This window comes from Homalodisca vitripennis, chromosome 5 (genome assembly GCF_021130785.1).
Source record: "Homalodisca vitripennis isolate AUS2020 chromosome 5, UT_GWSS_2.1, whole genome shotgun sequence".
In the NCBI taxonomy this organism is placed as follows: domain Eukaryota; kingdom Metazoa; phylum Arthropoda; class Insecta; order Hemiptera; family Cicadellidae; genus Homalodisca; species Homalodisca vitripennis.
The window spans coordinates 14181726-14325904 of record NC_060211.1 but is presented as its reverse complement, the minus strand read 5'-3'; the positions used below and the strand labels follow the sequence as shown (position 1 = coordinate 14325904).

Sequence of the window (144179 nt, the reverse complement as noted above, 5' to 3'; positions counted from 1 at the left end):
GCTTGTAAAAGTCACTGGTTGTAGAAAGTCTGCTTATAATGAGTAAAATCTGTTTCAAAACTTATGTAATAAACTTTAAAATATTTTAAATGAAAGTGCATAAATATTTCTAGAAGAATATATTATTTTATATTTTTAATAAACGACGTTCATTAGTATCTGCATTCATTTAATGCAATAAATACGTAATTTAGTATATTTTTTTGGATTATTATAGTTAATGATGAATAATCGAATAAGCGATAATATGCTTTATGACTAACTGAAAGATTACTAATAAAACAATGTTTAAGATAGAGCTTTTATTAGCTATTCTTAATTTAATCACTAAATTGAAAACACACCATCCAATACTAGTAACTTTTTATTTAAATTAACCACTTTAAAGTCAACAGAGAAGAAACATCGGTTGTCGCACATTACTGCATTAATTCTGGACACACTACACGAAAAGGAAACCTAAAATTACTAAAACACATTAACACTACTTGATATTTAAATGCATGGGATCCTATAAAGTAAATCAAGCTTTTATAGAAAATGTATTAAATCAAGAAGATGGAACAATACAAAACTCAATATTATCGCACTTTCACAAAGAGTACAAAAATAACTTTAAAACTTTATATAGTACTGTAATTCGGAGTAACGATTTAATCTTGTTTTAACCTATACGCTACAACAGACAAATTAATATTAAAATCACATATGTTTAAACTATTATTTAAAAAATTTACTTTTTGTATTTAATTTCGTGACGTGTCTAAATGAAGATAGCCTAGCTATCGAAAGACCTCACAAAATAAAAAGTTATTAGTATTGATAGGTGTGTTTTCAATTTAGTAATTACATTAAAAGTAAACAGTGAGTTTGAAAAATATATTACTATATAGAACAATAATTAGTCAATTCAACTATTGCAAAAATCCATTTATACGAGTAGTAAAGGATATGCATATGAGATATATCATTATAGAAAGCGAATTCCTGGGATTCTCAAAGCGTTTCAAGAGCTGAGTATGAATGTGAAATAAAGCGGAGGTTTCCGTTCAGAGAAAACAACCAGGGATTGTTCATCTGAATAAAAAATACTTATTACTTGGATAAATATATTTTTATAAACTATTGTAGAAAATGTGGGACAAAGTATTTTGCTGTATGTTTAATATTCCATAGACAAAATGAATTATATCTGAGTAAGTAACTCTCTTACTATTTGTTTTATACATGTTATTTATTATATAGCTGCTAATAATTTATTATTGAAAGCATTGCATAACTGAATACATAGCTGCCAGTAAATAACTCTAATATGCCTAGTTTTTTTATCCTACATACGTAGTATTTTAAAAGTAAAACAAAATACAACAAAGAGTAGTAAAAATATAATAGTAATTAAATATAAGTGGCATTATAATATTTAAAGAAAACTATTAAAATAACTGGTGTAATAACCTGGAAAACTGAGAGAGGTCTAAACAAGAGAAGGGACCCCTCACCTCTCTGAGCCACACTCCACTGTAATATCTCGTATGTTTTCATTATGGAGATAAAGGGTCATGATGGAGGTAAAGGTAAGCTCTCTTAAGCTCCACTCCCCTCCCTTTGACCCTACAATGGCCCTCGTCACCGCTTATCATTTACCACGTATCCGTATACAAAGTAATTTTATGCATACCTTGTAATCCTTTAGGTTAATTCCAATTATCCGGTAAAACATTGACCCACTAACAACTGAAATTTGTTATAAGAAGGTACACAAACTTTGGAAGATGGTATTATAAATATTTTAGTATATTTCCATGCAAAATAAATTTAATCCTTATATTTAATTTGAGAGTTTTTTGAAAATTCAATGGATTTAGAAATTTTTTACAGAAATGTAGCTTTATTAAGTGTACGTTTTGTATAATTTTACACTTCTTTTCACATCTGATGATAATTTTAAAATGAATACGCAGAACATCAAAATCATGTTTGTTCTGTTTCAATGCAATGTCAGTATAAATATCGGATTCTATATTATACTGGTTTGTCCTCTATTTGTAAGCCTACATTTAAAAGACATTTTTAAATATTATATAGAGTTTTCCGTAACGCTGTGGACATAGGTACACCACGCTATAGCTCAGTTGAAGGTAAACATATTTCACGATATGAAAATGGGTCTCTGATGCTTAGTTTCTCATATCTCTCTGCCTGTATGTGGTTATTAGAAAAGAAGTTTAAATATACAAAATTCGGTTTAAATACATTCTTGAATCTCTTTTCTTATTGAAAATTAGATTTTAATTTAAAACAAACACTCTAATAATATAGGTTTTTTATTTTTGTGAGGCCTTTCGTACTCAATGAGAACATCTTCAGACCCACATAACTGAATTGGTTTAAATTTTTCAAATACAAGGCCAATTAAAAAAAAAAACATTATTGTGAAATTATCTTCAGTATTACAAAAATGGCGGCCATTAAAACCTTTAAACTTTGAATATCTTTTGATTCTTGAAAGCAGTTTTCTCTAGAATTATATGAATTGCAGATTTTATGGGCTATTATCACAAATCTAATGACACCAACATTATTTTAACCTAATAATAAATAACTGATATTTAACAAACTTACTGTGACAAGACATGACCCACATTGAGGTTCTCAGCGAATAGCCAACAAAACAAAAACTGAATAAATCGCAACTCTAAAGTGTTATACCTTTGTCCAGAGCGTAACGCAGGGCACCTTGATAAGTTTGAGGGCTACATCTGGACACATAACACGTTTTTCATTGCCACTGGAAACTGGATAGTTTTATCACAAAACTAGCAGTAACCCACGGCTTTGCACCTAATATCCAAGGTCGATGGGCGTAGTTTCCCAGTCTAAAGTATTTATGATACATTATGGTGGAGCCTTATTATATTTTAAAATGTAAATAGGCAATATTAGGCACGTACTATTTCATGGTGTATGGATAGGAGGATGAGAGAGTACGCGACATTATGATCGACTCTTATATCAAATTTGGCCCTTTTAAGAGCATATTGGCTTGGAATTAACTGTATGCGAAACCACAGCAGAAATTTCTTTTTATCCCAAACAAGAATATAAATACTTAGGCCTCTGAAACCCACTTAGGTCAAACGGAAATCATTTCCTCTTAATCTACTCCCAGTATGAGTTATTTCCACTGCCATAATTTATTTACCTTAATGTCGCGATAAAAAAATACGTAACTTATACGTAGGAAAAGTACTTATTTTAAAAAAATGGTCTGCTTCAAACTCTTTAGATTTATTAACAGTATTGTACTTGAATTTGACTTAATGTCCCAATTAAGACAATATATACATATACATATGCATGTTTCAAAAACCTCCTTTGCCCAAAAAGCGTTTATTTTCTGTCTAAAATATTTCTAGTGCATTGGTTCAGTTACATTTGCCATTATGAGGAAAATATAATACATACTTGGAACTAAAACGCCTACTTCGTTTATGAAGAATCTGCTTTCTGTATATGGGGAAATCCGGACCATCTTTATGCAAAATTTCAAAATAATCATATGTAGGGTTTGGGTAATGAAAGTATTTTTTCGGACGGTAGTCTGGTAATGAATAGTTCGGTAAGACAGGTTAGTGTTCTTTGTTTGAAGGTTATTTTTGACGATGGAAGGATTGTGAAGGAAACAGGATTTTCCGGACATTTGCCATCGTTCAGTGAAACAAAAAATAAGTAACACTACGTTTCGAAATCTGCCGTAGGTGGTTAGTAGACGAATGAAGACGTATTGTGACCTGTATTCCGTAGTTAAGTTTTAATGATTAGTGTTTGGTATAGTTTTTTACTAAGTGCATGTTTATAGAGTTAGTGAAGTTGACAAACAACATGTAGGGTTGTGATTCCTGACTTAGACGTGCCACAACGCTTTGGTAAGATTTGTTTATTTTAACCTAGTTTGTAATTATGTATAAGGTTAGTTCTTTACCTGAAGAAGAGATCAGATTGACGATCTCGAAACGTAGTGTTACTGATTTTTTGTTTCACTGAACGATGGCAAATGTCCGGAAAAATCCTGTTTCCTTCAGGTTAGTGTTCATTATAAAAGAGCTTTATCACGGTGTCAAGAAAGTCAGCCAGCTTCTAGCGGTATAATTGGTTTTCTATTTTACTCCAGTGCATTATGTAAACTTGAATCAACTACTTAGGTCCGAAAGATCTACTTACGTTGCTGTTGTTCCACTCCCAGTATAAGTGAAAGAGTATGCCATCCCTTGTTTTAACTTAAGCTACAGTAAAAATGTTATACGCAATGTCAAGTGAGCCAGTTTCGAGTATCCTTCATGCAAAAATCCACAGCTTTTGCCCCTTACAGTGAGTTTTGTAGCAGCGTTTAATTATATTTTAAAATTTGTCAGTGGTGCAGTATGCAATAAAGTCTTGGATAGTAACGTCGTCTGTGCGTTATAAATAATACATCTGATCAAGATTTTACATTTAATATTTACTAAAATATAAATGTAAGCATATTTTTCTGCCACTTGAACGGACTTCAGCTCAATGCGTCAACAGCTGTTAAGGTCACTCAATTTTAGAATAATTTCCATAAATATTATAATTATTTAACCAATTTATAAAATATTTCGGGAAATTTTACTGTTTTTCTCTTCATCAAAACCTCCTTCATATACAATGAATATTCGAGGAATTAGCCGACTAGGTCGAATCGTTCTCAAAATTAGCGCTTAGTAAACATGTTTAGTGATTAATTTTTAGTTATAAAAATTTATTAATTAGTAGCCTGAATCCTCATTTTCTACAAAACGCATCAATTAAATCCTTGTCTACTAACTGTACAAAAAAACCGTAACATACTTATAATATAGTAAAGTATAATATAGGAGGTGTATGTTTACTGGGCTTTTGGATCTGAAATTGACGGTGGCTTTTCTAGAAATAAGAAGAGAAAGACAAAAAGGTCTGAAAAACAAGCTAAGGCTGTTGTCTGAATAAATTGGGCTAATCTAGGGTGACTCCGAGTCGCCCACCCTCCCAACCACCCTTTCCATTGTGCGTTGGCAGAGGGTGCTCTTGTTTTGTCGATATCCTAAAGTAAAGCAAATAACTTCTGGATGACAAAGGTTTCCTAAACGTTTATAAATACAATTAAAGCAATTGACTTATAATTTAATAATCTGTATTTTGGTATGATGGTTTACTGCATTACCGAGTGTTGTAATCTTATTGAATAAGAATTTAAATAAAATATATTTCATTAGAGTATTAAGCATAATACACATGTATTTATTATTCCTAAGTCAAATTCAGGTAAACTCAAAATAGATATTAAAATAATAATTAAAGCAGTTACAAAGTTATATTTCTTAATTGAGCAATTTATAATACCAACAAGTTTGTTCAAAGAGAGGTTTATGTTATTTTTAGTAAAATTATTTTAGAATCGTTGACAAGGTTAGAAAAACACACATAGCTTTTTAAATCAAGTATCTCTTATGGACACTCAAAGCGTATGGAAATCTAATTACTGATAAAAATTAAACGTTATTGATAAAATAAAGTATAAATGCTGTCGCTGTAAATACGTAGGACGTTTATAACTACAAAAATTACTCATCTGACGATAAAAACTCATTTAGAAAAGTATCTTCGGTATGTGAGGCAATATAATCTACGTATTTATTGTAGTACCACTAATATAAAGGAATACAACATTTTCCAATATAATATTTTATTTTGTGCAAGGCCTTTCGGAATCAAAGATTCCATCATCAGGCACTTCACAAATTATTAAAATCCAAAATAAAATATTATATTGGAAAATGTTGTATTCCTTTATATTAGTGATACTACAATAAAACCGTTTTTCCAATGCTCCAAGATTCTACATACATAATCTACGTACATTAGGTGGCATATGAACCAAAGTCTTGGTCTGAAACCCAAAAAGTTCGTACACGCAGGGGTATACGTTTAATGAAAATGCTTTCCCCCAAAAGAATTCAGACCATCTGCGAGTTATTGACGTAAGAAATTGAGTTAAAATGTTACAAACATTAAAATATATACAAATTCGTACATGTACATCATTTATTACATAAATGGACATTTTTTATTTATGTAAATTTTACTAATTGTTGTATATAAAGTTAATAAAAGTTATGCCAATATAGCTTTATCTAAATAGCGTTTCCCAAAATTTACTCTGCAATACATTGCATTTAAAATTCCGTTTATTTATTAAAAAAGTTCCAACGATTTTAATAGGTCTGGAACTATTTTACACCAATGTCAAGAAACCTTTATGTCGAATTTCTTAATTCTTAGTGAACGAATTTATGTCATAATATGATAGAGTGAAAATGGCCGCAGTGTCTTTCGTCGATTTTATATCACTCAGAAATTGCGTTTAGTGTTAGTCTTTTGATTCAAATTGCAGCTATCAGCGGCTTAACACATAATTTCCTAGGCTTTTCACGTGTATCAGCACTCCGGGGTTGACTGATTTTTTATTTCCGACGCCAATTTTTAGTTTGCCATGTTACAAATATTAAGGGAATCTGTCAAAAGTTTATATTTAAGCCCATTGTAATTTACTCAGGTCTCGTATTCTCAGGTCTAAAAAGCCTACTTCTGTCAAAATTCACCCAAGATGGGGTTTATAACATTCTTTAAATCTTTGTATTAAAAGTAAAATAGCTTTTAAATATGTATTTTATTATAGATCAAGCTACTCATACTATTTGCTCAACTGTACGGTTAAAAGTATATGTTTTACTAATACTAATTTTATTTTGTACACGTTTTCTTACTCTGTGCTCAACAGCTTTTGTAGAAAAGGTTAAAATAAGAATTTTCGTTACTGTCAAGCTTACTCTATTGATTTCACACTATATATTGAAACAAATAGGATATAGTGGTTAAATTAATTAAACACGTGGTTGTGGTGTCATAAACAATGTTTACACAGAACAGTTCATTACATTTAACAGGCTCTTTAAATTACTAATATTTGCTTGCTGTAATGCAACAGCAGAGACTAAGATGGAATTTATTTGCTGTTTTAGAGACCAGTGGATCATAGTCCGGAGAGGTTTTCGAAATAGGAGTAGACCTATATCCTAAACAGAGACACTAAAAATATCAATATACAATTGTGGCGTTTGCCACTTTATTTTGTTGGCCGTTGGACGGGCCGGGAGCTGTTTCCCTACAGCTGGTCGAGTCGTCTGTTTTTCCTGATGGTTTATCTCTTTCTACATGTTTCTGTGGAATTCTGCCTGTTTGATTGGTTCTAGTTTTTCAGGTTTTCTAGATATCTGGAATTAAGTTTCTTGCTCTCTTCTCTTCTGGCTTCGGTAGGGCGAGGTCATCTTAGAGTTTCTGTGGTCGGAGCTCTAAAATCAAAGCTGGCTGCCCGCTCCCTCGACGAACCGGCACGGTGTTTTGGTGTTAATATCAGGGCCCTACCTTCCAATCAACGTTTCACGACCTCGTTTAATATTAGGACCCATTCGTTCCAAATTCAGTGTACGAATTTCGTCGCACAATTTCAGTACAATCGGTTGAATAGTTCATGTGTGAAAGTGTACCAAAAACAAATTCACTTTCACATTTTTATTATAAGATGATCCATATAGATTGCTAAAGTAATTTAATAATGCTGAGTGATTATGTATTGTAAATATCAGTTTTTTTATTATTACCTTAGTTTTGTTTTTACTAAATATCGGTAATGAAATGTAAGAGATTACAGTTTTTAGCCTTTTTATTACAATGTTATTTTAATTACTGGATAATTAAAGTAAGAATTTAAAAAAAAAACACTGTTATTAAACAAAAACTCTTAAAACCCCCTTACACCAATGTCAATAATTAGAATCCTTGTCAACCTAGCAATTATATTTGCACTAAATAATCAGTCTCCAGTGAAAATTCTATAAACATTTCTCTGTAAGATATATTTCGAATTTCATTGATTTTCATGTTATTTAACAAGTTTAATTCATAGAATTTAAAAATCTGCAACACTCCTTATGATTTCTTAGGTGATATATATATATATATATATATATATATATATATATATATATATATATATATATATATATGTTTTGACTTATATAATGTTTTTAACTGAATCATCTTCAGACTTTGGTTTGGATACAAACTGACATTTTTCTTTTCTGTCTCATAAGTGTTTTTACCTTTTATCTTCGTGACTTAAAGGACTTATTTCAATACTATAAATTAAATCTTGTACTTATAAGTTTCCTCTTTACATCAAGAATATAGATTATTGATCAATGTCTAAGTAGTAATTAAGTGTACAAAATTTAAAATTCCTCAACTAAAAATGTACATTTATTCCTAACTAACGCTCAGCCTATCAATGCAATCGCGCAATTATTCATCAAGTTTTATTTTTATATAAGCGATATTAAGTTCAATTATGGTGCATTGACGGGAGTTGATGTTTGTAGCCTCGTTTGTCTGCCTGTCTGCAGAACAAATCGTGAAAGAAATGAGCGAGAGAGAGGCTTGAGCAAAGCCGGCTACTGGGCTTATGTGCCCAGATGCGTCCTCATACCCTGAATAATAATGTAGCAAGAAATAATAGAATGGATAAGATATTTATGGTCATGTTGGAAAGAGTACTTTTTAAATAGTTATTTCTTCAATCGTCAAATCTCAAAGACCTATTCAGGAAAATTATAACATAATAGTGCTTTGACGGTCACAGTGAGATTTAATTGAAGTCCACTAGTACAGAACAAGACTCAAGATAACGTCGTATATAATACACAGCAGCTTAGTAGCATCTACATTTATTTGATCTTAAATTGTGGCCTTTCTAGATATATTAATAAAACATAAATTTAAGTATGAGGCAACCTTTGATAAAGTGCTCTCAGATGGCTAATTCTTCCGAATCGATTGGCGAGTTAATTTAAAGCCACTAAACAGTTAATTGGAATTGATTTTAACTGCCAATTAGTTCCGTTACGCAAACAAAACTCAAGTACTCATGTCGTGTTACCCACGGCACAGCAGCACTAGGATTCACGGTCGCCACGGACTAAAATTAGAGAACGTACTTTAAAAAAATTTTTCAACATCAGAAAAGATCTCATTTTCTGCCCGAGCAATCTTAGTAAAGAATATAACTCTCCTGTTCCTTTTGAACAATAACTCGTTTGACATCATTCCACTCACACGCTGTGTTGCAAACGAAATCTACTCCGGACTTGTAGAAAAATCCGCTAAACCTACAAAATCTCTTTATATAATATTTTGATTAGATTATTTGAAATTGTGTTTCCAGTTTTAAAATTATTTAATGATACTTATTGGAGAATATTAGGCAGGAGACTACTTTGTCGAATTACTGAGGTACCTTTTGAAGGTTTTATATAATACAACAGTTCATTGAAACTTCTAAAATAAAATATGTATTACAAAAATGTCTAATAAACGTTTTCTCAGTTCAGATTTTCTTATAAAATAATTTAAATCAAAGCTAACTTATTGGGCAAAATTAAGATTAAGCATTTTTTATTTAAATAAAATAAAATTTTCAAGTTTATTTCAGAATTAAATTCAATTACTCCCTTTTGCAAGCGGATTTGAATAAAACAGATTGAATACTTTGCAGAAAACGTGTATTTACCATGTGTATCACTTCCTGTTACAGTTGGCACAAATCTGAAGTGAAAATTATTGTTAAATTATATTTTCCACATATTATTTACTAAAAACTTGATGAAATTTTTGATGTATCACCATTATTTTCACTGTCGAATAATAAATTTCAATTGCAATCAATCCTTAACTAATATGAAAGTTGAAGCGTTCACTTAAAAACATCTTGCTTTATGAACATACAATCTTGCGTAATGAATTAAATATTCCTACAATTTCTTTCTTAATATAGTTATATAAAGATAATAAAATATTCTCTGTAAAAGTGAGCTAACAACAACATTCTCATAGAAAAATCGGATTTCGATTATGGCCAAACTGCCTTTTAGGATCATGATAAAATATTTGTTACGTCAACAATGTATAATATATTTTTAAAACATCTGTTACTTGATTCTCAATGTAAGTAATGTAGATCAAACTTCATGTCTAAAGGATTACAAATCCTTCTCTAGATTGATTCAAGTCCATAGGAACGGTTGTTTTATATATAAATTGGCTTTAGAGTCACAGAGTACCTTGATTAGTTAGGATTGGCATCTTTAATATCAGAACTACAAGAAACGCTGTTTACCATAAAATGAAGCAAACTATTTAAAAAAAAAATCACGAATATAGCGTATGTTACTAAATAAGTTTTGAAATTTGCTGTAGTAATTACAGTATTTTCATTACTTTTCACACTAAAGTCAATTGTCTTGTATATCAAACATAATCGTAGCTTAAGAGTAAATGTGGAAATAGCTCTGTGTTGTATTTTCCACCAAACACTTTTAGATTGTACTCAGCGCAGAATGCTTGTTTTATTGGACATTACGTCTCCCTTGATGTGTTACGTTATATTAGTAGACGCGTCGTAAAACAGGAAACAGCTTTTACCATGATGTTACATTTGGTCGTGAAGAGTACATTACTGCAGCACAACATCTGGCCGTGTGGGTTAAATCTGTGGCTGCTCAGTTTTATGCTGTATGTCACTTAACCAAATGTATAATATATAATAAAGTTTCATATCATCTCTTAAAACTTAAGTGTTCGAAGAGAATATTCCTTTATACAGGTTTTCTCTGTATTTCATGTTTCGTTGATCCGAATTAATACCAAATGTTTGATTTAGCATGCGAAACAACGAAAATAAATCGAAGTAAGTAATAATTACTGCTTTTGATTTATTATTTTAATAATGAATAATACACCTTGATTCATTAGGAAAATCAATTTATAGTCGTGTAAACGATCATTTAACTATAACATAAATTTCATTTAATAATTAGTATGTGGCAACTATAATTTTATATGTCTTCTTACTTTGATTATTATTGCATAATTGAATTTTTTAATTTTTAAACCTTTGCAGGTCCCCATACTAGTAAGTAAGCGTGAATCGCTATAATTTTTCTATTTCATTAATTCACTTGAATTTATGCTGAATTAATTAGAAAATTTCTTATAAAAACTTAGGAATGCCTAACGGTAAACTGTTAAAATAGTATCCAATTTTTCTTTACAGTTATCCTGATATAGCAGATAGATGGAGGCAATGATTCTAATAATCTGTGATCATACACGTTTATAGAGTTACTGTCTGTTTACATTTGTTGAATTAGGAAATTTTACAAACAGTTCCACAACTTATTATTATAAAAGTTACATGTATCCTATTTCAGAAATGACACAGATCTGTTATAATAGGGAAATAATTTCCATAAAGCTTTCCATGGTCTGCCTGCACACTTGCGGTATGCGAGCGGAAACTTTAGGGCAACAAATGTCGTGTTTCTGCGGAAGAACAACTGCAATATCCACAAGCCGCAGTTGGAGGAACACATTACACCTCACATTACGTGTTTTCCTGAATGTGTCAAGCAATTCCATGTGTCCTTGCGATTGTGACTACCAGCTTATACCATTTAGATGGTCATAAAACGTTATGTTGAAATGACTAGATTGGAATGAATTATATTATATAATTATCAATGACTGTAAGTAATTTTTGTAACATACACAGCCATATTATTTAATATAAAAACGCATTAACTATTGACACACGGATAGAACAATAATTATGTTACATACTGCTTTTAAATTAAAATCGTACTAAAATATTACACACAAAATTTTAGTTTGAATATTATGTGAGTTATAATATTATAATCAGCATAATTATTTAGCTGGTTTAAAAGGCAGTTCATGTATAGGTTTTTTTTTATAATCGTTATTATTTTGTAAATTGCATCAATGACTATAATTCAGAAGGTCTACTCACCTTGTTTAAAAATATAATATAATACAAATAGAATACAAACAAACATCCCAGTATTCCCTAAACTGTTACAACAAAGTATGATGCAATGTGAGAAGTCATTTATGCATAGAACGATTAATCCTGGTGATATTGAATGCTATAAATATAAGAACGTATATTTAAACTTTAACAAACAGTTATTCTAAGGATATGAAATAAAGATATCACATATTATATTTATTACATAATCTTGTTATAGACAGAAAAGTTTATTCAAGACTCCATGTGCCATGGTTGTTTTGTATTTAAACCTTATGCACAATTATTCAGAAGGAAATCAAACCAAAAATATTTAAAACTATTCTTATAACATATTCTTGTTATATACATAAACGTTTATTTACGAATTCCATACCCTATGAATTATATTTTTCATTATTTTTATCAATTATATATTGGATATTTTGCAGCGAAACAATGAGTAGTGTTTCTATGTTCGGGAAGTGGTTACGAGTATATATTAAAAGGAGTGGTTGGAAATATTTAATAGTTCCAATCGTAAAAGGCAATTTATTTAAACGTCTAACTGAAACAAATAAATGTATTTTTAGAGGAAGTTATTTCTCAGTAGGTGTGAAAATAAGAGTCCAGCGTGTTAGGGGTTGACCCACTGTTTGGTTGCGTGTAGTACAACGAGGGTAACTTATCACATCACAAATCTAGATACCATCTACCCTCGCTGACTTATAACCATAGCTAGTTAATGGTTCAGTGGAACCGTAAACTTGTTGTCGTGGGAGATATTTAAATATGTATATAATATTGATTACACTACTATGTTTAATGGTGAAAGCTTTTGTAATATATGAGTATTAATTATTAGTAATATGGCGGATCGTAGCTAAACAGTACAATGTGATTGTTTTATTTTGTATATAAAAAAGCTTTATTGAAGAAACTATTTTATGGCGATACTATTTTCGGCCACAATTCTTTTTGAACGTTAGCGAAGCCTGTAACGTGTGGGGCTGGAAAGATTTCATTTCTTCTTGCTCCCTGTCCTGCTGGTAAGACCACAACACAGGAACCATTTTATTATAGAGATACTCCAAGTATAAGGAACCGCAGAACAAGAACAAAAATCAATGACAAGAAAAGAACAAGAAAAAAGAACAATAATTAAGATTATACTGGTAAGCCTACAATAACGGAAGAGTTTTATTAAAATGACATGCTATCTATTACGAACAAGAAACCTGATCAAGAGCAGGAACAAGGACAATAACAAGAAATTATGAACAAGAACAAGAAAAGCCCCACCTCCCCGAAAGTTAGGGACGGGCAACGAATACCTGGCTACCCACTGTCAGAGGGCAATAAGAATCCAGAGAACGGCCAAGAGGGTACAAAATAACAAGAAAAGAACAAGATAGTATGAATAAAGCTGCAAGAAATTTTATATAAAGACTTGACCAAACACTCAACACTTGACCAAAAGAAAAAACCCGATAATGACATAATACTGAGCAGAACAAAGTGAGAGAGAGACTGTATAATTGATCGAGAAAAGCAAATGAAAGAGACTGAGATAATAAGAAAAATAAATCTACGAACGAAGACGGAGAAGAAAGAAGAAAAGACGAGAAGATCAAGAAGACGAAGAAAGAAGACGAAGAGAGAAGATTAAGAAGAAAACTAAATTGTAACAAGAAGAAAGAAGATTGACAACGATAATTGTAAAGGACCATATATTTAAATATTGAATTTGCCACTCTGGTATGCCGCAAGGCTGGTACAGGGTTTAAGTCTTGTGTTGGTCAATGAAAAAAATGCTCCCTGTCTATCTCTTTACGAGATAACTCAATATCAAACTAACGAACGGACCTTATATACTTGACTCTGCAAAGTTATATTTATATTAGTAACTCTGGGTTTAATGAATTATCAACGCTATCATATTCAACAAACCCTATTAGTCAGATTGGTTTTATATTGGGAATCACGTGTTTTTAATTGTACTGTAAAGTAATCTCTACAACAATTATAAACATATTCTAAAAACATAAACTTAACGCAAGGTGTAATTTAATATCCATATAGTATCTTGGAATCCAGTAATAAATTTTATCATTGTAGGGATTCAATTTAATTGTATAAGTTCTCAAATTCCCATGCATGGTAATGTAATGATTCAGAACTAATCCCGAATACAAGTAATCATTATAACGGTTATTTTTATTTTATAAAGCGTTTATTAAATGTTTTTATAGAGATTGCACTGTCCTTATATAACTTACTTAAAAAACGCTGGTGGCGAATTCTGAAAATATTATTTATATGGTTGACTAGAGTAGGGAGTGGCTAAATTATATAAAAATGTACGAGTATAATAAGGATGTCACCAGATGTGCTGATAACAAAGATATCTTGTGTAAACTTTGCGCAATTGATGTCACGCTGGTAGGAATGTCTTAATGTCAAGCCAGTATTTACTGTCACTTAGGGAACAATGTTTTAGTTTACAGATATAACTTAGTTAATTCTGAAAAGTATACATATGTGTCGGTATATATTGTTTACTAATCAAGTAAATTAATATGTACTCTTGCAGTTTCTTAAGTTTGTAACATATTATTAAATATTGAAGACAGGAATGTATAGGATTATTTTAAAGTACGTTCTCTTTTACGGTAATCGTTGACACAGACCTCGAGTCTTTCTCAACTGCCTTTCCTTATGTTGAAGCCACAAACTCGTTGCGGTGTAACAGTGTATGTTGGTTGTACTTTGGATGGGTATACATATTGTAACGTATAATTCAATCTACAGAAAGATCTACTAACCTATATTAGTACACGAAAACTGCACCGAAGTACTATAACACGTTCACCAATAACATTATTGGTGAGTTAACAATTACAATTTGAATAGTGAAACAATTTCACTAGAAGGTGCAGTTGTGTCATATCACGTATAAACTGTTATAACCAATCGAAGAACATGATTGTTTCAATAAAACACTACATGGCAGTAGAGTATGAATGTTGAGTATTTATTGAGGGGCACTTCTACATTATTGAATAGCATGTTGAACTATGAACAAAATTACTCTTTGTTATATTCGTATCAACATCGATACTTTATTAGAAATACTAATAGCATTGATAGCCTCTCATATGTAGCTTTTTAATTATTATTTTAATTTGATTTTTAGAAGTTCAGTAATAAAAGCAAAACAACTAAGATACTGTACACAATGTTATCAGCTTTTTAATTTTAAAATTTTAATAAAATTATTTATATAAATATGGTTTATAGAATCCATAATTTTATGGGTGCTCTAGGAATTTTCAGTATTATAAGATCAAGGGGAGCGATTAAAAATCTTAACCAGTATCTTATTTCAATTCTCTAAGGAATCAAAATTAATGCTTATATGGCATTGTTATAAGAAGACCGACACCTACATTTCCTATATTATTTTTAATGTAAACAGTTATTGTACAACTAACTCTCAGAATATCCTAACTACTGAGTGTACTGAAAAAATAAAGTGTTTTGAGACTTGCTAGAAGTTATTAGTTCGACTACATTACGTGCATCATTAAAAAATAATTGGCTTCATACTGATGTTCCTGGAAACGCTAGGGAAACAATTAATTCGTTAAATGAACACCGATTTTGATAGTAATGTGTAGAGGTCTATAGTTCCCTATTCTTCAGTTACAAAAAATCAAAACAAATCATTGTATGGTTATGAAAAGCTAGTCTGTTTCACGTGATGAACTTATAAATTACATTTTTATTTTCTTTATTTTTTCTAGAATTTTTAACGGCTATTATATTATTAACTAAATAAGTGTTATAGTCTTCAGAAAGTTATGGTGTAACTGGAGATAATTACCGTGCGCGAACAAAAATTATTGTAATTTTGGATGCAGCCCCACACATTTGTTTGCGTAATGAATGAACAAAGAAATTAAAAAAGTTTAAAATGCAGGCAATAAGAATGACAGGCTGATAACGTTGCTTAAACAATGATATCAATGCCACATGGGTTGTGCGACCACACGCAACAGAACTTTTCGACTGTGATTGTTTGGTATTGGAGGGGTTGGAGGTTCGGTATCTGCAAAATACAGGCTAGCCAAACACGGTCAGTTCTCCTGTGATTTCTGAATTAGCAACAATGCCTGTTTTCTAGTGAAGTGAATTACGATGACCCCATTGACGAGTGAAAGAATCTTTCGTGAATAGAGGAAATGAGATATATCATAATGTATTCAAATTGTAACGTGTCTTTAAATAATTATTCATCTAATAACAAATATAAATAATTTAAAATAAAAACTTGTTGACTAAAATATTAAAAATATCTACTTGATATATTGAGATGTTTTAAGTTAGACAACTTAAAAAGTTAATGATTGATTTCTTATTAGTTGTATTTTGAAACAATTAGTAATAAAAAAGCAATGACTACGTTGTGCAAGTTTGATCTAAAACAAGTTATAAATGTTCTCTTGCAAGCTAGGTAGAATTACCACGACTCTATAATTAACGCCGACACACAATCTTTGTTATATAATACAAAACAACTAAACGTGATAGTGGTAGCTTTGAAAATGTAAATAACACGAGTAATACTCTAACGTCAGTATACCGGTGATTAATCAGTTACCCTGCTGAGTGACCAATCTCAAGACTGTAAGACTGTGGCTTGTTTTCTGTGAGTGATAACATAGTTCTTAAATATGCTAAACCCCATTTCAACCCCAGGAATTCTTTAAATGTTTATGATTATATGAGTTCTTCTGTGTCAGTCATGAGGTCGATGTGTGCTAATTAAAAACTTTCTGAGATATAGGGAAGTTGAAGAAAGTGATGAATGAGTGAGATATTGAATGCACTGTATTTTATATATAGAATTTAGTAAACATATGGTATATATATAATATATATATATATATATATATATATATATATATATATATATATATATTAATCTTCAATAAGAATTCTTCAAATGCATTAAACAGTTTCTATATTTCGACTTAAGCCGTCTTCAGGAAATTACAAAAATATAAATAGGGCTATATAAATATAAATATGAACAGAATAAACATCAACACAGAAAATGAAAATTAAGAATCTTTTATTTTCATATTTAGAATTTATATATATATATATATATATATATATATATATATATATATATATATATATTTGGAACATGATAATATGGAATACGTGTGAGTGGCAATCAGTGTTAACCATGCCCATGTTATAATATAATATGTGTTACTCTCAGGCACCTCGCTGACTTAGTCTAATTTATAGTATTGTATATATTTGTGCAAAATTCCAGTGTACAGTTTTTACAGTTTAAGTTTTGAATAGGTTAATAACTAAAACCTTTTTACATATTATAAATGTTCCTGTCATTTCCCCAAGGCTCGAGATATTCATAAATCAAAAGTCATATGTAAGCTATTATAAAATCAAATTTTTATTTTTCATCTTGTTAGATCTACTTTACGTAATAAAAAACATAATTTTGTCTTTCATGTCTTAGATCAATAATTTTCTCTAATTTCAGACATTAGCTCTGAAATTGTAATCACAGACTCTTCGACTTACTGAAAAATATCAAATGTATAAAATAATGTTTCAGATAATTATAGATCACTATAACGCGGTTTTGTTACAATATATGTATGAAACACAAAATTATACAACCACCTTAACGAAATATAGAACTTTTTAAATAATATTTAACTTGATTGAATTTCTTATACATAAATATTTAATAATCGCCGAGCGTTTTTGCGCAATATACATGCAGTGGACGTCAATCACTCAGCGACGGTAAAAAACACAAAATTATTAAGTTCGCGTCTCCAAATTTGTGTAGTTAAACAGCAGATATATCCTCTATAGAGTTACATGTTAATTTTTATTAATATTTTTATCACAGGTAGCTTGTTTTGAAAAAAAAAAATTAAAAAATACAATACAATTTATTTAGGTAATATAATTACACGGCCATATTTTCAAGTAAAATACATGTATTCTGGGAGCCCATTTTAGAATGTATGAATTCTGGGTAAAAGTTGGAGGATGTGTTTCGTAGTTCTTTAGAAAAAGTCATATTTCTCAGCCTCTATTATTCTATAAAACAAATACATTATCTCAAAAATTCCTTTGTGCTATCGGGCAGAATTTTAAACTGATAGAATGTAAAACCTATAGTGAGCCTTTTCAGACGACATTCAGGAGTTACAGAGGAAGTGCCTTGAAGTGAGTTTAATATGAATGTAAAATAAAACGTACAACTGGACGGAAAGATTATTGACATCTAATTCAAATCTTTATTTTTCAAACGTAAATTTTTGTGACGAAGAAAAGGAATTCATAATTTTATACGGGTGTTTACCATCACTAAACATGATGCAGTTTTCCAAGTCTCAATGTTGTTTTACGAATAAAACAAAACCATAATTTTAAAACTATTATTGAAAGGTACCTAAGATTTCAAATAAATTCTGCACAAGGATAGTAAATCCGCAGCTACAGATTGATAACCATACGGAAAGGTTCTGTGCCCTTTGAGCCGCAAACGTTAGGGTTCTTTAAGCACGCCCACTTCAAGGGTGTGGGCTTTGTAGTTCTGAGGGAGGTTTTACAGAAAGGGACATCATTACCCTCAGGCGCAATAACGCATTGATGCATATAATAAAATCACACGTTCTACGAAATTCCTTTAATTAATGCATCTTAATTTTCCATGGCATCAAATATGGGTATGCTATAATTCTTTTGGCGTAATGTAAAGAACTGAAAAACTTGCTCTGTCAGAGGCTCTATTTGCATCATGGATAGGAGTGGCGGAAACTTATCATATAGGCCATGACAGTAGAATAAATTAAATATTATCTAATATTTGTATACTGTAATAGCGTACCAATGACATTTAAATTATTTTCTATTCTAATGTTTTTAAAAGTTAACATGGATTCCAATACAGTAAGATAGACACAATCTAGAAATGTTTGCGTAATCCCAGGAACATTGAGTACATTTCTGAAATATTTATATCGCTGACCTATTTTCGCAGGTGAGAATTGTTATGATTTCAACAACAGTGATTCGATGTGACGTGAAATTTCAATATGTCTGAAATGAAGCCTTAATGTTTAACTTTAGAGTTCAACGCTGTTTGGAATTTCATTATTTTGTTGCGTTGTTCGGAAGTCACCTATTCGTTGATTAAGTGTCTGAAAGGGCTCGTTGGTAGTAATTTTTCCTGATAATATAAGACATTTCCTTACTTTATTCCTATTGCTTATTTGTAGGACTACTTTCAGGTCAAATAACTGAATAATATATTATATATTTATTAGTATATTATAAAAAGGGTTCAGTTCAGGGTAAGGTTAGGTTAAAGGGTTAAGGGTTCAGGCTGGGAATGATCCCAGCGACATACGTAACTACCGTCCAATCACTATTCTGCCGGCAATTGGCAAAGTTTTTGAAAGTATCATGGTAGATAGACTGAATCCATTTCTATCCAAAATAATCCATCCTTCCCAACATTGGTTTTATGAAGGGCAAGTCTACTGTTCTCCAACCTCCTGCTCTTTTCAAGAATATGTTTTGTCTGCTTTTCGCAAGAACTACCAGGTTGATACAGCCTACATCGATATGGCAAAAGCCTTCGACAAGGTCGATACCAAACAATTCTTGTGTCTAAGTTGCTGGGTTACGGAGTGGCTGAACCTCTTTTTGTCATGAATTTCTAGTTATCTTCAAAAACGTTTCTCTGGTCGTGAGGATTGGTTCCGCCACTTCCACACAGTTCTCACCTTCCTCAGGAGTTCCACAGGGTTTCTTTGCTGGGGACCTTGCCTCTTCAATTTCTTTGTCAATGACCTACTAGACAAATTAACTATAAAGGCCTTACAATTTGCTGACGACCTGAAGATTTTCATCACTGTGTCTACACCTGAAGACTCTCAAGAAATTAAAAATAGCCTTTCCGAAATTGAGGATTGGTGTGTCAGGAATAACATGTCTGTAAATCCCAGTAAGTGCTCTTGTATAACTTATCACCGCATCCAATCCCCAGTCATATACGTAAACTCCATTTCTGGTACACATCCATTCCACGGTCCCATTGTATAAAAGACCTAGGCGTTATATTTGCCAGCGACATGGGATTTCCTGGACATATAGACTACATCAGTAGCAAAGCAAACAAGATGCTTGGTTTCATAGCAAGATTCTCCCAGAGGCATCGACAACCCTTCTGCTCTTCGCTCTCTGTATTGTTCCCCTTGTGAGACAGCTTGTGGAATATGCAAGTCCCATGTGGTCGCCTTACACTGTTGGCAATAGGACGAGACTGGAGGCTCTACAAAGGCGTTTTCTTCGCTTGATTGGTGTCCGGCTGGGTTTTGCCTATCTTGATGTGCCTGTGGAGGAACTGTCCAGCAATCTGAACTTGTCACCTCTTGCCCTGCGACGTGACGTGGCTGATGTTGTCCTTCTCTGGAAGATAGTGAATGGTTGCATGAACTGTCCAGATCTGCTAGCTGAAATCGACCTCAGAGTTCCGGCAAACACAAGATCTCGAGATCTGCTGGGTCGAAGATACCACTCAACCAACTTCGACTTCAAAAGTCCTTTTGCAAGGTTTATTCGCCTGGGAAAATCAGGTTGCGTCTGGGTGTGACCTGTTCTTCGATGGACTTCACCAGGTTCGCCGGCAGGCCTTCTCTCTTCTTTCTTGACAAACAAGGGATGGACGCTAATCTCACGAGGCTGCAAAGAAGTTCTTTAACAGTACGTTGACTACCTATCAGAATGAACGGACACACACGAATGAAGGCTTACTAACAGCCCCCGAGCTCCATCAGCTGATCGACATCCATATTCCACAGAAAACTCGCCTGACACAGACTTTTAGCAGACATCACTATCACACTGTGTATGCTACCACAGCACAGTCCCCTCGTCTTATGCGCTTGAGAAATGGATCTCAACTGGAGTTCTTTGGAATGACCCACCAGACTTTCAGGAGGCAAGCCTCTCGCTTCCATCTGTCTAATCAATTTACTTTCTAAGTCGCTATATTATATTATTGTTTATAGTGTTGTATACCTTATCTTCTATATTTTGTTATTATTATTAGATTCGATTACCTTATATAGTCTATTAATGTTATTTATTACCACGAGTTTACTGGTTGCTTTATGTTTAATGTACGTTAGCGTTGTTTTCATTGTTACGGTTATGTTTGCTATTATTGTTAATACTGTTATTGTTATATAAATGATTTTCCTAGTGTTAACACTATTTATTGAACCACTGTTTCAGTACTATGTTTGCTTATTGATTTGGCTTATAGCTGCACATGTTGTTTGGCGTGCTTGCAACATGTTATTGTATTGTTCCTTATTTATAATTTTTGGTATTTTTTTCTATAATATATATTGTTATCTTAATATCCTTATATGTAAAATGGATTTTTGCCGTTAATAAATAAATAAATAAATAAGTACGGCCTATCTTTTGTAATGCTAATAATTATGAAATATTGTGTACCACTTTCTAAGGAAACTCCTGGCCTATCATAATAAAACTTTTAGGAAACTATTATTTGGAGATTTCTTAACAGTTAAGAGTATAAAAAAATGTTTAAATATATTATTATACATACAACAAAAAATATAAAACCTTAAATATATACTTTTTGACAAAACAATATTTTTTTACAAAAAGTTGTAATTTTTTAATGCTTTAGGTTCAAAATGTGTGTAATAGTTTAAAGTTTCAAATTTAATTTTATTGTCATAGCCTAATAAGTATCTTCTGGGAAAAACGTACATATGTGGGGAAAAATTTAAATTTCGGGAAATCGCAGATAAAAACATACGTTTATACGTGAGTTCACTAACCTGCAACATAACTTTAATGACTTCCAACTCCATAACTGGGGTTATCAAGATCTAACTCTACCCACTGGTCTTTCAGTTTTTTTTTTTAGTACTTGCCTAGCGTTTTGGGCTACATCGGAAACCTAACCTATGCGCTGGGCTTGGTTTCCGATGTATCTAAAGTTATGGCCACCTATCATTCATTACTGAGTGTTTTAAAACCGTGTATCTTGCAATATTTCCTTTTTTGAAGACATGTATGGCATCAAACACTCCTAGATGTAGATTATGTATGCTTACGAAGACGGATTTTGAAAAGCAACCAATTTATTTGGTTTGCAGACTCATTTGAATTCTGCGATCTACCGTGGACATATTTACCAAATTCTTTTCCATCAGTTCGTTTTGCTTTTCCTTCTTTCTGCTGCAAATTCTTTAGACGGGATCCTTTATGCTTCTGCAACTGTCCCTTGCACTTTAATTTCTTCACTGTCCTGTATAGCTTACCTTCCACAACACTAGTACTATAATAAATAATTAAAACAAGTTTCCCTGGTTACCTAACATTTTCAAAGTGTAGTATATTAATAAATATAATTTAAAAACTAATATACAATTAAAATTAAATTAGTTCCGTACATCGGATTGTAATAAATTTTGCAACAAACTCTTCATAAAATATCCTAAAATATTAAAATATAAATAAATTAAAATTGAACTTTTTATATTTTGCTGTACTAGACCTTCATTAACAAAATATTCCTTTTCAAAACTGAAGTTAGCATGTAATTAGATATCAAAGTTATTTTAGATAACCTTATTTGTTTATGATACACTAAAACCACCATTGCCCTTGATGCTCCCCACTTATAGTACTCGGCCATCCACCGCTTCTTGAATGTACAAAATCCGTAACTTTTCCTTTCCGTGGCTCCTTGAGTCACTCACTGGTGGGTGTTCTTGATTAAAAACTGGACCGAAAACGTACGGTGATGCTTCTGACTGACGCGAATGTGGGTCAAAAACTGATATTGCAGGTGGTACTCCATCTAGGACGAGGTAGTTGTGCAGTTTATTGGCAAATTTACACGTACAGAAAGAAAAAGTTTCCACTTTTTAGTTTTTGTTACAATATTGTATAAATTACATAGCTATTCACAATCATGGTGTTTATAGTTACGTAGAATACAGACTATTTGAACGGCATTCCTAATTCCTGTGTCTGTGAAGTGAATGGGCCTATAAAAATTTCGCCATTTATATTAATGGATCATCCGGTGTTTTTCAAACCACTTTACACTCGTCTCAGGGTCAACTGTAGGTTTTGGAAGGATGAGTTGAAGTGAGCTACATTTCTATCTGGGATAGAAGTGAAATGGCTGCTGCCATCGTGTGACAGACGACCTGTTAGGGTTCTAGAGCTCAATATTCATTATATTGATGAACACTTACTTTGATCACAGGTACTTAAAAATTTGTGTTTACTTGTAAATACTTAATAATTTACATTGTTCAATTGTTTTAAAATTCAAATAGCTATATCTACTGAATAAATTCATCTTTTGAAGTCCGGTTTGCGGTATTGTACTCTGCTAAGTAAGACCTTTAATTTGATACCAAACTTGACCTATGCTGCTATTTAAGAATTTTGTCTGACTCCTTTGTGGACAGTCCCCCAAAGAGATTATCCGTTCGGTAATTGGGCATATGTGTGCGTTACTATCACCAGTAAGCATGTGTGAACTTTGGTATTTCTTTCTATTGTGGTTGAAAAATTAAAAAAAGAGGTTCCAGACTTAATTCTCACCCTGTATATCAACTAAATGTATAAGTATGTAGTAACATGCTATAACAAATTGGTTTGTTGGTTATAATATAATCGGACGACTTGTTACAATTCAAACATTATTAATTCTAGAAATATCTTCAGCACTAGATTATTTTGAATTAAAACCTATATTAAGGTCTTCTGTGTGGCTTTATATTTTATTAAGAACGGCCAGCACGTGAATTGCACAATAGTGGCGATAACTTTCACATGTTAGCGGCAGCAAAACACTGTTTGTACCCAGGATTCCGCTGATTCCCTTGAACTATCCCTTCCAGTTTATGTGGCCACATTTTCTTATTTAGATCTGCTTCTCCATGACAAAAAATAATGTGTAAGGTCAATCTTTGGAAGTGGCTCTAAAGTAGATTAAATAAATATTACTTCTCCCATGGCCGAAAACCTTTCTTGGTTTGTAGAATTCCAGAAATTTAAGATTATATTACTATCAGCACAGTCGTACATGTTAGGACTTGTCACATACAGGAACACCCGTAATGTGAGGTGTAATGTGTTTCTCCAACAGCGGCTTGTGAAAATTGCAGTTGTTCTTGAACACAAAACATGACATTTGTTGGCTCACTGTCTCCGCTTCCCTCTCATCACAGTGAACAAAGCCTCGCCATGTTCATATCATTGTACGAGTATTTCGTAATCAACTGTGACTCTTATAAATTTAACATTTTCCAATTGAAATAAAATTTGAGAAATGCCACATGAGATTAGCATAAATACCCACAAATTTACAATGATATTTTAATATAATGGACAAACTCATAGGAAATAAATAATATAATAATTTTATGAGTATCCAAAAAGTTACATATTGCATTTACTATACACAAAATTAAAACAAAATTTTATAATCACAATATTATTTGTGTTAAAAAAACAAAGATATTTCAATATTATAGCCAGGTTAAAAGTTTACACAGGACTTTAATTTGGTTTTCTTACACATTTAAAAGGAAGAAAAATTAAATTATTAAAATAAATTATATATTATTTAAATTTATTTAGAATGGTTTACAAAAATATAATTTATTTCATCTGGTGTTCATGTACGAACCATCTCCTTTTATAATTAGCCTAAATAGTAATCTATACACAAATATGTTAAATTGTCGAAATAATGAAGAAGATAGCGTATAATTCTTGGAAACAAGTGTTAGAAGCAAAATTATACTAAGTTTTGCAAATTTTCTTCGAATAAAACAGTCTCTACAGCATGTTGTATTAATTTGAAAATTATTGTTTCTTTGTACTAGCACATATTGCTTCATTTGATATCAACAATAGTCAATACTACTTAAAGGTACAGGTATTGAATTATACATTTCATTAATACTACAATAGTGCATTTCTAGAGCGTTATAAAATAACCTTAATCTATGGTTTAAAATATTGTAATTTATTGTAATTAACATAATTTAATTTCAATTACGTCATTACGTTGTATAAATTTTTTCCACTGTTTGGAAATAACAAACTGATTACAATCAATTCATAATATATACAGTTTCCATCTCTGATTTTACTATATTCGGGAAGGAACTTAGTGCAAGGGAGGAAGCAATGCTTTACCAGATAAGCCCTATTAATGTCCAACTACAATAACATTTCAGTCTACTTCCAACAATGGTGAGGATCTTATCGTAATAATCTGCATAGTTCTTTGCATAAAAAGATTTTGAAAATTCATGGATATATTATCCTTGATGAAACCTTTACATTTGTCAGTATTACTACTTAGTTTAAATTTCTAATCTAATTTTGTATAAGTAATGGTTCAGACCAATTAAAATATAAAAAAAATTTAACTAATTTACTTATTAAGATGTATTAGCCCAAACTCCTTTGTGTTCAGTATTTTATTACACCACAGACATGTTTAGTAATAGCTTTTATATACATAAATATTCACTTAATTAAGTCATAAAGTACAATGCAATTCTCATATCATACAAAATCATAAACCGAATGGATGCAATCTAATGGGATAATGAGAGTACTTCTCCATCTAAACTACACAGTATTTCATAGTCTACGTGTTTCTGATGTCAGGGCAATGTAAAGTATTCATTTAGAACTTCTTCGTCACCGAATTTTGAGGAACTCTTTATAAAACCATAATACCAGATTCCAGGAGTCAGTATGTGACATTGTCCCTTTCGAGCGCTAAAGGTGAACTGTAGCTGAATTCAACATTCACAAATACCAGCTACCATCATAGTGTGTAACAAACAATAGTATTATCTAATCAATATTAAATAGTATTATCTATTATACATTGCAGCAATAACCAATTCAAAATAGTTTGTTTATTCTGGATATATATCTTTTTTACAAAATATTGCTGTAAAATTCAACTCAATAAGCAAAATTATTGTGAATTTGTACATGCACGGTTTGCTCGATGGCTACAATTTAAGGGAACAAATGAGTAAAGTGAACATAAATGGCAGAAAATCGTCGAGAGTACTGGGCGTCCGTTTTAACTGATGAGGGATACGATACTGGCAAGGAATATAAAAAATCCTACATTGAATAACCCAAGGAAATAAGATGATATAGCATATAGATATTGAAAAGGAAAGGCATATTCTGTACTGTATCAGGGCTACGTACATTTATACTTTAAAGAACTAATACCGATGTTAAATACAAAGAAAGAGGGCCAGGAAAGTAGCCGTTTATTTTCGTGAAAAGCTAATTTTAATATTATAAGTCGAAATGGACTAAAAAGTTTTGTCTCTTCGCGCGCGCGCACGCGCGCCCGCGCGCCCCGCGCGTGCGCGTGTGTGTGTGTGTGTCTACGCACAGGATCTCAAGAACAGTTTGATATAAACTGGAGAGATTCAGTTTTACTGATGGTGTATTGAAGAATAAGACACAACCAGAAGTTTCGATTTTCACTCTTTCCCTTATAACGGAAAATATAGATTAAAAGTGAATGAAGTAGATGCTTTTTGACCGAATGAAAATTCTCAAGCCTCGTATACACTTTCTTGATCAGAGCCCAATGCAAACTCAACTAGGCTAACTAAATACATTAGCCCACAAATAGAATACAGAGGCCGGGAGTGAACGTTTTCATACTGAATTTGACTACCGAGACCTATGTATATTCTTACGATCCAGGCAAAAAGGCAAAACTCCACTGTATAATTAGAAATATAGTATATTTGAACCAAAATTGTGCTCTAAACGTGCAAATATGAAGTAAGATCCAGTCACAATATCGTGAAACTTCTGATCCCCTTATCCAGGGGCCATAAAAATAATCTATGCATAACCTGTTTTAATATAATAATGTAATAGTAATGCAATAATATGTGGCATTTGAATCTTTTACTCATTCGAGGTAAATATCCAAGAGGCACAAAACATCTCTTGCAAGTATGTCATTATAATTATGTTAAAGTTACCTCTTCATTTAAAACTTATCTACCTTCTCTATTGCTTGTTTTGTTCCAGCAGTTTACATTTAAAAATATTTTATGTTACTATTTTCACACAATGCAGTACCACAGCTTTATTAACAATATGTACCTAATGTATGTTTTTAATACCTGCCGCCTTTCAAAACTTATTACAGTGCTCCATTTTACTATATCAGAAGTGTTCCTCTAAAAAGCTAAGACAATAATACTTATTTACACTGGCCTTAAATAGCTCTATTGTTATTAAAATAGTTGTAACTTTTCAAGCAAATTTCATGGAATGTAGAAGAACACTTTTGTTTTGTACAAATCTATTTATGCCAAAGGTAGTTACAAAACTGGCTTCACTATTCAAATTTCCCTAACCCCAATTTTTTGTTTATTTAAATACGAATAAAACATATTTAAAATCGATTTATTCTTCAATACACCAAGAGATTATAATATCCCCCAGGGACCATTACTTTCACTGTTATTTGTTATGCCAGCTAAGAAGTATATGGCTATTACATCCCTAATATTTAACAAAACATTACGTGAAAAGCCGTGGTTAACCATTCATAAATTATAATATAATAATATAAACCAGTCTTTAAAATAATAATTTAATTGTATCTTATGAATATAAATAGTAACGGAACTATAATACTACGTTTATTCTATTTGAGTATTTAAAAATTAAGTATACAATTTCAAATAATGTATAATTAAAATAATGTTTTCTAATATATCACTCAAGAAGCGTGTTTTTAAACCAGCTTATCAAGTTTAGAGAGAAATGCTCAGCTTTATATGTCTGCTTGTTCTAGCGTAAACGCCATGATGGAACTCAGTAGGTCCATGGCAGGACACATGTTTGTGCTATAAATCTTTCTCAGCCACAAAATGACATTTAAAATCACGTATTTCCGCGGTTTTCCGTTACTACCGTGCAGAGCTCACCCCCGCCAGTGTGTCACGGCCACTCCTCTGCACAGGTACACGTGACCACTAAGTAACTGTATGGTTGGCCTGTCCATACATACGGATAGAGGACACGGTGAGTTGTCCGATACCTCCCTTTAGGCCGCAGTGTGACAACATGTTCTCTATGTGTACTATCATTAGTCTATGTGTAGCAAGCAAGTGTAATATCGTGGATTGTAAAATAAGATTTGTATTTTTGAACAAAGCACAATACAATAATTTATTCAGTAGATATAAAGTATATTATTATAACTTATTTCAATTAATGGTAAGGATTAATAAAATATCCGTCAAACTTTTAAAAACTTGGAAACGAAGTATGCTTTATATGGAATATTCAATAGTCCCGATTTATTTTAAATTATTCTTCCTTAGGAGTAAATTGAAGACTATAATTTACAATTTAATACATTATGTAGTACAGTCTTCTCAAAGTAAATGGTGATATAGCGGTGCAACAATGCCCTCTACAGAAACTACAGGAATTTGTTCATTTGGTGAAATGAAGCAAGAGTCTTGTTCAACCAATTAGTCGATCTCTTTCCGTTTAGCCTCTCTCTGTGTTGTCTGTTTAAAAAATAAAATTATTAAATTTATAAACCGGAACTTTACCTACCTTTGCATAAATTGGCAACGTATGTCAATAAAAAATGTTTAGCCACAATTTGCGAAATAAGTTTTATAATGGCTGCCAACATATTGAAACTGAATAATCTTAATAGTACTATAATACAAGAAAGTGAGAAATTTAACTTTTAGTAGTACATGTCCTGCCCAATCCACACTTTAATTGTTGAAATCGGTATACAAATAACTGACCTAATTAAGTTATACATTATTAGAAAACTGTGATAACCGTGGTAACTAATACATTTTGGATACTATTCAGGGAAGTATTCAAAATAATTGTATCAACATATAAATGTATTATTACTCATAAAGTGTCTTTATTTCATCTAAACAAAACACTCCCCTCATTCTACAATTTTACCTTTATTGGATGGAGATCAAAGTGTTTTTATTTGAAGTAGGCCATAATTTTTTCAAGTATTCAATCTATATTCCAGGAAAGCATCATGATTGTTATAACATAATAACTAAACAGGAGCATCCACTGCAAAGGTTTACCTCGCAGTCAAAATAATGGGGAGGATTTAGTTAACAATCAGGGTAGTTAGGTAGAGAACACCGCATCGTTAATATCGCTTCTAGCCATTAGCTTCCTAACCCCTGGGTCAGCTTTACGTATTTACCTAGGACAGCTGTGTGGCTGCTTGTTTTACATGTAAATGTACGTTCCACCCGTGCATTCTAAAGTTCTCCGCATTAACATTTATAGGACCTTTACGACGAAAACAACAGAAATGTTCAGTCGACTGGTTTAATTTATATTTATCACTAGTAGAATGTTTTTTAGCTAAATTCTTTTTCAAATTAAAATTATCATTGCTTTAACATAGATATTGCCTTTCTACACAACACATCTATACGATACATAGCATAAGCACAGGCTTTTCTAAAATTTATTATGCCTAGTATACGAGAAATCAGACACTTGTCATGAATAATAATAAATACATTTGAGTGGTTTTTTTTTAATAAACAATGTGTGAAAATCCAGTTGTTGGCTCACTTATTTGTTGGCAGGTTGTTAGCGAAGCGAACGTAAGAGTCTACCAATTTTCAATACTACCTATCTGATACCTATGTCTGTCCACATTATATCTCCAAAAGAAATAAACCAAATTACAGAACATTACTTAAAGCTTAATTTCTATATAGACAACACTGGTTACAATAATAGCGAATGCGTCACCATTGAGTTTGTATGTGCGTTAGCGAATGCTATCAGGATATAATATTTTAGTAAAGTGTTCTTAAAGGGCTTAATGATAAGGAAAAGGAAATAATATAGAACATCTAACAATGAACCTAAACTCTCATACCCTATGGAATATGCTTCACATACACTTTAAAAAAGTTTCTAGCTTTTAGGTCTAAGGCATCCCATATTTTCCAAACCTATCACATATGGCGTTCTAGAATTTTTCAGTAACTTGTTTAATTCTCACATTTTAATAGAATTTAAAAAAGTACAATTTTGAAATCTATAAATTTGTAATTCAACCCATGTTTAGTAATATTATTATGAAATATTATTGTATAATTATAAAACAGGCTAAAATGATACGTATTTGTACTGGCTTTTCATACTTTCTATAGGTTTATATAAACCAACTAAAGGTAAGACGTGTTTAATGGCAGAGGAAAGCCAAGTGTAAATTGTACAGTAAGCCCTGTTGAGGACAGTCGTAGGGCCGAGGGAAAAATTTGCCCTCACCTTCATCATGACCCTTCATCCCTGTAATGAAAACAGGCGAGATATTACAGTGGAGTGTGGCCAGGGGAGGTAAGTGTCCCACCTCACTTTCTGTAATATCTGTTTTATTTTATAGCATCCCATTTTATCATACTTTACACATTGAGCGTAGTAAATATGAGAATCGATTTATAATTTTCTTGCCTACTAAAGTACAGGCTAAAGCAGCTTTAAAGTGTTATCATCAGTATATTCAGTAGATTCAATAAAAGTTTCTTTCTTTCAATCGCCTTAATGATGGAATTTCCATGGAGCATTTTGTATTTTATACGATCACGACCCCAGATTGCAAAACAACAATAGTCCGATGATTTAAATCCAAAAATACATTGATAATGTAATACACTAAACATTATTTACTTAACAAGGCATTGTGTTATAAGGTAATATATAATTAGAAATTTTCTAATAATTCTTTGTGTAAAGTGTGACGATAGAAGTTATAAAATCAAAATAGGATTTCGGACATTTTCTACCTCTTTATGTTACAAAATTTATAAAAATTTCTTCGAAATATGCAATCTGGTCTCTTCCTCCGGTGAATAACGAACCTAATACGTACCTTTAATCTAAGTTAAAATAAACATATTGAACCAGAGCTGCTTAGTCCAGTCTAGACTTTGTTACTGCGCAGGATGCAAGTCGCGAGCACAAGTCACAAGCACGAGAAGTCAAGCTCACAATCACACATCACACCAGCACAGGCGAAAGCACTCTAGTGTTGTACGTTTTGTAACATATAACGATGGTAAATGTCTGAAATCCTACTGTCCATTTGTAGTAATATACTTACTGACTACAATACTAAAACAAATATTCCTACACAAACCGTTTAGTCATTTTAAGTTGTAACTATCACTCTAGTTCTAAAAATTCTAAAAATACTCTAATTCTAAAACAGTATCATCCTCCTTGAGCGTAAAACTTAGGATAAATTACGCTGGTATCAGATTTTAATAAGTATTATAATTACTCTCGTCAGGCGCAAGTCAATAAAAATTACTTTAAAGGAGCTGTTACCTACAGAAGCAAGAAAACACTTTCTACATCTTGGTTAAAATTTAAATATGTGCAGAACTGAAAATTTTAAATGAACAAATATTTATTTAATTAAAGTTTTTATGATGTAAATTATGAGTAAACTTGGCTGCAACTTCAGATTTAAACTAATGCAATTAATATTAAATACAAACATTTGAACTTTAACAAAACTACGATTTCTAATGTAGTTACTAAATAAAACTGATCAAAAAACTATATCACACCATCTGAAGCTCTTTAAATGTTATTTAAATTATTTTCTTAATGATTTAAATTACATTTTATACGTACTCTGGATGTTGGAAAATAAATGTTCAAAATAAAGTTTTACATAGAAAATTAAATTTAGGATAATTCGTGTTTGTCAACCATCACAAAACTTGAAATTAATTGATTATGAATCACACACATCGTTTCAGCTTAAAATTACGTTGGAAATTGGACTAGTTAGTTTGAAAGAAAATTAAGCATATAGACAGCGTCGAAGGTATACAAACACTGGTTAGGAATTACCTTGATTTGTGTTTTTTATAGATCCTAGTAAACGTCAATAAATATTTGACAGTTATTCAAAGTTAAATATTGTATGGTACCATTTTTTATGATATCGATTGATTTGTAAAAATGTTTTAATTGAGCATTTTTTTCATATTAAAACTCTTTCCAATAAATGCTACTAACAGATTCGCTATAGCTAGTAGACGGTAGATGGTACAGGCGGAATAATGAAAAAAACCAAGTTTTATGTTTTGGATATTCGGTTTAATGCGAGCAATAAGTTTGGAGACCGTGTTAAGTGATGAGGTAAGCAATGATATCAAAGCAATCACCGAAACTAATATAATGTTTCACTAATTAACGTATCGGCACGTTGATGGAGTCGAGTGAGGTCTCACGTGTTGATCAAACAAGAAATGTTTAATTAAACACTGAATTGTTTTGTTACTTTTAAACCAATGATTATTTGTATTTAATTAAAAATTTACAACACATATTAATCGTAGTAGTTCCAGAGAAGACACAGTTACGGGTACGGCTTCGCAAACAGAGGTTTACTGCTAAGTTACAACTGTAGAGAGCTATAGTGGAGTAGAAGTGTAACATTATTGTTTATCAGTGCACGACGACTACAATCGGCTTCCATACATTTGCCCTGTAAGCGGTAGTTTTAATCAACCTAATAGTAGAATAGACATACATCATGATAATAAAGGAATCGTAGTTATGTTTGGTTAAAAATAGACATAAAGTTAATAAATACAACTATATAATACTTACAACGTTTAATGAAATACACACATCTAGAAAATAATTTGAAAGGTGATGAGGTGCAAAAATTTATCGCTTAAATTATGTGATTAACATTACTTACAATTACATGGTTTGATTGCAGATTAAATAAAATCACAATATCTTATATTTAGTTATTTACTGTAAATAAAAATAAATTGTGTCGTGTACACAAACCACTATTCTGTTTTGTTAAATAAATACAAACCGGTGTAGTAAAGATCTTAATCATTTCAATGCAGTCAGCTACTACGCAACAGTGTTGCGTGTTTTGTAACAATAGCGGTACATGTTGTGAGAAATTCCAGTCTGTCTTTGACGTATAGTGGCTTGTCGACATAACGTATGCTTCTTGACAAACAAAACAGAGCCCAGGTGGGTTTGATTGAAACATGAACTTACAAGTGACTCGCAAATTCAATTCCACGTTGAATACGCGGATATTACTTTCACCTTTCTACCTTTTTTATACAACGCATTTCTCTGTAAAACATTGTTACAGTTTTTAAATTGCGTTTACTGTTAAATATTTTTGCTACCAATTTACTAGCTGGGGATTTACAGTATTTTTTGTAAACATAACCTTTTTAGAAAAGCCAGGACTTTACGCTTGACTGCCATCTTCGAGTATTAAATTACAACAAAGTGATTTTTTAATATTGTTTTGTATTTTATATACTATGAGAGCACACTAAATTACACTACATACTCACGCTCGAAGTACTAACATTGGAAATCTTAGGATATTAAAGGTTAACATAATACTTAAATTATTGTTGTATACTTAAACTTGTTAACCAATTATTTTAAGTGTTATCCAATCCTTGTATACTTAAACTTAAAAACCAGTGGTTTCTACAAATGTGAACTTGGTCACAAACACTTATAAGTTCCGTGTTTAAACGTATTCACGTTTTTGTGCTATCAAAGTGTAATGCAATCAACTGAAAAGTTTGCGAGATGTAACAAAATAAGACAGAGCGTGCCACATCACATGTCACGTAACAACTTGCATGCAACTTTGTAGCATGCACAATATCAAAGTTATGTCCCATTTCACTCATTTCAAGACATTTTGCGGTCCAATATACGGAAATACATCACACAGAAAAGACATATTTCATACATCTGACAAACAATTTCCAACCTAACGAGTAATATACTTCAATTACGCTCAGCCAAATTCTATAGTTAGACTATTTCTTATCATACAGATTATTCTTAACGATGTAAAATGATTTGCTGCAGATGATTGAGATATCTTACCATATGGTACATTCAAATTTTTTGTTAAGTTAGGTACCATAACAGTGTTTCAATAATGATACTTCTGGTGAGCAAATGAGAGAGTTACATCGTCAGAACGCCCTGAAACCTTGTGAACCACCTCATCAAATTTAACCCTCCCGAAAATAAACATGAAAGTTGACGATATAAACGGTTGAATGACTAATATATTTGCAGCGCTATAGAAGTGTGCTTAACTGGTCGTACTGGTGTAATTGAACTTCCCTCAAAGTGATAACCCGACACCAAAAGAGGTGAATCCGTAGTAGCTAGGGTAAAGGTGCCGTATTAAGTTAGTTTTCATGAGAATCACGTGTTCCCGTATACCGGTATGGAGTCTGGTACTGCATATTCAGGAGCGTTTAGTGGGAAACGAGTCAGATTTATTCAAGTGCCGGATATGTGAGTTGCGGTGTGACAGGACTTAGCAATAAGTATTTTACATTTAGAATTTACTAGGGAAAAAACAATGTTTCAATAATGATACTTCTGGTGAGCAAATGAGAGAGTTACATCGTCAGAACGCCCTGAAACCTTGTGACCCAATTAATCATCTTGACTTTCAATCTATTATTTATCCTTTTTAGTAAATAATTAATCTAAGTTTTAAATATTTCACGTCTTAAAATCTCAACTTCGATGCAAATTTAATTATTTCAATATTTCATTGTTGCTATTGTGAATGCGACATGATGCGTCAGACTTATTACGATAAAGTGAAGCGTCATGCAAAATTTAAGGTCTAATAGATGAGTTCGTTTTTTATGTATAATGCAGACAGACGAGAGATAGCTCCAATAAAATATTATAAACAATACTGTAACCTTAACTTTCCTTAATAGATTAATATAAACTCTTATCTACATGAAAATTTAAATTACAACAAGTCCACATATAAATACGATCTATATGTTCTTGCATTAAAAGAAAATCTTGTTGATTACTACCATTAGTTAAAGTTATAAAGTCACCAGCACACACATACATTAAAAATCATCAGTTTCCTAATGGCGCAGTGTAGCGGGTAGGCGGTTATCACCAGATAACCAAACCAAGCAGCGTGGAGTGTGACTGCAGGTCGGATGGGTGACCGCTGAGCGATCCTGTCCTTGCAAGCAGCCTGTCTGCCCGTTGATGGTGGTTAGGAAGTTACTTTTCAGCCGTTGGTCCCCAGCTTAAGTTTTAGAGAGCTTCTTAGTTCTAACTTTGCCTGTTTAAATAATATTTTTTTACTTTACTTTTTCTTTTATATGAACGAACTCAGATCTTTCAAACAATCAATAAGCCCGATAAAAATAACGGACTTGATTTAATCTTGCCGCTCACCCAATTCGACACATAACTCCTTATTCGAAACCCTTTAAATAATAACATTGCTCTCGGCCCCTGAGTTATGAAGAGAAAAGTAAAATGAGATTTTTGCAAGTAGTTCAATCTGGAGAGAAAGAACAAACGATTAACTGTATTAAATGGCTTTTGAATTTCTTTGAAAATAAAATAAAATATTTAGCATCTTCATCAATACCTGAAATGCAACATCTATAAAAATATTTATAAATTTAATCGATGGAGTACATTTTTCCTGCAGCAATCGTTATGTTGTCTCCACATGATTACTTCTAAACAATACTTTCACTTCTTAAGTTTTTAATTGCTTCCTGTCAAGCGGTAATGTTATCCAAATGTCTCCCAGTAGTTTTCTTAAAGTCCTTGCCTTTCCTTAATTGAATTGCTAATATCCTTCTTAAGAATAGTAATATCTTTTTTAATGTTAGTGATCTCGATTAAACATTCTAAGCTGCCAAGTTGTATCTGCCGCAATTCATCAGTCAACACATTCAGTTTATCACTCACGGACATACGTAACTCTGGCTGGCTGGAACTGTTGTTACGAGTTGTAGCTTGTTACCCGGTATTGGACATTGTTTACTCTAGCACGGTTAACTTACTCATCTGTTGACCTTGAAATGCTCAAACTTGTGACGTACGGGAGTTCATGCACGTTTATCGCTCCTAACCTGTAATCTATATAGATGAATTTTAATGTAAAGGTTAAAAATAATGTAGTATGCAAAATGATTATTTGAATTAAAACTGAATATATAATGTATGCAAGCAATGGAATATTCGCAAGTATCCCACATCGGAAACAAGCATAATGGAGCTATAAATCGTGTGCCAGGCTGCTAATATGTCATCACTTCTGAGTATATCAACTGAATATGACATCATGATTTTCGTATTACAGAGTCGCGGAACAGTTTTCGCTGGGGTTTCTTGCGTAATGTAAAATGTGTACTACATTTCTTTCTTAAAATGTCATGCAAACCGATGTATAGATTATCTGACCGAAAAAAAATAAAACAGGACATAGAATATATTACAATAAAACAGTTTGTGAAAACAGTGGGTACAATTATACTGGTGATCGGCATGTAACATCTTTATTCATAGATGTAAAAGCAAAAGTAATGGAGTGTCACATCAATGTTATACCTGCTTAAAATATTTGATTTTAGTACCATTATACGTTGTAGTACCCTCCCTCGCTCACAAAAATATTATTATTTGAAACTATGTATGATACCTAACTTAATGAACAAAATGTGAATGTAATATGTAAAATAAAATATCGCGACAAAACTTTCATATGAAATCTTTTTATTTTGCATAACATATCATTTATACATAGACAAGTGCAATTTATATTATAGTGCATGTCGAATTATGGAATTTGGCTGAGCGTTATTCAAGCCTTATCATTGAGGAGACTGACTCAATTTCTATTTTGTCTGCTAAAAGAAAGTAAAATAACTTTCTGTATGAGTCACTATAAAATGATTATATGTGCTGGGATATTTGGCCTATAGGCGATAATATATCACATTTTTGCATATATTATAAGTCTTTTTGGTTTTTTGCAATTTATTTTTTTCTTCTTCTTTTTTCTCGTTGCCTTCATATTTACCCATAAGACCAATGTAAAAATACTAGCTAATGCTTAATTGAATCCCCTGGAGTGTGGAGTGCCTCGTACCATAATAGAAATCGGTGTTCCTCATATAAATTAGCTGCGGACAGACAGGCAGACACACAGAAATGAAATTTTTCCAGCGCCGAAAATTGGGCTGGAAGCTAACAAGCAAATCTCATCTAACAGGGCAAATATGAATCGCAATAACATTGATCATTTAACTATCTGATTATGGAGTGGTCAAATCTCTATGCATATGGTATGCCGATAATCTTTTTAGGTGTATACTAAGCGTCAGACCATTCCAACAAAATGGCTGTTATCAGTATAGATAATACTTCGACTCGAAACTAATTTTGCAGTATTTCAATAACAATAAAAGTAATAATAATTAAAGTTCATCCATCGTCTGTTTTAGTTGGATCTTAAACACCAGGTGCATATACCATATGTAAATAAATAGCGATCTATATTGTAGCTACCAGCGCCAGTATATTGGTTCTAGCCCTTTCATGGCAATTTTCTTGCTTAATTTGTTTAAAAATGTTTTGAAGGCAGTGATAACCATTTGTTATCCATTTTAATGCAAAAATATGTATAGTCAAGGAACTATTGAAGTCATAAGTTTCAATTCTCTCTTGAAAACTTGCCATACTCGCAGCCAACAGTAGTTAAGTGCCTTAATTAAGTGGGTTGTTGGAAGTAAGTTCCCTGTCAGAGATGAGTTTTATTCTATTTAATGTTTCCAGTGCATTTTACTAAATATTTATACTATTTGTAACTTTAAGATGCAAAGCTTGTCTATCATGGGATCACAAGAATGTGATTTTTGTGTAGGTTCTTTATTATTTGCTGGTTTCAGTTGCCAACATGCACTCGAAATTAAGTATACACATGGTGTAAAACATCCAACCCATAATAATTTACAGTTAATAATTTCCACATATTCATAACTAAGTCCAGGAGTCGAGTTCCAATTTGTAATATATAAGTACAGGACCTGGTTTTTTTTAAATCAGTAATGAGATTCTTCCTAAAAATCCACGTTAGTTTTTGTAAAGATCGAATGGGAAGAATATTAAACACGGAAAAAATATCGAAAGATTTTTCCTCTAATTATAGTTTTCCTAGTCTGATGAACTAACAACTGTCAGCCTCGTTAAATACAATTTTAAATCAGCGTCAGATACATACTCATGTGCTGACTTTCGCTCTCTCGTGAGATGATTTGACTATTATGACTGTATCGGTTAATTTTAAGTCTAAAAAAATGTATTGCTTCATATTTTTAGCTCTTTCAATATTTTTCTATTTCTCCCTCAATCTAAAATATCGCAAATGACGATTGATCTTTTTTCTTATGAAAGTTTTATTTCAAGAAAAGCATGGCTGTGTTCTCGAACAAAGCACATTGGCTCTCTGCTACTGGACTATAACAATAAAATGGCATACCTCAGTAGCAAGTTTTAGATAATTAAGACAGTTTTAGTACTATAAAGTACTGTACTACGGATCAAATATATATTTCTTACATAATTATAATATTATTACCAATAAAAAATCCATAAGCTTATGGCTTAGACCTAAAAGGTAATGCACTAGAACCATTTCGACCATTAATATGTCTGTGTGGTAGATTATACTTTTTTATACATTTTTTAATCTAAGTAGAAATCAAACAAATTTTAAAGAAAAAATACAAAAAATGTTATGTCATCTGAGGATATTACAGAAACATATGAACTCACAGCTATGAATAACACGGGCCAATCGTCTAAAACATTATATTCACATGTTAGTACATTCATGTATACAGAGCAAGAACGTAGCAAGTGAAAGGGTTCCAATGAGTCTTGACCCCTCCCCCATTCAACATTTTTCAATTACTTTCTTAGTAAACGATTATTACTATTTAAATAATTTAGTATTAGTGACACGTACTGCTAAAAGATCGTTCTCCAGAAAGAAACGGGTCAAGAAACTTTTAAGAAACAAAATGTAGCTTACTCCATGTCCATTACGGAAAAATACTAGTTGTCTGGACCTCCCACTCCAAACATTATTCTTGGCTACGTTCTTGATAAAACCATTACGCATTTAAAACGTACAAAAATATGAAATACATATACGAACTATGCAAACAGATTATAAAAATTCAGTATACACAATTAAGTTGCAGTTATATAACTGTAGATACTACTTGTCAGCAGTAACTTCCATGACAATGGCTGTAAGGAGCACCGCTGCAGCTGGCAGCTGATGTGACATATAGTCTCGGGTACAAGACATTAACCAATCTGAACTGCTGTCCTATACTACTTGTCAGCAGTCACTTCCATGACAATGGCTGTAAGGAGCACCGCTGCAGCTGGCAGCTGATGTGACATATAGGCTCGTGTACAAGACATTAACCAATCTGAACTGCTGTCCGATACTACTTGTCAGCAGTCACTTCCATGACAATGGCTGTAAGGAGCACCGCTGCAGCTGACAGCTGATGTGACATGTAGCCTCGGGTACAAGACATTAACCAATCTGAACTGCTGTCCGATACTACTTGTCAGCAGTCACTTCCATGACAATGGCTGTAAGGAGCACCGCTGCAGCTGGCAGCTGATGTGACATATAGGCTCGTGTACAAGACATTAACCAATCTGAACTGCTGTCCTATACTACTTGTCAGCAGTCACTTCCATGACAATGGCTGTAAGGAGCACCGCTGCAGCTGGCAGCTGATGTGACATATAGGCTCGTGTACAAGACATTAACCAATCTGAACTGCTGTCCGATACTACTTGTCAGCAGTCACTTCCATGACAATGGCTGTAAGGAGCACCGCTGCAGCTGACAGCTGATGTGACATGTAGCCTCGGGTACAAGACATTAACCAATCTGAACTGCTGTCCGATACTACTTGTCAGCAGTCACTTCCATGACAATGGCTGTAAGGAGCACCGCTGCAGCTGACAGCTGATGTGACATGTAGCCTCGGGTACAAGACATTAACCAATCTGAACTACTGTCCGATACTACTTGTCAGCAGTCACTTCCATGACAATGGCTGTAAGGAGCACCGCTGCAGCTGGCAGCTGATGTGACATATAGGCTCGGGTACAAGACATTAACCAATCTGAACTGCTGTCCGATACTACTTGTCAGCAGTCACTTCCATGACAATGGCTGTAAGGAGCACCGCTGCAGCTGGCAGCTGATGTGACATATAGGCTCGGGTACAAGATATTAAACCAATCTGAACTGCTGTCCGATACTACTTGTCAGCAGTCACTTCCATGACAATGGCTGTAAGGAGCACCGCTGCAGCTGACAGCTGATGTGACATGTAGCCTCGGGTACAAGACATTAACCAATCTGAACTGCTGTCCGATACTACTTGTCAGCAGTCACTTCCATGACAATGGCTGTAAGGAGCACCGCTGCAGCTGACAGCTGATGTGACATGTAGCCTCGGGTACAAGACATTAACCAATCTGAACTACTGTCCGATACTACTTGTCAGCAGTCACTTCCATGACAATGGCTGTAAGGAGCACCGCTGCAGCTGACAGCTGATGTGACATATAGGCTCGGGTACAAGACATTAACCAATCTGAACTGCTGTCCTATACTACTTGTCAGCAGTCACTTCCATGACAATGGCTGTAAGGAGCACCGCTGCAGCTGAGAGCTGATGTGACATATAGCCTCGGTTACAAGACATTAACCAATCTGAAATACTGGGCTACTTCAACTTGCCAGCTGCAATACTACAAACTGAACATACAATGCAGAACTGCATATCAAGGAAGTTCTATTTAAGTTTTCAGTGCTAAATTAGATTGTTGGGTTATTTATGTAGTTTATTTCTATCAATCTTATCATGTATCAAAATCGCGGTAAAAATATTAATCATAATTGGTTTTATCGTTTAATTTGCAGTAAATTATAAGCTTATTTTAGTTCAATATATCTAAATACAATGATACTAATGTATCATTTTTATAAAACCTTAATAATATTCAAATTGTAATTTTTACTTGTCACACTTGCTACAAGATTTTTAAAACCGTTTTGACGGTAGCAATGATGAAGTCTACTGCGCCTAAATGTATAAACTTTATAAGCTGCTAAATCTAAGGTTTTTTGTTTTTTCCTAGGAGTTAAATTATAACATGTATTTTAACACTACACAGGATAAACCATGCTTTAGCAGATAGGTGCAGCCCATGACCTGTGAAGTTGAGTCATCATTCTAGTTTGTCAATAATAATTTTACAGGTCACATTTTCTACATCCTTCGCACTCAGATTAAACGAGGAATTTCTTTCCATAATAACTTCGTTGAGGTTAAAATTTTAAATTCATAGAGAGATTTCACAGAGGTGAATGGCAAGATGAGTCTGTTTGTCAGTCAGATCGAAGTGTCTACAGGTTACCGTCATCAACAAACTAAATTATTAGCATATTGCTACAATAACCTTATATATTGCATTCTAGGTGGATACAAGTAAACCCACCTTCTCCGGTTCTGATTTAATCTTGAAGTTCGGGCTTTTCCGTTTTTATGGTAATTTCATAGTTTTAAAAATACTTCTTCTTCTAATATTGTCACAGGAGGTTTTTAATATCTTTGTCTTTATTACATATTCTACTAGAAAAAACACTGGACTAATCTGGAATGAGGAGAACCCTCTTACTCAACCCTTACAGTATGTTTCAATTCGTGTAGAATAAGCCTAATTGACACCAACATCAATCCTGCAAACGAAAGTAGATCAACAAAAGATAAAGTATTTATTCTCGTTCAAAAGGCAACTAATTTAGGAAAAGCCCGCAGAACAAGTAGAACGAAATACAATTACGATAAAACCAGCGTAGTAACATGGATGCCATACAAGATCAACTTGTTACCTTCCACCATTCCCTTCATACGCGATGATAATTCCTTCATAAATTCATAGCGTAATTTTAGAAAATTAGTTTGGAACTGAACTAAAATTTCAATAAAAATTTGGAAATGGCAAATAGAATCACTTATACAAATACATAAAAAGTATTAAAATTGTTTAAAATGATATGGATAGGGTGAGTGAAGATGTCCATGTCCAAATAAAAGTTATATATTTCATAGAGGTAATAAAGTGATATTTTTAATACTTAGTCCTAAATATATCGATAGCATTCAATAAAAAAAAAACTCAAGACATATAAGATTTTAACATTATTTATCGTGAATGTACAAAACCAGTGTACTACACTCAACAACTAATTGTGTACGTCAGAGTTTGAACATAGATCATTGTTGTTCTAATGTGAACATTACGAGGTTCTGTGTTATTTTCAGTAGACTTGTTTTGTGAAGCTACTTCCGACAGCCCCAGGCAGTACATTACCACTGTCCACAACTATTGTTCGACATTCAATAACTAATTGTGTACGCCAGAATTTGAACATAGATCTTGGTTGTTGTAACGTGAACATTACGAGGCTCTGTGTTGTCAGTGGACTTGTTTTGTGATGCTACATCCGACAGCTCGAGGCAGTATTTTGTCACTGTCCACAGCCATTGTTCTACTCTCAATAACTAATTGTGTACGTCAGAGTTTGAACATATATCGTGGTTACTGTAATGTGAACATTACGAAGTTCTATGTTGTTGTCAATGGACTTGTTCCGTGAAGCTACATCCGACAGCCCCGGGCAGTACTTTGTCACTGTCCACAGCCACATCCTTGCTGTTCACTCTCAGTACCAGCGCTGTGCTCATTGTAGTTGATATTGCCTACTGTTGTTTGCTCAGTAGCTACAATGATACTACGTAATTCCAACTTGCAGAAACTGGAGCAAACCACAACCAGAATATAAAATGTACACGCTGAAACACACGATACGTATAAATCATCGATTTAACTATTCTATACTTAACGCATAAATTAAATTTTTTCTATGGTACAAAATGAACAGACAGCACTTTGTAACGATCTATTTATGCAACTTTAATTCGTTATGTCTATTTTACTGTTTAGATAAAATAGACAAAAGTAAGTTCACGTTTGTATTATGAAACTTGGATTTTAATATATGGAAATAGGAAAATAAGTCATGCTTTGATAATTACTTGTATTATGTCACAATTTTCACATAACATACTCGCTGATGTTGCGTGTAAACTATCAAATCAAGAGTAACATGTGTTACTATATCATAATTTAAAATGCCATAATATACACTCACTTTGTTTAAAAGTCAAATAAGTTCTACGCTTTGGTTACTGCCATCGTGGTAAAAAATTTAAAATCTTCACTAACGCTGAGCTGAACCTATGGAGTAACATGCACCACTATCAAACTTGATGTTGCCTTAAACGTAATGTATATAAACCGGTTCTCGAGATATCTTGCGGAAAGACAGAATCATAAAAAATGCAATTATTATATAACCTCGGGTGATAGGCTTGTGTAACACTTACTCAATTATATACCAAATGAACTGATACTAATAGTTATTTCATGATGACGTAAGCATTAGTATAACTGAAACAAATTTCACGTTGCGTTGCACATCTTGTTTTTTTAGATACAGTATTTGAAGTGTAATAATAAATACCTTACAATTAATATAGATTTGATTAAGTTCAGTAACAAAAGGATTTCAAGAGTAAGTATGCATACACGAACTAAATTCAGCATTTTTTTATTAAAAAAAGGCAAACAGCTCCCCAGTTTATTCGGTCAGGTAATGGAGTAGGGCAAATTTTTTATATCTTGTAGATGATTTCTTGAGGAACTCCCGTAGATGGATTATTTGAGATAAATGAACAGGATGTTAGTTTTAAGGCTTTTGTTGGACCTTTTTTTAGTGAAAACAAAAGGCATCAAACATAAGTAAATACAGAACGTAATTGTTTTGTACTTTTGTCATTTACGTACCTTAAACAGTCAATGTTTAGTTTAATTAAAATGTGCAGCAGATGAAAGAGTGATGAGAGTGATTGTAATTGAGAAATTGACAGATCCTGGATGAATACAATGGAAAGAGATATATTTATATATTTCATTATGGATTTCAATGAAAGCTACATAAACTTCACTGTGACTTTGCTACAATTGAAATTAGATTATCAAAGTGTAAAGCTATTAACAAACAGCTGTAAATAAAAAAATTCAGCAATTTTTTAAATGTAGAAACGTTGTGTTACAAGTTGGGGTGCAGGTGTGCGAGGTTCGCCCTCTGATCTTATCACTACGTCATTGTGAAGGCCTCTGTCAAGCCATGTCAACATGTCATATAACGTAACACGCACACCTAACATTGCTTGTAAAAGTCACTGGTTGTAGAAAGTCTGCTTATAATGAGTAAAATCTGTTTCAAAACTTATGTAATAAACTTTAAAATATTTTAAATGAAAGTGCATAAATATTTCTAGAAGAGGATATACTTTATATTTTTAATAAACGACGTTCATTAGTATCTGCATTCATTTAATGCAATAAATACGTAATTTAGTATATTTTTTGGATTATTATAGTTAATGATGAATAATCGAATAAGCGATAATATGCTTTATGACTAACTGAAAGATTACTAATAAACAATGTTTAAGATAGAGCATTAGCTATTCTTAATTTAATCACTAAATTGACCAACGAATAATAGTAACTTTTCATTTAAATTAACCACGTTAAAGTCAACAGAGAAGAAACATCGGTCGTCGCACACCACTGCATTAATTCTGGACACACTACACGAAAAGGAAACCTAAAATTACTAAAACACATTAACACTACTTGATATTTAAATGCATGGGATCCTATAAAGTAAATCAAGCTTTTATAGAAAATGTATTAAATCAAGAAGATGGAACAATACAAACTCAATATTATCGCACTTTCACAAAGAGTACAAAAATAACTTTAAAACTTTATATAGTATAATTGGAGTAACGATTTAATCTTGTTTTAACCTATACGCTACAACAGACAAATTAATATTAAAATCACATATGTTTAACTATTATTTAAAAAATTTACTTTTTGTATTTAATTTCGTGACGTGTCTAAAGAAGATAGCCTAGCTATCTATACTAAATGTTAATATACAAAATTTTTTGTTTTTATTATGATGACCTTAAATATTCTCGAACTCATAAGATTTAAGTAGATACTGGTGGAAATTAAAACTGCACCTTTTTAGAAATATTCAGGTTTATTAAATCAATCCAAATTTCAATTATTAACCTTGTATTCCACCAATGAAATGTTTTGCACAATAGTTTAAAATTACTACTTCCTTAGGCAAGGCACTTTCGATTTAACATGGACTCACTGTCCTCCAAATACGTGTGTATAAAATATAAAATAAAATAATAATCTTGAATAAATTTGTATGAAATAAAATAAATAGGCTTCTTCTCAAAACTAATAAAATAAAATTATAAACTTCTTTAAAATAAAATTCTCAAACAAATCTAAACAGTTCTCAACAGGAATTTTTCACAAGTTCCTACAGGATATGGTGCAGCACCTGCAGCTCTTAATTTTAACTAGAATCCCTATAATTTCAATTAAATTTTTACGTTTGACTTTAAATAAATAACTCCTTTACAATTTAGATATATATTAGTCCACACTCAACAGAATGTGATCGTTAATTTCAAATTTCAATTCCAATTTCCAATTAATTCACTTCTTAAATTTTCAAATTTCAAATTTAGAAAAATTTAATAATTCAGTCAAAAGTACTTAGCTCTTTGGTCGTGAAGGTCTTGGAGTTTGGTATTAAAATAATCTATACCAACGGATCCTACGCCCGACACTACTTTTAAACTCGCACTAAAGACTTTACTCTATCGCTTCTCAACTCGGAATGGAAGCAGAGCGTGTTTTCTTGGCCTGCACCGACTACGCTCCTGTTCCTGCAGGCCTGTTTGAATCACTCTCAACGCAGGTTCGCCGCCTAACAAAAGATTGAGTCCACTGTAGACTATTGTTTAGCATTCACTGCCATCAAGTCAGGTCTAGACCAGATTCCAAGCGCGTTGTGCCTGCCGCTGGATTACAATATAAATTTACTTTTTTATTCCCTATCCATTTACAATTCCAAAATAAAATTTTATTTATTAATTTTTTATTTTTATTTAAAGTATACCATGTAATTGGTATACACACCCCCCCTTAAAGCGCTTGGTATCTGCCAAGTTTAATACTTAAATCTAAGAAATTTATCTCACATCCTTTAGAAATTGTATTTCCACCTAGCCTTAACATGCATCATCAAATCTACAAAACCCTTTTTTTTTATTTATAATATTTGTTTTAATTTATTTTTGATAAATAGTTGTAAGAAGTGGCAGCATACTAGTTGTCAAGTTATTTTAACCAAGCGTTAATTATTATAAATTCTTTTTAAAAGAGTCCATACATTATCAGATTGTTTTTTGAAAACTTAACAATTAAATTCCCTAATAGAAACCTTGACCTAAACTATGGCAAATATTAAGAGTCCAATTGCCACCTACCTTTTTACAATTCTAAGTCCTACCATAAAGATAGTCCATCCAGATAATCCTTCACAATGGGTAGAACGAGGTAGTCGGTGGTTGTTGTTGTGGGATGTTTATTGCAGGTCCGGTCCGTAATTAGTTGGGTCGTCCTTGGAACCTTTGCCCTGCACGCCTGTGTGTGTTGGCTCGCCCATTCACTGGTTGTCGCAGCTTCATATAGAATTAAAACATATCCCCAGACGGGGGTGTCAGTTCTTATTTTATTATTTTTACCTATACCGTTGTTTATCATAGAAATAACAGTCTTTTTCTTCTGTTCCCCTCTTCCTTGGCATAAATTTTATCAAACTAACAAGTTTAAATTAATATTCCAACATTCGTGTTAGTTATTAATTTACATACAAACATAAATAACACATGTTAATAACATTAATTACGGACCATGAGTTTCGGATTTGTGCATTATTCAGAAAATAAATACTGAATTGTTTTAATACACTCCTCCTCTCCCAAACCATGTAGTTATCGCAACTGTTTACTTCACCTGTGCTCTTTTATCTAAATCATAAACTTTTTTATTCCTCTTGAGGTTTCTTCAAGTTTAAAATACATTTTTACAACATTGCAATTCAAGTTAATATTTACAATTTAACAGGGCTGTAGAATTTCCTCAATTGTTCAATATATTTTAATTTAATCTTCCTTGTCACTGAAATTTCTCAAATCAAACATACATACATACAGCGTACATCCAATATAGTTTTTCTTCATTCTTACAACTAATTTAATTCGTCATAATTTTTAATCAGTTCTTTTTTTTTTTATTTTGTAATTCAAATTATTTACCCCTCGGTAATTATATTGTTTTTTGTTATATTTAAATATGCATTCTTCTTTCCCCAGTGGGTTTCACATCCTGCAAGTGTATTCTACGGAATTCATTCAATTCTTTTAAATTTTGAACCACATATGAGTTGGAGCTAATAATTGAAATTATTCTGAATGGTCCTTCATATTTCAGATCTAGCTTATATCGCTGATTTGTAATTCTACAATAGACTACATCATACATTTTTAATTGCCTGTGATTTCGGTTGTATCGGTTTCTTCTCGAATTCAGCTCATTTTGTCTTTTTAAATTTTGAATAGCTTCAACCATCTTTGCATTCTTATCTTTGCTCCATTTTTCATCACAAATATCTTTAATTTGCCATTTTAGTGACAAACCATCATTTGCTTTGAAACTGAACATCAATTCAAATGCAGACGACTTTATGCTTTCATTGTGACAAGTATTTAGGGCCATTTGCACATGGTACAAATCCTTGTCCCAATTCTTTTTACAGTCATGATAATAAGCTGTCAGAATTTGATTTAAATTTCTAATTTGCCTTTCACTTTTATTTCCTTGAGGAGTATAAAGTATAATGGTCCTTTGTTTTATGCCCAAATTAAACAAATAATTTTTGAACTCCTCGCTGACAAAATATGTTCCATTATCCGTCACGAATTCTTCAGGCAAAGAAAAATTTTTGAAAATATTATTTTCTAATGCATTAATTACATTACCTGAGGTGCATTTCCTGAGTGGCATTATCCAATTATATTTGGTGAAGTCATCTACAGCTATCAGGATGTATTGCATTCGATTGGAAGACGCAGGTAATGGCCCATAAATATCCATATATAACTTCTGCATTGGACGACTGCTCAGATTGCTGTTCAAAGGTCCTTGGTCCCTCCAGTTGCTACTTTTTGCTTTCAAACACACTTCACAACATTTTACATTATTTTTCACATAATCATTTAGTTTAGGGTGATAAAACCTTTCATTTATTTTCTGTTGTGTTTTTAAAATGCCGAAGTGACAGCCAGACAATGAGTTGTGATAATACTCGTATACGACCTTGAATAAGTGCTCAGGTAAATAGATCCTTTTAGAATTGTTTTTATTGTTCACATAAAATAACACCCCTTTTTCCACACTGTAAACATCACTATTGGTATAGTTCAATACACCCTCCATAATTTTAGTTATATTTACATCCTGCTTCTGATGCGTTTTTAAGTCCATAAAGCTAAAAGGCATCGTACTTATACTATTTATAGACACTGTTTCCTCTCTTATTACTAAGTCCTTATTATTTACAGTTTCATTGTTCATTTTTATAGAGTTATCATTCATCTTGTCCTTATTCACTAATTTTTCTAGTTCATGTAACACATTGTGGTCAACTTCACTATCTTGAAATAATCTAGATAAATAGTCCGCTACTGGGTTCTGATTACCTTTAACATGCGTAATTTTAAATGGTAGAGACAATATAACCTCCACCCAGCGCCCTAATTTTCCTAACTTACGAAAGTGGGACAATACCCAAGCCAATGCTGAGTTGTCGGTCACTAAGTTGAATGGTCTCATTTCTAGGAAATTACGGAATTTATTTATTGAACAGACAACTGCCAAAGCTTCCTTTTGATAGGTAGTAAGTTTCACCTCACTTTCGTTAAATTTTCTCGAATAATAGGCCACCGGTTTTAAATGTCCATTGTCCGCTTCCTGTAATAAACAGGAACCGAGGGCCTTATCACTCGCGTCGCATTGGACTGTGAACTCCTTGTTGAAGTCAGGGATGGCTAACCCGGGGGGACGGGTAACCGCTCGTTTCAGTTTATCGAACGATTCCTGACATTTTTGGTCCCACACAAATTTGGACGACTTCTTCCTCATTTCATTGAGTGGATGAGCTATTTCCGCATAATTTGGAATAAATTTAGAGAAATAACTAGTCATCCCTATGAATCTCGCAATACCTTTCTTGTCCCGGGGCCTCGGAGATTCTAATAACGTCCGTGTACGGTCAGGGTCCATTCTTATAGTGTCTTTGGAAACCAAATGTCCCAGAAATTTAATTTCATTATAACAAAATTTTACTTTCTCCGGATTCACAGTAAGATTATTTTTCTTTAAACACTCTAACACTTGTTTCAAATGCATATAATGTTCCTCCAATGTCTTCGAATACACAATAATATCGTCCAAAAAGGCGAGAGTGCAAGTAAATCTCAATTCTCCTAAGATTTTATTCATATATGACGACAATACCCCACTTCCAATTAATAATCCAAAAGGGATTCGTTTAAAGCTGTAACTTCCGAAAGGTACCGAGAACGTAGTTAACTCCTGGCTTTCCTTCGCTAAACTTATTTGATAAAAACTTTTGGTTAAGTCTATTACTGAGTAATAATTGTTTCCCTTCAAATGGTAATATAGTTCGTGCATGTCGCCTATAGGATAACTCACTCCTTCCAACTTCTTGTTTAACTCCTTGTAATTAACTACTAATCTTTCCGATTTTCCATCTTCCTTACCTACTAAAAAGGCTGGACTCGAGTACTGACTCACACTTGGTTGAATAATGTCCTGTTCCAATAATTCGTCAATAATTTTTTTTATTTTTAATTGTTTAGGTGGATTCAATGGATATGGTCTAAGTTTTACGGGTTCATGATCTTTAACTTTTAATTTATACTCATAATCTAGAGTTTTACCAATTTTGTCGGTAAATACCGTTGGAAATTCCTTTATAATTTTTATTATTTCATTACTGGCCTCTTCGCATCCTATTTTATAAGTGTGATTGGTGTTCATACACGCTACTGTAATATTTTGCACAAATTTTATACACTTTTCTATATTAAAGTCAAATCGACAACAATTATTTTTCAAGTCTATTAACAAACCAGAATGTTTTATAAAGTTCGCTCCTAAAATTGCCTTTTGAGCTAAGTCCTTCACTATAACAAATTCCACTTTCCAGGTGAACATATCTATTTTTATTTTTATATTTACACTGCCGATTACGGACATTTTTTTATTTTCAGCACTCATACATGTCAGGTTAGATAACTGGTAACACTTTACAATCTTATTCTCTAATAATAGTTTATACAGTCTATCACTTATTATATTTATACTACTACCAGTATCTAATAATACATTTAATGATATATTCTTGCCAAAATCTATTTCTAAGCTGGGCAATGAACTGATATTTTCCGAATTTTTCTTTTGCCAAGTATGATTTAATTTAGCAGATAATTCATGTGAATTTTTGTTGGACACAATTTTAGGTAACCGGGAAAGTTCGCCCTTCCTTAACTCATTGTTCGAACTTTCCCTACTAACTAGTTTTTTGACTCCTGTACATTACGACCTACATTTTCGGGGTTTATAGCTGGAGTGTGGTTTACAATAGGTCTCCGCTGGTTTACAACAGGTTTCCTGTTTACCTCCCGGCACTGATAAGCATAATGACCAGGTCTATTACATTTATAACAAGTTATTGTTTCTTGCCTCGCCCTGATGCTGTTAACCGGTACATTATACTTCCTATTCACATTCAAATTATTCCCTGTTTTCCTCACGTTGTCAGCATAACCTACATTATTCGCCCTTATACACATCTCATCCAGTTCGGAATATGTGCTCGGATTTCCCATAAACACTAGTTTATTTCTGGTTTCAGGATTAATTCCCACCTTAATTAATTCCACAACATCCCTTTCATTTATATTACAACAAAGTACTTCTACTGATTCCTTAATGTCTATAATGTAGTTGGATAAGCTTTCATTATATCTTTGGGGGACGGTGCACCTTTTCAAATTTCAAAAGTTCACGCTGATGATATGGCACGAAATAATTCAATAATATTTCAAGCATTAATTTGACCGTGACATTGTCCTGTTTTATTTCTAATAGTTTCGACAAAAGAGCTCCCTGACTATGTGAAATCGCAATCTCCATAATATCCTCTACACACCTAGTTTCCTTTTTAAGTTTCAAGATTATTTTAAAGAATTCTAATAATTCTTGAACATTTAATCCATCGCAGATTTTTAACTCCTTCAAATAACGCTCAATGGGGTTCGGTAGTTTATTATAACTTAAATGTGGCCGTCCCGAAACAAACACATCATCTCTCATATTTAGACCAGACTTATCTTTCACTTCCGGTTTACCAGCCTCTTCCAGCTCACCTTCTATTTCCAGATTGGAATCAGATAACTTGCGCACCAAGTTATCAGATGTTTCCTTGTCAATTTTTAGGTTTTTTATTTTTAACAATAATTCACTTAATATACTATTCCGGTTTTCAACATGTTTAGCTATATCCTTTTCTTCGATTTTAAACAATTTACTTAAGTTAGTTAGTCGGCGCTGCCAATGATTTATTTTTGTTTCACACCTAACTATGTCCAATGTTAGTCCCTGTTCAATGGATTCCTCCAGTCTACTTCCTAATACTTGGGTTTCTAACTTAATTTTATCCCATTCCTCCTTGAAAGCGACCTTTCCACTCAGGTTCAAATAATTACTATTTACATCAAGACTTATTAACTGCCGTAACTTTTTCATTAAATCTATCACTTTAAGACTAGGAGACACTTCCACACCTCTTAACCTAATTTCATAGTCCAATTCCTCCTTGGTTAACAAGTCCACCTTAAGTGCCATTTTAAAAGTTTAATATTAAACACTTTATAATTTTCCAGTATCCAAGCCACTTATTAATTTACAACCACTAAGTTAAATTTTATTAAGGTTCACCAGAATAAAGCAGAGTGGCGCACTTATTTGTATACTAAATGTTAATATACAAAATTTTTTGTTTTTATTATGATGACCTTAAATATTCTCGAACTCATAAGATTTAAGTAGATACTGGTGGAAATTAAAACTGCACCTTTTTAGAAATATTCAGGTTTATTAAATCAATCCAAATTTCAATTATTAACCTTGTATTCCACCAATGAAATGTTTTGCACAATAGTTTAAAATTACTACTTCCTTAGGCAAGGCACTTTCGATTTAACATGGACTCACTGTCCTCCAAATACGTGTGTATAAAATATAAAATAAAATAATAATCTTGAATAAGTTTGTATGAAATAAAATAAATAGGCTTCTTCTCAAAACTAATAAAATAAAATTATAAACTTCTTTAAAATAAAATTCTCAAACAAATCTAAACAGTTCTCAACAGGAATTTTTCACAAGTTCCTACAGGATATGGTGCAGCACCTGCAGCTCTTAATTTTAACTAGAATCCCTATAATTTCAATTAAATTTTTACGTTTGACTTTAAATAAATAACTCCTTTACAATTTAGATATATATTAGTCCACACTCAACAGAATGTGATCGTTAATTTCAAATTTCAATTCCAATTTCCAATTAATTCACTTCTTAAATTTTCAAATTTCAAATTTAGAAAAATTTAATAATTCAGTCAAAAGTACTTAGCTCTTTGGTCGTGAAGGTCTTGGAGTTTGGTATTAAAATAATCTATACCAACGGATCCTACGCCCGACACTACTTTTAAACTCGCACTAAAGACTTTACTCTATCGCTTCTCAACTCGGAATGGAAGCAGAGCGTGTTTTCTTGGCCTGCACCGACTACGCTCCTGTTCCTGCAGGCCTGTTTGAATCACTCTCAACGCAGGTTCGCCGCCTAACAAAAGATTGAGTCCACTGTAGACTATTGTTTAGCATTCACTGCCATCAAGTCAGGTCTAGACCAGATTCCAAGCGCGTTGTGCCTGCCGCTGGATTACAATATAAATTTACTTTTTTATTCCCTATCCATTTACAATTCCAAAATAAAATTTTATTTATTAATTTTTTATTTTTATTTAAAGTATACCATGTAATTGGTATACTATCGAAAGACCTCACAAAATAAAAAGTTATTAGTATTGATAGGTGTGTTTTCAATTTAGTAATTACATTAAAAGTAAACAGTGAGTTTGAAAAATATATTACTATATAGAACAATAATTAGTCAATTCAACTATTGCAAAAATCCATTTATACGAGTAGTAAAGGATATGCATATGAGATATATCATTATAGAAAGCGAATTCCTGGGATTCTCAAAGCGTTTCAAGAGCTGAGTATGAATGTGAAATAAAGCGGAGGTTTCCGTTCAGAGAAAATAACCAGGGATTGTTCATCTGAATAAAAAATACTTATTACTTGGATAAATATATTTTTATAAACTATTGTAGAAAATGTGGGACAAAGTATTTTGCTGTATGTTTAATATTCCATAGACAAAATGAATTATATCTGAGTAAGTAACTCTCTTACGATTTGTTTTATACATGTTATTTATTATATAGCTGCTAATAATTTATTATTGAAAGCATTGCATAACTGAATACATAGCTGCCAGTAAATAACTCTAATATGCATAGTTTTTTATCCTACATACGTGGTATTTTAAAAGTAAAAGCAAAATACAACAAAGAGTAGTAAACATATAATAGTAATGAAATATAAGTGGTATTATAATATTTAAAGAAAATTATTAAAATAACTGGTGTAATAACGTGGAAAACCGACAGAAGTCTGAACAAGAGAAGAGACCCCTCACCTCTCTTAGCCACACTCCACTGTAATATCTCGTATGTTTTCATTATGGAGATAAAGGGTCATGATGGAAGTAGAGGTAAGCTCTCTTAAGCTCCACTCCCCTCCCTTTGACCCAACAATGGCCCTCGTCACTGCTAACCATTTACCACGTATCCGTATACAAAGTAATTTTATGCATACCTTGTAATCTTGTAGGTTAATTCCAATTATCCGGTAAAAAATTTACCCACTAATAACTGAAATTTATTATAAGAATGTACACACTCTTTTGAAGATGGTATTAAAAATATTTTAGTATATTTCCATGCAAAATAAATTTAATATTTATATTTAATTTGAGAGTTTTAGGAAAATTCAATGGATTTCGAAATTTTTTAAAAGAAATGTAGCTTTATAAAGTGTACGTTTTGTATAATTTTAAACTTCTTTTGACATCTGATGATAATTTTAAAATGAATACGCCAAAATCATTTTTGTCCTGTATCAATGCAATGTCAGTATAAATACCGGATTCTATGTTATACTGGGTTGTCTTATATTTGTAAGCCTACATTTAAAAGGAATATGTAAATATTATATAGAGTGTACCGTAACGCTATGGACAGGTATACCATGCTATTGCTCAGTTCAAGGTAAACATATTTCACCATATGAAACACTCTGATACTTAGTTTCTCATCTGTCTGCCTGTATGTGTTTATTACAAAAGAAGTTTACATATGCCAAATTCAGTTTAAATATATTCTTGAAGCTCTTTTCTTCTTGGAAATTAGATATTAATTTAAAACAAACACTCCAAAAATATAGGTTTTTATTTTTGTGAGATGTTTCCTACTCAATGAGAACATCTTCAGACCCACATAACTGAATTATTTTAAATATTTAAAATACAAGGCCAATTACAAAAAACATTATTATGATATTATCTTTAGTATTTCAAAATTAGCGGCCTTTAAAACTTTTAAACTTTGAATATCTTTTGATTCTTTTGAAGCAGTTCTTCTTTAAAATTATATGAATAGCAGATTTTATGGACTATTAGTACAAGTCTAATGACACCAACTTTATTTAAACCTAATAATAAATAACTGATTTATAAAAAATTTACTGTGACAAGACATGACCTACATTGAGGTTCTCAGCGAATAACCAACAAAACAAAAACTGAATAGATCTAAAGAGGTATACCTTTGTCCAGAGCGCTACGCAGGGCACATTGCATTAGTTTTAGGGCTAAGTCTGGACACATAAAACGTTTTTCAATGCCACCGGAAACTGGATAGTTTTATCACAAAACTAGCGGTAACCCACGGTTTTACACCTAATATCCAAGGTCGATGGGCTTAGTTTCCCAGTCTAAAGTATTTATGATGTATTATGGTGGAGCCTTATTATATTTTAAAATGTAAATCGGCAATATTAGACATGTATTATAAGGTGAAATACATGGTGCATGGATAGGAGGATGAGAGATTACGCGACATTATGATCGACTCTTATATCAAATTTGGCCCTTTTAAGAGCATATTGGCTTGGAATGAACTGTATGCGACACCACAGCGGAAATTTCTTTTTATCCCAAACAGGAATATAAATACTTAGTTCTCTGAAACCCACTTAGGTCAAACGGAAATCATTTCCTCTTAATCTACTCCCAGTATGAGGTATTTCCACTGCCATAATTTATTTGCCTTAACGTCGCGATAAAAAAATACGTAACTTACCTGAAGGAAAAGTACTTATTTTAAAAAATGGTCTGCTTCAAACTCTTTAGATTTATTAACTGTATTGTACTTGAATTTGACTTAATGTCCCAATTAAGACAATATATACATATGCATGTTTCAATAACCTCCTTTGCCCAAAAAGCGTTTATTTTCTGTCTAAAATATTTCTAGTGCATTGGTTCAGTTACATTTGCCATTATGAGGAAAATATAATACATACTTGGAACTAAAACGCCTACTTCGTTTATGAAGAACCTGCTTTCTTTATATGGGGAAATCCGGACCATCTTTATGCAAAATTTCAAAATAATCATATGTAGGGTTTGGATGATGAAAGTATTTTTTCGGACGGTAGTCTGGTAATGAATAGTTCGGTAAGACAGGTTAGTGTTCTTTGTTTGAAGGTTATTTTTTACGATGGAAGGATTGTGAAGGAAACAGGATTTTTCCGGACATTTGCTATCGTTCAGTGAAACAAAAAATAAGTAACACTACGTTTCGAAATCTGCCGTAGGTGGTTAGTAGACGAATGAAGACGTATTGTGACCTGTGTTCCGTAGTTAAGTTTTAATGATTAGTGTTTGGTATAATTTTTTAATAAGTGCATGTTTATAGAGTTAGTGAAGTTGACAAACAGCATGTAGGTTGTGATTCCTGACTTGGACGTGCCACAACGCTTTGGTAAGATTTGTTTATTTTAACCTAGTTTGTAATTATGTATTAGGTTAGTTCTTTACCTGAAGAAGAGATCAGATTGAAGATCTCGAAACGTAGTGTTACTGATTTTTTGTTTCACTGAACGATGGCAAATGTCCGGAAAAATCATGTTTTCTTCAGGTTAGTGTTCATTATAAAAGAGCTTTATCACGGTGTCAAAAATGTCAGCCAGCTTCTAGCGCTATAATTGGTTTTCTTTTTTAATCCGGTGCATTATGTAAACTTGAATCAAGTACTTAGGTCCGAAATATCTACTTACGTTGCTTGTGTTCCACTCCTAGTATAAGTGAAAGAGTATGCCGTCCCTTGTTTTACCTTAAGCTGCAGTAAAAATGTCATACGCAATGTCAAGGGAGCCAGTTTCGAGTAACCTTCATCCAAAAATTCACAGCTTTGTCCCTTACGTGAGTTTTGTAACAGCGTTTAATTATATTTTAAAATTTGTGAGTGGTGCAGTATTCAATAAAGTCTTAGATAGTAACGTCGTCTGTGTGTTAATACAACTGATCAAGATTGTACATTTAATATTTCCTAAAATTTAAATGTAAGCATAGGTTTCTGCCACTTGAATGGACTTCAGCTGAATGTATCAACAGCAGTTAAGGTCTCTCAATTTCAGAAAAAATTCCATAAATATTATAATTATTTAACCAATTTATAAAATATTTCGGAAAAATTTTACGGTTTTTCTCCTCATCAAAACCTACTTCATATACAATGAATACTCATAGAATTAGCCGACTAGGTCGAATCGTTCTCAAAATTAGCGCTTTTAAACATGTTTAGTGATTCATTTTTAGTTATAAAATGTATTAATTACTAGCGTGAATCCTCATTTTCTACAAAACGCATCAATTAAATCCTTGTCTACTAACTGTACAAAAAACCGTAACATACTTATAGTATAGTAAACTTCTAATAAGTAAAGTGTAATGTAGGAGGTGTAATTGTACTGGGGTTTTGGATCTGAAATTGACGGTGGCTTTTCTAGAAATAAGAAGAGAAAGACAAAAAGGTCTGAAAAACAAGCTAAGGCTGTTGTCTGAATAAATTGGGCTAATCTAGGGTGACTCCGAGTCGCCCACCCTCCCAACCACCCTTTCCATTGTGCGTTGGCAGAGGGTGCTCTTGTTTTGTCGATATCCTAAAGTAAAGCAAATAACTTCTGGATGACAAAAGTTTCCTAAACGTTTATAAATACAATTAAAGAAATTGGCATTTAATCTAATAATCTGTATTTGGGTATGGTTGTTTACTGCATTACCGATTGTTGTAATCTTATTGGGTAAGAATTTTAATAAACTATATTTCATTAGAGTATTAAGCAAAATACACATGTATTTATTATTCCTAAGTCAAATTCAGGTAAACTCAAAATAGATATTAAAATAATAATTAAAGCAGTTACAAAGTTATATTCCTTAATTGAGCAATTTATAATAGCAAAAATTTGGTTCAAAGAGAGGTTTATGTTATTTTTAGTAAAATTATTTCAGAATCGTTGACAAGGTTAGAAAAACACACATAGCTTTTTAAATCAACTATTTCTTATGAACACTCAAATGGTATGGGAATCTAATTACTGATAAAAATTAAACGTTATTCATAAAATAAAGTATAAATACTGTTGCTGTAAATACGTAGAACGTTTACAACTACAAAATTTACTCGTCTGACGATAAACACTCATTTAGAAAAGTATTTTCGTTATGTGAGGCAATATAATCTACGTATTTATTGTAGTATCACTAATATAAAGGAATACAACATTTTCCAATATGATATTTTCTTTTGTGCAAGGCCTTTCTGAATCAAAGATTCCATCATCAGGCACTTCACAAATTACTAAAATCTAAAATAAAATATTATATTGGGAAATGTTGTACTCCTGTATAATAGTGATACTACAATAAACCGTTTTTCCAATGCTCCAAGATTCTACATACATAATCTACGTACATTAGGTGGCATATGAACCAAAGTCTTGGTCTGAAATCCAAAAGGTTCGTACACGCAGGGGTATACGTTTAATGAAAATGCTTTCCCCCAAAAGAATTCAGACCACCTGCGAGTTATTGACGTAAGAAATTGAGTTAAAATGTTACAAAATTTAAAATATATACAAATTCGTACATGTACATTATATATTACATAAATGGACATTTTTTATTTATGTAAATTTTACTAATTGTTGTATATAAAGTTAATAAAAGTTATGCCAATATAGCTTTATCTAAATAGCGTTTCCCAAAATTACTCTGCAATACATTGCATTTAAAATTTCGTTTATTTAAAAAAAAAGTTCCAACGATTTTAATAGGTCTGGAACTATTTTACACCAATGTCAAGAAACATTTATGTCGATTTTCTTAATTCTTAGTGAACGCATTTATGTCATAATATGATAGAGTGAAAATGGCCGCAGTGTCTTTCGTCGATTTTATATCACTCAGAAATTGCGTTTAGTGTTAGTCTTTTGATTCAAATTGCAGCTATCAGCGGCTTAACACATAATTTCCTAGGCTTTTCACGTGTATCAGCACTCCGGGGTTGACTGATTTTTTATTTCCGACGCCAATTTTTAGTTTGCCATGTTACAAATATTAAGGGAATCTGTCAAAAGTTTATATTTAAGCCCATTGTAATTTACTCAGGTCTCGTATTCTCAGGTCTAAAAAGCCTAATTCTGTCAAAAGGCACCCAAGATGGGGTTTATAACATTCTTTAAATCTGTATTAAAAGTAAAATAGCTTTTAAATATGTATTTTATTATAGATCAAGCTTCTCATACTATTTGCTCAACTATACGGTTAAAAGTATATGTTTTACTAATACTAATTTTATTATCTACAATGTTTTGTTACTCTGTGCTCAACAGCTTTTGTAGAAAAGGTTAAAATAAGAATTGTCGTTACTGTCAAGCTTACTCTATTGCTTTCTCACTATATGTTGAAACAAATAGGATATAGTGGTTAAATTAATTAAACACGTGGTTGTGGTGTCATAAACATTGTTTACGCAGAACAGTTCATTACATTTAACAGGCTATTTCAATTACTAATATTTGCCAGCTGTAATGCAACAGCAGAGACTAAGATGGAATTTATTTGCTGTTTTAGAGACCAGTGGAGCATAGTCCGGAGAGGTTTTCGAAGTAGGATTAGACCTTTATCCTAAACAGATACACTAAGAATATCAATTAACAATTTCAGTACAATCGGTTGAATAGTTCATGTGTGAAAGTGTACCAAGAACAAATTCACTTTAAATTTTTTATTATAAAATGATCCATATAGATTGGTAAAGTAATTTAATAATGCTGAGTGATTATGTATTGTAAATATCAGGTTTTTATTATTACCTTAGTTTTCTTTTACTAAATATCGGTAACTTTTTAGCCTTTTTATTAAAATGTTATTTAAATTACTGGATAATTAAAGTAAGAATTAAAAAAACACTTTTTAAACCAAAACTCTTAAAAAACCCTTACACCAATGTCAATAATTAGAATCCTTGTCAATCTAGCAATTATATTTGCACTAAATAATTAGTCTCCAATGAAAATTGTATAAACATTTCTCAATTGTATAAACATATATTTTGAATTTCATTGATTTTCATGTGATTTAACATATTTAATTCATAGAATTTAAAAATCTGCAACACTCCTTATGATTTCTTAGTTATATATATGTTTCGACTTATACAGGGTGACCATTCAGTCTTAGGACGACTTTATAACTTTTAAACGACAGGAGATATCGCAACTAAATTTGGTATACCGTTACTAGAAATTTTAAGCTACTTTTGTGTGTACATGGTGGTCAGATTTCACCTTTGGGGGATGGACCGTCGGGGGTTACAACAAAATCTTTAATGACAGCCTATGTTGATTTGTACATCATTTTTAATGTCTACTTGACTTAAAAACAATGCCGCAAACTGGACTTCAAAAGGTTGATCCAGTCGAAAGAAATCGCTGTTCAAAGTTTAAAAAATGTTTAATACCATTATTACATAAGAAATAACTACTTACTGAAAGTCTTTCAAAGTAGGTGTGTACCGTTAGTTAGTTAAATTTTATATAATTTACATTTCACAACCTAGTCAGCCAGTATAATTTAATATTATTTTTTTATCCAATGTTCCGGGACTAAATTATCGGTGGAGTAACTACCTAATTGGCACGCGTATGTCCGTAAGTAAAATTTATATTTTCGTATTATTAAATTAGCCCTTTGATGCCAAACATATAAGAATGTATGTAACGTAAAGTAAAGTTGTAAATAGTAAAGTAACTTACCATTAAAGATCTTTTATTTGCTTGATTGAAATAGATACAAGTTGTGACGTCGTCCTTCTGACGACCACGTTGTTGTAATAAGTTTTTTCTCATTAATTTTTTGTCTAATACCGTCGCGAATCTGTTTTAGGAGAGCTCACGTATCTCACGTATTATTTGAGTAGATGGCTACCAGTTTCATAACTTCTACTCCTCTTCTAGTAATTACCGACTAGAAATAACCCTTCTTAGACTACAGCTTCAACGTCTCGTGCCAAGACGCCGACGCCCGGGTTGTGAGTCTACATATTGCGAAGGGAAGTGAAATCTTAATGTTTTATAAAGTAAAACATCGTAGGCATAATTCCATAGAACGGGATATTTTAGGCCCACCTATCAGATATACCTTTTTAGTTCTTGTACTCTAATTGGCAGCAACGTGGCAAGTCATACATTTAATTTACCAACTAAAAGTGGTGCTTGTAAGTTTCACTGATTAAATTGAACTTATAAGTAAACTTTGCGATTCGAGTATTTATTACTACGACCTCAGAAGTCACCACCCCCATGTGTTATCGTCATTCGGTACAGGTGTTCAAAATGTTCACCATCGGTCGTCTGGCAATGTGTTAACCGGTTATAAAAGCCGGCTACTGCATTTTGTATGTATTCTCGTGGAATAGCTTGAGCTTCATGTGATATCCTATGTCTGAGTTCGTTCAGATCTGTAGGCTGAGTTCGATACACTTTGTCCTTGATGTAGCCCCATAGGAAGTAGTCAAGCGGAGTTAGGTCAGGGGAACGAGCCGGCCACTCAATCGCACCACGTCTTCCAATCCACCGGTGTGGGAATACTGCATCTAAGTATTTCCTTACCTGAACACCATAGTGTGGCGGTCTCCGTCTTGTTGGAAAACACATGTTTGGAAGTCAGCGCCCAGAGTAGCTTGTAAAGCAGGAACAATCTCATTTTGGAGCGTATCATGATACTTGTTGGCATTTAAATTTCCATCTATGAAAAATGGTCCTATAATTGAATTATGTACGATAACTGCCCATACGTTTAATTTTTGGGGATGTTGTGTGTGACACTCACTCATCCAGTGTGGGTTAACATTATCCCAATACCGGCAGTTATGCCTGTTAACATGGCCATTCAAAATAAAAGTCCACTCATTTGAGAATACAATACCGTCTAAAAGTATTTGGTTTTGGTCAATTTTATTCATCATAATTTCACTGAATTCCATCCGGCGATCAAAATCATCTTCGCTTAGTTCCTGCAACAGGGTAACACGGTATGCTTTGAAACCAGACTTCTTTAATAATTTTCTAGCTGATTCACGACCTATTCCATGAGATTGTGCTGCTGATCTAACTGATTCGTTTGGATTTTCAATGAAAGACTGAAGAATGTCTAATGAGCCGTCTTCGTCTGTCACAGTACTTGGTCGTCCAGATCTGGCCCGATCCTTAATACTACCAGTGTCTACAAAGCGAGCAACTGTGTACTGTGCTGTGGATTTAGAAATAAGAGCTCTATCAGGAAAAGTAGCATTGAATAAATTTGTTACTTCTGCAAACGGTCTTTGATTATCACCCCAACCGCGCACCATTAAGAGTGTAATTGTTTCAAGCTCACTAAGCGACATATCTTAAAACTTATAACTTACAGTAACAGGATATGGCTGCAAAAAGTACTGTAGCTTAAGTGGAACTGATAAGTGAACTGATAGACAGATAACAGCCATTATGGGGAAGTCCAGTGGATAGGAAACCCTGACCTAGAGGCACTGCTTTCACTTTTCATTGTACTTTTTAATGCAGCAGGTTTTTCTGATTACACGTAGCACATTGTCAGATGGCAGAAAGGAAACATTTTGAACATCTACTTTTAAATGCGTTCACTAAGAATTCCCCTTAACTTGTAACATCTACAGTATTAGTTATTTCTTATGTAATAATGGTATTAAACATTTTTTTACATTTGAACTGCGATTTCTTCCGACTGGATCAACCTTTTGAAGTACGGTTTGCGGCATTGTTTTCAGTTCAAGTAGACATTTAACATTATAATTTACAACTCAACATAGGCTGTCATTAAAGATTTTGTTATAACCCCCGACGGGCCGTCCCCCAAAGGTGAAATCCGACCACCATGTACACAGAAAAGTAGCTTAAAATTTACAGTAACGGTATACCAAATTTGGTTATGATATCTCTTGTAGTTTAAAAGTTATAAAGTCGTCCTAAGACTTAATGGTCACCCCGTATAATGTTTTTAACTGATTCATCGTCAGACTTTGGTTAGGATACAAACTGAGATTTTCTTTTCTGTCTCATAAGTGTTTTACCTTTTATCTACGTGACTTAAAGGACTTATTTAAATACTAGAAAGTAAATCTTGTACTTTGAGTTTCCTCTTTACATCAAGAATCTAGATTAATGATCAATGTCTAAGTAGTAATTAAGTGTACAAAATTTAAAATTCCTCAACTATAAATGTACATTTATTCCTCACTAACGCTCAGCCTATCAATGCAATCGCGCTTTATTTTTATATAAGCGATATTAAGTTCAATTATGGTGCATTTGACGGGAGTTAAGTTTTGTAGCCCCGTTTGTCTGTCTGTCTGCAGAGGAAATCGTGAAAGAAATGAGCTAGAGGCGAGTATAGCCGGCTGCTGGGCTTATGTGTCCAAATGCGTCCTCGTACCCTGAATAATGTTGTAGCAAGGAACACTTGAATGGATAAGATAATAATGGTCATGTTGGAAAGAGTACTTTTTAAATAGTTATTTCTTCAATCGTCAAATCTCAAAGACCTATTCAGGAAAATTATAACATAATAGTGCTTTGAAGGTCACAGTGAGATTTAATTGAAGTCCACTAGTACAGAACAAGACTCAAGATAACATCGTATATAATACACAGCAGCTTAGTAGCATCTAAATTTATTTGATCTTAAATTGTGGCCTTTCTTGATATATTAATCAAAAATAAATTTAAGTATGAGGCAACCTTTGATAAAGTGCTCTCAGATGGCTAATTCTTCCGAATCGATTGGCGAGTTAATTTAAAGCCACTAAACAGTTAATTGGAATTGATTTTAACTGCCACTTAGTTCCGTTACGCAAACAAACTCAAGTACTCATGTCGTGTTACCCACGGCACAGCAGCACTAGGATTCACGGTCGCCACGGACTAAAATTTGAGAACGTACTTTAAAAAAAATGTTCAACATCAGAAAAGATCTCATTTTCTGCCCGAGCAATCTTAGTAAAGAATATAACTCCTGTTCCTTTTGAACAATAACTCGTTTGACATCATTCCACTCACACGCTGTGTTGCAAACTAAATCTACTCCGGACTTGTAGAAAAATCCGTTAAACCTAAAAAATCTCTTTATATAATATTTTGATTAGATTATTTAAAATTGTGTTTCCAGTTTTAAAATTATTTAATGATACTTATTGGAGAATATTAGGCAGGAGACTACTTTGTCGAATTACTGAGGTACTGAACGTTTTATATAATACAACAGTTCATTGAAACTTCTAAAATAAAATATGTATTACAAAAATGTCTAATAACGTTTTCTCAGTTCAGATTTTCTTACAAAATAATTTAAATCAGAGCTAACTTATTGGGAAAAATGAAGATTAAGCATTTTTTTTATTTAAATAAAATAAAATTTTCAAGTTTAGTTCAGAATTAAATTCAATTACTCCCTTTTGCAAGCGGATTTGAATAAAACAGATTGAATACTTTTCAGAAAACGTAAATGTATTCAATTCGTAAACGTAATCACTTCCTGTTACAGTTGGCACAAATCTGAAGTGAAAATTATTGTTAAATTATATTTTCCACATATTATTTACTAAAAACTTGATGAAATTTTGATGTATCACCATTATTTTCACTGTTGAATAATAAATTTAAATTGCAATCAATCCTTAACTAATATGAAAGTTGAAGCGTTCACTTAAAAACATCTTGCTTTATGAACATACAATCTTGCGTAATCAATTAAATATTCCTACAATTTCTTTCTTAATATAGTTATATAAAGATAATAAAATATTCTCTGTAAAAGTGAGCTAACAACACCATTTCATAGAAAAATCGGATTTCGATTATGGCCAAACTGCCTTTTAGGATCATGATAAAATATTTGTTACGTCAAAAATGTATAATATATTTTTTAAAACATCTGTTACTTGATTCTCAATGTAAGTAATGTAGATCAAACTTCATGTCTAAAGGATTAAAAATCCTTCTCTAGATTGATTCAAGTCCATAGGAACGGTTGTTTTATATATAAATTGGCTTTAGAGTCACAGAGTACCTTGATTAGTTAGGATTGGCATCTTTAATGTCAGAACTACAAGAAACTCTGTTTACCATAAAATGAAGCAAACTATTTAAAAAAATCACGAATATGGCGTATGTTACTAAATAACTTTTGAAATTTGCTATAGTAATTACAGTGTGTTCATTACTTTTCACACTAAAGTCAATTGTCTTGTATATCAAACATAATCGTAGCTTAAGAGTAAATGTGGAAATAGCTCTGTGTTGTATTTTCCACCAAACACTTTTAGATTCTACTCAGCGCAGAATACTTGTTTTATTGGACATTACGTCTCCCTTGATGTGTTACGTTATATTAGTAGACGCGTCGTAAAACAGGAAACAGCTTTTACCATGATGTTACATTTGGTCGTGAAGAGTACATTACTGCAGCACAGCATGTGGCCTTGTGGGCTAAATCTGTGGCTCAGTTTAATGCTGTATGTCACTTAACCAAATGTATAATATATAATAAAGTTTCATATCATCTCTTAAAACTTAAGTGTTCGAAGAGAATATTCCTTTATACAGGTTTTCTCTGTGTTTCATGTTTCGTTGATCCGAATTAATACCAAATGTTTGATTTAGCATGCGAAACAACGAAAATTAATCGAAGTAAGTAATAATTACTGCTTTTGATTTATTATTTTAATAATGCACCTTGATTCATTTAGGAAAATCAATTTATAGTCGTGTAAACGATCATTTAACTATAACATAAATTTCATTTAATAATTAGTATGTGGTAACTATAATTTTATATGTCTTCTTACTTTGATTATTATTGCATAATTGAATTTTTTAATTTTGAAACCTGTGCAGGTCCCCATACTAGTAAGTAAGCGTGAATCGCTATAATTTTTCTATTTCATTAATTCACTTGAATTTATGCTGAATTAATTAGAAAATTTCTTATAAAACTTAGGAATGCCTAACGGTAAACTGTTAAAATAGTATCCAATTTTTCTTTACAGTTATCCTGATATAGCAATTAGATGGAGGCAATGATTCTAATAATCTGTGATCATACACGTTTATAGAGTTACTGTCTGTTTACATTTGTTGAATTAGGAAATTGTACAAACAGTTCCACAACTTATTATTATAAAAGTTACATGTATCCTATTTCAGAAATGACACAGATCTGTTATAATAAGGAAATAATTTCCATAAAGCTTTCTATGGTCTGCCTGCACACTTGCGGTATGCGAGCGGAAACTTTAGGGCAACAAATGTCGTGTTTCTGTGGAAGAACAACTGCAATATCCACAAGCCGCAGTTGGAGGAACACATTACACCTCACATTACGTGTGTTCCTGAATGTGTCAAGCAATTCCTTGTGTCCTTGCGATTGTGACTACCAGCTTATACCATTTAGATGGTCATAAAACGTTATGTTGAAATGACTAGATTGGAATGAATTATATTATATAATTATCAATGACTGTAAGTAATTTTTGTAACATACACAGCCATATTATTTAATATAAAAACGCATTAACTATTGACACACGGATAGAACAATAATTATGTTACATACTGCTTTTAAATTAAAATCGTACTAAAATATTACACACAAAATTTTAGTTTGAATATTATGTGAGTTATAATATTATAATCAGCATAATTATTTAGCTGGTTTAAAAGGCAGTTCATGTATAGGTTTATTTTTATAATCGTTATTATTTTGTAAATTGCATCGATGACTATAATTCAGAAGGTCTACTCACCTTGTTTAAAAATATAATATAATACAAATAGAATACAAACAAACTTCCCAGTATTCCCTAAACTGTTACAACAAAGTATGATGCAATGTGAGAAGTCATTTATGCATAGAACGATTAATCCTGGTGATATTGAATGCTGTAAATATAAGAACGTATATTTAAACTTTAACAAACAGTTATTCTAAGGATATGAAATAAAGATATCACATATTATATTTACTACATAATCTTGTTATAGAAAGAAAAGTTTATTCAAGACTCCATGTGCCATGGTTGTTTTGTATTTAAACCTTATGCACAATTATTCAGAAGGAAATCAAACCAAAAATATTTAAAACTATTCTTATAACATATTCTTGTTGTATACATAAACGTTTATTTACGAATTCCATACCCTAGGAATTATATTTTTCATTATTTTTATCAATTATATATTGGATATTTTGCAGCGAAACAATGAGTAGTGTTTCTATGTTCGGGAAGTGGTTACGAGTATATATTAAAAGGAGTGGTTGGAAATATTTAATAGTTCCAATCGTAAAAGGCAATTTATTTAAACGTCTAACTGAAACAAATAAATGTATTTTTAGAGGAAGTTATTTCTCAGTAGGTGTGAAAATAAGAGTCCAGCGTGTTAGGGGTTGACCCACTGTTTGGTTGCGTGTAGTACAACGAGGGTAACTTATCACATCACAAATCTAGATACCATCTACCCTCGCTGACTTATAACCATAGCTAGTTAATGGTTCAGTGGAACCGTAAACTTGTTGTCGTGGGAGATATTTAAATATGTATATAATATTGATTAAACTACTATGATTAATGGTGAAAGCTTTTGTAATATATGAGTATTAATTATTAATAATATGGCGGATCGTAGCTAAATAGTACAATGTGATTGTTTTATTTTGTATGTACAAAAGCTTTATTGAAGAAACTATTTTATGGCGATACTATTTTCGGCCACAATTCTATTTGAACGTTAGCGAAGCCTGTAACGTGTGGGGCTGGAAAGATTTCATTTCTTCGTGCTCCCTGTCCTGCTGATAAGACCACAACACAGGAACCATTTTATTATAGAGACACTCCAAGCATAAGAAACCGCAGAACAAGAACAAAAATCAATGACAAGAAAAGAACAAGAAACAAGAACAATAATTAAGGTTATACTGGTAAGCCTACAATAACGGAAGAGTTTTATTAAAATGACATGCTATCTATTACGAACAAGAAACCTGATCAAGAACAGGAACAAGGACAATAACAAGAAATTATCAACAAGAACAAGAAAAGCCCCACCTCTCCGAAGGTTAAGGACGGGCAACGAATACCTGGCTACCCACTGTCAGAGGGCAAAGAGAATCCAGAGAACGGCCAAGAGGGTACAAAATAACAAGAAAAGAACAAGATAGTATGAATAAAGCTGCAAGAAATTTTATATATAGACTTGACCAAGCACTCAACACTTGACCAAAAGAAAAAACCCGATAATGACATAATACTGAGCAGAACAAAGTTTGAGAGAGACTGTATAATTGATCGAGAAAAGCAAATGAAAGAGACTGAGATAACAAGAAAAATAAATCTACGAACGAAGACGGAGAAGAAAGAAGAAAAGACGAGAATATCAAGAAGAGGAAGAGAGAAGATTAAGAAGAAAACTAAATTGTAACAAGAAGAAAGAAGATTGACAAAGATAATTGTAAAGGACCATATATTTAAATATTGAATTTGCCACTCTGGTATGCCGCAAGGCTGGTACAGGGTTTAAGTCTTGTGTTGGTCAATAAAAAAAATTCTCCCTGTCTATCTCTGAGATAACTCAATATCAAACTAACGAACGGACCTTATATACTTGACTCTGCAAAGTTATATTTATATTAGTAACTCTGGGTTTAATGAATTATCAACGCTATCATATTCAACAAACCCTATTAGTCAGATCGGTTTTATATTGGGAATCACGTGTTTTTAATTGTACTGTAAAGTAATCTCTACAACAATTATAAACATATTCTAAAAACATAAACATAACGCAAGGTGTAATTTAATATCCATATAGTATCTTGGCATCCAGTAATAAATTTTATCATTGTAGGGATTCAACTTAATTGTATAAGTTCTCAAATTCCTATGCATGGTAATGTATTGATTCAGAACTAATCCCGAATACAAGTAATCATTATAACGGTTATTTTTATTTTATAAAGCGTTTATTAAATGTTTTTATAGAGATTGCACTGTCCTTATATAACTTACTTAAAAAACGCTGGTGGCGAATTCTGCAAATATTATTTATATGGTTGACTAGAGTAGGGAGTGGCTAAATTATATAAAAATGTACGAGTATAATAAGGATGTCACCAGATGTGCTGATAACAAAGATATCTTGTGTAAACTTTGCGCAATTGATGTCACGCTGGTAGGAATGTCTAAATTTCAAGCCAGTATTTACTGTCACTTAGGGAACAATGTTTTAGTTTACAGATATAACTTAGTTAATTCTGAAAAGTATACATATGTGTCGGTATATATTGTTTACTAATCAAGTAAATTAATGTGTACTCTTGCAGTTTCTTAAGTTTGTAACATATTATTAAATATTGAAGACAGGAATGTATAGGATTATTTTAAAGTACGTTCTCTTTTACGGTAATCGTTGACACAGACCTCGAGTCTTTCTCAACTGCCTTTCCTTATGTTGAAGCCACAAACTCGTTGCGGTGTAACAGTGTATGTTGGTTGTACTTTGGATGGGTATACATATTGTAACGTATAATTCAATCTACAGAAAGATCTACTAACCCATATTAGTACACGAAAACTGCACCGAAGTACTATAACACGTTCACCAATAACATTATTGGCGAGTTAACAATTACAATTTGAATAGTGAAACAATTTCACTAGAAGGTGCAGTTGTGTCATATCACGTATAAACTGTTATAACCAATCGAAGAACATGATTGTTTCAATAAAACACTACATGGTAGTAGAGTATGAATGTTGAGTATTTATTGAGGGGCACTTCTACATTATTGAATAGCATGTTGAACTATGAACAAAATTACTCCTTGTTATATGCGTATCAACAACGATACTTTATTAGAAATACTAATAGCATTGATAGCCTCTCATATGTAGCTTTTTAATTATTATTTTAATTTGATTTTTAGAAGTTCAGTAATAAAAGCAAAACAACTAAGATACTGTACACAATGTTATCAGCTTTTTAATTTTAAAATTGTAATAAAATTATTTATATAAATATGGTTTATAGAATCCATAATTTTATGGGTGCTCTAGGGATTTTCAGTATTATAAGATCAAGGGGAGCGATTAAAAATCTTAATCAGTATCTTATTTCAATTCTTTAAGGTATGAAAATTAATGCTTATATAGCATTGTTATAAGAAAACCGACACCTACATTTCCTATATTATTTTTAATGTAAACAGTTATTGTACAACTAACTCTCAGAATATCCTAACTACTGAGTGTACTGAAAAAATAATGTTTTGAGACTTGCTAGAAGTTATTAGTTCGACTACATTACGAGCATCATTAAAAAATAATTGGCTTCATACTGATGTTCCTGGAAACGCTAGGGAAACAATTAATTCGTTAAATGAACACCGATTTTGATAGTAATGTGTAGATATCTATAGTTCCCTATTCTTCAGTTACAAAAAATCAAAACAAATCATTGTATGGTTATGAAAAGCTAGTCTGTTTCACGTAATGAACTTATAAATTACATTTTTATTTTCTTTATTTTTTCTAGAATTTTTAAAGGCTCTTATATTATTAACTAAATAAGTGTTATAGTCTTCAGAAAGTTATGGTGTAACTGGAGATAATTACCGTGCGCGAACAAAAATTATTGTAATTCTCGATGAAGCCCCACACATGTTTTGTGTAATAAATGAATAAAGAAATTAAAAAAAGTTTAAAATGCAGGCAATAAGTATGACAGGCTGATAACGTTGCTTAAACAATGATATCAATGCCACGTGTGGAGCGCGACCACACGCAACAGAACTTTTTGACTGTGATAGTTTCGAATGGCTGGAGGGGGTGGTGGGGCGGTATCTGTAAAATACAGGCTAGCTATACATAGTTAGTTCTACTGTGATTTCAGAATGAGCAACAGTTCCTGTTTCCTCGTCAAGCGAATTACAATAACCCCACTGTCGAGTGAGTGAATCTTTCAGGAATATATGGTATCATAATGTATTTTGTATGGTAACTTTAAATAATTATTCGTCCAATATCAAACTTAAATAATTTAAGATAAAAACTTGGTGACTAAAATATGCATAATATCTCCTTGATAAATTGACATGTTTAAAGTTAGACAACTTAAAAAGTTAATGATTGATTTCTTATTAGTTGTATTTGGAAACAATTTGTAATCAAAAAGCAATAACTATATTGTGCAAGTTGATCTAAAACAAGTTATAAATGTTCTCTTGAAAGCTAGGTAGAATTACCACGACTCTATAAATAACGCCGACACACAATCTTTGTTATATAATACAAAACAACTAAACGTGATAGTGGTAGCTTTGAAAATGTAAATAAAACGAGTAATACTCTAACGTCAGTATACCGGTGATTAATCAGTTACCCTGCTGAGTGACCAATCTCAAGACTGTAAGACTGTGCCTTGTTTTCTGTGAGTGATAACATAGTTCTTAAATATGCTAAACCCCATTTCAACCCCAGGAATTATTTAAATGTTTATGATTATATGAGTTCTTCTGTGTCAGTCATGAGGTCGATGTGTGCTTATAAAAACTTTCTGAGATATAGGGAAGTTGAAGAAAGTGATGAATGAGTGAGATAATGAATGCTTTTTATTTTATATATAGATATTTAGTAAACATATAGTGTATGTATATATATATATATATATATATATATATATATATATGTGTGTGTGTATGTGTGTGTGTGTGTGTGTGTGTGTGTTTGTTTGTTTGTGTATATATATATGTGTATACATACATATATATAATATATATATGTATGTATACACATATATATACACAAACAAACAAACACACACACACACACACACACACACACACACACACACACACATACACACACACATATATATATATATATATATATATATATATATATATATATACATACACTATATGTTTACTAAATATCTATATATAAAATAAAAAGCATTCATTATCTCACTCATTCATCACTTTCTTCAACTTCCCTATATCTCAGAAAGTTTTTATAAGCACACATCGACCTCATATATATATATATATATATATATATATATATATATATATATATATATATATATGAGGTCATATATATTATATATATATATATATATATATATATATATAAATATATGTATATGTATGTGTGTATATATATATTTAGAACATGAAATATGGAATACGTGTGAGTGGCAATTAGTGTTAACCATTCCCATGTTATAATATGATATGTGTTACTCTCAGGCACCTCGCTGATTTAGTCGAATTTATAGTATTGTATATATTTGTGCAACTTTCCAGTGTAAATGTTTTACAGTTTAAGATAGAAAATATTGCATAGATTAATAATAAAACCTTTTTACATATTATAAATGTTACTGTCATGTTTCCAAGGCTCAAGATATTCACAAATCAAAAGTCAAATGTAAGCTATTAAAAAACCACATTTTAATTGTTCACATTGTTAGATCTACTTTACGTAATAAAAACATCATTTTGTCTTTCATGTCTTAGAATTATCATTTTCACTTAGTTCAGACATTAGCTCTGAAATTGTACTCACAGACTCTTTTACTGTCTGAAAGATATCAAATGTACAAAATAATGTTTCAGATAATTATAGATCACTATAACGTGTTTCTGTCACAATATATGTATGAAACACAAAATTATACAACCAACTGAACGAAATATAGAACTTTTTAAATAATATTCAACTTGAAGTTTAAGTTTTATACATAAATATTTAATTATCGCTGAGCGTCTTTGTGCAATATACATGCAGTGGACGTCAACCACTCAGCGACGGTAAAAAACACAAAATTATTAAGTTCACGTCTCCAAATTTGTGTAGTTAAACAGCAGATATTATTCTCTATAGAATTATGTGTTAATTTATATTAATATTTTTATTACATATAGCATGTTTTTAAAAAGGTTTTATTAAAAATACAATAAATGTATTTAAGTAATATAATTACACGGCCATATTTGCAAGTAAAATACATGTATTCTGGAAGCCCATTTTATAATGTTTGAACTCTGGGTAAAAATTAGAGGATGTGTCTCGTAGTTCTTTAGATAAAGCCATATTTCTCAGCCTCTTTTATTCTCTAAAACAAATCAAATATCTCAAAAATTCCTTTGTGCTATCAGGCAACTGACAAAATATAAAATCCATAGTGAGCCTTTTCAGAAGACATCAGCTTGAGTTACAGAGGAAGTGCCTTGAAGTGAGTTAATACAAATTTTTAATATGTAAAATAAAACGTACGACTGGACGGAAAAATTATTGACAGCTTATTAGAAGATTTATTTTTCAAATGTTAATTTTTTGTGACGAATGAAAGGAAGTAACAATTGTATACGCGTATTTACCATCACTAAACATCAGTCAGTTTTCCAAGTTTCGAAGTTGTTTTAAGACGAAAATCAAACCATAGTAATAAAATTATAATTATTATAGAAACGTAGCTTAGACCTCAAATCACTTTTGCACAAGGATAGAAAATCCGCAGCTGCAGATTGATAACCACGCGGAAATGTTCTGCGCCCTTTGAGCCGCAAACGTTAGAGTTCTTTAAGCACGCCCACCTAAAGGGTGTGGGCTTTGTAGTTCTAAGGGAGGTTTTACAGAAAGGGACATCATTACCCTCAGGCGCAATAACGCATTGATGCATATAATAAAATCACACGTGCTACGAAATTCCTTTAATTAATGCATCTTAATTTTCCACGGCATCAAATATTGGTATGCTATAATTCTTGAAGCGTATTGTAAAGAACTGAAAAACCGGATCTGTCACAGGCTCTATTTGCACCATGTATGCGAGTGGCGGAATCTTATCATATAGGCCATGACAGTAGAATAAATTAAATATTGTTTAATATTTGTATAGTAGCGTACCAATGACTTTTAAATTATTTTCTATTATAATGTTTTTAAAAGTTAACATGGATTCCAATACATTGATAGACACAATCTAGAACGATTTGCGTAACCCCAGGAACACTGAGTACATTTCTGAAATACTTATATCGCTGACCTATTTTATTTCACAGGTGAGACTTGTTATGATTTCAACAATAGTGATTTGATGTGATGTGAAAATTCAATATGCCTAAATGAATTTTTCTTAATATTTAACCCTAGAGTTCCAGCGCTGTTTTGAATTTCATTATTTTGGTGCGTAGTTGATCGGAAGTCACCTTTAATTCGTTGGTTGTGTCAGAAAGGGCTCGTTGGTCCTAATTTTGCCTGATAATATAGGAAATTTCTTTACTTTAATCATATTGCTTTATTTGTAGGACTACTTTCAGGTTAAATAACTGAAAGGCTAATATGTTATAAAAAGGGTTCAGTACGGCCTATCCTTTTTCTGCTAATTACGAAATACTGTGTTACTTTTTCTAAGGAAACTCCTGGCCTATCACAATAAATCCTTAGGAAATTAATATTTGGGGATTTCGTAACAGTTAATAGTGGAAACAATGTTTAAAAATATTATTATACATATAATAAAAATATTAAACCTTAAATATATACTTTTTGAAAAAACAATATTTTTTTACAAAAAGTGTTAATTCTTTTGATGCCTTTGGTTCAAAATGTGTGTAATAGTTTATAGTTTCAACTTTAATTTTTTGTCAAGTCTAATAAGTATTTCCTGAGAAAAACGTACATGTGGGGAAAAATTTAAATTTCGGGAAATTTCAGATAAAAACGTACGCTTATACGTGAGTTCACTAACCTGCAACATAACTGTGATGACATCCAACTCCATAACTGGGGTTATCAGGATCCTCTAACTCTACCCACTGGTCTTTCAGTTTTTTTAGCACTTGCCTAGCGTTTTGGACTAGTCTACATCGGTAACCATGCGCTGTAACTAAAGTTATGGCCACCTATCATTACTGGGTGTTCTAAAACCGTGTATCTTTCCTTTTTAATATTTCCTTTTTTGAAGACATTTATGGCATCAAACACTCCTAGATGTAGATTATGTATGCCTACGAAGACGGTTTTTGAAAAGCAACCAATTTATTAGGTTCGCAGACTCATTTGGATTCTGCGATCTTCTATGGAGATATTTACCATATTTTTTATCAGTTTGTTTTGCTTTTCCTTCTTTCAGCTTCAAATTATTTAGACGGGATCCTTTGCGCTTCTGCACTTTAATTTCTTCACTGTTCTACACTGTGCTGCATAGCTTACCTTCCACAACACTAGTACTATAATAATTAATTATAAAAAGTTTCCGTGGTTACCTAAAATTTTCAGAGTGTAGTATATTAATAACTTTAATTTAAACTAATATTAAATTAAATTAGTTCCCTACATCGGATTTTAATAAATTTTGCAACAAACTCCTTAGAAAATATCATAAAATATTAAAATGTAAATAACTTAAAATTGAACTTTTTATATTTTGCCGCACTAGACCTCATTAACAAAATATTTCTATCTGGGATTGACGTGCAATTGCTGCCATCGTCTGACAGACGACCTGTTAGGGTTCTAGAGCTCAGTCTTCATAATATAGATGTAATTTGCCCAAGCATTACATGAATATTATATTTTATTTTGTTAAAATTAAAAAAATGTATGTGCTGCAAAGATTTTTCTGTTAAATCTTAAACAACAGTACATCGCAAATGACGTATCCACAGGCAAATTTCATGTGCTTGTACCCTGAGGAGTGGTAGAAGTGGAGCGCACCTTACGTACCCTTGCGTATAAAAATCATGTTGTGAAGGTCACATGCATGAACATATCTACACCTTATGTAGTAAACAAAGATACTTAAAATGCTCGCTATTTTAGCCTCTGTATTGTACTATTTACACACAGAGAATATACTATCACATTAACATAAAATATCAATGTTAAGTACTCTATAGTTGCCTTTTATGACTTTTTAGATGTTGAGTAACATACACTAATTTAAGTAATACTGCCATATATAGATTATCTAAACTTATATGTATGTTATAACATGCTGTAAAAATTTGCTTGTTTTTTGGAATATAATCGGACGACTTGTTACAATTTAAACATTATTAATTCTAGAAATATCTTCAGCCCTGGATTATTTTGTATTAAAACCTACATTAAGGTCTTATGTGTGGCTTTATATTTATCTTGAGAACGGCCAGCACGTGTATTTCACAATAGTGGCGATAACTTTCAAATGTTTAGAGCAGCAAAACAGTGTTTATACCCAGGATTCCGCTGATTCCCTTGAATTATCCCTTCCAGTTTATGTGGCCACATTTTCTTATTTAGATCTGATTCTCCATGGCAAAAAATAATGTGTAAGGTCAATCTTTGGAAGTGGCTCTAAAATAAATGAAATAATTATTGCTTCTCCCGTGGCCGATAACCTTTCTTTGTTTGTAGAATTCCAGAAATTTAAGACTATATATTACTATCAGCACAGTCGTACATGTTAGGGCTTGTCACATACAGGAACACCCGTAATGTGAGGTGTAATGTGTTTCTCCAACAGCGGCTTGTGTAAATTGCAGTTGTTCTTGAACACAAAACATGACATTTGTTGGCTCACTGTCTCCGCTTGTCTCTCATCACAGTGAACAAAGCCTCGCCATGTTTATATTATTGTACGAGTATTTCGTAATCAACTGTGACTCTTATAATTTTAGCATTTTCCAATTGAAATAAAATTTGAGAAATGCCACATGACATTAGCATAAATATCCACAAATTTACAATGATATTTTAATATAATGGACAAACTCATAGGAAATAAATAATATAATAATTTCATGAGTATCCAAAAAGTTACATATTGCATTTACTATACATAAAATAATAACAAAATTTTATAATCACAATATTATTTGTGTTAATAAAACAAAGATATTTCAATATTATAGCCAGGATAAAAGTTTACACAGGACTTTAATTTGGTTTTCTTACACATTTAAAAGGAAGAAAATGGAATTATTAAGATAATTTATATATTTTTTAAATTTATTTTTAATGGTTTACAAAAATAGAATTTCTCCTTTTATAGTTAGCCTAAATAGTAATCTATAGCTACACAAATGCGTTAAATTGTCGAAATAATGAAGAAGATAGAGTATAATTCTTGGAAACAAGTGTTAGAAGCAAAATTATACTAAGTTTTGCAAATTGTATTCCAGTAGAACAGTCTCTACAGCATGCTGTATTAATTTGAAAAGTATTGTTTCTTTGTACTAGCACATATTGCTTCATTTGATATAAACAATAGTCAATACTACTTAAAGTTACAGGTATTGAATTAAATATTTCATTAATACTACAATAGTGCATTTCTAGAGCGTTATAATATAACCTTAATCTATGGTTTAAAATATTTTAATTTATTGCAATTTACATAATTTAATTTCAATTAGGTCATTACGTTGTATAATTTTTTGCCACTTTTTGGAAATAACAAACTGATTAAAATCGATACATAATATATACGGTTTCCATCTCTGATTTTGCTATATTCGGGAAGGAACTTAGTGCAAGGGAGGAAGCAATGCTTTACCAGATAAGCCCTATTAATGTCCAACTACGATAACATTTCGGTCTACTTCCAGCAATGGTGAGGGTCTTACCGTAATAATCTGCACAGTTCTTTGTATAAAAAGATTTTGCAAATTCATGGATATATTATCCTTGATGAAACCTTTACATTTGTCAGTATTACTACTTAGTTTAAATTTCTAATCTAATTTTTATAAGTAATGGTTCAGACCAATTAAAATATAAATAAGAGTTAAATTATTTACTTATTAAGTTGTAATAGCCCAAACTCCTTTGTGTTCAGTGTTTTATTACACCACAGACATCTTTAGTAATAGCTTTTATATACATAAATATTCACTTAAGCAAGTCATAAAGTACAATGAAATTCTCATATCATACAAAACATAAACCGAATGGATGCAATCTAATGGGATAATGAGAGTACTTCTCCATCTAAACTACACAATATTTCATAGTCTACGTTTTTCTGATCTCGGGGCAATGTAAAGTATTCACTTAGAGCTTCTTCGTCACCGAATTTTGAGGAACTCTTTATAAAATCATAATACGGGATTCCATGAGTCAGTCAGTATGTGACATTGTCTCTTACGAGCGCTAAAGGTGAACTGTAGGTAAATTCAACATTCACAAATATCAGCTACCATCATAGTGTGTAACAAACAATAATACTATCTAATGAATATCAAATAGTATTATCTATTATACATTGCAGCAATAATCAAATCAAAATAGTTTGTTTATTCGATATATACATCTTTTTTTACAAAATATTGCTATAAAATTCAACTCATTAAGCAAAACTGTGAATTTTTACATGCAAGGTTTGCTCGATGACTAAAATTTAAGGAAACAAATTAGTAAATTGAACATAAATGGCGGCAAATCGTCGAGAGGACTGGGCGTCCGTTTTAACTTATGAGGGATACGATACTAGCAAGGCATATAAAAAATCCTACATAGAATAACCCAAGGAAATAAGGTGATATAGCGTATTTGATATTGAAAAGGAAAGGCATACACTGTACTGTACCAGGACTACGTACATTTATACTTTGAAGAACTAATACCGATGTTAAAAACAAATTAAAATGGCCAGGAAAGTAGCCGTTTATTTTAGAGAAAAGCTAATTTTAATATTATAAGTCGAATCGGACTAAAAGGCCTTATCTTTGCGCGCGCGCGCGCGCGTGTGTGTGTGTGTGTGTGTCTAGGCACATGATCTCAAGAACAGTTTGATATAAACTGGAGAGATTCATTTTCACTGTAGGTCTATTGAAGAATAAGACATAACCAGAAGTTTCGATTTTCATTCTTTCCCTTATAACGGAAGTAGATTAATAATGAATGAAGTAAATGCTTTTTGACCGAATGAACATTCTCAAGCCTCGTATACGTTTTCTTGATCAGAGCCCAATGAAAACCCAACTAGGCTAACTAAATACATTAGCCCACAAATAGAATATAAAGCCCGGGAATGGATGTTTTCATACTGAATTTGACTACCGAGACCTATGTGTATATTCTTACGATCTATGCTCCTATGAATTCAAAACAGTTTTCCCAACCAATTGCATTAAAAATTGAAAACAAAATTTATGAAGATCAATTTCAAGTGGCTAACCAATTCAATAAATACTTTTCTACCGTGGCTACAATGAACTCGCCTTTTAAAGAATATCAGTCATACGGAAGAGAAGTTAGTGATCCGGTTGCATCCAAGGCCTTGGCCCCTGTGTGGGAGGGGGAGGTACCAAATGTCGAGGCTGAACTAAAAAAAAACCAGTGACGCCAATGGGATGTCAGTGTGGCTACTCAAACGTTGCTACAAGCAAATTTTGAGACCGCTCACAAAATTGATCAATTTCTCATTTGAAACTGGAAATTTTCCATCTTCTTTGAAGACTGCCAAAGTCATTCCGATTTTCAAAAAAGAAGATCCTTGCCTCGCAAGCAACTATCGTCCAATGTCAATTCTTTCTGTGTTCAGCAAAACTTTTGAAAAATTATTCTATGAAAGACTGGAAAACTTTCTAGACAAAAACAAAATTCTGAATCCAGTACAATTTGGATTCCGAAAAAACAAATCAACAATTGACGCGGTGAACAGCCTTCTGGACAATGTTGTCGATGGACTGGAAAGTCGTGAACATGTGCTAAGCATATTCCTTGAACTTTCCAAAGCCTTTGACTGTGTGCATCACGGTACACTGCTGCAACAGTTAGAAAAATGTGGCGTCCGGGGTTCCCACAATTATGGCTCACTTCTTATCTAAAAGATCGAGATCAGCGTGTCATGATCTCGAGCGTCGTTTCCAGCAAAATTAAAATGGCTCATGGTGTCCCTCAGGGATCTATCCTTGGACCTCTCCTTTTCCTGATTTATGTCTGTAGATTGAACTCAGTGATCCAACTTGGGGCAATGGTTCAATATGCTGATGACACGACTCTCTGTTTCAAAAGCAATTCAAAACAAGACCTGGAAATCAAATATTTTGTTGGGATTGAACGCATGCATTCAGTATTTTACAGAATTGAACTTGACAACAAACCAGTCAAAATCAAGTGTCATCAATTTTTGTCTTCCTCAGCATGATCATGCGATGCGACCTTCTGTCTTTGCGGATGATGCCCTTTTAGAGGATACAGATTCCACAAAGTTTCTGGGGATGTTCCTCGACAGAGGACTGACCTGGAATGATCATGTTGATAGCATCTGTGCTATAGTTACCACAGGCATATTTGCCCTACGGCACCTAGCAAAGTTCTGTACCTTAGAAGTTCTAGAAACGGCCTATTACGGCCTAATCCATCCACATCTTGTGTATGGATTAAGACTCTGGGGAGGATGTGCCAAAAACAAAATGGAGCAAGTTTTCAGGCTCCAAAAAAGCAGTCAGAATCATATTAAATCTGAATTATAGAGAGTCGTGCAGGGCATCTTTCGGGGAGCTGGGATTGATGACATTGCCCTGCCCTTACGTTTTTCAGGTGATCGTGTACTACAGATCGAGATGTGCCTTGATAAGTGGCAGAAACGTTCACCAATATGAAACTAGAGGCAGGGACAACTTGCGAACTCATCAACGCAGACTGAAAGTATCGCAACACCTCCCTCAGCAGGTGGGTTTCAGACTAATCAACAAGCTCCCTGAGGATATCAAAAACTCCAACAACCTCAATCAATTCAAACTTGAGGAGAAATAAGATACAGTGACAATATCGTGAAACTTCTGATCCCCTTATCCAGGAGCCATGAAATAATCTACGCATAATCTGTTTTAATATAATAGTGTAATAGGTAGTAATGCAATCATATCTGTCATTAGAATCTTTTAGTCATTTGAGGAAAATATCCAAGAGGCACAAAACATATCTTGCAAGTATGTCACTATAATTATGTTAAAACCTCTTCATTTAAAACGTATCTACCTTCTCTGTTGCTCGTTTCTTCCAGCAGTTTACATTAAAAAATATGTTACGTTACTATTTTCACACAATGCAGTACCACAGATTTATTAAAAATATATACCTAATATATGTTTTTAATACCTGCCGCCTCTCAAAAATTATTACAGTGCTCCATTTTACTACATCAGAAGTGTTCCTCTAAAAAGCTAAGACAATAATACTTATTTACACTGGCCTTAAATAGCTCTATTGTTATTAAAATAGTTGTAACTTTTCAAGCTAATTTCATGGAATGTAGAAGAACACTTTTGTTTTGTACAAATCTATTTATGCCAAAGGTAGTTAAAAAACTGGCTTCACTATTCAAATTTCCCTAACCCCCATTTTTTGTTTATTTAAATACGAATAAAACATATTTAAAATCGATTTATTCTTCAATACACCAAGAGATTATAATATCCCCCAGAGACCATTACTTTCACTGTTATTTTTTATGCCAGCTAAGAAGTATATGACTATTACATCCCTAATAGTTAACAAAACATTACGTGAAAATCCGTGGTTAACCATTCATAAATTGTAAAATAATAATATAAACCAGACTAATTATATCTTATGAATATAAATAGTAACTGAACTATAATACTACGTTTGAGTATTTTAAAATTAAGTATACAATTTCAAATAATGCATAATTAAAATAATGTTTTCTAATATGTCACTCAAGAAGCGTGTTTTTAAACCAGCTTATCAAGTTTAGAGAGAAACGCTTTATATGTCTGCTTGTTCTAGTGAAAACGTCATGATGGAACTGAGTAGGTCCATGGCAGGTCACATGTTTGTGCTATAAATCTTTCCCAGCCACAAATTTAAAATCACGTGTTTCCGCGGTTTTCCGTTACTACCGTGCAGAGCTCACCCCCGCCAGTGTGTCACGGCCTCTCCTCTGCACAGGTACACGTGACCACTAAGTAACTGTATGGTTGGCCTGTCCTTACATACGGATAGAGGACACGGTGAGTTGTCCGATACCTCCCTTGAGGCCGCAGTGTGACAACATGTTCTCCATGTGTACTATCATGAGTCTATGTGTAGCAAGCAAGTGTAATATCGTGGATTGTAAAATAAGATTAGAATTTTTGAACTAAGCACAATACCATCATCTATTCAGTAGATATAAAATACATTATTTTAACTTATTTCAATGAATGGTAAGGATTAACAAATTATCCGTCAAACTTTTAAAAACTTGGAAACGAAGTATTCTTTATATGGAATATTCAATAGTCCCGATTTATGTTAAATTGTTCTTCCTTAGGAATAAATTGAAGACTATAATTTACAATTTAATACATTATGTAGTACAGTCTTCACAAAGTAATTGGTGATATAGCGGTGCAACAATGCCCTCTACAGAAACTACAGGAATTTGTTCATTTGCTGAAATGAAGCAAGAGTGTTGTTCAACCAATTAGTCGATCTCTTTCCGCTTAGCCTCTCTCTGTGTTTTTGGTGTAAAAAATAAAATTAAAAAAATAATAAACCGAAAATTTAGCAACCTTTACATATATTGGCAACGTATGTCAATAAACAAATTTTTAGCCAAGATTTGCAAAATAAATTTTATAATGGCTGCCAACATATTGAAAATAAATAATCTTAAAAATTACTGTAATATAAGAAAGAGAGAAATTTTAACTTTTGTAGTATATGTCTTGCCCAATCCTCACTTTAAATTTTGAAATCGGTTTACAAATAACTGACTTAATAAATTTATACATTACTAGAAAACTGTGATAACCGTGGTAATTAATATATTTTTTATACTGTTCAAGGAAGTATTCAAAATTAATGTATCAACGTGGAAATGTATTATTACTCATAAAGTGGCTGTATTTCATCTAAACAAAACACTCCCCTCATTCTACGATTTTACCTTTATTGAATGGAGATCAAAGTGTTTTTATTTGAAGTAAGCCATAATTTTTCCAAGTATTCAATCTATATTCCAGGAAAGCATCATGAGTGTTATAACATAATAACTAAACAGGAGCATCTACTGTAAAGGTTTACCTCGCAGTCAAAATATAGGGGAGGATTTAGTTAACAATCAGGGTAGTTAGGTAGAGAACACCGCATCGTTAATATCGCTTCTAGTCATTAGCTTCCTAACCCCTGGGTCCGCTTTACGTATTTACCCCGGACAGCTGTGTGGCTGCTTGTTTTACATGTAAACGTACGTTCCACCCGTGCATTCTAAAGTTCTCCGCATCAACATTTATAGGATCTTTACGACGCAAACATCAGAAATGTACAGTAAATGATTTAATTTAAAATTTGTCAGTAATAGAATGTTTTTTAGCTAAATTCTTTTCAAAATTTGAATTATCATTGATTTCAGTTGATATTGCCTTTTTACACAACACACTTATACGATACATAGCATAAGCACAGGCTTTTAACTAAAATTGATTATGGATAGTGTACGAGAAATCAGACACTTGCCATAAATGATAAGTAATTTTTATGTGTGTTTTTTTTAAATAAACAAAGTGTGAAATCCCATTATTGCCTCACTTATTTTTTAGTAGATAGAAGCGAGTTTAGAATTTTACTGAAATTTCATCACTACCTGTCTGATACCTATGTCTGTCCACATTATATCTCCAAAAGAAATAAACCAAATTACAGAACATTACTTGAAGCTTAATTTCTATATAGAAAACACTGGTTACAATAATAGCGAATGCGTCTCCATTTAGGAGTTACAGAGGAAGTGCCTTGAAGTCAGTTTAATACAAATGTAAAATAAAACGTACAACTGAACGGAAAGATTATTGACATCTAATTCAAATCTTTATTTTTCAAACGTTAATTTTTGTGACGAAGAAAAGGAATTCATAATTTTATACGGGTGTTTACCATCACTAAACAAGATGCAGTTTTCCAAGTCTCAATGTTGTTTTACGAATAAAACAAAACCATAATTTTAAAACTATTATTGAAAGGTATCTAAGATTTCAAATACATTCTGCACAAGGATAGTAAATCCGCAGCTACAGATTGATAACCATACGGAAAGGTTCTGTGCCCTTTGAGCCGCAAACGTTAGTGAGGTTTTACAGAAAGGGACATCATTACCCTCAGGCGCAATAACGCATTGATGCATATAATAAAATCACACGTTCTATGAAATTCCTTTAAATTAATGCATCTTAATTTTCCATGGCATCAAATATGGGTAAGCTATAATTCTTTTGGCGTAATGTAAAGAACTGAAAAACTTGGTCTGTCAGAGGCTCTATTTGCATCATGGATGGGAGTGGCGGAAACTTATCATATAGGCCATGACAGTAGAATAAATTAAATATTGTCTAATATTTGTATACTGTAATAGCGTACCAATGACATTTAAATTATTTTCTATTGTAATGTTTTTAAAAGTTAACATGGATTCCAATACAGTAAGATAGACACAATGTAGAAATGTTTGCGTAATCCCAGGAACATTGAGTACATTTCTGAAATATTTATATCGCTGACCTATTTTCGCAGGTGAGACTTGTTATGATTTCAACAATAGTGATTCGATGTGACGTGAAAATTCAATATGCTTAAATGATGCCTTAATGTTTAACTTTAGAGTTCAACGCTGTTTGGAATTTCGTATTTTGTTGCGTAGTTGTTCGGAAGTCACCTATTCGTTGGTTAAGTGTCTGAAAGGGCTCGTTGGTCCTATTTTTTCCTGATAATATAAGACATTTCCCTTACTTTATTCCTATTGCTTATTTGTAGGACTACTTTCAGGTCAAATAACTGAATAATATATTATATATTTTAGTATATTATAAAAAGGGTTCAGTACGGCCTATCTTTGTAATGCTAATAATTATGAAATATTGTGTACCATTTTCTAAGGAAACTCCTGGCCTATCACAGTTATACTTTAGGAAATTATTATTTCGGGATTTCTTAACAGTTAAGTGTGGAAACAATGTTTATATATATATATAATGTTATTATAATATGTTATAGATAATTTTTAACAAAACAATATTTTTTACAAAAAGTTGTAATTTTTTAATGCCTTAGGTTCAAAATGTGTGTAATAGTTTAAAGTTTCAAATTTTATTTTATTGTCATAGCCTAATAAGTATCTCCTGAGAAAAACGTGCATATGTGGGGAAAAATTTAAATTTCGGGGAATCGCTGATAAAAACATACGTTTATACGTGAGTTCACTAACCTGCAACATAACATAATAACATCCAACTCCATAACCGGATTATCCGGATCCTCTAACTCTAACCACTGTTCTTTCAATCTTTTTTAGTACTTGCCTAGCGTTTTGGGTTACATCGGTAACCATGCGCTGGGCTTGGTTTCAGTTGTATCTAAAGTTATGGCCACCTATCATTCATTACTGAGTGTTTTAAAACCGTGTATCTTGCAATATTTCCTTTTTTGAAGACATGTATGGCATCAAACACTCCTAGATGTAGATTATGTATGCTTACGAAGACGGATTTTGAAAATCAACCAATTTATTTGGTTTGCAGACTCATTTGGATTCTGCGATCTACCATGGACATATTTACCATATTTTTTTCCATCAGTTCGTTTTGCTTTTCCTTCTTTCTGCTGCAAATTCTTTAGACGGGATCCTTTGTGCTTCTGCAACTGTCCCTTGCACTTTAATTTTTCACTGTCCTGTATAGCTTACCTTCCACAACACTAGTACTATAATAAATAATTAAAATAAGTTTCCCTGGTTACCTAACATTTTCAAAGTGTAGTATATTAATAAATATAATTTAAACTAATATAAAATTAAATTAAATTAGTTCCGTACATCGGATTGTAATAAATTTTGCAACAAACTCTTCATAAAATAAACTAAAATATAAAATGTAAATAAATTAAAATTGAACTTTTTATATTTTGCCGTACTAGACCTCATTAACAAAATATTCCTTTTCAAAACTGAAGTTAGCATGTAATTAGATATCAAAGATATTTTAGATAACCTTATTTATTTATGACATACTAAAACCACCATTGCACTTGATGCTCTCCACTTATAGTACTCGGCCATCCACCGCTTCTTGAATGTACAAAATCCGTAACTTTTCCTTTCCGTGGCTCCTTGAGTCACTCACTGGTGGGTGTTCTTGATCAAAAACTGGACCAAAACGTACGGTGATGCTTCTGACTGACGCGAATGTGGGTCAAAAACTGATATTGCAGGTGGTACTCCGTCTAGGACGAGGTAGTTGTGCAGTTTATTGGCAAATTTACACGTACAGAAAGCCATTTATATTAATGGGTCATCCGGTGTTTTTCAAACCACTTTAAACTCGTCTCAAGGTCAACTGTAAAGTTTTGGAAGGATGAGTTGAAGTGAGCTATATGCCTAACTGGGATAGAAGTGAAATGGCTGCCATCGTCTGACAGACGACCTGTTAGGGTTCTAGAGCTTAATATTAGTTATATTGATGAACACTTACTTTGATCACAGGTACTTAAAAATTGGTGTTTACTTGTAATACCTTATAATTTACATTGTTCAATTGTTTTAAAATTCAAATAGCTATATCTGAATAAATCCACCTTTTGAAGTCCGGTTTGCGGTATTTTACTCTGCTAAGTAAGACCTTTAATTTGATACCAAACTTGACCTATGCTGCTATTTAAGAATTTTGTCTGACTCCTTGTGGACCGTCCCCCAAAGAGATTATCCGGTCGGTAATTGGGCATAAGTGTGCGTTAATATCACCAGTAAGCACGTGTGAACTTTGGTATTTCTTTCTATTGTGGTTGAAAAATTAAAAAAGAGGTTCCAGACTTAATTCTCACCCTGTATATCAACTAAATGTATAACTATGTAGTAACATGCTATAACAAATTGGTTTGTTGGTTATAATATAATCGGACGACTTGTTAAAATTCAAACATTATTAATTCTAGAAATATCTTCAGCACTAGATTATTTTGAATTAAAACCTATATTAAGGTCTTCTGTGTGGCTTTATATTTTATTAAGAACGGCCAGCACGTGAATTGCACAATAGTGGCGATAACTTTCACATGTTAGCGACAGCAAAACATTGTTTATACCCAGGATTCCGCTGATTCCCTTGAACTATCCCTTCCAGTTCTTGTGTGTTCTTGTCATTGTGGCCACATGTTCTTATTTAGATCTGCTTCTCCATGACAAAAAATAATGTGTAAGGTCAATCTTTGGAAGTGGCTCTAAAATAAATTAAATAATTATTACTTTTCCCGTGGCCGATAACCTTTCTTGGTTTGTATAATTCCAGAAATTTAAGATTATATTACTATCAGCACAGTCGTACATGTTAGGACTTTTCACATACAGGAACACCCGTAATGTGAGGTGTAATGTGTTTCTCCAACAGCGGCTTGTGGAAATTGCAGTTGTTCTTGAACACAAAACATGACATTTGTTGGCTCACTGTCTCCGCTTGCCTCTCATCACAGTGAACAAAGCCTCGCCATGTTAGGGCTAGTCACATACAGGAACAACCGTAATGTGTTTCTCCATCAGCGGCTTGTGGAAATTGTAGTTGTTCTTGAACACAAAACATGACATTTGTTGGCTCACTGTCTCCGCTTGCCTCTCATCACAGTGAACAAAGCCTCGCCATGTTAGGGCTAGTCACATACAGGAACAACCGTAATGTGTTTCTCCATCAGCGGCTTGTGGAAATTGTAGTTGTTCTTGAACACAAAACATGACATTTGTTGGCTCACTGTCTCCGCTTGCCTCTCATCACAGTGAACAAAGCCTCGCCATGTTAGGGCTAGTCACATACAGGAACAACCGTAATGTGAGGTGTAATATGTTTCTCCATCAGCGGCTTGTGAAAATTGTAGTTGTTCTTGAACACAAAACATGACATTTGTTGGCTCACTGTCTCCGCTTGCCTCTCATCACAGTGAACAAAGCCTCGCGATGTTAGGGCTAGTCACATACAGGAACAACCGTAATGTGAGGTGTAATATGTTTCTCCATCAGCGGCTTGTGGAAATTGTAGTTGTTCTTGAACACAAAACATGACATTTGTTGGCTCACTGTCTCCGCTTGCCTCTCATCACAGTGAACAAAGCCTCGCGATGTTAGGGCTAGTCACATACAGGAACACCCATAATGTGAGGTGTAATATGTTTCTCCATCAGCGGCTTGTGGAAATTGTAGTTGTTCTTGAACACAAAACATGACATTTGTTGGCTCACTGTCTCCGCTTCCCTCTCATCACAGTGAACAAAGCCTCGCCATGTTCATATAATTGTCGGAGTATTTCGTAATCATCTCTGACTATTCTACCTTTAATTATTTTCAATTTGAAATAAAATTTGAATTAGAATTAATATCCACAAATTTACAATGATATTTTAATTTAATGGACATATTCTTAGGAAATAAATGATGTAATAATTTTATGAGTATCCAAAAAGGATATTGCATTTACTATAAACAATATTATAACAAAAATTTTTAAATTCAATATTGTTTGTGTTAAAAATTCAAAGAATTGTGAATATTATAGCAAGGATAATAGTTTACACAGGGCTTGAATTTGGTTTCCTTATAATTTATATATTATTTAAATGTATTTTTTGTGTTTTACAAAAATTAGAATTTCTGTTATCGGGGGTTTATGTATGATAACTACTTGTACAGTTAGCCTAAATAGTAATCTATATACAAATATGTTAAATTGTCGAAATAATGAAGAAGATAGCGTATAATTCTTGGAAACAAGTGTTAGAAGCAAAATTATACTAAGTGTTACAAATTGTATTCCAATAAAACATCCCTACAGCATGTTGTATTAATTTGAAAATGATTCTTTCTTTGTACTCGCAAATATTGCTTCATTTGATATCAACAATAGTCAATACTACTTAAAGTTACAGGTATTGAATTAAATATTTCATTAATACTACAATAGTGCATTTCTAGAGCGTTATAAAATAACCTTAATCTATGGTTTAAAATATTGTAATTTATTGTAATTAACATAATTTAATTTCAATTAGGTCATTACGTTGTATAAATTTTTTCCACTGTTTGGAAATAACAAACTGATTAAAATCGATACATAGTATATACGGTTTCCATCTCTGATTTTGCTATAATCGGGAAGGAACTTAGTGCAAGGGAGGAAGCAATGCTTTACCAGATAAGCCCTATTAATGTCCAACTACAATAACATTTCAGTCTACTTCCAACAATGGTGAGAGTCTTATCGTAATAATCTGCACAGTTCTTTGTATAAAAAGATTTTGCAAATTCATGGCTATATTATCCTAGATGAAACCTTTACAATTGTCAGTATTATACTTAGTTTAAATTTCTAATATAATTTTTATAAGTAAGGGTTCAGACCAATTAAAATATAAATAAGAGTTAAATTATTTGCTTATTGAGATGTAATAGCCCAAACTCCTTTGTGTTCACTATTTTATTACACCACAGACATGTTTAGTCTGTGGTGTTTTGTACATAAGTATTCACTTAAGCAAGTCATAAAGTACAATGAAATTGTCATATCATACAAAACATAAACCGAATGGATGCAATCTAATGGGATAATGAAAGTACTTCTCCATCTAAACTACAAAATATTTCATAGTCTACGTGTTTCTGATGTCAGGAAAATGTAAAGTATTCATTTAGAACTTCTTCGTCACCGAATTTTGAGGAAATCTTTATAAAACCATAATACCAGATTCCATGAGTCAGTATGTGACATTGTCCCTTTCGAGCGCTAAAGGTGAACTGTAGCTGAATTCAACATTCACAAATACCAGCTACCATCATAGTGTGTAACAAACAATAGTATTATCTAATCAATATCAAATAGTATTATCTATATTATACATTGCAGCAATAACCAATTCAAAATAGTTAGTTTATTCTGGATATATATCTTTTTTATAAAATATTGCTGTAAAATTCAACTCAATAAGCAAAAGGATTGTGAATTTGTACATGCAAGGTTTGCTCGATGGCTACAATTTAAGGGAACACATGAGTAAAGTGAAGATAAATGGCAGAAAATCGTCAAGAGGATTGGGCGTCCGTTTTAACTGATGAGGTATACGATACTGGCAAGGAATATAAAAAATCTACATTGAATAACCCAAGGAAATAACATGATATATAGCATATAGATATTGAAAAGGAAAGGCATACTATGTACTGTATCAGGGCTACGTATATTTATACTTTGAAGAACTAATACCGATGTTAAAAACAAAGAAAGAGCGCCAGGAAATTAGCCGTTTATTTCAGTGATTAAACAAATTTTTTAATATTATAAGTCGAAATGGACTAAAAGGTCTTGTCTCTGCGAGCGCGCGCGCCCGTGTGTGTGTGTGTGTGTGTGTGTGTGTGTGTGTGTGTGTGTGTGTGTGTGTGTGTGTACGCACAGGATCTCAAGAACGGTTTGATATAAACTGGAGAGATTCGGTTTCACTGTTGGTGTATTGAAGAATAAGACACAACCAGAAGTTTCGATTTTCACTCTTTCCCTTATAACGGAAATAGATGCTTTTTGAACGAATGAAAATTCTCATGCCTCGTACATGCTTTTTTGATCAGAGCCAAATGCAAACCCAACTAAGCTATCTAAATACATTAGCCCACAAATAGAATATAAAGCCCGGGAGTGGACGTTTTCATACTGAATTTGACTACCGAGACCTATGTATATTCTTACAATCCAGGCAAAAAGGCAAACTCCACTGTATAATTAGAAATATATTATATTTGAACCAAAATTGTGCTCCAAACGTGCAAATACGAAGTAAGATCCAGTCACAATATCGTGAAACCTCTGATCCCCTTATCCAGGGGCCATGAAATAATCTATGCATAATCTATTTTAATATAATAAGGCAATAGTAATGCAATAATATGTGGCATTTGCATTTGAATCTTTTACTCATTTGAGGTAAATATCCAAGAGGCACAAAAAATCTCTTGCAATTATGTCACTTTAATTATGTTAAAGTTACCTCTTCATTTCAAACTTATCTAACTTCTCTATTGCTTGTTTTTTCCAGGAGTTTACGTTTAAAAATATTTTATGTTACTATTTTCACACAATGCAGTACCACAGCTTTATTAACAATATGTACCTAATGTATGTTTTTAATACCTGCCGCCTTTCAAAAATTATTACAGTGCTCCATTTTACTACATCATAAGTGTTCCTCTAAAAAGCTAAGACAATAATACTTATTTACACTGGCCTTAAATAGCTCTATTATTACTGAAATAGTTGTAACTTTTCAAGCTAATTTCATGGAATGTAAAAAGAACACTTTTGTTTTGTACAAATCTATTTATACCAAAGGTAGTTATAAAACTGGCTTCACTATTCTAATTTCCCTAACCCCCATTTTTTGTTTATTTAAATACGAATAAAACGTATTTAAAATCGATTTATTCTTCAATAGACCAAGGGATTGTAATATCCCCCAGGGACCATTACTTTCACTGTTATTTGTTATGCCAGCTAAGAAGTATATGGCTATTACATCCCTAATATTTAACAAAACATTACGTGAAAAACCGTGGTTAACCATTCATAAATTATAAAATAATAATATAAACCAGTCTGATTATATCTTATGAATATAAATAGTAACGGAACTATAATACTACGTTTATTCTATTTGAGTATTTTAAAATTAAGTATACAATTTCAAATAATGTATAATTAAAATAATGTTTTCTAATATGCCACTCAAGAAGCGTGTTTTTAAACCAGCTTATCAAGTTTAAGAAATAAAGTTTAGAGAGAAATGCTCAGCTTTATATGTCTGCTTGCTCTAGCGTAAACGCCATGATGGAACTGAGTAGGTCCATGGCAGGTCACATGTTTGTGCTATAAATCTTTCTCAGCCACAAAATGACATTTAAAATCACGTATTTCCGCGGTTTTCCGTTACTACCATGCAGAGCTCACCCCTACCAGTGTGTCACGGCCACTCCTCTGCACAGGTACACGTGACCACTAAGTAATTGTATGGTTGGCCTGTCCATACATACGGATAGAGGACACGGTGAGAGTTGTCCGATACCTCCCTTTAGGCCGCAGTGTGACAACATGTTCTCTATGTGTACTATCATTAGTCTATGTGTAGCAAGCAAGTGTAATATCGTGGATTGTAAAATAAGATTAGAATTTTTGAACTAAGCACAATACCATAATCTATTCAGTAGATATAAAATACATTATTTTAACTTATTTCAATGAATGGTAAGGATTAACAAATTATCCGTCAAACTTTTAAAAACTTGGAAACGAAGTATGCTTTATATGGAATATTCAATAGTCCCGATTTATGTTAAATTATCCTTCCTTAGGAGTAAATTGAAGACTATAATTTACAATTTAATACATTATGTAGTACAGTCTTCACAAAGTAATTGGTGATATAGCGGTGCAACAATGCCCTCTACAGAAACTACAGGAATTTGTTCATTTGCTGAAATGAAGCAAGAGTCTTGTTCAACCAATTAGTCGATCTCTTTCCGTTTAGCCTCTCTCTGTGTTTTTGGTGTAAAAATTAAAATTAAAAAATTTATAAACCGAAAATTTAGCAACCTTTACATATATTGGCAACGTATGTCAATAAAAAAATGTTTAGCCAAAATTTTCAAAATACATTTTATAATGGCTGCCAACATTTTGAAAATAAATAATCTTAAAAAGTACTATAATATAAGAAAGAGAGAAATTTAAATTTTTTTAGTATATATCTTGTCCAATCCTCACTTTAAATTTTGAAATCGGTTTACAAATAACTGACTTAATAAATTTATACATATTAGAAAACTGTGATAACCGTGGTAACTAATATATTTTTTATACTGTTCAAGGAAGTATTCAAAATTAATGTATCAACGTGGAAATGCATTATTACTCATAAAGTGGCTTTATTTCATCTAAACAAAACACTCCCCTCATTCTACGATTTTACCTTCATTGAATGGAGATCAAAGTGTTTTTATTTGAAGTAAGCCATAATTTTTCCAAGTATTCAATCTATATTCCAGGAAAGCATCATGAGTGTTATAACATAATAACTAAACAGGAGCATCTACTGTAAAGGTTTACCTCGCAGTCAAAATAATGGGGAGGATTTAGTTAACAATCAGGGTAGTTAGGTAGAGAACACCGCATCGTTAATATCGCTTCTAGCCATTAGCTTCCTAACCCCTGGACCAGCTTTACGTATTTACCACGGACAGCTGTGTGGCTGCTTGTTTTACATGTAAACCTACGTTCCAACCGTGCATTCTAAAGTTCTCCGCATTAACATTTATAGGACCTTTACGACGCAAACAACAGAAATGTACAGTAAATGATTTAATTTACAATTTGTCAGTAATAGAATGTTTTTTTACCTAAATTCTCTTCAAAATTTAAATTATTATTGCTTTCAACATAGATATTGCCTTATACACAACACACTTAAACACTACATAGCATAAGCACAGGGTCTCTTCTAAAATTGATTATGAATAGTATATGAGAAATCAGACACTTGAAATAAATAATAATTATTTTTAAGTGATTTTTTTAGAATAAACAAAGCGTGAAAAAGCCATTATTGGCTCAATTATTTTTTGATAAATGTAAGCGAATTTAAAAGCCTGCCAATTTCATCACTATCTGTCTGATACTTGTATGTCCGTTCCGCATTATATATCCAAAACAAATATACCAAATTACAAAACATTACATGAAGCTTAATTTCTATATAGACAACACTGGGTACAATAATAGCGAATGCACCTCCATTGAGTTTGTATGTGTGTTAGCAAATACTATCACGATATAATATTTTAATAAAGTGTTCTTAGAGGGCTTAATGATTAGGAAAAGCAAATAATAGAGCACATCTAACAATAAACCTAATTTCTCATATGATATGGCATATGCTTCACCTATACTTTAAAAAGGTTTTCTAGCTTTTAGGTTTATGGCATCCCATATTTTCCAAACCTATCACATTAGGCGTTCTAGAATTGTTCAATAACTTGTTTAATTCTCACATTTTAATAGAATTAAAAAAAGTACAATTTTGAAATCTATAATTTGTAATTTAACCCATGTTTAGTAATATTACTATGAAATATTATTGTATAATTATAAAACAGGCTAAAATGATACGTATTTGTATTGGCTTTTCATACTTTCCATAGGTTTATATAAACCAACTAAAGGTAGGACGTGTTTGATGGCAGAGGAAAGCCAAGTGTAAATTGTACAGTAAGCCCTGTTAAGGACAGTCGTAAGGCCGAGGGAAAAATTTGCCGTCACCTTCATCATAACCCTTCATCCATCTAATGAAAACAGGCGAGATATTACAGTGGAGTGTGGCCAGGGGAGGTAAGTGTCCCACCTCACTTTCTGTAACATCTGTTTTATTTTATAGGATCCCATTTTATCATACGTTACACATTGAGCGTAGAAAATATGAGATTCGATTAATTTATAATCTTTATGCCTACTAAGGTACAGGTTAAAGCAAAATTAAAATGATATCAGCAGTACATTCGGTAGATTTAATAAAAGTTTGTTTATTTCAATCGCCCTCGTGATGGAATTTCCACGACACATTTTGTATTTTATACGATCACGACTCCAGATTCCAAAATAACAATAGTCCGATGATTTACATCCGAAATTACACTGATAATGTAATGCACTAAACATATTTACTTAACAAGGCATTGTATTGTAAGGTAGTGTATAATTGAAAATTTCTAAAAATTCTTGGTTAAAAGTGTGACGATAGAAGTTACAAAATCAAAATAGGATTTCGGACATTTTCTAACTCTTTATGTTACAAAGCGTATAATACATTTCTTCGAAATATGCAATCTGATCTCTTCATCCGGTGAATAACGAACCTAATACGTACCTTTAATCTAAGTTAAAATAAACATATTGTACCAGAGCTGCTTGTAGTCCAGTCTAGACGATGTCACTGCACAGGATGCAAGTCGCGAGCACAAGTCACAAGCACGAGAAGTCAAGCTCACAATCACACATCACACCAGCACAGGCGAAAGCACTGAAGTGTTATACGTTTTGTAACATATAACGATGGTAAATGTTCGAAATCCTATTATCCATTTGTAGTAATCTACTTATTGACTACAATACTAAAACAAATATTCCTACACAAACCGTTTAGTCATTGTAAGTTTTAACTATCACTCTAGTTCTAAAAATAACATCATCTAAGTATCATCCTTCTTGAGCGTATAACTTAGGATAAATTACGTTGGTATCAGATATTATGAGTATTATATTTACTCTCGTCAGGCGCAAGTCAATAAAAATTACTTTAAGGGAGCTGTTACCTACATCTTGGTTAAAATTTAAATATGTGCAGAACTGAAAATTTTAAATGAACAAATATTTATTTAATTAAAGTTTTTATGATGTAAATTATGAGTAAACTTGGCTGCAACTTCAGATTTAAACTAATGCAATTATTATTAAATACAAACATTTGAACTTTAACAAAACTACGATTTCTAATGTAGTTACTAAATAAAACTGATCAAAAAATTATATCACACCATCTGAAGCTCTTTAAATGTTATTTAAATAATTTTCTTAATGATTTAAATTACATTTTATACGTACTCTGGATGTTGGAAAATAAATGTTCAAAATAAAGTTTTACATAGAAAATTAAATTTAGGATAATTCGTGTTTGTCAACCATCACAAAACTTGAAATTAATTGATTATGAATCACACACATCGTTCCAGCTTAAAATTACGTTGGAAATTGGACTAGTTAGTTTGAAAGAAAATTAAACATATAGACAGCGCCGAAGGTATATAAACACTGGTTTGGAATTACTTTGATTTGTGTTTTTATAGATCCTGGTAAACGTCAATCAATATTTGACAGTTATTCAAAGTTAAATATAGTATGGTACCATTTGTTATGATAACGATTGATTTGTAAAAATGTTTTAATTGAGCATTTTTCATATGAAAATCTTTCCAATAACTGCTACTAAAAGATTCGCTATAACTAGTAGACGGTAGATGGTTCAGACGGAATAATGAAAAAAAGATGTTTAATGTTTTGGATCATAGGATTAATACGAGCAATAAATTTTCAGACCAAGTTGAGAGATGGGTTAAGCAATGATATCAAAGCAATCACCGAAACCAATATCATGTTTCACTAATTAACGTATCGGCACGTTGATGAAGTCGAGTGAGGTCTCGCGTGTTGATCAAACAAGAAATGTTTAATTAAATACTCGGTTGTTTTGTTGCTTTTACACCATTGATTATTTGTATTTAATTAAAAATTTACAAATATTCTTCATATAATATCATTTTGCATTTTTCTTTGTATGTTTGCTCATAAATATTTATGAATTAATATACATATTTGTTCTTTATAAGGATAGACAAGAAAACCTTAAATGTCAATTTATTATTAGAAGTTTCATCCAGATTTCTAGAAAGACTCGTTTATCAATACGATTTTATAATTTTTCACAGTGGAAGCTAAATAATTGAATTGAATTAAAGATAGTTCTTAAAAGCACATTATTTGGACAAAAGCGAAATATCGTAGATCCAAAGGTCTAATGTAGCACATTGTATATGAGGGTTTTTGTTTACTTGGGTATATAATGAATAACATAATTGAGGGTACATATCAGGAAATTAAATACTAAGCTAAAAAAAAAAAATTAAAACAGTTACGTTAGTTTAAACTTAATTCTTAAAAATAATTTTATTTTAACCTTATGTGTATTAGTACTACGGAAAATGAAAAATGCAAGTTTATAATAAAACATATTTTACGTTAAATGTAAAAAAATGTTTTACACGACATTTTCTAACGTGTAAATTTAGTTTTAGAAACTTGATGCTTAAGCCATATATATTTTTCGTAACATACGCTTTCTACATTAGTCAACACCTAACTAAGTATGTAATGTGTTATATTGGTACAGGATAACTTACTCAGCCTAGTCTCCTGATGTACAGTATATAAGCTTGATTTGTGACTTGTTGCAGACATGGTTCACACTAGGGTGCTTATTTGTTATGTACATTCAAAGTACATATAAGATACCATGCTTACCCTCCAGAAAAAAACTATAAAAAGTGTTATAATTAATTCTACATGTCGTAAGTGTAATAGTTTAGATTATTTAAACGTTACGATTTATTTATTACAAAAATCATGGATGAATAATTATTATTAACATTAATTAACATAGTAATACATATGAATTACTTTAATTAAATAATAATGGTTTTAATTAAATAATAATTATTTAAATTAATATATTATTTTATTGAAAATAATACTTTAATTAGTGAATTAATACATGGATTTAATATAAATTTACTTTTATTTTACTTTTTACTATTGTGATTATTAAGTTTTTATTAAATAAGTTAATAGTATAACTTAATTTGTTTGTGACCGTAAAGTCTTCCAATATAAAAAAAGTCCTACTGATTTTTTTGTAGTTACCCTCATAACCAATATTTTCAATCACGAAATGTTTTATTGCTACTTTATTCCCATGTACAGTATAATATAACAATAATTAAAATTTGTCTCTCAAAGTGCAGGGTCATTATGGGAAATATCGCATATTAAATGTGTATGTATATTGTGTTGTACCTTAACTGTCAATGAAAAGATCATTTGCAGCAACATAAAAAAATATTTCATATATGTAAATTTTCATAACACTCAAGGATCTGGCAGCCAGTTACAAATATTCTGAAATATCGGTAAGGGTCTACATGTTGGGCCTACTATACTAAAACAATATATTTCCTTAGAGTGTGAAGTGAATCACTTGGAAGTAGAATTTCGTCTACAATATGCTTCGAATTTATATAACGGCATTATATACCCTTATTTAAATGTGGTACAAATAATAGAAGGCCGACATCATCATACGAAGCTCATTGATAAAGATAACATCCAAAGTATTAAGGTAACTTCTAAGACTATTTTAGATGTTACGTTACTTATATCATAATTTAATCTCACTATTTCAGTTTTACAAATAGCCTATGTGTGTGTGTGTGTGTGTGTGTTTAATTTAACGATTAAACTTACGAAAGTATTTATTAGGTATGGTTATTATATCAGGCTTTTTATATTTGTATTTATAACAAACATGAATAAAAATTAAATGCTAAATAACACATTATTTTACATGAGCTCTAGAATATCAAGAATGACTAATTCGGAACTTTTTTTGACGTTCAATAAAAGATTCTTTAAACTGAAAAATTACTGAAAAATAGTAACGTGTAAGAAAGGGTAACGGCTAGTGTTCAATAAAACGGTATTACCCTAAACTCTTTATTTATATGTCTCATTAAAAGCACTACAAATAATCACTCCCACAAAGATCTCAAAACAGAGAAAAAAAATGTTGTTTTGTATCTCGATATTTAAAGACTGCGTATGATAACTTTCACTACTGAGAAAAATGTATAATTTTAAATGGAAACTCTTCCTAAACAACATTAAATTTGTTTAAATCACTGATAACTTATTTTTGATGTAAATTAATTTATAGTAATAACTTTATATTTATCTACGCATCTTATAAATTAATTTTACTCAATAATACGATGAGTGCCCAATATGTTAATTTCTAAATATTAGAAACCAATCAATGTTTTAACGTTGTTTGGTTTTGGTATAATTACATCTATTATTTATTTATCTGCCTTTTACTATCCATTATAGAAGTAGTCTTAGATATAGTTTTTTCGTGGGATGTTTACTTGAAATAAATTTCATGAATAATATAAAGAGCCAATAAGGGTAAAGTTTACAATCGATGGAATTCTTTATGTTCAAAGAGCGCCTGTAATAACCGATAAGAACTAAGCTTATCTTTACAGCTTGAATAACAGATTAGACATCCAGTCAATATTCCTCCAACACATTACAAGCGTATTCGTTCCATTAAGATGGCGAAAAATCAATTCTTTACAAAATTGTTTTGTAATACTTTTTAAACACTTCCCTCCTAGCCAAGTCGGAAGAGAGATGGATTTACTTGTAATCTGTTCTTTAGTAAACTAGTAGCTGTAAAGGTTAAAAGATCAGAAATAGTATGTAACATGTAATTTTGTGATTCAAATCAACTTGGACTTACCTTGAGAACAAATAAGTATGGTTCAATTGATATACTTTGTAATTTATAAAGCAGAAAATTTAAGAATGTTTTAAACAAATGGAAGGATTAATTTAGTTGTGCTTTTACACTGATTGCAATGCAGTACTTTTGAACGAAAGTAAATACAATTTATTCTCCAAGGGTTGGAATAGTATGCGGGAAATTCCACTGTTAAATACAATTAGAGCTTAAAATTCTTCAGACTTACTTCATATTTTATTTTTTATCAGCTATTAAGTAATGTTGGCCACACTAAGCGTTGCAGTGGAGATGTGATACAGGTGTGATTTGGGTCAAGACTGGATGAGTGGGGAATTTGCTGCTGTTATCAGTTCGTGTGCGTTATCTCGTCTATCTTTTGATTGCTGTCAGCGATGCGTCGTAAATCATATTGGGTTTGAACGTCTGAAAAATCGATACAACTTGATGAACGATTTTCTAATAAACTTTTTAAATAAAAATTGCTTAAAAGTGTACTATTTTGGCAAAATCTTATTCAAATCATATGCGAATGTTTTATTTCAATGCAAATAGTTACAAGTACGGATATTGAAAATAAAACTCTAAATACTAAAAAGTTATAAAGTGAAATAATATAATTGGAAAATTATCCGGTTTTTGGTTTATTAGTTCCTAATTTTCACACGGTGTTGTTATTATTGAACATTATATCGTCAGAGGGATTAAATAACATTTAATACTAAATCGGCATTTTAAATATTGCAAATATAATTTTCCAAAACGTTAAACCCTTTGATGGTGCCTACTGTATCAAACAAAGTTCACATGAATAATCATAGCCCGCGGTGACGCAATTGAGACTGGGGAAGTCAACAATATAGTGGGAGGAAACGGAAACCAACGAAACAAAAAGTGGAAGTTATTGTCATTCCGGTCATTTATCTCTGGCATTGTTAATGGCTTTTATATCGAACTCAAACAATAAATTGACCATCAATAGATTATAAAACATCATCATCAATTATTGGCAGTAAAATTTCAAGGAAATCTTATAGCGATCGCTATTTCGCTATTATAATGTTGCGGTGTTATATTACTTTAATAAGGAAGACGGAAAAAAACTTAACTACAATGAATTATATCATGATACCAAAACTGAAATATAATTAACTAATATAACGTAACATAAAAAAAACCAAAAAAAGAAAGAAAAAGATTTTATTGAAAGATTCAAGAAAATTTCGTTTAAGATGTAGCACACTGACGAAGACAAGAATAATCTTCTACCCTTGTACTTTCCACCAAACAATGTAGAGTTCTTCCATAGACTAAGAGGAATCTGTGTGCCAAGTTTGTATTAAGAATTATGGAACAGACACATGATTACGTGATAGCGATAAGGTCAGGTCTGGCTCTTTATAATTGAATGAGTACATTACATTTTCTTGGCGATTTAGATACACGGATTGTTATGGAAACAGGACGCTGTTTTCTGGACATTTATCATCATTCAGTGATATCACTAAACAATATTCAGAATATTTTTTTTTGTAACTAACATAAAAAGGAGAATTTGATACATTTATACGTGTTCCTATGTTAATTTCTTACGTATGTCCACAATGTTTTTTCCGAAAATTATTTGTATGGATCTTTTTTAAGCGAAAAAAGCTGTCCCTTAGCGGACCGACTTAGGTTTTATAAATTGGACAAGTATCTGGTCCGGAACTACTTTATAGATTTGACATGAAACACCATTCGAAGAAGTAATATAAAATAATATATGCAATATTTTCTAAATTGAAAAAAATTGGCTCAGATTTCTATGAAAATTTTATTAATATGTATTATACTGTACTTCCATAGAACATAACGGCTAATTTAAATTCGACACAGTTTCAAAGTATAATGTGTAATATTTCAGTTTTAGAACTTTACAGTATATAATTTGATACATTCGATGATTAAAATTTTGATAGGTACACCTAGATTGGCCAAGGTTCAATGAATGTATAACACATATTATTATACGATATTTTTATGCATATAACAGGTTTCACCCTTTATCAAAGTATGAATAGAAGGTACGGGTTTTTAATCTGCCTTGCCGGCAAAGTAATTCAGTAACATCTTTAGTTTGTGGGATCGGTTAGAAATACCCTTTCCGGCTTAATTGGAAAAAGATATATTTTACAACGCGTTGTTTTCACGGCATGGCAAACTAATGATGCATTATTAGTTTAAATGTTTCACAACACTTAAGAGACAGTAACTCTTATATATATATATATATATATATATATATATATATATATATATTATATATATATATATATATATATAGTGATGAATTAGTTTTTTAATCCTAATTTAAAATAAGAATAAAAAACTAATCGGTAAACACCAAACATAATCTTTATCTCATTTTGAACTAATTTGCCAATATAATTTATTAATATAGGTATTATTCAGTTACTGTTAAATAAATATTCCTTAACCAATGAAGACTGTTATTATTATTATGAAGGTGAAAATTAGTATGATGTGTCAATGTATGATCATTCATAAACCTTACCATATTTTCAGAAACGTCACCACATCATAGTATCTGAGATTACATTTTAAGTTATAAACTATCTCTTAATTAATAAGTTTAGACTTTTACACAGTGTATAAAGTTTACACAGTCTCCTGAAACAGAGGGTGCATTTGAATAGTCTAAACGTATTGTTATAATCTGTTGGTAACAAATTAAGATGATAAATGTCCGAGATCTCACCAGCCCTTTAAATCATTAATTGTCAATAAAAAACTTCAAACAAAAAGAAATTTGCCTAAAATCACCCTGCAGGCTACTCGGTAGAGTGCGGAGTATAACAAACCATTAACCTAATACATGACATTATTAATAATGTCAGTATGCACGGTTAAAGTTATCATAAGTAATCAAAAGCGTCTTACTATTACTACATAACTATTTTAGGCTTAATCGGACTAAATTTCTAATCATTATAGCGCGAAAAATCGGAGATAAATGAAACTCCTCCGGGCCTGAGCCGCCTCCAACCCTTCCCCCAGGAACTGAGGTTGACCTGGGCAAAGTCACTAAAATGGTTTATTTCTGTTCAAAGTAAGAATTATTGACATTAATATAATAACAAGGTTACCTATGAATTATAATCTATTTCTCTTGACTATGTCTGCTTTATAAGTATTCAAAAAGAGACATAATCGAGATATCTCCATCTTATTTATTCACATTGCACAGAAACTAACATACTTTCTAGGAAATAAAATCCTTAGAAATTAGAGTTATAATACCCTTCATTCAAAACAAACTTTTTATCCAGTAATGAATCGCTACAAATAAAATAACATAGAATATAAACTGTTTGCATAAACAAAAACTTCTTATTGTATTAAAAACAACTTGTGACGTTATTGTATGTTGCAACAATTAGTTTGTAATGAATGTTTATTGTTTAGGTTGCAAAAGTATAGTTTAGTACTTCAGTTGAAGTCCATAATCCTTTACTTCAATGTTGAAATAATGAGCGTCACAACTGAATCTAAAGTAATAGGATAATAGTTGAAAATATTTTGTTATTCAGAAAGTTTTGAAATAGAACGAAATATTCGGTTTAATTACAAATGAAACAAATATTATCTCTAAGTTTCATAGAACAACAAAGCTATTAAATTCTGTCTAGAAACCTCCATCTTTCTATAAAAAACTATTAATCCTTATAGTATTATAAAAGCGAACGTACCTTTGTTTGCTTATTTTGCATTCACAAGTAAACCAATTTTACTGAAATTTTAAATGGAAATTTTTAGGGTCCCTCGGATGAAAATAGCCCTATTCCTATTTCGAAAATGGTTTGGACTACGCCCCACTATTCTCTTAAATAGTTCAAAATCCCATTTTGGTCTGTAAAGTTGCGAAATAATAATTGAAATAACCTTTGATATATAAACAATTGTTCTGTGTAAACATTGTATTATAACATCACAACCATATGTTTAATTAATTTAATCACTATTTTAAATTTGTGTACATTTACACTGTGAGAACTAACACTGAATGAATGAAAAACGTTTATTCCAGAAATTTATACATACATATATACAATCTTTCTTAGATGAAATACCTATTATTTTATATATACAGCAGCTTATATATAGAAGAAATGTAAAATAAGTGTAAAGAATAGAAAAATAAATGTAACAATACTGGAAAGTCTACATGGGCAATCTGCCTGTGCGTAGGCCTAGTTGCATCTAGCCGCCAACATAAAATGTAAATAATACGCCGGATATGTTAGTAATAGAATACGGTAAAAAAAGATAAAGGGATGTATTTCTATTGCTTCTTGAATTTACTGTAAGTGATTGTTTTTTATTCAAGCAGTGGAAAATAAATGAAATAAAAAATGGTATGTGTGGCTAAAACTAAATGATCCATTTATGACGGGGGTGAGATGAGAGAGAGAGTGTGTGTGTGTGTGTGTGTGCGTGTTCGGTTAGTAATAGTAACAACGTCATGGTCAAAGGTCAGGTCCCCTGTACCCGGCAGTTATAATGATCTCCGCCTCTGATACGCCTAATTGCGATAGCCACTCATTGATAAGATTTTTAAAAACTGACAAGGATTGTGCGTTAAAGAAACTATAAGCGTGAAGGAATCTAGAAACATTTCTGAATAGTATATTTCATATGTAGTACGAATTAGTTGTAGAGAAAGATCTATGTAGTTGTAAAGTGGCTATTCCTGTGTCACGGGCATATCGGTTGTTTTGAATGGGGAATTTCTGAAAGGATAGAGTGAAAGTGTGAGAAGATGTGAACTATGAGAGATTTTATAAATAACTGACGAACTGTAAGGATTGATAATTCTTTAAACAGAGTGTCAGTAGGGTAACGGCGTTTTTTATGAAAGGCAAGTTGTAGCAACTGTTTCTGGCATAAAAAACAGTCTGTTTAGAGTTGTTTTACTAGCTCCCCCCCCAAGCGATATTTCCAAATGAAAGCATAGACTGAATGTAAGCGTAGTACGCCAGCTTTATCTCACTTGCATTAAGAACATCGCTCAGCTGTCTGAAAGCAAAAATCAACCGACGTAATTTTTTAAACTAAATAATCTATATGATATGACCATGTCATCCTATGATCAAAAATAACTCCAAGACATTTGTAAGCTATTGTTTTATCTATGCTTTCACATGTGCATAAATCATTCAGATAATTTCCACAGCTATGAATTTTCAAATTTTTCAAATGGTAGTCACAAATAGCTGAAGAGTCATTGGCAAAAATCTTGTTTTTAAAAATATTAAGCGTTAATAAGTTTTGAGTTTACAAAAATTAAAGTGCCATCAGCAAATAAAAAAGTGTTACAGTTTAAATTTATTATATAAGAATAAAATTGGTCCGAGAGTACCTTCCACTAATTTATTCTAGATGGTACTTATTCAACTAAATTGTGAATGTGTATATAATATAACTTATTGAATCTGGTTTCCTTGAACATTGTGGGACAGCATATTTTCAGTAGCATATTACAAAAACCAGAGGAACTGAGTATTAACATGATTCAACAAACTATTCACACCGTGACTACGATTCCAGGAAACAAGCGAACGCAGTGAATCTGTGATTATAGCAAGTGGAATCACAAAGCAATACATGAATCAGTAAATAAAACTAACAAAACTTCGTTATGGGTCTTCGCATATATCTCTCACTAATTATCTATACAAAAAAGGGTAGGTATATAAATACTGATATAATTTCTAGACTGAACTGAGGAAATATTATGGTATAGCGAACATAGATTGGGAAGCAAGAAAACATACTTAGCTTTTTTATGTATCATCTTTACATATTGATGGCAACTGTCATAGTTTAAATATTATTGATGTTAAGTTTTTAATTTTCAATAGCACTATGTAAATCCGTTTAATTAAGAAAACTGTATTGTTTTGAATCCAACCCCATTACGAAATTATATGTAGATCTATATATGCTCTTTACCGGAGGAAATCGCAAACTCCAATTTTGTATTGGAATATAATAAATTTGAGATAGAAATGCAAGAACTGAAATAAGAATTATTCATAATTTGGATTAACCTATAGTCCTCTTAATCTTGAAAATTGAATAATGGGTACCTGATGCATTATTTATGAATAATTTCATTTTTAAATACCATAGCCTTATCGTATTACATCATAAGTGGGAGAATTATTACTAAGAAAGCTATGAAGTTTGAATTTGGAATTGCTCTAAATTGGGCTAAAATAGATTAAATGTCACTGAAATATTGGACGATATTCATTCAAATACGCGGATTTCATATAGAAGTTGCGGGTGAAATTTGCAACTTAGGTAAATTTTATGTAAATAAACGAATTCAAATCAAATGTACCAAATATTTTTACAAGTGTTTATTTTCCAACGTCGACCCCGTGCATATAGCCTGCCAAGTTCTAAAAGCGAATAGGAAAGTAATACCAGGTAGATATAATTTCAGTAGTAGACGGTAATAAGTTTCATATACTAGTAGACAATTAATCCGTCAACAACAACGTCATTCATTTTGTCTCAAACACGTTTTTATCATACTTTTGTTTGTGACATACGAATCTCTTCTTTAGTACTTTTTTGTGCATATTTTTATTCTTACGTACATAAAATTACTTTTGAAATTTCCTCATATCTTTAAACTGTATAATATGGAACACAACTTTTTATAAATGCAGGAGTTTAACGAGAAACTGTCTATATCGGGGACATTTTTAAATCTGCTCTGCCACGATGAAACGCCAATAATGGACTCGGTCAACAGTTCCCCTGGGCCCATCGTTACAAGATTGAGCTGCCGTAATTATCGCATTTCCCACGAGACAGCGCTGTCTCCATTCATTCAAATCTAATATTGGTTATGTTATATCTGTAAATCATTATTTATGTATCTTTAGGAAACAAATTTGATATTACTAAATATCCGATTATTTTTCATAATGATTATTTGACATAATGAAACTGAAACAAGTGCAGTAATCAGTATTAGCCTCATCACATGTTTATTAATCAATTTATTCAATGTACTCGAGTTAAACGTGACCCATGTCTGCAGCTTATACAGAAAACTTAAAGTAACGTAAAATAAATTAGTTTTAACTATTTCATTTGTTCTGTCAATACGGATACTATCATATAGAACCACGAGTGTGGTGCTGTTCCCAAACTAATATAACGACCAAGGAATCTGTTTTAATCTAGAGTGGTCCACGGTTGGAACTCATAGAATCTCGTAACCACATGAGTGGCCGTGCCACACATTGCTGAATTCACCCATGTCAGTGCTCCCTCCCTCCAGATTTGCCAGAACATTCTGAAGGTTTCCCACAACTATAATTTTGTTGAACACTATGCTAAGAAAATATTTGATTAAAAAAAATGTTTATTTAATAAACTCTTATTCAATTATTGGATTACTTACAGAAGGATAGCTACAAAGTAATGGCCACGAAGTTTCATCTAATAACACTCCCTGTACAACAAAACAGCCACTTCTTCCACCACATTGATCACATATAGGTGGATCAAATATAGAGTAGAGGCTGGAACCGGGTGTGTGTTTGTGTGTATTGTTTTAGTGGTTGTAATACAACACCTACCCTTGCACCTGTAGCTTGGTTTTGTTACCATCATCTGGAGTTGAACTCTCAATATTATCCAAAGCATGACTTAAATTAACTTATTATTTACTGTGAAAAATCAATCCTTTAGCGTTAAAAATCGATTATTTTCTATCCTTGTATTTTAATTGCCATTGAATACTATGTTACTCGAGGAATATACATTAAATACAACATTTATGTCACATATGAATTTCAATCTGCTTATAATCACGTTACGACGCATAACACATTAAAACTGCATTTCCATAAAAACTAATATACCTTGGGAAATAATTTCTTATTAGTCTCTATAATGTAATATATATTAGGGCCAATTATATATTATGAATTAAGAATATTAAAAAGCTACGAGATAATATTAATATTAAGCTTTACATGAAGGAATCAAAAATAAAAAATACTATTACAAAATAACTCATAATTAGAAAGAAACAAAAAACAATGTCACTAACTGCAAGTTTGGGGAAAGTTAATTTTTGAGCTTCCGAATAGTTCAAATACAAAGTTGGGCTATTAGTTTGCATTATAAAAACATTATAAGAACAGTCTTATTACTTACAGCCCAATCCTGTTACTGTGTAACCTTGCCTAGTGAAAACATATCCGTCTATCGCAACTAATACATAAGCTCTCTCTTAGCGAGATTTAATGAATACAACTGCATGTTTACAAAATCCAAACCTCATAAGTGTCTTGAAATCAAAAAAAACAAAAAAACCAGTTTCATGAAAGTCAAGCAATATTACATGAAAGCCACTCGAGAAGATTTTAAAATACCTCAACTCATACAGATCCTAGATGCAGTTAGACCAAATGACAGAAAAGTTTTCCCTCAGATGGCTTTAAGTGATATTTAAAATTTCAATATTGCTGAATATATAGAAATTAGGAAGTTCTTGTTCATAAATAATAATTTGATAATTAGAAATGTATTATTGTTAATAGTTTATAATAATCAATATCATATTAATAATGCATCCAAGGTTGCTCTTGAACTTAAAATGCTCTGAAGATTTTCACATTAGTACCATTGTGTTAATGTTTCTGGAATATAAAAATACATTACATTTTATAAATTAGTGGGGTATTTATTTGTAAATCCAATCAATTACGTAAATTGAATTACGTACGAGTGGATGCCAGTCGACTTTGGACACGTTGTTAAATGGCAGGCGTTGTATACAAACTGGTTTATGCCTTTCCAAACAGTTTGAAAACAAGATTAATTGTAATAACTATAAAAAAGTCCTTTACAATAACATGTTATTCATGGTTGATAACACAAGCCGCTCTTCGTTTAAATTTATTGGAAAAGAATGTAATTAGCGTAAATTAAAAAGCGTTAGTTACCACAAAACATCTCTAATTATTTAAACTAAAATGTATAGAAATGTTTTATTTAGAAAGATACCTACCTATATAAAGATTGGCCCTTATCCTAAAAAAACCAATAGAGTCTTATTACTTGACAGATCTGGTAGTAGCTGACGTTATTACCAGATTGCAGGAGTTGATATTAAAAATTTGGGTAGTGATTGGGTTAACATCGTATACTTCAATTATATGAATACCATTAACTCCTTAACAGGAATTTTAGGTTATTAGACTTTTGTCCTGTGGTCTAAGCTATGTTTTGTAATCGAACTCATTGCATAGTTCAAAAGTACTTTCAAATCTTTATCTAAGCTCTACGCGCAATCCTTTTAATCTTAATATCATTCATCACGGAAAATTAATTACTTGTTATTCATCGGCATCCACATATTCTTGATTAATAAAATTAATAATAACACTCATATTTTCTGTAGTTTACTGTAAGCTTAAAAAATAATCGTCAATAATAAAAAAAATTATTGAAAAACTTCGTATATCTGTATAGTATATTGTGCCCTAAACTGAAACAACTACTGCCTTTCCAATACAGTTAATAAGTGTTTTAACTTTGATAGTCGATTTTAATATACAGGGTCTTAACTCATTGTCATCATCTTGGCGGTCTCCAAGCTGTTTGCTCTGGCTCATTGCGTCATTAAAGATTCAAGGCTTCCTTTTAAGCCTCCCGTGTAAGCTGTAGGCGCCGTCTTTGGTGTCTTGAAATTAATAATCACTAAGAGAAAAATGTTAGAAAATAATATTCACGTGATAATATTATGCAGAACCAAGTCGAGGAAAACGATGTCTTTAGAATATTGCAATTTTCGTTAGGATTTTAAATCAAAGTCTCGTCTGATCTAGAAAACAATAAACTGGTTGATTGTTAACAAATGCAATTCTATTAGCATTAAATTTGCGTATTTGTACTGTTTTCGTTGGAATACACAATCAAAATCGTCAATTTTGTATGCTCATATACATTTTATGAAGCTTATCAACATGTAATGTTTTATTTTAAAAATTATATTACATATCTCTTCCGAAAACACTAAATACAGGACAGATTAATATTTATTCGCATTAAAAAATCACAGTTTCACTAATAAGTGTGGGAGATAACTATCATATGATACTTTGCTCTCATAAAGCTTCGTGTTTTGATGATAATAGTATAAATTCTAACAATTTTATTATGATAAAATTGAAAAAATTATAGTTCCAAATTACTTTTTATAATTTTAAGAAATCTATCTAAACTACTTATGATATATATTTTTTAACTTCTAGTTTTAAATTTTACCTAATGTTATTCCTTGTAATGTATTTATAAAATTCAAAGCCCACCGAGATATAAGCGAAAATGAAGTTCAACAAAAATATTTATATTTATGCTCATATACGGTTTTTATGTAGCCTATCAGCATATAATGGTTTATTACAAACATAGGATTACATATCTCCTCCAAAAACACTAAGAAACAAGTTAGGTTGATATGTTGTTGCATTAAAATTCTTCAGTTGCACTAATAGTTTTGGAAGACATCTATCATATGATACATTGCTTTCATAAATCTTCGTTTTTTAAGGTAATAGCATAGATTGTTGCAATTTCATTATGATAAAATGGAAAAAGTGGTTTAGTTGGAACCAGTTTAGAAACACGTTAGTGATAGTATTCACAGAATCTCAATACGTGCTTTCTTTAACAAAATATTTTTCGATATTGACTTGGTATGTAAACATTGAAAAACTCTACATGTTGCTTTTAATTCCCGTTAGTTTAATACAAACATACGTCATACTCACTATAACACCCAGGAGGGTTCACTCATAGCTGGTTTACGCTTTCCATTCGAACCTCCACTGGATACGGATACAATCGATTTAATACGTAAAACGGGGAAAACTCTAGAGACATATTACCAACGCAAATTTTGACGTTTTGGGCTTCAAGTGAGGATCGATAGGTCTAGTCTACTGCGGTGGTTTTCTAATGGAGTTGGTGGGCCCCTATGTTAAATGCAGCTGCTAGCTTAGAAATAATGGGTTGTAACGCCTACCCACTTGGACTGGAGAGACTGGTCAAAAACATAGCTGAGATTAGTGTCAATATCTTTCCTCGCGGATATCAATAGAGTCGGCCTCTACCACCAAATTTAATCACCCTAAATATCCAGTCACTCCGGAAGCAGCACAAAGTGCAATAAGAGGTTTTTTAGCTTCTCACTCTAAGAGAACAAAAAAGGTTTTTCTAAACCATTATAAAACGTGAAATAAAGGCTTAAGATATAATTAAAATGTTCTTTTATTAATTGCTCCTTTTCATAAATTTATCGTACGTGAAATGACTATTATAACTTTAGTGACATATGTATAAATATTTTACCTAAACCTATAAGCCTAACATTACTATTGAAGATAAAACTGATTTTATAAATATTGCGACCTTTTTTCTGATCTTCTTTAAAGTAGAACATTTTTCCAAACATACCTCTGAACAATCTATGTATATTATTGCTTACAATATAGCTCGAAGTTAAATTCGAAGTATAACATATTAAAAATTCTTTCCAACAAACTTAAGCAAAGTGCTTTATAATCGAAAAAGCGATTTATAATTAGTAAAAACTTTACAAACTTTGCAACTTTACTGTAGTAGAAAGAACCCACTGTCAAATGCAGAAAATAATGGGACTTAACAGTTAAGTGCATATACAAATAATAATTCAGTATTATTACTATACGTGATTTTCATGACGTACTCTTGTTAAGGAACTTGTATTTATGAGAACTCAGGGTTTATCTCAATAGAAAGCTAATAAAATTACAGCACAGAAATTCTTGACACTAATAAAGTACGCCGCAGTCCTTACCTCATCTACGTACAATATTAGAATAATGGAACCTAATGTTCATCAATTTAAAGCATCTGATCCTGTGTCCAGCAGCATCACCCTGCATTGGATAGACCTGCATTTTACAAGGTGCACGTAATATATAATAATAATAATAATTCTTTATTGCAGTAAAACAATTAACAAAAAATTGCATTGCAAGCGTCATGTCAACATTTGGGATTTAAAAATCTATAAACTAAAACCTATCTTAACATAGGCACACAGTTAATTCACATACTCATGTGTGAACCTAACAATATATTGTATTTTGCATGTTTTGGATATCAGAAAAAGGATAAAATAGAATAATAATAATAATATATTAATTTTCATTCCCAGCGGCCCATCGTAAACTCATCAACGGAGTAAAATGCCTTTGTCAAGAAAAAGTGTCTTAATCGAGATTTGAATTGTTTGGGTTCATTAATTCGTTTGAGATCTCTAGGGAGCTTATTGATTAAACTTGACACCCATTTGAGATGGTAAGTGTTCGAACATAGCCGTTCTATGCTGTTCTGTCCTGAAATTGTTCCTGCCTCTGGTCTCGTACTGATGGACGTCCCTGCCCTGAACCAGTTCACATTTGAATCGGCAGTACAGGGTAACGTCGAGAATATAGAGGCTGGGTAAGGTTAGAAATCCAAGCTCCCTGAAGGCAATTTTACACGATCTCTGGGTTTTAATTTCGAAATTATTCGAACAGCTTTTTTTTGTGTTCTAAATACTCTGTCAAAATTTGTATTTAGAACAGCTGCCCCATAGTCTCAAACCGTAGGTCAAATGTGGATGTACTATGCAAAAGTAGGAAGTTTTCAGTACATCAAACGAGCAGAATTTTGCTAGATTGCGTAAGACATAAGTGCCTGAGGCAACCTTTGAGCAAAACTCTGTCAATGTGATCGCTCCAGGTCAGTCCCCTGTCCAGGTACATCCCCAGAAACTTGGTGGATTCGGCTTCATCTAAGATAGCTTCATCCGCCATCACAATTGGTCTGTATTCGTCTTCTTGTTGACGGAGACAAAATTTTATTACGTTAGTTTTGGCATAGTTAGTTTTTAGATTTATCTTTGAAAAGTGCTCGATGCATGCGTTTAGTTCAATAAAGGCTTTGATCTCAAGATCTTGTTTCGTACTTGATCTGATGCAGAGAGTCGTAATCGTCCGCATATTGAATCACCTCTCCATTTTGAATTGATGAATTCATCTGTTGACGTAAATGAGAAAAAGTATGGGCCCCAAAATTGAACCCTGGGGAACACCGTACTGCATTTTTACTTTGCCTGACAGGGTGTTCGCGATCTGCACACACTGCTCTCTGCCACTGAGGTATGACGAAAGCCATTTATGCGGCTGACCTCGAACAACCACATGTCCATAAACTGATTGCAACAATGTCCCATGATGCACACAGTCAAAGGCCTTTGAAAGGTCGAGAAATATGCTGAGCACTTGTTCTCGCCTCTCCAAGCCATCAAAAACACAGTCAATGAGTTTTGTTACAGCATCAATCGTCGATTTATTTTCCTGAATCCGTACTGCTCAGGGTTAAGAATTTCAAACTGTTCAAGAAAACCTTCAAGCCTTCTATATGAAAACCATTTCGAAAATTTTGCTCATGACAGGAAGAATGGATACAGGACGGTAATTTACTTGCGATGCAAGGATAATCCTTTTTAAAGATTCGGAACCACTCTTGCTGTCTTCAAAGCTGAAGGGAAAACGCCTTGGGGCGAAGGACAGATTTATCAATTTAGTAAGTCGTGTCAAAATGTGCTTGAAGCAACGCTTGATCAGCCACACGGACATTCCGTTGATGTCGCTGGACTTCTTCGGCTTGAGGTCTCTCAAAACGCCTGCCATCTCCACCTCCCCCACAAGAAACAGAACCATGGAAGAGACGGTCTCACTACTACATTTTTCTACAAGATTGTCACAAGTGAAAAATGTGCTTGGTACAGCCACAGTCGAAAAAAAAAATTTATTTAATTCGCTAGCGACTAGAAGTGGGTCGTCTGTTAATTTACCGTCAATTTTTAGTTTCTTATTTGATTGTTTTGAGTTATTTGTTTGTGATGTAAAACGCTTTTTATTACTTCCCACGCACTTTTTGAAAACTTTTCTGCGTTCTCCAATTTTTTGTTCAATATCTCGTGCTTTAGCGACTTTTATTTCCTTGCGATAATTTTGTTTTAATGTTCTATAAAAATTTTTGAAGTTTTCCCTTATTTGATATTAAATAGTAAAAATTGAATAGTAAGTAATTTACTCTTCTATGAGCGCTCCTTTATCATCTCAATTTACAGCATCTGATCCTGTGTCCACCAGCACCACCCAGCATTAGATAGACCTGCAATTTTACAAGGTGCACGTAATATATAGAATACTGATGCGAAAACTACGAGACTGATGCTTTGGACAACTTGACAGATGTATTGACAATTGGGTTGTGACGAATTATTTAACCGGCAATGTCGATTGACAAACAAATGTCACCTCTAGTGTTTATTGCGTACTTTTATTGTATTGTTGATGATTGGGACGTGAAACAATTGACATAGTTCAGAAGGAAATTCAGAATGATTTCGTAAATGTATGGACATTTATATAAACAATCTATGAATCGCTGTTAACCAGAAAGAGTAATACTTTTAATTTTGAGTCATACCGTTAGTTTTCATATGGTTGGATAATACTTAAGTAGGTCAGATCCCGTTATATGCCCACAACGCTTAAACTTTAAACAAAAAAATTCGACAAAAACAAACATTACCAAACAAAAACTAAACTCTTTATTGAAAAAACACACAAAACTTGTTTTTATTCTTGATCACACTCCGCCACCCAAAATGCAAGTGCCTCTGGCCCCGAAGGTGCTGCCGAAGCCCGCGCTGATGTCAACGAAAGAAAAACATCCCTCGAGATAGTACCAATCAGTAAAATATAAAATTCTAGAGGGGCTGATCAGAAATATAAATTGAATTGTAATCGAAAGGCAATTATGTACCGTGTAAAAAACTTAAATAACCATGGGATGCCGCGCGGCCTGCCGTAATCGTGATTCTCGAGAAAGATAAGATAACAGCGACAACAATACCGACCGCAATACCTGGAAATGCTTGTTGATTGATGGAATGTTAGTTCTATTACTCAACTACATCGTTTTATATCGTTCTCAGTTCATTGAAAAACGTTTAAGCGTTGGGGGCACATAACGGAATCTGACCCTTAAGTAATTTTTTGATTTGTCCCATGGTTGGTTATACGCATAATATTATCCTATTGTGAACTCACTAAAATAGAATTGTCATCGATCGGTTTCAATACTTATAAAAAAATACTACGCCTTACGTTTATATTACCTACATATACTCTCGGTTATAAAAAATACGAAGGATCTAATGCGATAGAGTAAGAACATTCTAACTTTTCTTGAGATGAAAACGTACTCTACCTAAGAAGTATTTTAATTTATCACACTCTCCTTTAATTTATAAACAGCTGCTATCTACAACTACAAGTAATAAAGTACCGCCAAGATGTAGTAGTTTGCTTCTCGTCACAATGGAAACGGTAGAATAGTATAATACCGAACCCGAATAATGATATTTACTGATACACATAGTAGCATAGTAAATGAGCACATCCACATGCTTTTGTAGGCAAAACCGTCAAAGAGCTAACGCACGTCGCCTCAAACTTCTCAATATCGACACTTGAACTTTATTTTTACAAGCACGAATAATACATTTGATATAAGGACAATTGGTGAATTCAACCACAACCATGTGAATAAACCTCAAAACTTTTACTATCCAATCCATATGTATAATTGAATACGTCCACTGATATCAGTAGAATTCATTAAAAGAGTAACTGAAAACTTGAGGTTAGAGTAAATTTTCTTTATCTGTTTTTATCAGTTACGTACAAACAAAGAAAGGAAATGGAACGCTCGCGGGCTTATGGCGGTATTCTATGTTTACGCGAACCGTGCTCATACCGCTACCGCATTGTGTTGTTTAATATATTTAATCCGTTAGGTCAGATTTATACTTTTTCAGATTCAGTTCCCCATCCCAGTGAACCTTTTAAACTCCTTTCTGGAACTTTTAACCTAAAATTTTCTAAACTCTGATCTAAATTAATATACATTTTGAGGGCTTATGCAATGGTACAAAGTAAATATCTTATCTAAAGTGAATACAAGTTTTATAGATGCTTGGACGGATTATGAAACTGACTATTATATTAAAATTATGTAAAATTTAGATATGGTTGAGCATTAGGCAGGTCAAACAAAGGATTGAAAACGTGCCTTCAACAAATTCAGAAAGAAAAAAAAGTTGTTTTTCTTACTGTAGCAATGTTTCAGCTAAATGAAATTTTCACTGGGTCAAACCTCCTGGACAATATATTGGTGCTACCCGGGACATCTACAGTACGGCCAGATAACCGTCCCCACAATTCGGAATTTATACACCTACAGTCAGGGGAGCAGTATCTGGAGCGTCCACAGAAGACATACGCTTTAGTAATAACTCAGAAAGAACTGCGAACTACAGTTTGACACATATATAGAAAGCAAAGTGGGATACATAGACAAGTCAGATAAATTTATAATTCAACTAGTTTATTTTAGACTAGTTATACACAAGACTTGTCTGGTTGATGAATGATTCTAATATTTTATTAATATTATTGTAAGTTAACAATTTCTATATTCACGCTAAATATAATTTAACATTTAAGAATTTTTAAAAAATAAATATATTATTGCGCACATGCATTTATATGCTGGAAAAAAAGCTTTACCATACTTGGAATTAATGGATCTGTATGTGTAATTTAAAATAATATACAATAGAAACCTAATTAATGTTTATTTTTATAATATTTTATAAAACAGGGTTGGTTTTGATTTATTGCAACATTTAAATGTCTACCATTTTCATTAAACTGGACTTTGTAGGATAATATTTGGTAAATGAAGCATGGTGTAGTCCGTAGTAATATTAGCAATAGATAATGACTGTATCTCTATTGTATCCCACAGTAAAACTGAGGGAGCAGGTGATGCTACGTCATTAGTCACCGCACGTCATTAGCTCCAGCTGTGACTTTACAGTCATTAGACATTTCTTTCTATGAATTGTAGTTTCTTATAGAGAACTGTGTTACTGGTTTTAGTAATGGATTTAAAGTATTTTTTATTATTATTTAGCTTATTTTCAGTGAAATTATCACATCTGTCATCAGCTGTGGCAAATTCTTATTAATACTGGATGGCGTTGCAAGTCTAACGTTATGGTAGTTGCGATCTTAAGTCGGGTTTTATTTTAAAATCCTGAAAAGAGTAGGTCTTAGAGGTGGGTTTGTACATTCAGTCGTCAATAGCTCATGTTGTGATATGAGTAACCTTTTCTGTAGCGTAGGGCGACCTTTCCTTTAATCCTGAGCACTAGAGTTATTTCGTGGGTAGTCAAAACAGTTTAAATTTGGGTTGCAATTATTGTATTTAAAAAGATAAGTATTCCACGCGTAGAAAGGATTCCCATAAAGTTACCACATAACTAGACTATTATCAGAAATAAATAACAGTAAAAATTTAGACTTTTCAAAATTATTTATTTTTTATTCAGTCTTAAATCAAAACGAAAACACTTTCATATTATTATTTAAGCTTGAAACTGCCGGATACTTGAAATTTAAAGCTTAATACCGTAAAAAATTTGATTATGAAATAGTCAATGTCAATTTAATAAACACATATAAATTATACACCTATACACTAAAAATCAGTCAAGATATAGTATTATTTGCACCTTTATTAATTTTAATGGGTACTAAAAGAGTATATTACTAAAATACACTTCATTGGATCATTGTGGACTAGGGTGGAGCTCTAATGTCGTAAAAATCCCAACATTAATATTTGTGCTATGTGTTTAACAAATTTAAAACAAATAATCAGTTACGAGTGTGTAATACAGATAATATAAACTTTATTTACAGTTAATACTGCCATTTATCTTGAAAATGACTTATACAAGTTACATTAAAAGGGTTGCACAAATAGCAGTATGTGGGTTACCCAATACACGCTGTAATATTATGGCTGGGAGATGGTTGCCAATTATCTTTTCGACAAGAACACAAACTATGCAATGATTAAAATGAACAGTAAGAAAAAAATAATGTTAGAAAAAGATAAATTTGTAGAAGTGATATTATTTTAACATACTGGAATTGAACCACCATACATAGTTAGGAATACATTTTTGGGCCAGTCAACGAAATTTCATTATTGAACACACAGACTTCCATTCATTTTATCCCATCATTGTGAAACAGAAATTACTATATCATTATCCTAATGCTATAATCCGATTTTTTCGTTGTTTACTGTATTAATGTTGGATTTAAGAAGTCAGTCAGTTAAGCTAAGAATCTACGAACTTTAAGAACCTTTTACATTAGCTACATTGTACTATTTTCAAACCTTCCCCTTTCGATCCCCAACAAGAGTATCGCTGCTGACGAACACATTGTTGCCTAGGGAAGATTCCTCCACTGATAAAATGAAAACCAATAAAATAATATCATTAGTGCGAATATTGTTTCCCAACCCACGGGATAGCACCACTTTAAATAAAGCACTAGCAGGTTTACACGTAACAAGCAGTGCTTTGTCATGAGCCTGCCATTCAGTTACAAATAAAATCGCGTGTTATGTTTTCCTGTTAGATTTAAATTGAAAAGAGGTCTAGCACTGTTATTTAGACTGTCTGTACTTAGTCGTTTCGCCTCCTTGACGTGTTTTCTAAAGCGATTCGTAAACGTGGCCTGGAATGCAGCTTCGCCCGTGCTTAACTGGTTTTAGCATATACAACTTTAGTGTTATTTTCCTCCACTTGTTGTTTTGTTTCTTAGTATCAGTCAGATTATGAAGAAATTAGATTATCAGAATACTCTTCATTAAGTACAAGAATACTGTAAAAGCTTTGCAGAGTCGTCTTGAAGTGTTCTAATTAACCCTCCACTTCTACAGTGTTTTGAACACAAGTGGTTCAGTGTCCAAATACGTTTATACTTTATTACGTTTATACGACCAAATACAAGGCGAATAAAAACATCTCAATTTGGATAAACTAAATCCATTTTTAATAATATTTGTTTACTTAGTGGTTGAAACGATAACGGTAGGAAAATACATTTTAATTCTTACTACACTCAACGCTTGCTACATGTACGTTATTATTGTATTTCTCTCATCTTAATTTATCAGGTGGTCTCTGGAAACAAAAAAATATCTGACCAATTGTTTCTTCATAAAGACTAACTTTTTTTCTTTGAACGAAGTTTTTGTTGATTTTCAAAAATTTCTCAAAAAGGTACTTTAAATATAATCTATTTAAAATGTTAACTTTCAATGATACTCGACTCGTTTTATAGAATGTACCAAAGTAAAATAATTATGCGTCTAGTACAGAGGAATCTATTTTTTTTTCTACTTAAGAGCTGTAAATATTATCTAAGTACGAATGAGTTTGTTAATTCTACTCCTTTAACAGAATACCTTAAAAGTAAAGAATTATTACCTTCTCGAAACAAAAGAAAAATAATTATATTGCGCTCATGAAAGCCCAAATCCTTTTTACCATTAAGTATTAATTATGGTAAGATTACCTTCCTCTTATTTTCTTTTTAAAACACCACGTGAATCTGCTAGGATTCTTTCTATTGCCCTCTACAATACTCTCAACCAGAGAGTATAATAGGCGGTTTTTTATACTAAGCACCGAATAATTTTGTTTTGACTATATTTACAATGAAGCAATACAACGGCGGAGCGAGCGCTATCAGCGCCACCTCCGTTATTATTTAATCATCCGGTACACAGCAGGCACATAAACTCGGCTGAAACATTAAATGAGTAATTCGCCTTAAATATTCATTAAATTGTTCTGTGAAGTAACAGTTCCAGGCAGAATATGGAACTTCAAAGATATCTTCTCGTCTAGCCCAGACATAAAATTAATTTTCTTTCTATAAATAAGATAACAGGATCGTCTGTTTAACAGGTGGTCGTGACAGACAAGAACCCTGTGGCACTACACTACGTACCGCACCTAGACCAAGTGTGGGTACTCAACTGGCGCAGTGACCGCGATCAAGGAGTCAAGACCATCCAAGTTATAAGAGATGCCGCCCAGAAGCGGAAACACCACACGGTACATCCGGAGCCCATCGATGGTCAGTTTGACCTCGTCCGTGACCTCTTCATGCCTCCCATACAGGTTAGTATTTTTTGTAAAAATGTCTAGGAATAATTTTTTATAAATCCCTCAAAATAAATGTGGCGAGCACACTGAAGATAACGTTGAAGAATGTTCAGGTCAACATGCGATACAGGAAAACGTGACCAATCCATCCAGACCTCTGAAAATAAATCATAAAAGGTATAATAGGTGAATAGCACCGTCAGCACTTAGGGTGGTTGGTCAGTTTCTTTGATCCGGCCGACCACCTCTCACTGTCTAAGCGGTGAATGGGCGCTGTGACCCTGATCCACTCGTCTAGTGGGTTTTGGACTTCTCCACTTGAATGTTCTGGATGCGCTAGTAGCCTTATAAGGAGCTGTAGCTACGCAGCGATTAGAGTTGAGCTCCACAAATGACCTTGTAGACTAGCAAAAGTAATGATAATGCTTGTAACAGCTGAATTTATGTTAATAACTATTGACTGTTTCAGTGTTAATAATATTCTCGTGTTTTATTATATAATTAATTTAGTTAATAGTGGATTGTTACAGAGTAAACTAGTGCCAGTTAGTGAGTTTTCAAAACAAGTAGTTTATTTTAATCCAGCCTAGCCGTAGTTATTGTATTTAGCGTCATTTGTAAGATTAATAAATATTTAGTGGATTTAATATTCGCCGAGTGTTTCATTCAAACAAATCAGTAACAATACATTAATGATAACATTGTTAAGAAACCTATTGATTTTCAACCTCGATTTAACTAAATATATAAAATTGTACGGTAATTTTAAGTAATTACAACTGTTTTCCATCACAATTCACACAATGATTAAATGTACTTATAACTTAAAGCCTTTCTTTATTCGTTGTCCTTTAAGTTATTCTTTCCATTTTGAATACCGGTTAGTTCAATATCAGTTATGTTGCAACCTAGAATGAGTCACATTTTGGAAAAACGACCATAAGAACAATTTATTTTCATTAGCTTGTAGTTTTCCAAATGGAAACACAGATATTGTGTCAATTATCCCAAGAGAAGGGAGCTGGTGGACCAAAACATAACCAAACATCATTTGGCCATGTTCCAGGACATGTCACACATGTTCAAGTACGGATATGTGAGCCACACTAACCAGCGTGGTTTGTACAAGCTGGATTTGGCCAACATGCGGTACATACGGAGCTTGGACCTTACACCCTACAATTGTGTTCCCCGGAGTATGCAGTTCTCCGCTCTCTGTGAGTATTAATGTGATGTTGGAAATATTTTAATATTTATTCTCTCTTCGAAATTTTGTTTTTAATCAATAAATTTTTAAATAAAAATCTAAGGTAAATGTAAATGTAAGGTTATTGTTATATTAACCTCCCTCAAGTATAAATGTGAAACTTTACTCTAAAATGCAGGCCATAAGAACCATTAATACATATCGCCATTGGGGATCTTCTGAAAAAAGTACTCAAGAAGTAGCAGGATATTCATAAGTTATTATTATTGAGTGTATATTGAAAAGTCATAGCTAATTCTTAATTCAGTAAAAACAATGATAAGCAATAAGGAGTTAGAAATCTGTAACAGAAATATGAACTTTTGTTAATTTGAAAATACCTTACCATAATGGATCATAATACATTTATTTGTATTTGGCTAACACCTGTTAGGATAAGGAAGGAATGGTTTAAACTTTTATTGATAAAAATATAACTTATATAACCTTGATCAAAATTATCATTGAATAATAAATTCCAAATAAACCCATAAAAACAATATTTTAGTCAGAAGTTTATTTTGCAAAAAAGTTATGTTTGTATCAACTTTTACACTCGTTTAAATGTCTGATGGTACTTTTGTCTAGATAGAATTAAAATCACTATGGGATATAAAAACCTAAAAACTATAGAACGATTTAATTTTATTGTTTCTTTTTGTCCCTTTCGGTACTATAATCATCACAAGGTTCATCGGTGATATGTAGGTAACAAAACCTGTCACGCAGCTTATAAGTGCACTCTTACATTCTTTCAATAGGAAGATATTTATTTCTAAAGTTTGATACATCAAATTTTAGAAATAAATAGCTTCCTACACAGTTAATATTGTTAATTACCTATTATTAATTTCTTAAAGCAGTATGGCTCCACCGGCCTAGCAAATGAAATTAGAACAAGGAGTGAAGAATAAACTTAAAGGCTCAATATGAACTAACTTGAGTGCCAACGTAACATGGTCTCCTGATATTTGCAGACGGGTTTGTGGTGCTGGAGTGCGAGGAGCCAGTGACAGGACGAGCTACTGGACAGATCCTGCTAGATTACCTGACTGACGCCGTCATTAGCCAGAAGAACGGCCTCTTCGGTAGACCCATGGTGTCTCCCAACAGCAGAACAGTTGTCACCCTCGACCGAGCCAGAGACGGTGTTACATTAGTGGTTCAACAGGTGGCAGGTAATATATAGTTTTTCATTGATGTGAAATCAACCATCTAGTCTGATATGTATTCTCATGCTGAACTCTCAGGCAACCATATATATCACTCGTAGAGTACTGCTGCATTCTAATTGTTTCAGAGTCTGGATTGAAATTTCTGTTCGATGTGAAGACGACGCTAAATATCAGCGACATGACGTTCTATCCATCTCAGACAACACACGGGTACGACCTCTACGCCAGCGCAGTCGACAAAGAGGATATACTCTTCCTGAATCTAGTTACAGGTATAAATAACTTGGTATCATTAAAGGCTTAGTGTCTAAGGTGATAGGCAGCGTCATAGTCCATTATAAAGGAGGAACCGAGAATTAATTTGCATTATATATGCACAAAACCTATTATTTATCCTTAGACTAAAATACTCAACCCAGAATCTACAAATAACACAATAGTTGAAATTTGTTATTATCAATACATTTTAATGCTAAAAATCAAGGAACTAAGAGATAATCTGTACTGCATCAGCACACAATGAAAGTTTTCTTTAAATCTATAGACATTTTTTTCCTTTGAAAGATATTGATTGATACACCCAATTATTTTTTAGAGGAGCAATTAATTGAAGCAATACCGAATTGGTTATAAATATAAATTATAACTTTATCTTAGATAATATTCTTATTATATTGGTGCATTTGAACTTTCAGGCAATTAAGTAATTGTTAAATCAGCGTCAACTAGGCTAATCATATACTGACTCTTATAGCGAATTTTAGTATTTATATCTAGTTTTCTCTGTCGAAAAGAAAAATCCCTTTATTGATTTAATTCAATCTTGGTTATGTGCTGATATAGTGCAAATTTGTTCTTGGAATTAGACCTAAACAATACTTAAAACAACATAATTTAAACCATTGTGTTAACTATGATCCTTTTCTTATAATGTGAGTCAGTTCGTCAAAGCCATTCTGGTTTACCTTGTGTATTATTTCAAATAATTTCTGTATAAATAATTATAATTGATCAATAGTTAGCTATTCAGTGACGCAGATGTGCACTATTTAATCACACTATTAATTAACACACTAATATGGAAGTTACATTCAACTTCCATATAATCATGAATACTCGATTTAAAAAGATATAAGTTTCATAAAGTAATTAATAATTAATTAATTAGTGATTCACGCAAATTTCTATATTTATTTACAAAACAACTTTTGGCGCAAACCAATTAAATTGCGATTACAGCTCTCTCACGCTCTATGTAAATTCAAACTGTTAAAAACTAAAAAAAAAAAACTATTGTTGAAGGTTCCCAACATCACCTTTCTGAATGGTAAGAAAACTATTCTTTACTTTTAACAAGTATTTACACAGTGGGTAAAAGTATCACTAATATATACAGCAAACATGAAATATACTATTTTCATATGTAAACGAGTTTCCTGTCTTGAGGTAATTGTTAGAAATACGTCACTTAATAACAATTTTTTCGTAATTATTATAAATTAATCTCTAAATTATATTATATAACATGTACTAAATATCCTCAGGTTTTGTAAAGTAATAATCCATTAGCATATAGGGGGAAGTGTACCATATTCGATTTTAAATAAAATTAGATTTTATAAGCCACGCCTAATTAAAGAACATATAAAGTACAATCAAAAATGTTTTAATGCAAGAAGTTAAAAGCATACCCTATGGATAAATCGGAAAGATTTTATATATAGCCGCCACCTCTCAATGTCAATATAAAGATGTATTATTAGGTTAGATGTTTAATTTGTACAACACTGATAGGAGAATAACTGTCAATTTTGGCATATTAATATATATTTTGAAACCCGAAAACCTTGTAAACTTACAAAACAAACAATGCTTGATAAAAGTATATACATTTCTTTGAACAACCTATTTATATAAAACCTTTTATTAGTTAAGACTTTCCAACAAACTGAAATCAACATGCCAATGTGAAAATGCTGTATACGTTTAGCCTGTATCTAATAGAAAGTACGGAAATTATCGTGTTTACAATAATGCCTACAATATTGTATACAAATAAAAATCTATAAATAAAGGAACACGTATGACCATTTTTGCTCGAATGTGAGTGGCACCATTTTGAAATTGCATGAATAGATTCATATTTATAAATGCTCAGATTATGGTAGTTTTAGATTGTGGGGTATTTATGGTATAAAATGCAACATTTTTCCAGCAATTTTGATATTAGAGCGGTTGGAGTGGGCTGATTTCTATTCTATCATGAATAATTTTTATCATCCGAATAGCTAAATAAATATTCTAACCACTCAACCATAAGTAGCTTTCTTATTTGATTATTAGTTGCAATGGCTTACTCCTGCAGTTACTTTAGCTTTGACTGATCCTAGCTGAAACATAATAAATAGAAATTTAGTGCTGTATAAAAAGTCATCGCTTTAGTATTAAAAGTATATAAATGAATTTTAAATAATAAATTGTATACAAGTAATCCTGATGGCAAAATAAAGGTTATGTTCGGAAAAATAGAATGTATAGTAACGACTAATCTTTAATTTATAATAAACCTTTATATCAATGCTAAAACAAACAAATACTTTAATATTGTACTTAAAAGTATTAATTCTTAAAGATATTGGGTTACTTTCAAAGTTGGTTATGTTACTTGTTTGATTATCTGTCACAATACATTTTAGAGTATTTTATTTATCTGTTACAATACGTTTTACAGGATTTAACTAATCGGTCACAATATGTTTTACATGATTTAATTAATCTGTCACGATACATTTTACAGTATTTTATTAATCTTTACAATACGTTTTACAAGATTTAACTAATCGGTCACAATATGTTTTACAGGATTTGATTAATCTGTCACAATATGTTTTACATGATTTAATTAATCTGTCACAATATGTTTTACAGGATTTGATTAATCTGTCACAATACATTTTACAGTATTTTATTAATCTTTACAATACGTTTTACAGGATTTAAATAATCGGTCACAATATGTTTTACATGATTTAATTAATCTGTCACGATACATTTTTACAGTGATTTGATTAATCTGTCACAATATGTTTTACAGGATTTGATTAATCTGTCACAATATGTTTTACAGAATTTTATTAATCTGTCACAATACATTTTACAGGATTTAATTAATCTTTCACAATATGTTTTACATGATTTGATTAATCTGTTATAATATATGTTTTACAGGATTTGATTAATCTGTCACAATATATTTTACATGATTTGATTAATCTATCACAATACATTTTACAGTATTTGATTAATCTGTCACAATACGTTTTACAGGAAAGGTAGAGATGATCACAGGGGTGGGGAAGGCGATGCACCCCTCCCTGGCGCAGTGGGGAAACCCCAATAGACCGATAGCGGCTTCCGGTGTGTTCGGGCACTACATGGTGACTCCCGCCAACGAAGCGCTGTTCGTGGTGAACGGCGAGACGCGCACGGTCAACTGCGAGATCGGCGGCCTCGTCCACCCCCGCGCGGTCGTCTGGGTCACAATGCAACTCCAGTGAGCAGACAGACTGTCCTGTGAATACCCCATTGTGATGTTACAATGTAAATAATGTTAATTTTATTGTATCACTTTTGATAATATCACCAAAATTCTCGTAGTACGTTTTCTTTGCCACGTCACCTTTGAATGTACTAGTATACCGTTAGTACATCACGAGTGAAACAATCATTCTTCGTTGTCGCAGTGTGATACCGCTTTATTTGTCGCTGTGCTGTGAACCGTACGGTACGCTATTGTATGGCCTTTGAACCGCTACCAAGCGTAAATGCTCACGGAAGGAACAAAGAAATATGTTTTGCTGCAAACTATTCCCCGACACAGAAGTATTTATTGTTGGCCGTTACCCTCACGTTTTTATTGCCGTAGCTTTGCAGCCCGAACAATGAAAAGTTATGTGCTTTGTTCGAATCCACTCGTACATCAAGTTCCTAAATTGACAGACACGTGTGTTTGTGCCATTCGGACCCGATCTCACGGAAAATATAAAGTAGTTTTACCTTTTCATACTCGTTCTATGGAACTGTACCTCGATTGAGAATGTTTGAGCTTTATCTCCTTGTTTGGCTAACAGTGGAGTAACTAGTTTCAGCTTTGTACAGGATGTGTTCGTATCTCCCATTCAGAGAAGTGTGCGTGTGACAGCTTAGCTATCGAGTGCGTCGTGTCGTTCGTTGCCTAGCGTACTTTTACCATTTTCCTAGATTATTGTCGGATTTAAATTTCTTGAATTTTTTGATTCATTCATTCACGTTACTTATACTATCATCTTTTACAATTCGGTTCTGATTTGACGGATTTTTTCAATGATAAAGCACGGTAATTTTCACTGTTATATGTCATGTTTCATGGACAGTGTGGACTATTACTTTATAGGTTTAATTCAGGTTGAGATTTGAAGAAAAATATTTTTGATAGTCAATAATAATATAGATTGATCCAATTGTATAGTGTCGAGAGACCTGTAGATTGTCGAGAAATTATTAGAACCGCCCCTCAGTAACATCCCTGCTTGTAGCCGTGGGGAAGGTGCTGCAATATTAAACCGTTTTCTATAACCAGCACCTGTCACTCACTACAAAAGATATCATTTTAGCAATTCAATATTTTTTGCATCCTCATGTTGTTAATAGTAACATTTCTAGTCATTTGACATGATTGAATATAAGAATGTAAATGTAAGGATCATGCTTTATATTGTAATATAATGGTTGTAACAATAAAATACTTGTATAATTTTACGTAAAACTGTCTTTTTATTTTTACTCTTACTATCAAACCTTTGTCTATTTTCAGGTGGTATTTTTAGTTATCCTCTCGTACTGAAATTTGTCACTTTTTAAAAGAATTCAATTGTTATTGAATTCTTTTTATTACAGTTTTAAATCTATTTTTTCCTGAACATTGTTTATCAATCATTTGCAACACGTTGTTTGTGAAAATGTTTTATATCGTAATAATTATATAAGCTAAAAATAGTCGTTTGTGGGGTCTATGGGTAAGTGCAAATACGTTAATTATGTTTTCACCATAAAGTATAATTAAGGTTAAATATCGGTTCTAAAATTAAAGTATGTTGATACGTATGTCATTTTACTAAAATGTTCGATTTATTTCAATGCTCCAAAAATAAGTCTATATTTACGATCTTATAGATAAACACATAAGACTCACAATTTAAGTGAATATTTCAAAACGTTTTCCCGATTTAAATGAAAAGATTTGAAACTAAAAATTAAAAAGGAAACCTTTATTGTAAGAGTTTTGCCCTTGTTCAATTCTAAACATTTTGCCAAAGAATGAAAACGTTTGTTTTATTGAAATATGTTCTGTTATGAAAGTTTTATTTTTATAACGTTAATGTGGGACAGCAATCTTAGTTGAAAGAATAATCATGATATAGAGTTATTTGAGAAAACTTTAAACAGGTTGTTTCTACTTAGTAAGAAACGAACTCGAAGACTGATTTTTGAGATAGCCCACAATAAAGCATGTTGCACGAATTGGTAAACAATAGTTTTCTTCATGAATTGAATGTACCAGTCTGAGAGTAACCATTAATTTTACTCATGTTTAAGTTTTTCATTTTCTCGGAAAATGGTCTTTAGGACATTTTTTACATTGAATTTGATATACTACATTTTTCGTATCACAAGTCAAATTGCCAATAATTTTGTATACTTTTTTCGTTGAACTACTTTCGAATTTTGACGACTCTTGTATTTGATTACATGGATATACTCCTTTAGAATCAGCTCGTAATTTTGGTTTCGATATAATGTCCTTTAAGATAGGAGGCCTTTTAAAAACAATACGTGGAATACTTTTTAGAAATTAGTCTGTCAGTGGAGAATTTTGAAGAATTTTATAAGCTACTTTAAAAATGTTGTTAATTTTTGTATAGACCAGGATCATAATGTGTTATTAATTTAGGCTCATCATAATATTTCTTTTTGACATAATTATTATTAAGGTAAATTTCATTGAGCTGAACATTTTCATTCAATAGCTTCTTAGGATATCCTCGTTTAAAAAAAAGCATCATATATGCTACTAAAAGTAATTTTTAAGATTTTCACTCATTAAATTTTACATAAATAAATATATTTATTTATCAAACACTTCTCGAGGCTACATCTCTAATATATCTAAGGCAGCTTCATAATTCTTAATGCAGTAAATCTTTAGTAAACAGCATATTATAGAATTTTATGTTCAAATAATGAAAATAATACCTGGGTATATATGAACAAATACGACTGTTTTATATATATATTAAGATCCCACTACTTATTCTAATATGATTAAGTTATGGTGAATGTAGTGGAACTGAAAATTACATTCTCTATATTGTAGATTTGCTATGCGTGGCAATTGTTTCAGCTATGTAATTTTGTTTAGAGACATAATTTTTACTACATTTATTAGTCTCTCTAGGCATTTTTACTTTGTTTTGGTTTGTTTTATATGTTATTTTTTGCGTTATATTATTGTCCGTAACATATTAATTACAAGAAAAATAAATATCTTCACTAATTTTAATAGTATTAAGTATAATTTTTAACCTCATAATGGTACTACTGATCAATTGTAGTAAATTTGGTTCGTAAGAGTTTTTGTTTCGCATAAATTCTATATTTTTAAGGCAAAATGCTAGAATATAATGGAATATACCTTATGATAAAGTTACTGCAGTGTGAGGTATATTATATGCAGTAGTAAATTAAAAACAAAAAAATCAATCCCGTCTCAGATTACGCTTATGGAAAAATCATGTATTTTTCTGTAAAACTTACCAACAAATCGACTTACTTTTGATTATGTACACATTTTATTGGGCTCAAGCTCAACTTAAAAAAAATAATAATGTATATTGAAATAAAATAAAATTTAACCCTCCCGAAAATAAACATGAAAGTTGACGATATCAACATTTGAATGACTAATCTATCCCATATTTGCAGCGCTATAGAAGTGTGCTTAACTGGTCGTGCTTAACTGGTGTAATTGAAGTTCTCTCCAAGTGATAACCCGACAACAAAAGAGGTGAATCCGTAGTAGCTAGGGTAAAGGTGCCGTATTAAGTTAGTTTTCATGAGAATCACGTGTTCACCGTATACCGGTATGGAGTCTGGTACTGCATATTCAGGAGCGTTTAGTGGACACGAGTCAGATTTATTCAAGTGGCGGATATGTGAGTTGTGGTGTGACAGGACTTGGCAATCCGTAGTAGCTGGGGTAAAGGTGCCGTATTAAGGTAGTTCTCATGAGAATCACGTGTTCCCCATACACCAGTATGGATGGAGTGGTACTGCATATTCAGGAGCATTTAGTGGAACACGAGTCAGATTTATTCCAGTGCCGGATATGTGAGTTGTGGTGTAACAGGACTTGGCAATCCGTAGTAGCTGGGGAAAAGGTGCCGTATTAAGTTAGTTCTCATGAGAATCACGTGTTCCCCGTATACCGGTATGGAGTCTGGTACTGCATATTCAGGAGCGTTTAGTGGAACACTAGTCAAATTTATTCCAGTGCCGGATATGTGAGTTGTGGTGTAACAGGACTTGGCAATCCGTAGTAGCTGGGGTAAAGGTGCCGTATTAAGTTAGTTCTCATGAGAATCACTGTTTCCCGTATACCGGTATGGAGTCTGGTACTGCATATTCAGGAGCGTTTAGTGGAACACGAGTCAGATTTATTCAAGTGCCGGATATGTGAGTTGCGGTGTGACAGGACTTAGCAATAAGTATTTTACATTTAGAATTTACTTGGGAAAAACATTAATATAATGTAACTTAATCAATGAATGAATTAATAGGCACGAGTAAAACGTTTTAATTTAAATACAAAACTATTCTTAACCATTAGTCAATAGCCATTAGCCAATAAATAATTTTGTAAGTCCAGTTAGAGCGAATTTTTTTGTTTTTTTTCTTCATTTTAATATACGACTTAAACTGTTATCAAAGAAGAAAAACTATGATCCCCATGCAATAAATTTGCTTTATACTGAGATTCATTTTGTTACGCTATATAAGACTGTTTTTTTTTTTTTTTTTTTTTTTTTTTTTTTTTTTTTTTTTAATTTACAAATGTCACGTTACGAGATTCCTTTTTGTGTGTGTTTGTTTTTATTGGGGATTGAATGAACTACAGGAAAATGCCATCAATTAATATATGATAAGTGTCTTAACTGAAAAACTAAGGCCTTAGACTTTCGTGTTGCTATAGCCTTTGGAATTCTTTATTTTGGCAAAAAGTATAGATACTGAAATCTTTTAAATATTCAACAAAATATCATAATATTGGAGAGAAATTTCGAGAAGTTTCAGAAAGACTTACAAAAATAGTTTTACTCTCCGTCTTCAGAACCCAATCTTTAAACTTAAATATACAATGGATCAAAGAATTACAGTCTTTCAGTAACTATCGCTTATTCCAAAAATATTTGGAATTTAATTTAAAAAGCATATTATGGTCATTGTGTCCCTGTCTTTTTCAATAAAATTTTGTGTGAGGCTTTGTATATACACTGGTTGTTATAAATACAATTTCAAATAACTACTAAATTAGACGAGTAAAAATATAAAATTTAATAGTGAAGACAGTTACTGAAATAAAACTTTAATTATGATAAAATTTCAAAGACACTTCATAACCAATTATAAAACATATGACGAAGCAACAGTTTCAATTTTAAACAGTTACAAGAAGTCCAAAATCTACGAGTATATATAATAAAAAATAAGTATATCCAAAGACACCATATTTTAAAGCTATTCAGTTGTAAGAAATATCTTGGATATTTGAAGTATTTTTGAAGTAAGCCAGTGCAAGGGAAAGAGCGCATGAATAATATTTTTCCATATGTAGGGACAGAAGAAAAAGTTATTCATGTAGGAAGGGTCTGACAACACAGAAGTCTCCTTCCACACCCAATGCTTGAATGTAATCAAGCTGAGAGTGAAGTAGAATATTTCCTAGATGAATTATCCTCAAAATATGACGTAGAAGCAGCTCTGTCGTAGTTGTATGAAGACGCAAGCCGATACTATTTTTCTGCCTATAGAGAAAGACAAGTTTAGTTGAGTCTCTTGAAATTTTAATGACAGGTTTTTAGAAAATACGACAGATAAGATACACAAACAATCAGAAACCTTTAGACAAGCTTAATTCCGATGATCCTAATACATTTCCTCTGAATACTTTATTGCCTCTAATTTGCGTATGATGCAAAGGTTTTCTGTACTCCAGCAGAGAGTCTAATAACGATTTATACAGAATAACAAGATATTGTTTGGAGAAACCACTCCTAGAGACACGACATAAAAGACTCAAAGGTTTGTTGTGTACAGATTTGAATAATGTGATGCTCCAAGGGAAAAGAAGTACTGAAGTACACCAAGAACCCAGATCTTATCCCACTTGAATATAACTTAAAGTAATGTTATTAATCGTAGCCTTCCAAGTCAATATTTTCTCCTCTACTAAAATAGATGAATTGGAACTTCTTTTTTTTGTACCAAGATACTTTGTTTCATACTATGCCATTGTGTTTCAAGAACACCATTGATATAACAACTATGACTTGAACATACACAAAACGTTTTATCTATATGAAATTATTAAACGAATTTACACAATAACCTCGCATATGTCATGAATAAACAGGTTGAAGAAATAATGGTCAATCAAAGACCTCTCTAGAATTCCATATTAACCTCTAATGGATAAGAGTCAGCTGCAAAATTTGACATTGAATATTGTCAAATTTTGACAATGACAATAGTAATTAGATTTGCTCCACGAGTAAGTTTTTATCAATTTTAATCCTTTGTTTTTCAAAGATTGCCAAACACCTACCTACTATTTAGGTACGTTTGAATCTAATTACGAATTTGAAAGTGGGTCTTTATTAATTACTTTACCAAAAACTGTATTATAAGCTACGTACAACTGTATAAAATTGATCTGCTTTGTTCAATGCCCATAGTAAATTATATTTATAGATAATAAGGTTAGTTATGTAGATTTCCCAACAGAAACTAATTATATAGACCCTTTTCTGTTCTTTAACATTTCTTTTATCGCAGATGGCCCAATACTATCTCTTCCCATAGAAATATTTCTTGTTGCCCTGTTTAAATACTCTTCTACTATTTCATTTAATTATTGTACCAACTAATGACAGTACAGTTCCAAATAGTTCTCAAAACAAACCCCATCCTTCGTAGGTGTTTTTCGACTAGTTTACACATTTCATATCGAACAATCGTAATTTGCTTACAGAATGTTAGATGAAGTTCTATAAAACATAATAAGTTACCTAAAGAATAAGTTAATTGGCAACTCTTTTCGATCGAACTTACTAAACCAAAAGTAATTAGCCTTATAAAACTCTTTGTTATTTTTCCTTTTTACAAACCCTAACATATTGATGTTTATTGGGGCTTCTTAATTATGTTATAGAACAGCGATATGAATTGTATAGTAGGTATTGTCTGCTGAATTATCAGTATCAAACATTTTGAGGTTGTGCAAATGTTAATCGTACTAGTTCCAGAGAGGAGACAGTTACAATGGGTACGGTTCGCAAACAAAGGTTTACTGCTAAGTTACAACTGTAGAGAGATGTAGTGGAGTAGAAGTGTAACACTATTGTTTATCAGTGCACGACGACTACAATCGGCTTCCTTACACTCGCCCTGTAAGCAGTAATTGTACTCAACCTAATAGTAGAATAGATATACATCATGATAATAAAGGAATCGTAGTTAATGTTTGGTTAATAATAGACATAAACTTAATAAATACAACTATAAAATACTTACAACGTTTAATCAAATACACATATCTAGAAGATAATTAGAAAGGTGATGAGGTGCAAAAAGGTATCGATTAAATTATGTGATTAACATTACTTACAATTACATGGTTTGATTGCAGATTAAATAAAATCACAATATCTTATATTTAGTTATTTACTATAAACAAAAATGAATTGTGTCGTGTACACAAACCACTATTCTGTTTTGTTAAATAAATACAAACCGGTGTAGTAAAGATCTTAATCATTTCAATGCAGTCAGCTACTATGAAACAGTGTTGCGTGTTTTGTAACAATAGCGGTACATGTTGTGAGAAATACCAGTCTGTCTTTGACGTATAGTGGCTTGTCGACATAACGTATGCTTCTTGACAAACAAAACAGAGCCCAGGTGGGTTTGATTGAAACATGAACTTACAAGTGACTCGCAAATTCAATTCCACGTTGAATACACGGATATTACTTTCACCTTTTTACCTTTTTTTATATAACGCATTTCTCTGTAAAACATTGTCACAGTTTTTAAATTGCGTTTACTGTTAAATATTTTTGCTACCAATTTACTAGCTGGGATTTAAAGTAATTTTTTTAAACATAACCTTTTTATAAAAGCCAGGACTTTACGCTTGACTGCCATCTTCGAGTATTAAATTACAACAACGTGATTTTTTATATTGTTTTGTATTTTATATAGTATGAGAGCATACTACATTATACTACATACTCACGCTCGAAGTACTAACATTGGGAATCTTAGGATATGAAAGGTTAACATAATACTTAATTAATTGTCGTATACTTAAACTTGTTAACCAATTATCTTAAGTGTTAACCAATCCTTGTATACTTAAACTTAAAAACCAGTGGTTTCTACAAATGTGAACTTGGCCACAAACACTTATAAGTTCCGTGTTTAAACGTATTCACGTTTTTGTGCTATCAAAGTGTAATGCAATCATCTGAAATGTTTGCGAGATGTAACAAAATAAGATAGAAGTGCCACATCACATGTCACGTAACAACTTGCATGCAACTTGGTAGCATGCAAAATATCAAGTATATGTCCCATTTCACTCATTTCAAGGATTTTTGCGGTCCAATATACGGATATACATCACACTAAACAGACATTTTACATACTTCTGACAAACAATTTTCAACCTACCGAGTAATATACGTAAATTACGCTCAGCCAAATTCTATGGTTAGACATTTGTTATCATACAGATTATTCTTAACTACATAAAATGTTTTGCTGCAGATGATTGAGATATCTTACCATATGGTACATACACATTTTTTGTTGAGTTAATTACCAAAACAGTGTTTGAATAATGACAGTAGCAGACCTGGTGAGCTAGGGAGGGAATTACATCGCAAGAACTCCCTGAAACCTTGTGACCCAATTAATCTATTATCTTGACTTTAAATCTATTATTTATCCTTTTACCTAAATAATTAATCTAAGTTTTAAATATTTCACGTGTTAAAATCTCAAATTTTATGCAAATTTAATTATTTCGATATTTTATTGTTGCTATTATGAATGCCACATGATGCGTCAGACTTATTACGATAAAGTGAAGCTTCATGCAAAATTTAAGGTCTAATAGATGAGTTCGTTTTTGATGTATCATGCAGACAGACGAGATATAGCTCCAATAAAATATTATAAACAATACTATAACCTTAAATTTTCTAAATAGTTTAATATAAACTCTTATCTACATACAATTTTAAATTACAACAAGGCTACATATAAGACGATCTATATCTTTTTGCATTAAAAGAAAATCTTCTTGATTATTACCAGTAGTTAAAGTTTTCATATCACCAGCATACATATACATTAAAAATCATCAGTTTCCTAATGGCGCAGTATAGCGGGTACGGCGGTTATCACCAGATAACCAAATCAAGCAGCGTGGAGTGTGGCTGCAGCTTGGATGGGTGACCGCTGAGCGATCCTGTCCTTGCAAGCAGCCTGTCTGCTCCGATTGATGGTGGTTAGGAAGTTACTTTTCAGCCGTTGGTCCCCAGGTTAAGTTTTAGAAAGAGCTTCTTAGTCCTTACTTTGTCTGGTAAAATAATATTACTTTACTTAACTTTTACTTTTATATGAACGGACTCAGGTCATTCACACAATCAATAAACCAGATAAAAGTAATGGACTTGATTTAATCTTGCCGCTCACCCAATTCGACACAGAATTCCTTATTCGAAACCCTTTAAATGATAAAATCGCTCTCGGCCTGTCTAAGGTATGAAGAGAAAAGTAAAATGATTCTGGCAAATCAAGTAGTTCAACCTGGAAAGAAAGAACAATCGATGAACTGTATTTAAAGGTTTTTTAAAAGTGTATAAAAATAAAATAAAATGTTTGGCATATTCATCAATACCTAAAATATAGTATCCAGAAAAAAATTTCTAATTTTAATTGATGGAGTACATTTAGTCTGAAGCAATCGTTATTTTACCTCCACATGATTACTTATAAACAATACTTTCACTTCTTAAGTTTTTAATTGCTTCGTTGCAAGCGGTAAAGTTATCCAAATGTCTCCCAATAGTTTTCTTAACGTCCTTGCCTTTTTTTAATTGAATTTTTAATATCCTTCTTTTAGAATAGTAGTATCCTTTTTAACGGTAGTGATCTCGATTAAACATTCTAAACTGCCAAGTTGTATCTGCCGCAATTCATCAGTCAACACATTCAGTTTATCATTCACGGACATACGTAACTCTGGCTGGCTGGAACTGTTGTTACGAGTTGTAGCTTGTTACCCGGTATTGGACATTGTTTACTCTAGCACGGTTAACTTACTCATCTGTTGACCTTGGCAATGCTCAAACGTGTGACGTTGAATAACTCACAGTTCATGCACGTTTATCGCTCGTAACCTGTAATCTATATAAATGAATTACAATGTAAAGGTTAAAATAATGTAGTATGCAAAATGATTATTTGAATTAAAACTGAATATATAATGTATGCAAGCAATGGAATATTCACAAGTATCCCACATCGGAAACAAATCATAACGGAGCTAAGAATCGTGTGCCAGGCTGCTAATATGGTCATCACTTCTGAGTATATCAACTGAATATGAAATCATGATTTTCTTCAGTATTATAGAGTCGCGAAACAGGTTTCGCTGGGGTATCTTGCGAAATGTAATATGTTGTACCGTAAATTAGTTAATTAAATTTCATACAATGTAAATTTCGCAACCTAATCAGCCAGTATTATATAATATTATTTTACATCCAATGTTCCGGAACTAAATTATTGGGCGGAGTAACTACCTAATTGGCACGCGTATGAATTTTTTTCTTCTAACCCTTTGTAGCAGCCCAACTACGTAACCCATCAGACCTCGCGCGCTGTGTCCATGGCTACCACTTCCCAACATCTACTCCTCTTCTAGAAGTAACCGTTCTTAGACTACAGCTTCAATGTCTCGTGCCAAGACGCCGATACCCGGTTGTGAGTCTACCTATTGTGAAGGGAAGTGAAATATTATTGTTTTGTAAAGTAAAACGTCGTACGCATAATTCAATAGAACATTGGATATTTTAGGCCCACCTAGAAGATATACTTTTAGTTATTACATTCTAATTGGCAGCAACGTGGCAATACATATTTTTCATTTACCATCTAAAAAGGTGGTGCTTGTAAGTTTAGTAAATTAAATTGAACTTATAAGTAAACTTTGCATTTCTAGTATTTATTACTACGACCTCAGAAGTCACCACATGTGTTATCGTCATACGGTACAATGTGTACTAAATTTCTTTAAAAAAATGTCATGCAAACCGATGTATAGATTATCTGACTGAAAAAAATAAATAAAACAGGACATAGAATATATTACAATAAAACAGTTTGTGAAAACACTGGGTACAATTATTATACTGGTGATCGGCATGTAACAATTTTATTCATAGATGTAAAAGCAAAAGTAATGGAGTGTCACATCAATGTTATAACCTGCTTAAAATATTTGTTTTCAGTACCATCCTACGTTGTAGTACCCTCCCTCGCTCACAAAAATGTTATTATTTTAAACTATGACACTATACCTAACTTAATGAACAAAATGTGAATGTATTATGTAAAATAAAATATCGCGACAAAACTTTCATCTGAAATCTTTTTATTTTGCATAACATATCATTTATACATAGACAAGTGCAATTTATATTATAGTGCATGTCGAATTATGGAATTTGGCTGAGCGTTATTGAAGCCTTATCATTGAGGAGACTGACTCAATTTCTATATATTTTGTCTGCTAAAAGAAAGTAAAATAACTTTCTGTATGAGTCACTATAAAATGATTATATGTGTTGGGATATTTAGCCTATAGGCGATAATATATCACATTTTTGCATATATTATAAGTCTATTTGGTTTTTTTGCAATTTATTTTTTTCTTCTTCTTTTTTCTCGTTGCCTTCATATTTACCCATAAGAACCAATGTAAAAATACTAGCTAATGCTTAATTGAATCCCCTGGAGTGTGGAGTGCCTCGTACCATAATCGAAATCGGTGTTCCTCATATATAAATTAAGCTGCGGACAGACAGGCAGACACACAGAAATGAAATTTTTCCAGCGCCGAAAATTGGGCTGGAAGCTAACAGTCAAATCTCATCCAACAAGGCAAATATGAATCGCAATTAAATTGATCATTTAACTATCTGATTATGGAGTGGTCAAATCTCTATGCATATGGTATGCCGATAATCTTTTTAGGTGTATACTGAGCGTCAGACCATTAAAACAAAATGGCTGATGTCAGTATAGATAATACTTCGATTTGAAACTATTTTTGAATTTTTGGCAGTATTTTAATAACAATAAAAGTAATAATAATTAAAGTTCATCCATCGTCTGTTCCCGTTGGATCTTAAACACCACGTGCATATAGCATGTGTAAATAAATAGCGATCTATATTGTAGCTACCAGCGCCAGTATATTAGTTCTAGCCCTTTAATGGCAATTTTCTTGCTTAATTTGTTTCAAAATGTGTTGAAGGCAGTGATAACCTTTTGTTATCCATTTTAAATGCAAAAATATTTATAGTCAAGTAAAGTCCAATAACTCATAAGTTTCAATTCTCTCTTGAAAACTTGCCATACTCGCAGCCAACAGTAGTTAAGTGCCTTAACTAAGTGGGTTGTTGGAAGTAAGTTCCCTGTCAGAGATGAGTTTTATTCTATTTAATGTTTCCAGTGCACATAACTAAATATTTGATACTATTTTTAACTTTAAGATGCAAAGCTTGTCTATCATGGGATCACAAGAATGTGATTTTTGTGTACGTTCTTTATTATTTGCTGGTTTCAGTTGCCAACATGCACACGAAATTAAGTATACACATGGTGTAAAACATCCAACCCATAATAATTTACAGTTAATAATTTCCACATATTCATAACTAAGTCCAGGAGTCGAGTTTCAATTTGTATTATATAAGCACAGGACCTGGTTATTTTAAACAGTAATGAGATTCTTCCTAAAAATCCACGCTAGTTTTTGTAAAGGTCGAAAGGGAAGGATATCAAACACGGATAAAATATCGAAAGGTTTTCTCTAGAATTATAGTTTTCCTAGTCTGATGAACTGACAACTGTCAGCCTCGTTAAATACAATTTTAAATCAGCGTCAGATACATACTCATGTGGTGACTTTCAGTTTCTCGTGAGGTGATTTGACTATTATGACTGTATCGGTCAATTTTAAGTCTGAGGAAAAATGTATTGCTTCATATTTTTTAACTCTTTCAATATTTTTCTATTTCTGCCTCTATCTAAACTATCGCAGATGACGATTGATCTTTTTTCTTATGAAAGGTTTATTTCAATAAAAGCATGGCTGTGTTCTTAAACAAAGCAAATTGGCTCTCTGCTAGTGGACTATAACGATAAAAATGGCATGCCTCAGTAGCGAGTTTTAGATAATTAAGACAGTTTTAGTACTATAAAGTACTGTACTACGTATTAAATATATTTCTTACATAATTGTAATATTATTAACAATAAAAAAGCACATAAGCGTATGGTTTAGGCCTAAAAGGTAATGCACTAGAACTATTTCGACCATTAATATGTCTGTGTGGTAGATTATACGTTTTTATAAATTGTTTAATCTAAGTTGAAATCAAACAAATTTTAAAGAAAAAATATAAAATATGCTATGTCAACTGAGGATATTACAGAAAAATATGAACTCACAGCTATGAATAACACGGGCCAATTGTCTACAACATTATATTCACATGTTAGTACATTAATGTATACAGAGCAAGAACGTAGCAAGTGAAAAGGTTCCAATGAGTCTTGACCCCCCCCCATTTAACATTTTTCAATTACTTTCTTAGTAAACGATTATTACTATTTAAATAATTTAGTATTACTGAATTGTACTGCTAAAAGATCGTTCTCCAGAAAGAAACGGGTCAAGAAACTTTTAAGGAACAAAATGTAGCTTACTCCATGTCCAATACGGAAAAATACTAGTTGTCTGGACCTCCCCTTCCAAACATTATTCTTGGCTACGTTCTTGATAAAACCATTACGCATTGAAAACGTAAAAAAATATGAAATACATATACGAACTATGCAAACAGATTATAACAATTCAGTATACACAATTAAGTTGCAGTTATATAACTGTAGATACTACTTGTCAGCAGTAACTTCCATGACAATGGCTGTAAGGAGCACCGCTGCAGCTGACAGCTGATGTGACATATAGTCTCGGGTACAAGACATTAACCAATCTGAACTGCTGTCCGATACTACTTGTCAGCAGTCACTTCCATGACAATGGCTGTAAGGAGCACCGCTGCAGCTGACAGCTTATGTGACATATAGTCTCGGGTACAAGACATTAACCAATCTGAACTACTGTCCGATACTACTTGTCAGCAGTCACTTCCATGACAATGGCTGTAAGGAGCACCGCTGCAGCTGACAGCTGATGTGACATATAGTCTCGGGTACAAGACATTAACCAATATGAACTGCTGTCCGATACTACTTATCAGCAGTCACTTCCATGACAATGGCTGTAAGGAGCACCGCTGCAGCTGACACAGCTGATGTGACATATAGTCTCGGGTACAAGACATTAACCAATATGAACTGCTGTCCGATACTACTTGTCAGCAGTCACTTCCATGACAATGGCTGTAAGGAGCACCGCTGCAGCTGACAGCTGATGTGACATATAGTCTCGGGTACAAGACATTAACCAATATGAACTGCTGGGCTACTTCAACTTGCCAGCTGCAATACTACAAACTGAACATACATTGCAGAACTGCATATCAAGGATGTTCTATTTAAGTTTTCAGTGTTAAATTAGATTGTTGGGTTATTTATGTAGTTTATTTCTATCAATGTTATTTACATCATGTATCAGAATCGCGGTAAAAATATTAATCATAATTGGTTTATTCGTTTCATTTGCAGTAATTTATAAGCTTATTTTAGTTTAATATATCTAAATACAATGATACTAATGTATCATTTATATAAAATTGAAATAATATTGAAATTTTAATTTTTACTTGTAGTGTGCTACAAGATTTTTAAAACGGTTTTGACGGTAGCAAGGATGAAGTCTACTGCGCCTAAATGTATAAACTTTATAAGCTGCCAAATCTAAGGTTTTTTGTTTTTCCATAGATTTTTACATGGATTTTAACACTACACAGGATAAACCATCTTTCGCTTTAGCAGATAGGTGTAGTCCATGACCTGTGAAGTTGAGCCATCATTCTAGTTTGTCATTAATAATTTTACAGGTCACATTTTCTACATCCTTCGCACTCAGATTAAACGAGGAATTTCTTTCCATAATAAATTTGGTGAGGTTAAAATTTTAAATTCATAGAGAGATTTCACAGAGGTGAATGGGAAGATGAGTTTGTTTGTCATCCAGATCGAAGTGTGTACAGGCTACCGTCATTAACAAACTGAATTATTAGCATATTGCTACAATAACGTTATATATTGCATTCTTGGCAAAGATACAAGTAAACCCACCTTCTCCGGTTCTGATTTGATCTTGAAGTTCGGGCTTTTCCATTTTTATGGTAATTTCATAGTTTAAAAAATACTTCTTCTTCTAATATTGTCATAGGAGGTTTTTAATATCTTGGTCTTTATTACATATTCGGCTAGAAAAAACACTGGACTAATCTGGAATGAGGGGAACCCTTTACTCAACCCTTACAGTATTTTTCAATTCGTGTAGAATGAGCCTAATTGATACCGACATAAATCCTTGAAACGAAAGTAGATCATCAACAAAAGTTAAAGTAGTTATTCTCGATCAAAAGGCAACTAATCTAGGAAAAGCCCGCAGAACAAGTAGAATTAAATACAATTACAATAAAACCAACGTAGTAACATGGATGCCATACAAGATCAACTTGTAACCTTTGACCATTCCCTTCATACGTGATGATAATTCCTTCATAAATTCATAGCATAATTATTTTAGAAAATTAGTTTGGAACTGAACTAACATTTCAATAAAAATTTAGAAATGGCAAATAGAATCACTTATACAAATACATAAAAAGTATTAAAACTGTTTAAAATGATATGGATATGGTGAGTGAAGATGTCCATGTCCAAATAAAAGTTATATATTTCATAGAGGTAATAAAGTGATATTTTTAATACTTAGTCCTAAATATATCAATGGCATTCAAGAAAAAAAACCAAAAATCTCAAGACATATAAGATTTGAACATTATTTATCGTGAATGTACAAAACCATTGTACTACACTCAATAACTAATTGTGTACGTCAGAGTTTGAACATAGATCATTGTTGTTCTAATGTGAACATTACGAGGTTCTGTGTTATTGTCAGTGGACTTGTTTTGTGAAGCTACATCCGACAGCCCCGGACAGTACATTACCACTGTCCACAACCATTGTTCGACACTCAATAACTAATTGTGTACGTCAGAGTTTGAACATAGATCGTGGTTATTGTAATGTGAACATTACGAAGTTCTGTGTTGTTGTCAGTGGACTTGTTTTGTGATGCTACATCCGACAGCTCGGGGCAGTACTTTGTCACTGTCCACAACCATTGTTCGACACTCAATAACTAATTGTGTACGTCTGAGTTTGAACATAATCGTGGTTATTGTAATGTGAACATTACGAAGTTCTGTGTTGTTGTCAGTGGACTTGTTTTGTGAAGCTACATCCGACAGCCCCGGGCAGTACTTTGTCACTGTCCACAGCCACATCCTTGCTGTTCACTGCTCAGTACCAGAGCTGTGCTCATTGTAGTTGATATTGCCTTACTGTTGTTGTCAGTGGACTTGTTTTGTGAAGCTACATCCGACAGCCCCGGGCAGTACTTTGTCACTGTCCACAGCCACATCCTTGCTGTTCACTGCTCAGTACCAGCGCTGTGCTCATTGTAGTTGATATTGCCTTACTGTTGTTGTCAATAGACTTGTTCTGTGAAGCTACATCCGACAGCCCCGGGCAGTACTTTGTCACTGTCCACAACCACATCCTTGCTGTTCACTGCTCAGTACCAGAGCTGTGCTCATTGTAGTTGATATTGCCTTACTGTTGTTGTCAATAGACTTGTTCTGTGAAGCTACATCCGACAGCCCCGGGCAGTACTTTGTCACTGTCCACAACCACATCCTTGCTGTTCACTGCTCAGTACCAGCACTGTGCTCATTGTAGTTGATATTGCCTTATTGTTGTTTGCTCAGTGATACTCCGTATTTACAACTTGTAGAAACTGGATCAAACCACAACCGGAATATAAAACATACACGCTGAAACACACGATACGATTAAACCATCGATTTCATTATTCTTTACTTAACGCCTAAAATAAAAAGTTTTGTACGATATAAAATTAACAGCATCACCTTTTGACGATCGATTTATGCTACTTTTAATTCGTTATGTGTATATTTCCGATTAAATAAAATAGACAAAACTAAGTTCACGTTTGTATTATGAAACTTGGATTTTAATATATGGAAATATGAAACTAAGTCATGCTTTGAGAAGTAGTTGTATTATGTCACAATTTTTACATAACATACTCGCTGAAGTTGCGTGTAAACTATCAAATCAAGAGCAACATGTGATACCATATCATAATTTAAAATGCCATAATATGCACTGACTTTGTTTAAAAGTCAAATAAGGCCTACGCCTTGGTTACTGCCATCGTGGTAACAAATTTAAAATCTTCACTAACGCTGAGCTGAACCTATGGAGTAACATGCACTACTATCAAACTTAATGTCTATAAACCGGTTCTCGAGATATCTTGCGGAAAGACAGATAGAATCATAAAAAAATGCAATTATTATATACCCTCGGGTGATAGGCTTGTGTAACACTTACTCAATTATATACCAAATGAACTCATACTAATAGTTATTTCATGATGACGTAAGCATTAGTATAACTGAAACAAATTTCACGTTGCGTTGCACATGTTGTTTTTTTTAGATATAGTTTTTGAAGTGTAATAATAAATACCTTACAATTAATATAGATTTGAATAAGTTCAGTAACAAAAGGATTTCAAGAGTAAGTATGCATACACGAACTAAATTCAGCATTTTTTTATTAAAAAAAGGCAAACAGCTCCAGTATATTCGGTCAGGTAATGGAGTAGGGCAAATTTTTTATATCTTGTAGATGATTTCTTGAGGAACTCCCGTAGATGGATTGTTTGAGATAAATTAACAGGATGTTAGTTTTAAGGCTTTTGTTGAACCTTTTGTTAGTGAAAACAAAAGGCATCAAACATAACTAAATACAGAACGTAAATTGTTTTTTTCTACTTTTGTCATTTACGTACCCTCAACAGTCAATGTTTACTGATGTTAGTTCAAATGTGCAGCAGATGAGAGAGTTGTGATTGTAATTGAGAAATTGACAGATCCTGGATGAGTACAATGGAAAGAAATATATTTACATATTTAATGAAATAAATCCATAAAAAAAATGGATTGAAATGTTTGAATCCATAATGATGGATTTCAATGAAGACTACGTAAACTTTACTGTGATTTCGCTACAATTGAAATTAGATTATCAAAGTGTAAAGCTATTAACAAAAGCTGTAAATAAACAAATTTAGCAATGTTTTAAATGTAGAAACCTTGTGTTACAAGTTGGGGTGCAGGTGTGCGAGGTTCGCCCTCTGATCTTATCACTACGTCATTGTGAAGGCCTCTGTCAAGCCTTGTCAAGATGTCATATAACGTAACACGCGCACCAGACACTGCTTGTTAAATGTAGAAACCTTGTGTTAC

The 144179-nt window shown here is 32.3% G+C and overlaps 1 protein-coding gene across 1 annotated transcript; it reads left to right on the top strand.

Moving 5' to 3' along the window:
- The first annotated feature begins 68062 nt into the window (after positions 1 to 68062).
- Positions 68063 to 126763, top strand: LOC124363361 (follistatin-related protein 5-like). The gene is made up of 6 exons (XM_046818611.1): positions 68063 to 68239; positions 119338 to 119553; positions 120605 to 120755; positions 121762 to 121962; positions 122085 to 122231; positions 125287 to 126763. Exons 1-6 carry the CDS (start codon positions 68063 to 68065, stop codon positions 125514 to 125516), a joined length of 1122 nt encoding a protein of 373 aa, XP_046674567.1. The 3' UTR covers positions 125517 to 126763.
- The last annotated feature ends 17416 nt before the right edge of the window (positions 126764 to 144179 follow it).

What these genes read in the sequence shown, in the direction of transcription:
- LOC124363361 (XM_046818611.1), top strand. Translation starts at nt 68,063, where the DNA reads ATGACATGCTATCTATTACGAACAAGAAACCTGATCAAGAACAGGAAC. An exon ending in AGTGGTTCAACAGGTGGCAG is followed by an intron (nt 121,963 to 122,084) that starts GTAATATATAGT and finishes TAATTGTTTCAG; the next exon opens with AGTCTGGATTGAAATTTCTG. An exon ending in CTTCCTGAATCTAGTTACAG is followed by an intron (nt 122,232 to 125,286) that starts GTATAAATAACT and finishes TACGTTTTACAG; the next exon opens with GAAAGGTAGAGATGATCACA.